Genomic DNA, 123958 nt, shown 5'->3' on the forward strand with positions numbered 1-123958 from the left:
TCAGCCCTGATGTTTAAAGCTAGTGGAAAACACTGAAAGCAGAAAAGAGATAGCTACCTCTTAAGCAAAACCCTTCACTTTCCTTTGTGTTTTTGCGACTTACTGTGAAACTCTTTCCACCAAAATACTTGAAGAATCTTTTAACAGAAAAATCAGATTAACAGAAGAAAGCATGGCAGCACTGCTTTCCTCACAGCTGGCCTTTGGTTTCTGAGCCACTGAAGTTCTTCTCTCTTCACAGCAAAATAAAAAAAAAAAGAAGTTACCATAACTGAGGGATCCCTGCCTGCATGCTTTCCTGCAGTATTAGTAAAGCTAACTGAAATTACCTCACGTTTGCCCAGGCTAAGGGAGAGTACATCAGCAGCTAATGCGCAATAACTAACTTGGGATGGCAATTCATCTGACCCACAGGAGGTATCAAGTTCATCTGAGCTGGTTGTCCTTTTACAGCCAATGGAAAGAAAGAGGAAAATCCCAAGCAATTCACCTTACCCTAAGACAGAAAGCAAAAATAGGCCTGTTGACTCATGCCCAAAACACACCCATTTCTCCCATTGACAGTAAAGGGAGCCCTGGGTGATGTGCCGATGGAGAGGGCCACAATACAGACATCCAAAGGTAGGTGAGTCAAATTCCACCCCCGCGTGGGAGCCCTTAGCCTCAGGTGCCTGGTCCACGCCCTGCCCCAAAGCTGGGTGTGAAAAGGAGACGGATCTCTTCCCTTCTCTAATTTCATAAAAAGCAGCCAGAGGGTCTTCCTTTATCAAAGACAGCATTTTTCTCACCTCCAGGAGAGAGGAGAGATATTTCCTACCCAGGCCATCATCACCCTTCATTGCTGAAGACCTGTTTCATGGCAGGGTTTGCTGAGGTGCTCTCCAGTGCCTGCCTGCTGGCACAAAGTGCTAAGACCCTGGAGCACTGGCCTTGCCACCAGGATTTTGGGTACATGTGCTCGTGGCTGTCACCTCACACCTTCACCTCTCCGAAATGGCCACCGACCATTTGGTGCCCTCACTTGAGGGACCATGGCCTTGGTCTTCTCAGCTTTCAGTCTCAGCATCTCACTGATCAGGGCTATGACATCTAATTGCTATTGCAGTTGCTATCATGTTTACCAGCAACCTTTGTACCCCAGATAAGCCAGCATGGATGCTGAGCACCCTCTGGTCCACACGGCTTGGAGGAGAGCAGAGTGATGGCCTTCCTTCCTTCCCTCCGCCACCCCCACTGCCTGCACCCAAGCTTGGTCATGGGGAGAAGGCTTCCAAGGGCCAGAAGGACCAGAGATGTCCAAGATGGCACTTGGTGGCACAGAGCCACAGATCTTCTGAAGCCAGGGATGCCCTGCAGCCTGGAAGCTGGCAGGCTGTGCCCAGTAACAAACCCCAGCTCTCGGAGGGACGTGGTAACCCAGGGAGGGGGCCCACACTCCCCTCACGCATGTCCCAGCTCTGCCAGGAGGGACCTGGCATATGCTGGGGTGAGGGATAAATCGTACACGCTTACACTATTAATTAATACACACAGTAGGGAAACGAATATTGCACTTGTGCACAGAGACATCCATTCACTCGAAAAGCGGGAAGCTCGTCAGTTGGATAGGTGGGATTTTAGCTGGGAGGAAAGCAGACAACAGTGAAGGCATACCACCCAGCAAGCAAACGCACCACAATGAGGATTTAGCATTCAAAAGCAAAAAATAGCTGCTACGTAGTTAGGAAATATAAAAATAGTTTGGCTGTTCCCTTAGCCTTTCCTTTCAGTCATCACTTCTCTGCAGCCCTGGGGTTTGTTTGTGTCAGTTGCTATGGGGAGGCTGTGCTGCCAAGCACTGCTGAGGAAAAGTCGTTCTGCTAACGAACCGACCCAGGGCTAACGGCTCTGTAGAAAAATTAACTCAGATTTTCTCCCTCTGCCTTTGAACATCTGACTTAGTGTACCTTGATGCCATAAAGCATCACTGCGTCTCCCCTCTTCACAAAGTAGTTTCTGGCCTTCTAAAAGAGCTGTGGTGGTTTGGGGGAAGGCATGCACAGATCACCCAAGTGCTGTTGGGGTACTCCCTGCAATGAGCACTGTCCACCCCATGAAGCTGCTGTTGATGACACATTACCCCTCACAGGAGGAGAACATGCCCATAGCCATGCCCGACCTGGGTACCCTGGAAAATACCCTGGGCCAAATTTTGCTGTTTCAAGCTGTGAGCACACTGTTACCCCAACCCCGCAGAGCTGGCCCTGCCAGGGCAGAGCAGGCCAAGGGAGTGCAGTGGCCAGCACAGACCACGGGAGCCGTGACGTGCCCACTGTGTCGGGCATGGCATTTTGTTATGAAGTGGTGACACTTCCAGCCCTCATCACCCTTGGAGGAACACCAATGCTTCACACATACACCTGGTAACATCATTGACAAGTATCTGCGGGCAAGGGCTTGCAGTGCCAGCTTTTATACCTCTGGCTCCATTCATAGGTGACTTGTAGAAAACATCAGCCTCCTTCCCATCTTCCTTCACCTCTGCACAGCACCCTCCCAAACATTTGGAGCCTCAGATCACTGCGCCGGCCAGGTCACAGATCATAGAATCATAGAATGGTTAGAGTTGGAAGGGACCTTCAAAGGTCATCTAGTCCAACCCCCCTGCAAGGAGCAGGGACATCCCCAACTAGATCAGGTTGCTCAGAGCCTCATCCAGCCTGGCCTTGAACGTTTCCAGGGATGGGGCTTCCACCATCTCTCTGGGCAATCTGTTCCAGTGTTCTACAACTCTAATTGTAAAAAAATTTTTCCTAATATCCAGTCTAAATCTACCTCCCTCTATTTTAAAACCATTACCCCTCATCCTATCACAACAGGCCCTACTAAACAGCCTCTCCCCATCTTTCCTGTAGGCCCCCTTAAGGTACTGGAAGACTGCTATAATGTCTCCCCAGAGCCTCCTCTTCTCCAGGCTGAACAGCCCCAACTCTCTCAGCCTGCCCTCATAGGAAAGGTGCTCCAGCCCTCTTATCATCTTCGTGGCCCTCCTCTGGACCTTCTCCAACTGGTCCATGTCCTTCTTGTGTTGGGGGCTCCAGAACTGGACACAGTACTCCAGGAGGTGTCTCACCAGGGCAGAGTAGAGGGGGAGAATCACCTCCCTCGACCTGCTGGCCACGCTCCTCTTTGATGCAGCCCAGGATGCGGTTGGCCTTCTGTGCCGCAAGGGTGCGTTGCCTGCTCATGTTGAGCTTCTCGTCCACTGGCACTCCCAAGTCCTTCTCCTCAGGGCTGCTCTCAATCCATTCCCCGCCCAGCCTGTATTTGTGCCTGGGATTGCCACGACCCAGGTGCAGGACCTTGCACCTGGCCTGGTTGAACTTGATAAGGTTGGCATGGGCCCACCTCTTCAGCCTGTCAAGGTCCCTCTGGATGGCATCCCTCCCTTCCAGCGTGGCGACGGCACCACACAACTTGGTGTCATCAGTGAACTTGCTGAGGGTGCACTCTATCCCACTGTCCATGTCGCCGACAAAGATGTTGAACAGGGCCGGGCCCTGAACGGACCCCTGAGGGACGCCACTCATGACCGGTCTCCACTTGGACATCGAGCCGTTGACCACCACTCTCTGAGTGCGGCCATCCAGCCAACTCCTTATCCACCGAGTGGTCCATCCATCAAACCCATGTCTCTCTAGTTTAGAGAGAAGGATGTCATGTGGGACAGTGTCAAAAGCTTTGCACAAGTCCAGATAGATGATATCCGTTGCTCGTCCCTTGTCCACCAATGCTGTTACCCCATCATAGAAGGCCACCAGATTGGTCAAGCACGATCTGCCCTTGGTGAAGCCATGTTGGCCGTCACCAACCGCCTCCTTGCTCTCCATGTGCCTTAGCATGGTTTCCAGGAGAATCTGCTCCATGACCTTGCCAGGCACAGAGGTGAGGCTGACTGGCCTGTAGTTGCCCGGGTTCTCCTTGTTCCCCTTTTTAAAAATGGGGGTTATGTTCCCTCTCTTCCAGTTATCAGGGACCTCACCAGACCGCCATGATTTCTCAAATATGATGGCCAGTGTCTTGGCAACTTCATCTGCCAGTTCCCTCAGGACCCGTGGATGGATCTCATCAGGTCCCATGGACTTGTGCACCTTCAGATGTGGTGGCCTGCGCCAGTTGACCATTTACCTCTCTGAGTCTGCTGCCTGGTGCTCCTGCTCAGCAGGGTGGTACTTTATGGGGTGCCTCCAGTCCATCAGCTTAATAAGTGCATTTTGACACTCCCTGTATTTTCGAGTTTAAACATTCCCGTCTGCAATAAACCTGTCTTGCTCACCCCACAACTGTCTGAGTGCCATGTTTCCCTTTCCTGCAATGTTCACATATACTGTTTAGCACCTAAAGGCTTCACATTTTTATAACACCTTCTATGTTTGCAGCACTGTGCAGGCATTCATTGCCATATCCCGACACCCCGGCGAGGTCGGCGAGCAAACATTATTCTCTTTTCTCAGGTGGGAAGACTGAAACGAAGCAAAAGCGACTTGTCCCATACCACATGGCTAAGCCACCCCAGACATACCAGGTAGCTCCCAAGCCTCTTTTCCCCTCACAGGAGTGCTGTGTTTGCATGCAGCCCATGGACTTTCTCACACCTGGAGCCCATCCCTATGGCTGGCAGAGGTGTTTGCTCTCCGTGAGCTTGGCTGCAAGTGCAGAGCATCGCATAAGCAGAGCATGAGTAAGAAAGGTTTCCTGCTGGGGACCTGGGTTAGGGCTGCTTTTTCACATCCATAATGCATGATGTGGAAACATCCAGCTCTTGAGAGCGGCCCCGACCTTCTCTGCTGGCCAGGTTGTGAGTGCTGGAGCTCAGCTTTTTAAAAAAGCGAGTGTGAAAAATGTGAGAGCACTTTCCAGAGCTCGTGGGTGGTTCAGCTGCCATGCAAGTGTGGGCAGCGAAGCTGAGCAACCAGGGCAGGACGGAGGATTTACAACCTCCCATCTCCAGTTGCTTGCTCCTCTAGCCCCGCTTCAAAGCATTAGGTGGACCTAGTCCAAAAAGCCAGGTCTTTGATTGCTGTTACACAGAATAGATGGGGTGTTGCACATTGAGTTGCCTGCCCATTTGCACTTTTAATTCTCACTGCTGTAAGGATAAGGTACCAGGTGACTCAACGAAAAAAGAAAGCCACAGTTGCCGTCCTGCCTTTTCTTACACGCTAGCATTTATTTCTGATCTCTGTTATCTCAACGCTGCCAGAGCCTCAAACACTAAACACCGCGTAGCGCCAGCCCCTTGGCAGAGCTGTGCTGGTACAAAAGGGAGCCACCAAAAGGAAGCGCAGCTTCGACAGCTGTAAAAAGGGGTGCCTCTGACTTTCCCTAATGGCTCACAGGTGGGGGAAAAAGGACAACTTTATTCTTTTTCTGTCAGGGTCTGCATTTATAGAAGCTGGCAAAATACTAAGGCACCTATTTCTGGCAAGCCCGCCGGCCACTGGGCTGGCGCAGGTGAGCAGAAGGTGTGTCATCCGGCGGCACCGCGACTCCTCCAGCAGCACCGCCAACGCTTTCGAGTCCTGTCAGGCTCTGAACTCCAAGCAGTTTACAGCTGGAAAGTCTGAATAGGCCACACTCCAATGGCTTTCTAGGGTTTTTTCTCTTCATATGAGTTTTGACTCAACAAAACTTACACTGAGTTCATTTCCAGTTCAAAAGCTTGGTTTGGATGTATGTTCAAGGGACTTTTATTTTTTTAAGTGCTTAATGAACAACAATCACACCTTTCCTTACATCACCCCCCATGCAGCACCCACCCCTAGGTCAGACACAAGTTTTGGATGTGTTGCTGCAGCGTTACCACAGCCCTGTCCATTAAAACAAAATCAGAGATAGAGGAGGATGGACCCAAGTGCATTAGGAAGTTTTTCAGGAGCATTTCAGGCATTTTGGTGGTTCAACAGAAATTTGCTATCATATCTACAGCAGCTACAAATCTACCTGCACTGGAGTTTAGCGTTTCAGATTCCAGGGCATACTATCTAAGCTAGGGCACTGTTTCAAGTTATTAGTTTTATAGCCTGCTTGTAACTACAGAGAGCAATTTAAATAATTACATCCTTGCCACAAAGAGCTTGAAAACCTAGCCGGCTGCACAGGAGGAGAATGGGAAGGTGTGACAACACTGCTGGAAAAGCGATCAGCCGGGAAAGTGGGCCAGAAGCTGCTGGGAAACACCCTTGGCGATCTTTGCGGAATGGGTTCCTCACTTCAGCTGTACTCCCAGCAGCCTCCCGAATACCTCCCCACCGGTACCACCAGCAGCTGGGCAGCCTCAGCACTGAACGGGCTCATCGAGGGTGCCGTCCATGCTGAAACTCTTTTTGCACCTGGTTCTTCTCTAGGAAGTGTGCTGGGGACTTGAAAAGGGGTGGCAAGTGCTCAGACAGGGCTCTGCCCATCCTGGGCAGGCTGAAGAGAGGGACTTCCCCCACCAAGGATGTGAATCCACAAGCATTGAGCTTGCCATGGAAACTGGACAAGTAAGCAAACAACACAGATGCAAGAAAAATGGAGAATTACAAGGTGGACGTTGGAAAAAAAATGGGATAAATACTAGCTGATGTGGCACAGGGGAGGGCACCAGCATCCCCCGGCAGTGCGAGCTGTGCAGCAGCTGCTGCCTGTAGGCTGTGCGCCGCACACGGTGGGAGCCTCACCATCCCTTCCCCTCCCTCTCATCAGCTTCTCCCACAGGGAGCCACTCTTGCTCCACACCTTTTGGTACCCAAAAAAAGCATGGAGACAGAGGGACTAAGCCAGGTTGTATGCAGCTCACACAAGCAGCAGCCACCAGCCCCTGAGCAGGGAGGGCACCAGTAAATCATCCACAAAGAGAAGCAGTCAGCTGTGTGACTGCCCTGTCCCAGGTCAGGAGAACTTTCCTCATCCGGCCATTTCCCCTGCATTATCATCATCCTGGGAGCCACCTGCCTGGGGAAGGTCACCTGCATTATGCCTCCGGGTACTGCCAGCACCAAGACTGCCAAGAGAAAAGTGCCAGATCCATTCAGTGGAAAGGATGAGGGCTTATACTACAGATCTCTCTTTAGGGCAGCATTAGTCATCTGGTGTGGGTGTGATTCAAGACCAAAGTTAGCTGACCAAATTCCCTATATAGTCAAGAAAGAGACCAAGAGAGACGGGGGTGTGATCCACAGTGGCTACGCTACACGCCTGAAGTAAAACAGCATCAATACTGCCATTGTACACAGAGTGGTATTTTAGTTTCTGGCTGTATGGGATTTTCTGTGGAATCTGTAAAAGTAAACCAATCTTTTAATACTTCATCAAAGCGGTTTTCCTTTCTTCTGCCACCAGCAGGAGGTATCACACATGTTTTGCCAGTATGCGCTCACTGCCAATAAACAGCACCATGTTGGCTGCACTTGTCAGGTGTTCTTGAAGGTTTCATGTAGAACCAATCCAGAAAACATCCCAAGAGCAGCATTTCTCTCCAAAGCAGGGCTGGCAAGGGGTGCTGCAGGACAGATCACAAAGAAGAGTTTTTAAAAGGCCGTAGAAATCCAATGCAAATACACAGAAGTGAAAAAAAAATTGAGTGAGGGCAGCAAAAAAATAGCACAAGACCCCAGTAAGAGTTCAGGTTATGGTAAATTATGGGAATGAGGGAAACCCTGGGCAGTTACAGTCACTGCACAGGTGAAAGGAGCAGGAGTCCAGGAGACAAACACACCTGGGAGATAATAAGAGCTAGGATTAGCTTGAAATACAAATGGCAGAATAACTGAACCAAAAAAATATCTGCAGGGACATGGGTCATTTACTGCCAAGCTGTCAAAGAACTCCATAAGAAACAGCTGCTATCTTTAGTTACTCGTCGTCTGAGGAGGCAGAGAAAATGATGCAGTGATGCAGCAGAGCTGGAAAGGAGCAAACATCATGAGAAGTTCATCCATCAGGGAGGAAAGGGCAGGCCAGCTAGCGTAACACTAACGTTGGCAAAATAACAAACTATTCAGTTCCTGAGCACTTCTAAGGTTATAAAGAGCGCAGCCAAAACTCTGCTGCCAGTTTTCTTATCAGATTTCCGAATTCCCTTGTTTCCTCCCTCATCAATCATTCTGCCTTCACACTGCGCTTCAGATGCTGAGTCTTCTGCCCTCCACATCACCATTAAGCTCACTGCCGCCTAAATGAAGATGCTTGCATGTTTATATCAAGCAGTTATCCAGCGACACCACGATTTTCTATCTTTGGAATAACCAACAACATGTCTATTTCCATACATGCTTTCGTGATTCAAAGCGATGCAATCTCCCAGTTAGCATCCATCAATTGTTCTTAAAACAGTTCCCTGGGACTATTTGTTATTGGCAATTAAGTTTTGTTGGTCACATAAAGTTGTGTGCCATTGTTTCCATTTCCTGACTGGAGGACAAGGCAAGTCATTTCAGTGCTAATATTAACACGGCATGATTTTATGTTTGCTTTTGCAAATACTTGTACCTGCAGCTTTGACATAATCATTCTTTGAACCACCATGATTGTACGTTTCAGTTGACCTAACAGTCATGACCAGGCGCATGCAAATGGAAGGCAAGAACGTTCGAGCAAATTTCCTTAATTATATGCACAAATATGAGTAGATTTTTGTTTTAATACTCTTTACTATTCATTTTTATGTAGTGTTCCATTACAATTGTTAGCCTGTTTTCCTATATTCATGTTCTCTTTCTTTGCTCAGCTTAATTGCACATCCATTTCCTTTTCTTCCCATACTCGCAAGATGTCCTTCTCTATTCATTCCCCTACCTAGTGAGCCTGTCTCCTTTCTGAACTGACTTATCCTTGGCAACCCTTAAAGCAAATATCCTCTATTATTGACTCTGTTGCTACTTGAAATCTAATCTCCTCTTTGGCAAAGTTTGTTTGGGATGGGTCTTGCTTTTCCCTTGGCATTCGTTTTGCGCACTTTTCAGCAAAACATTTTAACTGGTTGTGAAAGACCTCAGCCAAAAATTCTCTCTAACACAGGACAGCAGCCACATTAATAAAATCAGAGATTGCAAAGGAAGAAAGCCATTATTGGAAGTAACACAGCAGAGCCGTGACACTGTCCATTTTGCTGTTGGGTGGTTTGGAAGCAGGGCAGAGGGGATGTCTGGTGTGTAACTGTCGTAGTTCAGCCCCAATCAGGACTAGTGATGATACCGTATCATAAGCCATTAGTGCCCAGTGCCACCAAATGCTCTGTGCTGGCACCTGGTTAACCTCTGCAGAGGCTGCCTGGCTCCTTACAGCAGACTCGACGTCTGCCCTCAGCATAGCAGCAGCAGTCATGCTGCTCTTTTGATGCCTCATCTCTGCTTATCTGATGTGTCCACACCTATGATCATTTTGACCTTTCCAATTGTAAAGGTCCGTCTTACTGTTACAATTTTTCCTGGATATTTTCAAGAAAAAAATGCGGAGGGGAATCTTAAGAGTTAAACATTACTATAGAGGAAATGTCTCTTTTTCTTAGGGGAAGAGGTGTGACTTGCAGAATGAATGCCCTTCAGATAAACGCCAGTGTGATGAGGTATCAACATGCACTGGCGTTTCTTCCTGGCATGCCCCACCCCAGCAGAATTACATTTTCTGCCCATACAACAAGTGAGAGCTTGTGGCATACCCTTCTTCATTCAAATGAGGCACTCTCAAAATAAACTTCTCAAGGCAAGCAAACCACCAGTGTCGGGTTATCAAAGGAGAAAGATCTGCACGCACACCAGTAAAAAATGGCATTGTGAAATACTCGCTGTTGACACACAGCAAAAGGAACACACATTCACCAAATGGAAGGAAATAAAAATTAAATTACCCAACAGCGTTCATCTCTCTGAGCGTTCGGTCATGCTCCTCTCGTTTTCTACCAATTCATTTAGAGTGAAACTTAGTGCATCTATATACTGTAACCAGCTCTAGTTATAGCTCCTTTCCAGACTTTAGAGCTTGGCAAGGTGGATGTATTAAAATAATCATCTGGTTTAAGCACAGTTTTCGTACCCTCATTGTCACAGTCACATTGAAATAGTGTCTGGGGGTACAACATCATCTCCTTATATCTTTTACTATCTGTTATTATGGCAAACTCCACAGAAAGAAATATATAATAGACCTAATAATAGAAATCAGGAACTTGAGACAGTAATGCAAATCCCCAATCTCAGGAATACCATAGGCACGCAGAAGATGCAAATCTGCCTTTTACTCCTCCAGGCAGGCAGCTGCCGATGACTAGGGAGCCAGGCCATGGGCTCACAGGCCCACACCAAAATTTCCACTTCAACCACAGCTTCCTGCATAACCTTACTCTACTCACTCAATTAATCCTGTAGATCTGTTTACAGCTGGTAGAAGGAGAATGCGCTCTTTCCCTATCAGAGGGTGATTATGAAGGTAAAATCCCTTAATTGCTCTAAGGAATGAGAAGTTTTGAGGGCTCTGGCAACCTCTCACTGGATTTTAAATACTGATTTTGCTACTGCAGGCGCCAGTTGGACCAACAGGCTTGTGGTCAGGCAGAGCCTGCTGTTCCAGGACACGGCCAGGCGTACTGCTTTGGTTGGAGCTGACACAGATTTAGAGGGGCCCTTACCCCCCCAGCTGCTTGCCACCAAAAGCAGAGTGGTTGTGCCTATGCAGACACCGACTCTAAGGAGAGCAGCCTGTAGAGCCACAGCTTTAAAATTAACAGTTCAATTAGTTAAACTGTTGCGCCATCTATGTTTAGACAAGTCCTATGGTAATAATGTGCTCTGTCATCCCTGAAATGGCACAGGAAGACACCTCTCACCAAAGATCAAGTTCTTGGCCACAGGCATCCCGGCAATGACCACATCCGTGCAGCACAGGGGGTGACGCCCGTGTGGGGCACCTTCCTTGTACTTCGATCGTGTTCACATTTGGGTTGGCAAACTTGTGAGTTTCATTGACGCTATGATTTCCATTAATAGAATCATAGAATAGGGTTGGAAAGGACCTTTAAAGGTCAGCTAGTCAAACGCCCCTGCAAGGAGCAGGGACATCTTCAGCTGGATCAGGTTGCTCACAGCCCCGACCTGGTCTTGAATGATTCCAGGGATGGGGCATCAAACATCTTTCTGGGCAACCTGTTCCAGTGTTCCACCACCCTCATTGTAAAAAAAAATTTCCTAATATCTAATCTAAATCTATCTCCCTCTATTTTAAAACCATTACCCCTAGTCCTGTCACAACAGGTCCTGCTAAAGAGTTTCTCCTTGTCTTTCTTATAAGCCCCCTTAATGTACTCAAAGGCAATAAGGTCTCCCTGGAGCCTTCTCTTCTCTAGGCTGAACAGCCCCAGCCCTCTCAGCCTGTCTTCATACAAGAAGTGCTCCAGCCCTCTGATCATCTTTGTGGCCCTCCTATGGACTCACTCCAATAAGTCTGCGTCCTTCTTATGCTGGAGCTCCTGAGCTGGACACAGTACTTCAGGTGTGGTCTCACTAGAGCAGAGTAGAGGGGCAGAATCACCTCCCTTAACCTGCTGGGTCACGCCTCTTTTGATGCAGCCCAGATGTGGTTGGCTTTCTGGGCTGCAAGTGCAGACTGATGGCTCATATTGAGCTTCTTGTCCACTAGGACCCCTAAGTCCTTCTCCTCAGAGCCAGGACCAACATCAGGGAAAGTCCATGAGGCTCCGTGTCTGGAGTGATGCAGTGATAGCACCTCTTAGGACTGCGCACAGAACTCTTGCTTATGACCATGGAAATCATGTCCCCTAGTCCTACCACCCTGCAGTGACACCAGTGCATTTCTGAGAGCAGTGACAAGAAGGAGAACAAAACATAAACCAAATTAGCTTCAGAGTGCTTACTGTTGCAACACAACCTATGCACCAGTCGGCATCCAACACAGGCACCTCTCAGAAGAGCAGGTAAGGGTCAACTGAACCAGTCACCTTTCACTCCCCTGCTTCAAGAAGAGCTCTCCACTCTCCTGTCTCACTCTCCTGACAAAAACTTGTCTTGATTCCCAGCCACTTTTGCAACCAGCTTGATCCCACTATTTTTCCTTCCTTCTCCATTTCCCAGTGGTTAGGACAGTCACACAGACAAAGGGAGACCTACTCCCAGCTCCCATCACTGTCTCTGTTTTACACACAGCAGCCTCTGGATAAAATACAGAGGAAATGTGGAGTCAGACCACGAGCGAGGAGAAGCTGCAGCGGCTCCTGTGCAGAGCACTGCCCCACTCTTTGGGGTCCATGAATGGTACAAACTAGGCACTTACAGGCTGAGGCAGAAGCTGAACAGATATTTTCAAGACCACAGTTTCAAACCTGGTCCTTTAATGGATCTAGGCTTGTCCTCGTACTTGCCTCTCAGCTTTACAGGCTGCTGCCGCAACAATGCCCCTGCAGTTGAGAGCTCCAGTGTAAACATGGCAGATTTTCCAAGGGAAAGGACCCAGAGGTCCAAAAACTGGTGAGACAGCCAACCCTCGGTGGCTTTCAGCTTTGCCTGTTACTCAAAAGTGGTGCATTTCAAAGCATATTTCAAAGAAGGCTATCATCCTGGAAAGGCACGAACTTGTTAATTATGTGACATCGGTTGCAGGGTGCGGGGGGAGTTTGCAATCCGTTAATGACTGCAGAATCACTCAGCAGCAACACATCCAAGGGAGCCTGGGAGATATATGAGCTGTTTATGAAAACTATTTTATTCTGAAGAGTGTTAAAGGCATCCTTTAAACTGCTCCTCCTTGGCAGGTTTTATTAGCAATTCATTTCTGTCACACCTCAGGTCAAGCTACTAGAGATCTTGCAGTGATTTTTTTTTAAAAAAACATGTTTTTATTTAGTTGGTGTCTCAAAGATTGTTTTGAATCCTGTATGTGCCCCGTGAGTGGCAGTCTGGGTCCTCTTCCAAGTTGGCCTCTACAGCGAAGCATGAAACTTAACTGTGTTTTGCTCTGTGTGACTGCCATTACTAAAGGACCACTGCCACACTCTGGTAAACTTTGAAATATATATTTTCCTAAAGTCTCGCTGATGGTTTTTTCCATCCATCATCTCGGCTTCCTAAAGGATTTATGTGGAAACAAAAATTCTCTCTTTTCTTAACCGCATTTATCCCTCTGCTCAATTATATCAGAGATGCTGCACAATCTGCTCCGCAGGTGACATCAAGATTCTTCATCACAAAAACTGCTGGTAGGAGGAGAGGGCTGGCCATAGCACAACAAATTCAGTTTTTACACACAAACACTCTTGCATCAAATCAGCAATAACTAGAAAAGTCATAAGGGGAGTGCTGCGGCTGTGGTGGGGCCCAGCTCTGACTTTCCGAAGGTCTCTGGCCAAGCAGGTGAGGGTCTTCCATGTCCCAGCAGCTTCCGATAAAGGCCTGGTGCCTTATCACAAGGACGGTCCCTGTTCAAGGGTAGCTTGCTACAGAAATCTCCCGCAGGCTTTCAGCGCTGTCTCTGCACGACTGTTCCTGGGAACATGATTAAACGTGTCTTAAAGGAGATGCTAACACAGGTTGGCAAGAAAAACATCACTCAGGCTGCAGGTTCAGCTTGTGCTGACACTTCTCAGGCATTAGAGAAGGCCAAATCCTGCCCTGATTACTGAGTCAGATAGATGGGGCCATGGTTTCTCTTTGGCATCTCAGCTCCATCATTTTATTCTTCCTCCAGCCGGGCATTATCAGTGACATTGTGGTCTAAAACACAGATCTGAAAGGATCATTCTGTTCTCTCTTTTACTGCTTTTGGCAAACCGCTTACAGTCATGATTACAGAAGTTTGTTTGAACTGCTTTTGATACCCTGGGGTGTCCTATTTACATGCGACTATTTTGCTTTATAAGTTTTCTGGTTGGACTTTTTTTCTTCCCTGAAACAAATGTTCATGATCTTTCCTCTTGCTTGTAAGCTTGGCCAAAACCTAGTGGAAGTTAACAGGAGTGCAACAGACTTTATATCCATTTTGAAATATTGTCATTTCAATACCAACTTTAAAATATTTTCAGGTATATTCTGTACTAGTCCTGGAATAATTTTGCTTCTCCTTATGTGATCTCCTTGAGGCTGGAGCCAATTCTTTGCCTCCTTGGGAGACACTTCACCTGATTTTTAAAACAATTTACAAGATACAGTGTTTCTCTCTTTCTCTGAAAACACCCATCAAACAGCACTAATTAGAGTGGTGCCCCACATCTGATTAAACTGCCTCTCAGGCAGAAAACATTTAGTCTTCTGTAGCTGTACATCAACAACTGTTCAAGGCTGCTGCCCATGAAGGGGAAGCTGATGGGAAGAGCAGTTTCAGAAATTGTCATGATGCCCCAATTCCAGCCCAGCTGAGTCAGAGGCGGAGAGAGATCCCTCATGCCTGTGTCTTCCTGATCCAGTACCAGCTATACCAAATAACAAATGGAATGAGCTCCTAAAAAAAAGCTAGGAGGTAAAGTTTCTATTCATCACTCTTAAAGCCTTGCCACAGTGAAAGTATATTTCATTCGACTAAAAAGCATCATCCAGCCTTTTTTTTTCTTTTTTATGTTTCTCATGCCAAACCCTTGAGCTCTACTGATTTGCAACTCACCTGCCACAACTCTTTTGTAAACACATCCCAAAAACCGATGTTTAGGCTGTGAGACATGGGCTTTTTTTAAGCCAAACAGTCACATAAAACTTTTGCCTAATAATTGTGGTCAGTTATAGCTGCTGTGATTTTGTTGCTGTTGTTGTTACAACATTTTTATGACAGCAAAAGCCTTAATATAGAATCAACGCTTCAAGCATACAGAAGATTTTCTTTTGTGTATCTTGTATTCCTCACCGTGCCCGCAATATATATTGGCAACTAAACAGTACCCCAAACCCCCGGCTCCCATAGTCACTTGGTGGAGTCAAAAGAGCTCACATGCCTGAACTCTGTCAGTGGGTGCTTTGGAAAACAGGAGCAGATCAGAGGCTTCTTTTCCCCACTGAATTTAGCAATTTCAAGTAGATACTCGATATTTTTCTGCAGTGTATATAAAAGACAAACAGCACTCCTCTGCTGAAGACTGTGATTTTTCCTGCTTGATTTCTCCCTTTTTTTTTTTTTTTTTTGCTAAGGTGAAGGTGGAAAGCAGCAGGTTCATCTGTTCTGAAATGTCTAGCCTTCAGGGTTTGTTGTACCGAGTGTCAGACACTCATTACATCCCTTTCAAAGGAGAGGCTACTGCGTGCTTTTTTTTGCTATATCTTGTTTGTAGCAAACAGTCCTTTTATACTAAGGGACTGTTTCTTTTTAGAGGAACTTTAGTTGAAAGATTTTTTTTTTCATTTTTAATCAGTTTGTGATAATTGGTGTTTGTGTAATAGGCTGCTTAATAATTAATTAGAACTGCATAGTAATTTAAGCAGACAATGTATGGAAAGTCCATTTATCTTAGAAATCCCTTTAATCTCAAAAGCCAGCAGACCAGTGAGCAGTTTGTCATGGAGCATCAACGTGATGGGATCCAATTTCCTTCAGTGGAATAGCCTGCATTCAGAGCTGTTGGGATGCCAATGAGAGATGTGCATAAAGACCCAAAAGGCTTTAGCACCCCCAAAACACCCTTAGACCAAGCGCAGGCAGCCGGACCTATTGCACAGGTCCTAGTCACAGAAATGCCTCTGTTCATGTGGCAACAGTACAGTCTTCTTGGCAGTGTCACTTCTATGCTCAGCCTGGTGAACTCCACCTGCCACAGCGATGTATAGCTGAACATCCTTTCCCCAGCTCTTCTTGCTCGATACCCTTGACGCGTAGCAGAAGAGCATAGGCACAGCTCTCCGAACAGCCGTGGGTGTCAGCTTCCCTCAGTAACTATGCCACATGGCAGGAATATTCTCCTGCTTGTCTTCACATGTGAAGAGCCAATCTCCTTAGGTCCTTTGCAGTGTGCATGTCACTGATACAGCCCAGCTTTCACTGGCTTGGGTTAACTGTACAACCCTTGGTGCAAGGGCCCTCTGCCTTTGGTGTCCCCTACCCGCCCAGCTGCACAGGGTGAGATGGGAGGCAGTTGCATCCTACTCAGCACATGCAGTTTTCTCACGTCCTGTGTAGCAACCTGAAGCTGCTTACCCTGTTCCAGCTCTTCCTTAAGACCTTCACCTCTCTCCCCATTTCACTCCATTTTACTATGGGATTTCTCGCTCTGTCCTTGAAAACATCTGAAATCACTTATCAGAGGAAGGTGCTGGAATAAGTCTTCTGATCTGGCACATCCTATTGCAACATCATTACTGAACTTAGCAGTCAGTAAATCCTGCCTCAGTTCTGCGCCCTGCCTCTGCTGTCCAATTGCCTGTTGTGATAGTTTTATACGATAGAATCATAGAACCATAGAATAGTTTGGGTTGGAAGGGGCCTTTAAAGGTTACCTAGTCCAACCTCCCTGCAAGGAGCAGGGACACCTCCAACCAGATCAGGTTGCTTAGAGCCCCATCCAACCTGGCCTTGAATGTTTCCAGGGACAAACCTTTAAGCAGGGGACGTAGTGATAGGACAAGGGGTAATGGCTTTAAACTAAAAGAAGGTAGTTTTGGCCTGGATATAAAGAAGAAATTTTTTACAATGAGGGCGCTAGAACACTGGAACAGGTTGCCCAGAGAGGTGGTAGATGCCCCTGGAGATGTTCAAGGCCAGGTTGGATGGGGCCCTGAGCGACCTGATCAGGTTGGAGATGTCCCTGCTCCTTGCAGTGGGGTCGGACTAAATGGCCTTTAAAGGTATCTTTCAATCCAAACCATTCTATGATTCTATGACTCTGTGGGGCATCTACTAGTTCTCTGGGCAACCCGTTCCAATGTTTCACCACCCTCATTGTAAATGAATTTTTTCCTTATATCTAGTCTGAATCTACCTCGCAATTTCTAGTCCTTATGGTATTTTCATCCTTCTTACAGCATCCACTTTTCCTGCAAAGCTCAGAAATCTTCCTGTCTGTCTGAGCAGAAGACATTAAAATGCCAAAAACCAAACTGTTGTTGTTATGTGCTATGCTAGGACCATCTTTGGCATTTCCTGAGGCACTTTTATGTGTGACTTTTAATTTACTATACTGAAAGCTGCTTGAAGCAGAAAGCACATTTGCCCTTGTTTCTCACCCTGGCACCCAATGCAGCACCAGCCTTTGTGTAACCAGGAGGGGCTGTGCACGGTGGGAGCCAGATTTCTCACCTCTTTGTTTTGTGGTGTATGGCTCTCTGTACCCCGCTCTACCCCTGGGTACTACCCAGCAGGCAGATGCGAGCCTCAAACTTCATTCAAAGAGATCCCCTTTCTGCCTGAGAGAGATGGTATTTCCACAAAACTCTTCTTTGGAAGGGGCTTGTTTCTGCAGTACTTTAAAAATTTTGATGCTTTGCAATGAGATGCAGTTTCCTGGAGGGCAATGTGACCGCTGGTCCACCTTTCATCCCCACAGGCCATTGTGCCATGTTTGGAGGAGCCTCCTGCTTTTATTAGTTTGCTCTTCCTAACTCATCTTCAAGACAGAGCTCTGCACAGCCAAACTCAATAGAAAATATTCTCCTGGGGAAACAGAAGTATTCTCTGGGCTTTGTATATACTTACAGCAGGCAGATAAAATGCATAAATTAAAAGGACAGGGAGAGGCTCTGAAGAGTTTAAGCCAGACAGGGTACTCACACACTATGTACATTTCTTAAGAGCACTTAATTTTCGCAGGGAGCATTACTGTTTCACGTCTGACTTTCACAGTTGTAAAATACACAGTGGCGTTTGAAGGTGGTGGGACTGCTGTGAAACCCCTCACTTTTTGAGTGATTCCTTGGAAGGAGACCTTGGCCCTGGAAGATGGCAGAGAGGAAATCCTGGAAAAGAATGAGAGCTGAAAGAAAGCACAGCTAAATGTCACAAGATTTAAGCACTGTGAATAGGGAGATTGTCTCCAAAAGAGTCACACAGGCCTTTATCTGAAGGAGACAGGGTTGGAGGTGGTGGGTTTGTTTGAGGTTTACATTCTCTTTTGCCAGCACAAAGCTGCTTTCTGCCTACAGGTGCCCCTGGGCTGGAGGCTGATCAATAAATACGTAATGCCTGTCAATACCGGCGCTCGCCCCTTGCTGTGGCAGGCTGGCAAGAGCGTGCTGAGCAGCCAAGGTCCCAGCGCCGGGAGCCAGCCACACTTCCACATGCGGCCCGTGGGCGAAATGGAAACCAGACGGGAACCTCTCCAGCCCCACCGGGCTCGCCTTCCAACCAGTCTGCAATTAATTAAGACTGAAGGGGAGGTTTTGAATAACCCCTTTGTGGAACAAAATACACGCAGTCAAAACCCAGCTGACAAACACAACAAAACTGACTTCATGGTTTCTTATGAGAAAACCATTAATGGCTAGAGAAATGAAGAAACACTTTGTTCAAGTCACTGGTGTGAACGCAGCATATTCAGATTACAAAGCAGTCCTGCCCTGCTATAATAAATATCATATAGCTTTATCCACAGGTAACCAGGTATATAAAAGCCAGGAATAACACACTGGGTTTTAAGTTAGCCTGCAGTACCCACTATCACATTTTCACAGAGTTCACTCACAAAGAGAGTCAGCGCTTTGACACCAGCCAATGCCTCCGACGCAGCAAGCACTGACAGGGCCGTCACCCAATACCCACCGTCATGGCTTTGGCTTTCTTTTAGCTCTTCATTCACGCTGTCCTCCTGCGTCAGCACCCAGGAGAGAGCGGGGCTGCGTGCTAAAAGGTTTAATAAGGAAAGATCTCCTTTACCTCAGCAGTGTGTCGCCTTCTTTTCATCAGCAGTGTACATTAGAGCCTGCTGACCAACAGTGGCAGGTTGCTCAAATGGTCAGGCAGGAAGTAGGGAAAAAAGATCACATTTGGGGAAAAAATTTTCGGTCTCCAGAGTGTAGTCAGGGTGAACATTAATGGCATGTGTCACGTGGCAGGTCACAGCAAAGGCTGTAACAGGCTTCTCTCGCTGTACAGGCTGTGAAAGTGGTACTCACTCCTTGGTTTACTCCCAGCACCCAAAAACATCTCAGAAGTGTCCAATTCAGGCTGCTTCCTACCATAGATGTCTCTTTCAAAGACCTTGTGAGAAGGCTGGTTAGCCTCTCTCCATGACGCTTGTGAACTCACCACCCAGGGCCAACCATGAGACAAGGAGTGTCGGTCCATGAAATAGACCCAGCAGGTCCTGGTCTGGTCTCATGTCACATTCTCCCTTTGGGCACTAGCACCTGAAGCCCTTGAAGTCAGCAAGCATCTTGCTGTTTGCACCAACCCCTCAGCTCTGTCTGAAGGCTCCTGTCCTGACCTGCAGATAAGAGACCTGGAGATGAGACCACAAAACTCCTTCCTCTTTGAGGCCTAATCCAACCTGGGAACCCAAGCCCCTTGCTGGAAAAGGCGGCCACCATGTCAAATCAGTGTTTCAGGTACAAATCTGGATAATTTCTGGTAATACTATTGTTAACATCCAGAAACGCAATAATTTTTAAGCTTATATCATAGTCCTAAAATTAAATAAATTCAGATTGACACACTGTCTTTTCATTAGGTTCTCAGAAAAACACCACAGGACGCTATCGTCTCCACAGTTTGACAGCAGTTATAATTGACTCTCCAGAATTGTCTCCACCATTCTGAAGACTTTCACGCACCAAGCATGCCAGGTGGGATAACAAACAATTGGTTTACTTCCAGAATATGAAAAGAACCCACTGCAAGACAAATGAGAAAGTCTTGTTTCCACATCTTTGCCAGCCCTCAGAAACCTGAAAGATTCAACCTGCTGAGGCAGTAAGAGTGCAAATTCAGCAACAGTTTCTATGGGCTGTATTCCAAGTACTTAGCTACTCCATAACAAGTCCCCTTTACAGACTTGTGATCTGGAGCGATGGCTAATCCTTCCCAGTTGTTACTCAATAATTTCAAACATGAAGTTGGTCCTACCTCTTCACCTTGTCATGTCATGTTACAAGACTAACTGTTCTCTTCAGGCCCATGAAATATGAGATGATTGTACGATCCTCTGGGTAAGCAAGATATGCTGACAGCAACCATGACCATGTTCCAGTCACAAGAAACTAGTTCAACATCTCATACTTGACCCACTGAGATCAGGAGACCATGTCACAACTATCACTGGTCCTGCAGTTTGGTACTCACCCGCCCACAGGGCTTTGCTGTCTTTTCTGATGCATGCAGAGCTCTTTCCTCCACACCTGGTAAGAGGTGTCTCCTTCCTCCCTTTCCTTCATTTAAAATGTGTGATCCTAAAGGTTATGGTTTGTAAGGTATGTAAGGTCAGGTTCGCCACTAGGTGTTGTAGGGACAAAGATCTTTATATGGACTCCCTCTCAAAACCAACTAGGACTGCTAATATCAGTCTTGCTTGAACAATCACCTTTGGATTTTCAACACTGATCTCTCCCGGCCTCTCAGTCTCTTCTATTGAGAAACCATGTCAGTTTGATCTAAAAAGATGGACTGGGTGGATCAAATGGGGATCACTGTGGAGAACTGAAAGACTTGAATTTTCCTTTCCCAAAATCACTGCAAAATTAGCCACACAGGTGGCCTTAGAAAGATTTCTCACTACAAGCTCTTCATGACTTTATATATACAGAAGTGTTAGAGATGAAGTCAAGCTTTTTCTGAAGATGATATTTTAATTTGAAAGGGATCACTGAAAAGCTAACAGGGTAATCACCCAGAGGAAAGAAGCGTATTTCCTAAGGAACACAGAATCCACAGTTTCCACTCTTCTCCTCTCCCTAGTGCAGGCTTGGTCTTTATATCATTTAACATGGATGGTTACAGCTGCCACTCGTGGGCTACGTGGGACTGTGGCAGGGCCATGACTCTTCCTCTAAACGTACGAGATACTTTATTTCAGCCATTTGCTGCTTCAAGCACTTGCTCAAATTGCAATTAACTTAATGCACAAATTTCCTTCTACTAAGGTTTCTCTCATTTCTTCATAACTTGCCACACCTCCAGTCAAAGCTCTCGTACTTCCTCCTGGTACATTTGGGTCTGAGTTTCACCCCGTGACTTTCTGCTTTCATTCATAGGATTAGCAACCCCTTCTTCCAGTCCAGATGCTTCTTTAGGCCCTTCAGGAAATACTAAGGAACAGATTGCTTCTTCGCACCCCACTTTGACCAAACCACAGACAATTTCTTAAATGTCTGCTCTGGCAATCACAGCACCACAGGAGCTGTCTCTTCCCGGGCTCTGACCCCAGCTCCTTTGAGTAGACCATTATGTCATCCCCTATTATAACCCACTGAATGCAAGGACCTACTCAGCATTTTACTTCGTGCCGTAATTTCTTGTGTATAGTGTGAGTCAACAGGACACATGCAGCCCTGTGAAAGACCAAAGAACCGGACGCATTTACACACTCAAAACTTTTTAAAGTTTGTGAATAGATCTTCTGCCAGTTGGACCACACATTTGATGATCTTCACAAAATAAGCCAAGAGGGGTATTTCTGCCTAAGGTTTCTAAGTGATAGCCACACATAAAATTTCTCATCAAGTCCTCTTCAACACAGCAGAAATGATAAGCTGAGTTGGCTCTGCTCAAACTTCACAGAGCTGAATTTCGCCAAGATAGACCCGCACTGAGCATTTTGCTCAAAAAACTAACTAGGCAGAGGTAGGAACAAATGGGGAAAGAGGAGTATGACTGGAAGTCAAACCTCAAACTTAATTATGTCCTCCAGTAACTATACTCACAGTCATTTGGACTTTTCTCTATCACAGACTTGTTAAAAGATCAACTACTTCATTAAGAAAACAATAAAAATGTCTGTTCAAAAGTAAACCTCTGTTTTTCCACTGAAGGGAGCATTGCTTTCTACAGCTAACTGTCCCCACAAACCAGGAGAATGAAACCAGGAAGGAAAGGGAAGAATCCAATAAAAATTTGACAGGTAGAAAAAGAAGGGAGAAAAATAAAGAGCTCTTTACCTGATAAATCTTTAAGACACAGTGACCTTTGCAAAAAATTAATAGTTTTACTGTGATCAATCACTATGCATAGGCAGCTGCTGGAGACTGACCTAGGATAAAAACAGGCTGTAACTTAATCACTTCGTGGAGAAAAGTAGTGGATAAGGACTATTTTTTAAAGTTTTCAAATGTGATCAGCATAAGATGCTTTAACAAAGTCACTCTCAGAAAGCAAAAAGATGATTAGAAGTTGCCAAAAATCAGGAGCTCTTCCTGAGTCTCAAACACAAGACGATTTAAAATTAGTATTAGTACATGGATTTATTGAGGCCATTGCGAGAGGCAAAGTTTTAGTCAACAGCTTGTTCTTTCTCTGTGTCATGTTCTTCCTCCACTGTTATTTTTTTTCAAACACAAGCCCACACATCGATTTTGTCCTAAGTACTGCCAGCACATAAATATTGTTTACATTTCTATAAGTGGAACAGTTTATTACAGCAATTTCTGTGTGATTGTTGCTCTACGCAAGAATGTTTTCAATGTCAAATCAAGAAGGCTGCTGAAATCCTGCTTGAAAGCGTTTTCTATTGTCCATGGAGTATAAAAAGAAAAAGCCCACGTTTCTTAGCTTTTTAACAATTTGATAGACTACTGAAGCTTAGGTCTGAACGCACAGCAAAGTACGATGACTTTGGCCATTCGAAGCCACACGAAAGCACAGGGTCATCAAAGAAAGAGCTCTTGAAATTCCCTCATTAAAAGAGATTAACAAGGTCATGAGAGAGTCCAGCTGCCTGTGGCAGGCCACTCCTCTGGCCTGGAGGCTCTGCATCATGCCAGCCACCCATCCAGGAGCAGCATTCACTCACCTGACCTTTCATCCTGGATTAATTTTGGATGGCTGTAACAGAGTCCTCTGCATCCTCCAGCAGTCTCCAAACCGCAGTGTTGAAACTCAACTGGACAAGCACTTGAGCCATCTGGCTTTGCAATTACCCATACTAGGATGGGGGGACAGGGCTAGGGGCCCTTGGCCCTTCCAAGTCAAATTTTTCCACGTTTCCATGAAAACATTGCATTTTTTTCTATTTAATCCATGAATATTTGACCTCCATTCAAAGCAAGCTTCCATTATGCTGATTTTTTTCCCCCCAAATCAATTCTAGAAAATCGTCACTTGGCCCTACCTGTAAAAAACAGGAATACAACATTTGACAATTATTTAGTTTAACTGAACACCTGCTGCCTTATTATAAAGGAGAGAGAAATGCTGTGAATTACATGCAACTTCAAAAATAGGAAGGGACTGAAGAAAACCCATAAGAAATCCTCTGTGTACAATTTCTGACAAATATACTCATTTTCTGGCTAGAAACTTCAGCTGTCAACTAAATGTGACTTGGGTACACACAGGAAAAAACAACTCGGAACGTATTCCTCCGAGTATCTAAAGATGAAATTCCCACACCTTCGAGAGCTGAATCATAGTGCGCTTCCTTTTACAAAGCTCCTATTCACTTCAGTAGTCAAGTATGCTCGGGAAGCGCATATTTTAAAAGAAAGGAGCTTTTGCTAGACTGGCAAACAGCAGGATAAAACACTATCGGTTTGCAACTTGCCACCAGAGCAGAATGAGGCAGACTGGAGACCATAATGAACACAGTGCCAAAGGAAAAAGTAATAGAGAACTTGAATCTTTTGCCACGATCTTCTGCTTTGGTGTTTTGGTTTTGTCTTTTTTCAAGAGCCCCTGCAACAGAAATACATTCAGAGAGATGTTATTTTGACCACCCTTGGTAAATTAAGCACACTATACTCATATTTCTACTTGGATATTACAGTAAACCATGTGCTGGTTTCCACCTGTGCATAACCTGCTCAACATTAAATCAAATTTGTCTCGTACATACAGAAGTAAAGAATTAAATGTCACAGCATCCTCAGTGTCAGGCATTCAGATTCCCTCTAAAGTGCTGATAAAAGCACCTCTTCCCAGCAGACACTGCCTCCCGCTTTCCCCTGGCCTAGGCGGATGGCGGAACGGAAATCCTATTTCTGGGGTTTGTTTCGTAACTACAGCTGTTGTAGCAACAGGCTGCCAAAGGCTTCAGGCAAAAATGCCATGGGACAGGTTGGGCACATGGTAGAATATAAGCAAGGGGAAAGGATCTCGTGCCTGGAAAGCCTCTGGGCTTTTCTCCTATTATCTCTCTTCCTAATGAGAGGTCTTGCTTGTCCTTCGGCGCATCCCTGCACAATGCCTATGGCACTGTTAGGATGACAAGATTATTTGTCACATCGCTATTGAAGTAGGAGGTGCTGGCGCCAGGTTTCTGCCATCTTTTACAGACAAACACTGTCTAGGTGCTGCGTGTTGCACTTAGGTGTGCTCTGCGCAAGCTGAAAAACTAAAGTAAGGCAGGCTGCTTAAATCAGCCAGTCTGTAAGAGGAAAAGAGGAAGATCAGAAGGCACTGCAAGAAGATGACCTGGCTTACACAGTCCAGGTCTTCCTTCTTTCTCTGAGATAAATAGTGTGGTCCTGGAGAGCTGTGATGTCTCAGTTATTGACACTCTCAAGCAGCCCTTACCAAGCTCTTGGATCATTTTTCTTCCATGTTCCAAGAGGGAGGAAAATAGGAGATGTTGCCTTGCTTTTGGTTTCTCTCAAATCTCAAAGCAATCTTTTAAAATCAGATAGAATTACTTTAATTTTTATCTTAATTTTTCAACATTCTTTACCTCCTTAAAAAAACCCAAATGTGAATTCTGCTAATCCACACCAAAAAAAAAAAGGAACCCACACTTCCTAGGTCCCTGTAATGGACTTATTACCCATTTTAAACTCAAATGCACCTTTCCGGAGGTGCCTGCTATCTCTATTTTCAGGGAGAATGATGAAAAAAGCCATTAAGATATGGTTACTTATTCCACAAACACGGGACCAGATTCCCTCGAGGAGACAAGAATCTTTCCGTTGTATGCCCCACCGAGCAAATTACAACCTTGATATAAAAACCAGGAAGACATAAAACCGTCTCATAGAGGGAATGAGATCTTTCTGGTCCCACATTTGTGGAATAAAGCAACCAGTCTATCTCATCTCATCTCATCTCATGTAAGCTGGAGATCTTGACAGCAGAGCCTTCAATGGAGGGAGATAAACAAATCGTAGTAGATGAACCATCCCACCCTGAAGTCACTGTCTAAAATAGCTGGGATTAATCACTCTGGAAGTTCCCGGCTCTCTCCATTGACTAGAGAGGGAGTTGCATGTGAGGCACCATAGTAAACAACAGCCCTTTATTGCAACAGCACAGTCCCATTCGAGACACTACCAAAACATCCATTCACTGCAGCAACCACAGGGTTTCACCCAGTGTCTCTAGGGAAACTGTGGTTTTATGTCACAGCTGGTCCTGAAGGAGGGCTGGATGGTCACACCTCTGCAGGAACTCCTGCAGGGCTCCAGCTGAGTCAGAGAGTTGCTTATCAAGTGGTTCCCCCGCAACCCGATGGCCAAAAAGGCACTCTCCTCATCCTTTTATGGGTATAATCTGCACTTCCCACCCCACTCTCCTCCAGGCCTTCCTTTCTAGGCAGGCTGCATGATGTTCGCACCACCCACGAGCTCAGCGGCAGCGCTGTCGTTCAGTGTGCAGGGAAGAGAGAGAAATGGCAACCAGAAGAGTTCCTCCACCGTTGGGTAGAAATGCTGATGGAAGAAAAGCAAGAGGACTACAATATGTGCTTACTCCATTCCCACAGGCTGCACTTGCTGCCTTTTTCAGGCATACAGGGATAGTGTTGTAGCTAATCCAAAGATCCGTGCGGGGATCTCTATTTCTTCTGGAAAGCAGACATCTCCCTCCAGTAAGGCAGTGGGAAAATTCCAGCAGGAGTAGGGTCACAGGTGGGATATTCCAGGTGCCCAAGCTCAGATGGCTCTGTCAGCCACTCTGCAGAAGCTTGTGCTTTGTATTCAGGGAAAACATGCAAAAATAAATGGTATTACCAAACAGAAACACCTGTTTCCTGCAGGACCACAAAATCCCCAGGGCTGTTCTTCTCACAGAAGCTGTAGCTCATTAGCAGGGACAGCCAGCCTTGCAAAGAGCGTTTGAAAACACATTAGCAGATGTAACAGCAGGTTGTTAAGATGTTAAAAAAACACATCCAGAAAGGTGCTGGTTATTCAAGATCGTTCATAAAGAAAAAAATAACTTTGCTCCTGAAGCCCATGAGCTGCACTGAACTTGCCAAACACAATCCTCTGCCTCCCCCAGGTGCACCACGCCACGCTCTGTGGGGAAAGCAAAACGTGCGGCACCCTGCAGCGTGTGGGGAAGCCCAGACCAGTGCCTTCAGCAGCAGAGTATGTGTGCAGAGGCAGGTAGACAGAGAAGAGACAGAAAAAATATTTCATATTCTGCTCACTGTTAGACTAGGAAGCAACTGGTAGCAGCACCTGTCCTGATCCTTACACATTTCCCCAGCTTACCTCTGGCAGTTCAGTCATAGAATCATAGAATCATAGAATGGTTAGGGTTGGAAGGGACCTTCAAAGGTCATCTAGTCCAACCCCCCTGCAAGGAGCAGGGACATCCCCAACTAGATCAGGTTGCTCAGAGCCCCATCCAGCCTGGCCTTGAATGTTTCCAGGGATGGGGCATCCACCACCTTTCTGGGCAACCTGTTCCAGTGTTCTATAACTCTCATTGTAAAAAATGTTTTCCTAATTTCCAATCTAAATCTACCCCCCTCTATTTTAAAACCACTACCCCTCGTCCTATTGCAACAGGCCCTACTAAACAGCCTTTCCCCATCTTTCTTGTAGGCCCCCTTGAGGTACTGGAAGACCGCTATCAGTTCTCCCCGGAGCCTCCTCTTCTCCAGGCTGAACAGCCCGAACTCTCTCAGCCTGTCCTCATAAGAGAGGTGCTCCAGCCCTTTTATCATCTTTGTGGCCCTCCTCTGGACCTTCTCCAACTGGCCCATGTCCTTCTTGTGCTGGGGGCTCCAGAGCTGGACACAGTACTCCAGGTGGGGTCTCACCAGGGCAGAGTAGAGGGGGAGAATCACCTCCCTCGACCTGCTGGCCATGCTTCTCTCGATGCAGCCCAGGGTGCGGTTGGCCTTCTGGGCTGCGAGGGTGCATTGCCTGCTCATGTTAAGCTTCTCATCCACCAGCACTCCCAAGTCCTTCTCCTCAGGGCTGCTCTCAATCCATTCCCCACCCAGCCTATATTTGCACCTGGGATTTGTGCCCGGGATTGCCACGACCTAGGTCCTGCCCCAAGTGCAGGACCTTGCACTTGGCCTGGTTGAACTTCATGAGGTTGGCACAGGCCCACCTCTCCAGCCTGTCAAGGTCCCTCTGGATGGCATCCCTCCCTTCCAGCGTGTCGATGGCACCACACAGCTTGGTGTCATTGGCGAACTTGCTGAGGGTGCACTCTATCCCACTGTCCATGTCGCCGACAAAGATGTTGAACAGGGCCGGGCCCTGAACGGACCCCTGAGGGACGCCACTCGTGACCGGTTTCCACTTGGACATCAAGCCATTGACCACCACTCTCTGAGTGCGGCCATCCAGCCAACTCCTTATCCACCGAGTGGTCCATCCATCAAACCCATGCCTCTCTAGTTTAGAGAGAAGGATGCCATGCGGGACAGTGTCAAAAGCCTTGCACAAGTCCAGATAGATGATGTCAGTTGCTCGTCCCTTGTCCACCGATGCCGTCACCTGTCATAGAAGGCCACCAGATTGGTCAAGCACGATCTGCCCTTGGTGAAGCCATGTTGGCTGTCACCAGCCACCTCCTTGCTCTCCATGTGCCTTAGCATGGTTTCCAGGAGAATATCCTCCATGACCTTGCCAGGCACAGAGGTGAGGCTGACCGGCCTGTAGTTACCTGGGTCTTCCTTATTCCCCTTTTTAAAAGTGGGGGTTATGTTCCCCCTCTTCCAGTCATCGGGGACCTCACCAGACCGCCACGACTTCTCAAATACGATAGCCAGTGTCTTGGCAACTTCATCTGCCAGTTCCCTCAGGACCCGCGGATGGATCTCATCAGGTCCCATGGACTTGTGCACCTTTAGGTTCCTCAGATGATCCCAAACCTGCTCTTTGAGTACAGTGGGTGGTTCTTCATCCTCGCAGTCCCTGCTTGCACCTTCTACAGCTTGGGTGGTGGGACAAGAGCTCTTGTCGGTGAAGACTGAGGCAAAAAAGTCATTGAGAACCTCAGCCTTCTCCATGTCCTGGGTAACCAGGACACCAGTTCCCTTCCGGAGGGGGCCTACATTTTCTCTGGACTTTCTTTTGTCCCCTACGTACCTATAAAAGCTCTTCTTGTTGCATTATATGTCCCTGGCCAGATTCAGTTCTGTCAGGGCTTTGGCATTCCTTACCTTATCCCTGGCCACTCGCACAGCCTCTCTGTAGACCTCCCAGGCTACCTGTCTCAGCTTCCACCCTCTATAGGCTTTCTTCTTCACTTTCAGTTGGTCCAGGAGCTCCTTGCTCATCCATGCAGGCCTCCTGGCCTTTTTGCCCGACTTGTTCTTCGTCGGGATGCACCTCTGCTGAGCTTGGAGGAGGTGCTCCTTGAATATAGACCAAATTTCCTGGGCCCCTCTTCCCTCCAGGGCCACCTCCCATGGCACTTGGCCCATCAGGTCCCTGAAGAGGCCGAAGTCCGCCTTCCTGAAGTCTAGGGCAGAGAGCTTGCCGTGTAGTTTCCTTGCTGCCCCGTGGATCTTGAACTCCACCATGTCATGGTCGCTGGAGCCAAGGCTGTCCTTTAGTTTCACATCCCCCGCCAGCCCCTCCCTGTTGGTGAGCACAAGGTTGAGCATGGCACCCCTCCTTGTCGGCTCCTCTATCGCCTGCAGGAGGAAGTTGTCATCCACAAGTACTACCATGTATGTGGGGCTTCTGCCAGGCTGGTGGGAAAGGTGACCCACCCTTTTCTTCTCTGGAAATCCTGTCCACACTGACCTCTCCCCAGCCCACGGCACATACCTCCAGTGCCAGGTTCCCATAGGCAGCCCTTATCCCTCCTCAACCCACGTGACAGTGGAGTTTCCCACTGTCTTGCCCCCAGGATAACAGGGTTTCCCACAGCCCACCTCCAGCTGGCTCTGTTGTCCTCTCTCCACCACCCAGGGCTCCTCCCTGGTGACCCCAAATGGCCCATCCAGCCCCCTTGCTGTGGCTGCAACCCCTTGGGACTTCTGCAAAGCCTCATTAAGGAAATCACCAAGTAGCACAAACCCTTCCCTGGGGTGCCCCAGCCTTGGTCCCCCCTTGCTGGGACACAGCGCCTGCCTTGAAAGTTGAAAACTCCTGTGGTTCAATGGCCTGTGGAGGCACTGACCTGCAAACAAGCAGTGCCAGTCGTTCACCTTGCAAAGGAAAACCCTGAAAATACCACCTTTTAGGGGGTCAACCTAGGCAGTGAATGAAATATTCAGGAAATTTTTTTTTTTAAATACCATGATTTTTGGGAAATGACACTACTGTATAATCCTGATCTCACTTCCCTGCCAGGTCTATTTTCATCTTGAAATCATATTACAGTTCAGGGGATTGCTCACTCCCAGGAAGATTGTCCTTAAAGGAGAGAAATGTGCAGTGAGAGAGACCAGACCCAGACCGACCCTTAGAGAAACAGCATGCACAGCACTTTATCAGACTTTAAAAGCAACACATGTTTGAGAGAAACAAAAAATAAGATTTTTTTTTTTTTTGCTTTTTTAAGAGCTAGAAGAATTGAGCAACTATTAAGTCAGCCTGGCTAACGGTGATGCAAAAAGCATCTGAAAAGATATAAAACCAGAACACAGATAGACTCCTCTACCTCTAAACCTGCAAACCCTTGCACACCAGTTACTTGCTTTGGTATGAGTCTCACTCAAAGTTTCCAGGAAACGCAAAATATTACGTGCATGAATTATCCAGCATAAAACAAATATACTATCAGGTATCACACACTGAAATGCAACACTTTTAATGCGAAACACTGCATCAGAAAGCATCCCAGCATTGTACCCGCTGACAAATGAGCTTTCACAATGGCTGTATTCTCTGAGACATGGGAATTGTTTTCTGCTGCCCATTATTACGACAAATACCTTCTCTGTAGGGGAAAGTTTATTAAGCAAGTTGCTAAGGCAAAGACAGGACATGGCAAACCAAATGGAGAAGCAGAAGAATGGAAGAAAGGAAGAAGTCCTCATCTACACAGAGTGATGGATGTCAAAAGCATCACTGGCCTCAGGAGGTCCATGCAAACCCTGCTCCCATCACACCAGTAATTGATAGTGCCCAGGAGAGACCCTCAAAGCGCCGGGCTGTCAGATCAGCCACACATGGGGAGGTCTGCAGCCGGCACAGGACACACTTGCACTCCCTTCAGCATGTGTGTACCGTATGGCACAGGGAGGGCATCTCAGTCCCAGGCCACAGAGTGAGCCCAGACCCAAGGAGAGCACAGGATTTGCCTAGTAAGAAGAAGAAGAAAAAAGAGACAATGAAAAATCAAACATGCATACAAGATAATGTAGGCTTTAAATAAAAAGGCATATAATTGAATAATAATTATATTCTATTCTAATTCCCATACAAATTATGGGAACAACATGAAATTTTGCTATTTGTGTAAATAAAAAGAGCGTGCTAGAAGAAATAGCTTCTCAAGAAAGGGAAGCATGGACTGATTTTGCAGAAGAAGATAAGAGTTTATCTTTCAGCTGTACTTTGATGATAAAGAGAGTAGATGTAGTGGAAAGAATAAGAGTTGAGTATCACACCGATCTGGGTCTCTCTCTTCATACCTGCTCACTGGCAAATAAGGAAAATATTAACATTTAGCTCAACACAGACACTTCAGTTTAGACACATGGTGGTAATCTATGAAAAAAGGGTCGAGTGACGTGTGTGCTCGTGAACTGCAGAAGAAGGAGCCGTTCAGCAGGACACAGGAGAAGCAGTCACATTGCACTCCGGCATCGGATGCCGATTCGGTCACCAGACTGGTGGGTACAGAGTAAGAAGTGACACCTGAGCCCTTACACTTCCACCAACAGCCAGAGGCTGTGCTCCTCCAGTTAGTGTTGTGTCCTGCACAATGCTCCATGCAAATATTAAAAAAAAAAAATCCTAAAGTTTGTCCAGCTGTGTACAGCATAAAACTTTCCAGGAAGACATTTGGTACAGAGGAACACTGTAGCCTCATTCACTCCATTTAAGGCCTCTGTTGCTTTCCCATCCAAATAATACATGTACAACTCTTAAGTTGGTTAAATGGAAAAAAAATAAAGGAAGGAAAAATATCACCCCCAAAACCCTGGGTGAAATCTTAGCAACCCAGCTAAGACGAAGACGTCCACGTCTTTGTTTCAAGCCATTTAAACCTGGACCTGTTGGGTTCTACGGATTAGTGTAGCACCCAAATTTTTCCAAAAATGTCAGACAAGTTTACCACAGCAATTAAGCTGTCTACCATCTGTAAAAGATTTGCCCAAAAGTTTTCCTAATGTTTTTTTTTCCCCCCTGAAATACATGTAACTTAATTCTTTCAACATTTTACCTATCATTCAAGTCCATATACATTAAGTATTGCAGAGCTGGCTAGATTTTTGAGGGCAACTTTTCCTTCTAAGGATTAGTTGTGCACTGGTGCACTGAAATTTTATATACAGAGTAACACTCTGAATATGAATTATTTCTGGAGGAACACTGCGCCTATTCTTGGGAATGGAGAAGTAAAAACTTTACTAGGAATTTCAGCCAAGGAGCTGAGATTAACACCCTTTATTCTCCTCCCAAATGGTGGGTTATTTTCAGAATACTAGACCAGGCTCAAGCTTAATGTCTCCATCACGCTGTATTAAAAGTGCCCTACAAGTAAATATGTGCACTCAGACAGTGACAATGAAAGATGTGAATTCTTGAGCACACTGGAGAAAGTTTTAAGTTTTCTCAGCAAGATCGAGTGTACCTTGCGGTCCAAGTAAAACAGCGGTTAGGAAAGCTGAAGGGTATTCTTTATGTTTCTCCCCCTTCTAGGTTGCATATAAACTGGTTGTTCCCAACTGCCTAACACCGGTGGGTGTTCTCACTTTTCTCTATGGAAACTGTATTTTTTTATGTAACTCTCTACATACAGATTGCTTATGTGACACGTAATCAACAGTCTACAAGGCATTATTTGCTCTCCCTGAGCATTTAGGCTTTATTGCAACTTCTGTTCTTCCATCATATACCCAAACACTGAGTCTCCTAAAATAACCTCTGAAAATGTAATCCATTAACAATTAAAAGGCAGGAGGTTTGGGGGCACAGCCTTGTTCTTGTCACATAGATGTGGTGTCCCCTTTGGAGCCTGATTTTCACAGAGTTGGGAATAATTTTATGCTGCCTCTGTGACTCTGCAGAAGCATAAGGTAAGATCGGGCCTTAGAAGAACTGAGAATAAGGATCAGCGTTTTAACAACACCCCAAGAATGACTATGTAATTGAGAAGAGTGGCAATTACAAAAAGAAATAGCTCAGTCCCTCACCTGGGTTCAGCATAGGGCCTTTGAAAACCTTGAGTGACCAGATCTATCGGTAAAATATAAAATGTTCCTTTGCTGTTGAAAGCACATACTGAATTTTGAGATGGTGACTCTGCACCATTAAAACCCATTCATCAGCCTCTGTGATTTTATAGCTGATGCTTCACATTCATAAATCAATGTAACAACGTAACGGTCTTGGTTTCTTCTTTCAGTTTCTTATTGCCTGTTTTTTCTATTTCTGCTTCTGAATTTCATCTGAACGACGAAGCCCTTTGGACATGTCATCCATTTCCTAGGAAAGTACCCAAAAGCACAGAAAGGGCTGATCACAGATGAGTAGTGGCCCACATGACCGTCTCACCACGCTTGCTGGGAACACCGAGGCAGCAAAACACCATGCGGAGTCCTCCAGCCAGGGCTAAAAACCCAAGCGCCACGCAGCAGCACTCGCAGACCCGCCAGCCGTCCGGGCCGGGGCAGCCATTGTTCTCCCTTTGGAGCCATCGCTCATCCCTCCTCTGGCAGATTTACAGTCACTGACCCCTGTACCATGAGGTAGCGTCTCTGACCCGCCGGTCGTTTGCCACAGCCGTACAGATGGCAAGCGTCAGGGTTGTTTTTTTCACAGGCTGGTTTTCAACATGGTGAAGAGGGAAGCACAACTGATGTTTATTTTTGGTTAGGATGTTGAAAGCCACCCAAACAATGCTATTCAGCTAAGCCTGAGTACTTGCTGTGTTGAATACACATGCTTCATGCTACGCCCATGCTCTGCTGCTGTGTTTACTCCTAGGGTTGTAGCACAAATTCTGGTGGAAGAAGAGTTGACACAGATGCCAAAAAGTTGCACTGATTTAAATTGCTGAAGGGTTTTGCTGTTTGCTCTTCTCTCTATACAGAAAGGCAAATTTACAGCAATAAAATTAGATGTGTCTCTGCCCCACTTCAAAAAATATTGCTGCTATTCAAAATAGCATATGTTAGACACTAAAAAATAATAATAATAATCAACAATGTGGAACATATTCTTTCAATTAATTTTTTTTTAGAGCCCGTGAGTCCAATACTGCTCACACCGAATAGGACACACACAAAAATACAACAAAACCATCAGTGAGGCCGTAAGCCCCAAGCAGCCCCGCAGGGGAGCCCAGGCTCTGGAGAGGAGACGGGGCAAGCACCCCATTCCCCAGGCTTAGCAGCAGGGCTGAGAAAGACAAGACAGAATGCGCAGCTGGAAGGACTGGAAATAGCACAGGGAACCGAGGAAGGGGATGAGGAAAAAGGCAGACAGGAGAGTCACCAAGAGGAGGCCCATACCCCGGGGCAGGCAGGGCCATGCGCCCTCCCGCTCCCAAAGCCACCTCATTCCTATTACCAGGTGTCTCTCCATCCCAGAAAGGTACAAGGGGCACAAGTTAACCCTCTTCATTCATTCATTCATTTTTTCAGCAAACATGAGGCTTCCCTTTTTTAGTCACTTTTCACAAGTTACTTTTTAAAATTATCCCATAGCTCCCCAGGGGCCCATCAACCACAGGTGGCAACCGCCAGCGCACCACTGGCAGCCTCCCCAGTGAGCCCAGCCGCGTGTCGCCAGAGGCAGCCGGTTCTGCTGGTCACCAGAACCGCATTCAAGAGCCCCCGGCTGCCTCCTCTGGGACCCCACCACAGCCCTATGGGGGTTTGGGAAAGCGGCTGGCTGGCCCCTACTCGTTCTCAGTGGTGGCAGGGACAGCCAGCCTCTGCTGCTCGCTTGGCAGTGGGGTAAATGGCTGCACAGGAGACAGTACGTAATGATATTTGGTGTGATACAAGACTGCTAGGATCCCCTGGTGCTGTTTGTCCATCTGTTCTAACAGCTGAAAATCCTTCAGAAAAGAAAAAAAAAAGATCCCTAACAGCACTTTTCTTAAAGCAGCTCTGGCTCATAGATCGCTTTAACTTGTGTAAGGAGGTGCTGTGACCAGAAGCCATAGAAATACAACTAAGAACAAAATAAAAGTTTGAAAAAATATGTTCAGAACTGTTTTCTCCTTATTTCTCTTGTCCTTGTCTCACAAGGACAAGGAAAGTGCTGAACATTGAGTCCCTCCAAGTGAGTTCAACTCTACTTCCCTGTCAGGACAGGCTACCAAACACATCATCTCTGCTGTGACATCCCCAGCCGCCTTCCTCCTGGTTTCTGAGAACAGTTTGCGTTCTTAAGAATCCCCTTCAAATGCTTCCACCGAGGAGACACAATGAGTGCATTTCCAGGGTCAGGTTTACCTTCTCACAGCGGTGCCAATCCCCTTAGACACTTTCTGCAGATGCCCCAAAGACAAGACCGAGCCCTCCTTGGTTTTCCAAAACTTTTCACACACTTGTAAATATTAGAAGGAACAATTCAACAATTGTGCAACTGACTCACCCATTTCTTACGGTTTGGGTTCACTAACAGTAAGTGCAACTGCTACATCCTTATATCCAAGGGCAGACGGCACCTGAGTCACTTCCTTCCCTTGCCTTCGTCCATGCTCACATTATTTGTTATTGGCTAGGTCCTCACGGAAAGGAGACACACAACTTTACTTGTGCTTTACTCCCGTGTGCAGAATAAGGAAGGGCTTCACAAAGGCAGTGCCACCTGCCACCCCTCAGACCAGACCCTTTCTTGCAAGAGTTGTTCCTTCAGCTCTGTGGAGCCACCCCTCATCACCACGGCAAGGTCCCAGCTCAGCAAAGCATTCAGACTGTGCTTGTACCAAACAGCAGCCAGGGAAGACAGGGGGAGACGGAGGGACCCTAGGGGAGCAAGGAACCATGGGGCTACCACAAAGACTGCACTCTGAGGGTCACAATCAGGAGAAAGTTAAGACAAACCATCTTGTCTGAGGGGCTTTAGGGAAAGGTGGTGCATACAGCACAAGTGCCCAGTCAACAAAGGCTGAAGCTGCCGCTCCTGCCCTTCCCATTAGACCTTTTTCTGGCTTGAAATGTCCTGGCCAGAAAACCCAACTGCTATGGTTGGTGCTCCCCCTCTCTCCTCCGCTCTGTGTGCACCCTGTCATTTTAATGGACTTCTGATCTCTTTCTTTATACCCTGCATACAAATTTCCCGATTCCCCAGGCAGCTACATTCTGCCACAGCCTTCAGTGGTCTCTGCTAACAGCCCCTGGCTGCCAGGCTACAATCACTCCAAAGTTCTCACCACACCTGGAAAAGCAACACCAGAGGTCCTGAACTCAGGCAACCTCTGGAGGTGCCAACACCCCCGCCAAACCCGGAGAGAGAGTAGCCGCGGCAGGAGAAGCTGGTGCTGAAAATTACCTTTTGCCACTTCAACTCAGAGTTCATTCTTTGTGCTCACCACAAAATTCGCTCACCAGGTGCAGCACTGGTTTGCCCGCGTGGTGTGAGGGCAGCGGTTACATCCTCAAGCTTCAAGACACATCCTATCACAGGGCTGGGCCCCAAAAAGATTTGACTGTTGGCTTTCTAATTCTACTCAGTGTGCACCTCACACACTTTGGAGGCCCTACATGAGCTGTAAGCATTTCCCAGGTTTTACTGTTATCCCACTTGCATGTGAATTTTGCTCTGCATCTAAATTTGTGGGACATTCAGGTTAAATATCAAAGATATCACAGATCCATTTGAACAAGGAAAACATAGCTTGGGTCAATGCGACCTTGATGCCTAATGCTAGTCCATTTGGTCAAACACAAAATTCTTACTGAATTAACCAATACTGAAGGCAATTCAAGCAGGAAGACAGCAACAACAATTTCTAATATTGGCTTTCCGTTTCTTTAGAATGTGAATCATTTTAAAATTGATACTGTGCAGCAAACAAAAAAATTGACAAAATAATTCTATAAATCAGCCTAATATGCTTTATCATATTAGGTATGCATGAGTGTGCTTAGGTAAATGCTTGAGCACAGGTGGGAGGTCGGCTGTTTGAGTTTATATATTATTTTTAGTGTGAGTTAAAATGTTACCGCTGAACAGGAGGTTATTTATTTTTCCCCCCAGATGAAACCTCTGACAAAAGCATATAAATGAAGTAGGCTCTATTTCAATTTTTTTTTTCTGTTTTAAATGTATTTTCTGCAGGAACTCTCCAAATTCATTTTGGGCACAATTAGAAATAGAACACTTACACTAACAGCAGTGTTGCTCAAAAGCTTAATCTGTAAAGCCAGAAATCCAATGTGAACAAAATTGTTGGTAAAAACATAGACTAAAACAGAGTATGGCTCCATTTTCAAATGCTGCCAGGAAGAAAAACTTTGACTTGTGGATGTGAGTTGTAAACCATGATTTTATTTCACAAAGGAAATGTCCCAGCAGGGACCCAAAGCTGACCTTACAGCAGAGGAGCAGACAGCAAAGGCTGTGGCTTTGCTCAGCAGCGTGGCTTCCCCGACACACGGCTCCATCGCGTTAAATATCACCACTTATGGAGACTTGGGGATTTAAAGTAAAGCAGCAAGTAGCAGAGCACTTAAAACAGATTCGTACAATGTGGCAACACTGCCCTCCTGCTTCCTAGTGATTCTTGCCCTTTTCTCACATCCAGCATACCTTGGGCCAAGAGATGTCCCAGGCAGTTTCTCCCACCACAAAAGTGTGGAGGGACTTATTCTGCTTTTTCTTCAGTCTCTTCAAATTTCCTTGTGCAGGCAGCAAAGACACACCTCAGTAGGGAAAAGAGAATAATAAAAGCTTAAAACTTTAATTTCCTGGTTTTTTCAGGGAAAATGCAAGCAGCTATAAAAATAATCTCAAAATCCACTGTTTGATTTCTGGGTTCAGCTTCAGGCTTTATATCTCAGCTTAATGCTTTATAACTGAATTAATAAGAAATAATAAAATTATAATTAATCCATCTTAGAGTTGAAAATTGCTTATATCTGTTCTTTTCTTTAGGATAAAACACAACTGAAAAGGTTAAAAATTGGGGGAAATAGATTGTTGGATTGTATGAGACTAATTCTGCTCTTTCTGTATTCAGTGTCTGGGTAACGGCAGGTAGGGAAAGACACAATACTCTAACTCTGGCCAGATTAAAATTTTAAAAAACCCAATTAAATTAAAATGCAATTAAAAAATATTAACCCCTACGACCTGTTATCTCAATCTGCCCCTATTGGAACAGCCACCCTCTATAGGCGACCAAAGCAAATATCCTATCGAGGAATGCAAGAAAAAGACGAGAGGACATGCCCTGGTCCCTGCGTAGCCGGAGGACCGGCCCTGCAGCCAGGTGCAGCCACCAACCCTGCGCCAGGGAATGGGTGATGCCTGGGCACATCAACAGGACGACTCGGAGGGTTAATTTAAGCACATGATGAAGTCAACTACTGTAAAGTAAAACGATGACAGAAGCCACACCTTTTTATTTTGTGTAACACTTTACATGAGCCTCTGCATTTTTTTCCTTCCAGAAACAAAACCAAGCTGGGATGTGCAAATAAACCGAGAAAACTTGAGGGAAGGAAGGAACAGCGTGCAAGACAATTGTGAAAAACAAGTAACAGCGGTAATGAGGAAGGAACGGAAAATGCTTCACAAAGAGAGGACGTGGGTCAGGATTTAGGTAAGATTGGAAAGATTCAAAAGGTGCAGGAAAAAAAGCTGGAAAAGGCTTATTGAAACTAGGAGGTGAATAAGACTGAGTAACAAAAAGGAGATTTACGAAGAAAAAAAATCTCCCAGTTTGTTTCCGAGTTCCTGTAAATCAGGCCTGGGGTACTGCTGCTGACAAACCTGAGCACCTGGCATTCATGTGTCCCAAACTCTCCCAGACTTCTGTCCTCCTTCGAGAGTGCAAAGCTGGCTTTGCCCTCCCCTCAGTTGTCACAGAAACATTCACGTGTAAAAGGTAAAGGTTTTCCCAGTAAAAAATGTCTGTGTGCTGTATGCCTTAGGAAGGACACTTCTGTTTCCATTGGAAAATAAAAGTAGGAAAAGCAGATGTGGGCACTAGCCTTGCCTACTTTGTTACCCCAAAGCCCTTACGGTTTTCTGATCTGAACATGAAACATTACTCATTTGTGGATACCCAAACTATCAGCTTGGGTAGTCTCTCCTATATCTCCTTTACCGTCTCTCGTCATTGAGCTGACCAAAGCGTTTTTTGGTCATGAGCACACTCAGGAACCAACATGGCTACACTCTCCGCCAATGCAACCCGCAGTCCCTGCCAAGCGCACGCTCTCCAGGAGTGCCGTTTGGGCATCACAGACACCTCTCACCCCTGCGTCAGTCTCCCCTCTCCTGACAGGAGAGTTGTGTGTGCAGCACCGTGTTTTCCTTCCAGAGAGTCTGGGAAAGAGGAGTGGGCTGTGGAGGTTTCGCTTGTGTGTTACTTCCCCGACACTCGCCAGCATTTTGCGTCGTCAGACACGACAGCTGAACAGTCCGACAGCTATTTTCACTCAGACGTTGCTACTCACTTAATTAGCAGTGATCTGCACATTTGCCTCATGCTGGCTATCACCTTCTAGGCTTTCCAAACGTGTCAGGCTTTCCTGCCATGTGGCATTACTTTGATGCCTGGGAGCTTGACTTTGTTCTGCACTCGAAGGTCACGCAGAGTGCTTTTTCAAAGCATCCTTCAAGCCAGCTCCCTGACAATGACAAATCCTGGTTTATTGCCTTTCCTAAGGCCTCACAGCGTTTCCTAGCAGATATCCTAGTGGTATTCTCAACTCCATCACTCTTGAAGCCAGATGTAAAGTAACCACGGAAAGCTGTACACAGCCATCAAACCATATGAATGGTTTTATAACTACTGGCAACCCACTGAACATTAAATATTGGATTAACATTCAACAGCCCTGCTGGTGCTTCCTGCACTTTGGCAGCAAGCTCTCCCCACTCTGTTGTACACTCGTGGAATGGGCTACAACTTTCTTTCAGGAAAAATCTCAAAATGGACGGCTTCACTTGTGCTATGCCAGACTCACAACATGCAGCCAGAGAGAAATAGAGCAACGCAACAGGACCACAGGCTGGGAGATGAGACTGCTGCTGCTTTTCAGCCTCCATTAATTCAGTCTGCAAATCTCTACTTACATGGCTGGCACAGGGAAACACATGTGCTTGAGTTGCCAGACTTACCTTCTTACTCTCCTCCTTGCATGCCCCTAAGTGAGAACTGTGAGAATCCTTTGGGATTAGGAGTGGTTTTCCTGTGTGGAAAGGGAGTCCTTCTCATGTTTGCTTGACTTTTTCCCCCTACACACCATAACACCACCGCTTCTTCAAGCAGGAACAATTTGTTCTGAGAGCTGGTTCCTGGTGTTTGCGCTCCAGAGATGGAAGCAGAAGTCACAACGTTGCTTCTTATCTCATGCCTGCTTTTAAGCAAGATCCTTCGTCAGCTCTGCGTCTCCCTTCACTGCCTGCCGCTGCATCTGGGACCTTGCATAGGACCAAATCTGCCTCTGGTGCAGGATGCTGCAAGATTGCAGGCACTAACCTGACCCTGTTACCTCCAGCTTCCACTTCCCTAAACCATGGGCAGGTGAGCTGCTGTGAATGCAGACGATCCTGCCAACACAGGTCAGGCGCTGCAGTTGTCACCTGTCAGCTATTTTAGTACACATCAGGGCAAAACAAGCAGAGCCAGCTCAAGCTCATGGGGTGAAGCCTGATCCCAGGGGATGCCAGGCAACTCTGCTGGAGAAACTACTGTTGGTTGTGCGCACACATTCTTCCCGACATGTCATTTAACATCCAGACGCAGGCTGCACCGTTTTTAGAGGCGAAGGAGACTGACTGATAGACTCCAGCACACAGGCCAACAGAACATGCCAACGGACCCATGACAGGGGTAATCACCGCATTTCAAACACCATTTAAAGAAAGGTAACCTGTCAAGTTTGCTTATGTTGTAAGGCTCAGCCCCAGCGGACGCCGGCGTATTTCCAACACATCGAACTAATTGTAGTTTACATTCGTTTCACTCTCTATTAGAGGTGCTCCACTTTCCAGGAAAACTAATTTGATCTGCAGCACTTGGCCAGCCGCAGCTTTTTGCACGAAACCCGAGCGCCTCTCTTCACTGAACGGGGGTTTGGGTAACAGTCAGCGGAAAACGTGCAGCGCGATCTGTGGCACGTCACCCTGTAACACTGCTACGCGCCGAAAATAGTTTCAGCTTCCTCCGCCTCGCGTAGTCTGGAAATAAAACATATGGAGTTAGCACGGCCGCTGATTGGATTTTGATTGTTCTGAAACGCTGCCAGGTTTAAAGTGGAGAGTGCGGCCTGAAAGGAAATACAGTAGACACTAGACAATTTATTTGTTTCTGAGCAGGGACCTGGCTGACGGGCCGCTCCGAAGGTGGCTAACAAGAGCAGCATGTTGCCATATGGAAACCATATGGGGAAATCAGCCAGGATCTAAAAACATGGCACAATATATGTTATCACGGCAACAGAAAAAGCAGAGCGCTGTAAAATCGGTGCCAATCACAACAGCAAATTGCTGATGGATGGTGCTGATAAATAACTAAAATAGTTAACATACCAGCAGGTTTTAGATAAAAAACACTGTAGGAGCTGGAGAGGGAAAACGCGGACGTGAGCTGCCGTTGGGAAGGCGGCGGGGGGGGGGGGGGTTGGGGGGGCCGGCAGGCATTAGGGGGCAGATGCGTTTGCCCAGCTCTCCCGGTTCGGCGCTGCACTTGGTCCCACGAAACCGAGGGCCCCTAAAGCCCTGACAAGACAGGGGGGGAATGCCGAAGAGCGGTGGCCTTAACTGAAGGTACTTGTGACCGTTTTCCCCCCTGAGACCGGTGACATAAAACCAGCCGAAAGTGCAAATATTTACGTTTGGGGAGAGGGGTTTAGAGCTCGGGAGCACCGCGGCCCGAGCGGCCGGGCCCATCGCTCCGCCGGGAAACGGGGGCGGCCCGTTGCACCCTGCACTCGGCCGGAGCCTCAACTGCTGCTGGCGAACCCTCGCCGCCGGGCCCCGCCGCGGCAGCTCCTCAGCGCAGGCCCGGGGTCGGGGCCGCCCGCACCCCCCCCACCACCGGCCACCGCACGGACCCGGCGCTGCCGGCAGCGCGGCGACGGCCCGCCGCTGGACCACAGCGCCCCCTGGCGGCCGCGCTGCGGAACAGCCCCCCCCCCCGGCCCCGCCCCGCTCCCGTCCCCGGGCCCGGAGGTGCGGGAGGGCGCAACAAAATAATCCAGGAATTAAAGCAAAGGGATGCCGTAGATTTAGGACGAACGTAACCATCGTCCCGACAGAAGAACAAGGATAAATTAACCCCCCCCCCCGCATTTGGGACATTTTAAGCTGGGCTGCATCGTACCTTCACTTTTATTTTATTTTTTTTAAAAACAAAACCCAAAAAATAAGGGCAAAGTTGTCTGGATTTAAAAAAAAAAATTAAAAAAAACCCCACTGAAAATGCATAAATAATCTCAAAACAAATTAAACTTTTCAGTCCATTAAAAAAAAAACCAAAACAAAACAAAAAACCCACACCTTTACATTCTTTTTTTCTTTTCATTTTGTTGAGAAAGCAGAATTTTTTCATGGTTTTACAGACCCAAAATAGTAACTTTTCCAAGGTTATTTTGCAGTAGAGCAGAAAAGCAGAAACAGTCGCAGTTTCATCTCTGAGGGCAAAAAAAAGGAGGAAATAATTGAGCACGGCGAAGCAGGGTCCATGCGACAACTTTCAGCCACCAAGGCCGCATTTCGTACCGCTAACAAGCTGCTGAAATGTTTCCAGGACAGAAACATTTTGTGCAGAAGCCATATCCAGAGAGCTAAAGCATGGGACTCTAGCTAGGTTATGCTGCTGTGGTCTTAAGGAGCGAGATCTCCTGTTTTCTCATCTCATGAGCTACTAAGCGATTTTTCATTTCATAACATGAAGATGTTAAAGATATAGGGAACAGATTTTTTGAAACTTTGGTCCTTGGAAAAGGTATTAGCTTTTCCACATGACCTCGTCCAGATTTACAGCTTTCCTTTTTGCCAGTGGCAGCTCAGGAACTGTTTCACTGGTTCTGTGTATTGCTACGTATTCAGTTCATGTCTTCAGTAATATTAAAGACCAAAGCAGTGATTTTGTGTTTATTAAACTCACATATGATTTAAGCACAAGGAACACTGTTCCCAAGGCCACAGAAATCAACGGCATTTGCGTTGACTGTGAGAAAAACCCTCTTGGGAAAAATAACATATTTCATTACAGCTTTGACGAGCCCCAAACACTCCATTCATTCTTCCTGGAAGACCCTTGTAGGAAGAGTCCTGCATGCTCCAAACCCATGTACCTTCCTCCTGCTGGTACGAGGGGCTGACAGTGCCTGAAATACTCATCTGTGTGCCATTTCCTTGGACCTGTGCTTTTTTTTTTTTTTTTTCTTTCTTTCTTTCTTTCTAATGGCTGTTTCGGTTGGTTAATCAGTGCTCTGGAGCTGAAGGGACTGGGTTATGCACAGAAGTGACTTGAAGCTCATAAACTGTGACTGGAGCTCCCATTTATCAAGCCCTAGCGGGCATCTTTAATGCTAAACTATATAGCCAAGAAATCAAAATAGAGATATCAGTCATCAGTTGCTTATGATGATCTGTCTGGCTAAACAACCCAGCTTCAAAAGAAAACTAACATTTAATTCAAAAGATCAGAAATTGTAACTCTCCAAAGGCATCTCTATACCACCTCAGCAACTCTGAATTAATGTTTACATGTCAAAAGTCCATAAGTGAACACATAAGTCCATATATACACATGTATGTTCAAATTCACTACTTCAGAACCAAAACCAGCTTGTTCCTAAGGGACTGCACCCCGTGGAAAAACGACCCGTGCTGGAGTAGTTTCATGAAGGACTGTAGCCCGTGGGAGGGACCCCAAGCTGGAGCAGGGGAGGAATGTGAGGAGTTCTTCCCCGAGGAGGAAGGAGCAGCGTAAAGCGACAGGTGATGAACTGACCACAACCCCCATTCCCTCTTCCCCCCTGTGCCACTTGGGGTGGGGAAGGAGACAGAGATAATTGACATTAAGTTAAGCCTGGGAAGAGGGAGAGGTGGGTGGAAGTTGTTTGTTTGTTTTTTGGGTTTTTGTTTTTTTTTTTTTGTTCTCGTTATCCTGGTTTAGTTTTATTAATAATAAATCGAAATAGTTTTCCCCAAGTTGAGTCTGTTTTGCCCGTGACGGTAACTTTAAGGATTTCTCCCTGTCCTTATCTCAAACCTCGAGCCGTTTTGTTACATTATCCCTCCCTATTCCCTTGGAGGGTGGAAGAGTGAAGAGAGACTGCACAGCCTGGTCTCAAGCGGGGCTGAACTACGACAGTTTGTCAACAGCATGTTGATCTTTAAAAGCAGCGCTTTACTTTGCTGCTAAAGAGAGGTGTTACCCAGTCACAGCAGACTGTAATGCTTGCCCCTTGCCAGCAAGTTTTTCATTTCTGGCTCTCAAGTTCTGACCAAAAGGGTAATTTTTTATAAGAAGAAAGCAAGCTGGACTAGAAAAATAACAGCTGAGAAAGTTGCTGGAATAAAACATTAAAAAAGGCTTTTTATCTTTTAAACACTCAAATAATTTTGTCCAACTGCAGTAACAACTGAAACCTTTTTTTTCATCTCATTTTTAGCACACCTTTTAAACAAACTACCACAATGGACGGAGCTTCTTGCATCCACTTCCTGCTATGAACCATTCTAATTCTTTGAAATAAATATGTTTTGGGTTATTTTTGTGAGGGTAATGTTTAATATCTGTCCCCTAGCGTGTAAATGTGTAGAACACACCAAAGATTTAACATCTGCTACAAATAACTTTACAGAGGATCTCAAGTTCTCTATTTTAAGATTATTAGGATATGGTACAGGTGGCCAAATTATTAAAATATGGTTTAAATTCAACACTCGTGCAGTTTCATAACATCTATTGGATTTTAAAGTCTGGAAGCCAGATGTCAACACTAGAAAGCACAAGGCTGGAAGTTCAAATATTAAAGGCCACTTTCCAAACATCATTACCGACTTGCTGCGCAGCGTCACAGCTGTGGCGGCAGGCTGCTCTGCAGGAACGCTTAGCTGCACCCCCCCCAGGTAGAGGTGATGTAAAAAGTTAAGGCAAGCTGCTTTCCTTTCAGACAAGTGACCATTTCCATGAGCATCACAGCGTTACTTTCTCTACCGCACACTGATTAAGTCAAGACCTTTACCAACTGATCTTAATTTTACCGTCTAACTTGAAGGGCAGTGCTGCACGTGTAAGGCGGAATGAAAACTGAGACACACCAAGTCAAACAACTGCTTTTGATCCTGTTTCTTTAGTCATAAAGTACTGTGAAAGCTAAATAAATGTGATATCAAAGAGCCCTCCTTACCCTTACTAAGACTCAGTATTTATTCCTGTTTTGAGTGAGCTGCTTCTTAACGAATGAAGGGGAACCTCTCACCTGATGCACGGAGGTGGCGCGGAGCTCTGGGGATGCAGCTGGGGAGTTTGGGTCCCAGCTGCAAGGAACTATACTATTAACACCAGCACGTGCAACATGAAAACCCACTTCTGCAGCCTGTGGTTTTACTGGGCTGCTCTGAAGACCACAGAAAGCGGTTTTTAGCACAGGAACTTTGGCGACTTCTTTGGGGGAAGCACTAGCTATACTGCTGCAACAGAAAAGAGTTGCCTTACTCGATTTTCTCTGTCCCACAGTGTAGAAGTGGATGCCATTACCTTGAGAAGCACTCCACAGCACCACCTGAGCTCCTTGGGTCTGAGATCTCAGCTAGCACATCTACTCTTTTACTTCTTAAGAGTCAGTGTACATCTTTCTGCTTCCCAGTGATCCCTGCAAAGGCATGATCCACAGTTGGGAAAGGGAATCACAGAATGGTTTGGGTTGGAAGGGACATTAAAGATTACCTAGCTCCAACTGCCGTGGTCAGAGACACTTTCCTCTAGACCAGGTCACTCAAAGCCACATCCAGCCTGGCCTTGGACACTTCCAGGGACGGGGCTTCCACCACTTCTCTGGGCAACCTGTTCCAGTGCCTCACCACCCTCATTGTAAAGAATTTCTTCCTTATGCTTCAACCTACCCTCTCTTAGTTTAAAATCATTACCCCTTGTCCTATCACAACAGGCCTTGCTAAAAATTTTCTCCTTATCTTTCTTGTAGGCCCCCTTTAGGTACTGGAAGGCTGCTAGAAGGTCTCCCTGGAGCCTTTTCTTCTCCAGGCTGAGCAGCCCCAACTCTCTCAGCCTGTCCTCACAGGAGAGATGCTCCAGCCCTCTGATGATCTTTGTGGCCCTCCTCTGGACCCTCTCCAACTGGTCCATGTCCTTCTTATATTGGGGGCTCCAGAGCTGGACACAGTACTCCAGGTGGGGTCTCACCAGAGCGGAGTAGAAGGGGAGAATCACCTCCCTCGATCTGCTGGCCACACTCCTCTTGATGCAGCCCAGGTTGCGGTTGGCCGTCTGTGCTGCAAGTGCGCATTGCCGGCTCATGTCCAGCTTTTCATCACCAGCACTCCCAAGTCCTTCTCCTCAGGGCTGCTCTGAGGGAATAGCACATGTGGAAAGGGGAGCTGGGATGATGCTGAGTGAAAGGGGAGCCTCATGCTCCGGGCTCACCTGCTGTGAGCCATCCTGTTCTTAAATGTCTTATTTTCCAGCACATAGAACTTCAAGCACATTCAGGGTAACCGTATCAAGTAAGGGACTCTTACTGTTTGAAGTAGAATAACATCAGACACAGCTGAGCCTGAATCTGAACAGAGTCAAAAACCATCTCAGAACTGAGCTGATACTAAACTGGATCTCCAGCATTGACTTGAAGAAATATTTGTCTCGATTTTTTAAAAAGACAATTATTAAATTAATTGAAAAAGTGAAAAACTAAAATCTACATGACCCTTAGAAAGCAGCATTGCCACAAATGAGCACCACAGAACAACCTAGCCCGCAGATTTGATTATCTGACTTCTCGGTCACCTCCACATTAGGATGCTCAGAAAAGTAAGTAATAGGATCCTTGTCCAGTAAGACACAAAACAGAGTATTCGCAGTTAGAGCCAACAATACCTTCAATGAAAATTACGCAAGACAGATCTGCACCATCCAGAATTTCTTTACTTGCCAGACAGGGTGTCAGCTGCGAACTGTGGGGATTCGTACTTGGTTTTTACTCATGAGATCTCTGCCACAAGCCTTGTCGGAAACAAAGTTCACGTTCACAAAGACAGAACATGTGCTTACCATAACCTGGGTACAAGGCTATTTATAAAAACCCCACAGACTGAATTATTCTTTGTTAAAAAAAAACCCTACTAAATTTCAATGGGTGTTAAATGTAAATATTCCTCACTTACACTTTCATACAGCTCATAGAGAAGTGGAAGAACATAAACTGTACGGGCAGGTGCTGAATTGTCTTTTCTGCCGAATCCACTATTGCAGAGCATCTCCTCACACATGGCACCGCAAGGTTATCTCGAATGTGCTTGCTTCCTACCACTTGTTAAAAAAAACACAACAACCTGACAGAGCTATGTTGGGCACTCTTAAGTCTGGTTTCAGGTTGAAGTGTTTTGCACCAGCATTTTCTAAAAGAACTACTTGTTTCTGACAGCATCTGCAGGGTTTGTTGCAAGTGTCCTCCAGAGTTTAAGGGTGGAAATGTCCACGCATAGTATTTTGTACTTGCTCACTGTGCTTATTCTGCACTAAAAATGTCTTTTTCAAAGCCCTAAAAATATTTTTCAATCCAATTTGGAACGAATTAAGAAGAGCAGCACAAAAGCATTCTTTGTGACCCACGAGAATGTTACTCAGGCCAGCAGGGAATAGCTAACGCATCTTACACCCCACTTTTATTTCACAACCACAGTCTCAAACCCTAATTTTATAGAATGATCACCACTAAGGTTTTTTTCTGCTATGACTTCACCTTTTCCATACTGGTTGTCTCTGTTCTCAGACAACCTTCCAGCTGCAACCTTCCTGCCTACAGGTTTACTCCTTTTTTAAGCAAGGCTGTACATTCACAGTTCATCTGTTGAGCAGTCAAACTGCTGCCTTTAGTGATCGTGACTATTATGTTCATTCCCCATTTTGTTAATTCCCTGTGAAGCAGGAGATTGCCTTTAAAGTCTATAGAGCTGACAGAAGATACATAGCTTTCGTTTCCCTTCATGAAAAGGGATCCAAGTCCAAATCAGACCTAACAGAATAATTCAAATATCAATCCTGAACATAAGCAACATAGTGGGTTTAGTGTATGAAAGCACGCTGTAACGTCCTGATGAAAACACAGGGGAAGAACCCATGGTCTTTTCAGTAAATGCTTATGTTAAGAAACTGCCCTTTGAAGGTACATCATCATCCTTACAAAACATTTTCTACTTTAAAGCAGTTACCCAGGCAAGTACATAACATCCTGTAAAAAGAACATTTAAATATTTGGTTATACCATTATTTGAAAGTAAAAAACTTGAGACTGTTAACCTGCCATTCACCCTGTAACTTTCTTCCACATACGACACCGGTTGGTGTCTATGGCGTTCTTCCCTCACTGAAGACATCTCAGGATACCTTGCTATCAAAGCAAAACAAGTGCTTCGTATTTTTATCCCTATGAGTTAATGGTTTCCCACAGTATTTATTGTATGGAATTGTCAAGTACTTTTTACTCATCAACTATTCTAGGGTATCTATCAACAGTGCATCATGTATATTTCCTATAAAGAAAGTCTTGCCTCAAAGCTCTAATCTCACTCAGCAAGATGGAAGTGCCCATTACTGTTGGTTGCTGTTACGTGCAGTACCTCTCAAAACCTTCAGTATAAAATATTTAAAGGGAAAAATAATGCAGATCTTATTACACTGAAAAAAAAATCATTAATCTTGCCTACTTTCATTTCATTCTTAGCTCATTTAGATTTTTCAATGTTTTAGACACAGAACACTTTAAAAAAATCAGAAAGAACATCTGAGATTGAAGAAAATGCTTGCCTTTTTAAAACACCTTTTCCATTACCTGCAACGTTTCCAACATTTTCAAGTTTCACTATAATAATTCTATTTCTACTTTCAGCATCCTGATCCAGCTTTGTTCTTACAACTCATCTTGTGAGCACTCAAGACATCAGCAAGTCAAGTTCCAGGTACCTCAGCTTGTTTACCCGCAAAATACATAGATACCAGCTGCATGTCAAACTGTCATTTACAGGGCTTGCCTAGCATTACTACAGAAACTCTGGCCTGAAGTTGAGGCAGAAACAAATTCCTCCTTTATGGGCCATTAGAGTACTCACTTGCCTCGGTTATGAGACTCTCCAGCACGGAGGAGAAATGAAACCAGCAATCTCATCCTAAGGTTCCTCCCCTCCACGTTGTCGTAACTGAGCACTGCCCTTTAGCAGGGCAGCTTTATCCAGGAAAAAGCGACGAATGTTGTAATCAAAGGTGCAAATATCTTCAGGCGTTGGGTGGGGACCAAACTAAACTTTGGAGGGCTAACTTCCAGGATTTTCCTAAGTTTTGCCTACTTGACTTCCCAAATGTCTTAGTACAGTTTTTGGCACAGAAATTGTAAAATTACATATCACAAGTGAGGTGCTTCCTTTGGCAACAAAGCACAGTTTGCAGGGTGGAGCCCAAGATATTTGCTGCCAGTATGAGAAGACTGGTGTCTAGGAAGACAAATTGTTTGCTAGAGCCATGCAGTCAGATAAGGGGACGTTCACATAGGAAGGGGGAAGAGATGTGCATCACGTGTTGGTGTCAAGGATGGCCTGACAAAAGAATAAAGGTCTTTTCTACCTCATCTCTGTTCTTCAGTGGGAACACAGAGGTACACAAACAAGGTTCAGGGACAGGAGGCAGGTAGTCACTGAAAGCAACCTTCGGGATGTGAGCTCCAACATCCTCTGCTTTAGTGCTGCAGAAGGCTTGAGCTCCAACAAGAATGTTCAGGCTCATGCTTTTCTGCACAGTACCGGTGCGCATCTGCTGATGGCACACAGGAAGGAGAAATTGTACAGGAAGAACTACTACATCATGTCAAATCCAGAAGGAACATAAGGAACAGAAAAGCACTCAGGGAGCAGAGCAGGACATAATGTTTTCATGCTGGATTTTCAAAAGATTGCAATAATTTTATTACTGGAGTCACCACACTGTATGTGACCACAACAACCATCGGGAAAATGAAAGCAGAATAGCAGCTATATTGCTTTTGGGGGCATTGAAATGTGGAGGTTTTGTTACAAATTCCAACAAAATAGAGATTTTCTGGCTTGGACATTATCTTCTAACTATATCTGTACAGCCTTGTACTCATACACCTGTGACCTGAATTGCACAGCCACCGAAATGTTACAAGCCACAGGAGCCTCACTGAAGAGCACTGTGATTCCAGAACTTAAGAATTAGGTCAGGCCCCACCTTTGAGTCAGAGCCTTTGAGGAAACAGAGAACATGTCTGCCTACCAAATATATTCTGTAGCATGATAAAGCAGCTCAGACTTGAGATGATGCTTTGTTCTTGGTTTGGAAGACAACATTCTTCAGCAGAAGGCAGCTCGGTGTTATGTGAAAAAATAATACGGGTAGCAAGTGGCTTAGATTATTTGAAAACTGGAAAAAGAAAACTCTTCCAGTCTAATAGTTTACTCTGTCTGGTTTCGTTATTTGCATTCAGTCCAATACCTTAAGGAAACAAGGCTTACGACATGCAGGCAAGAATGCCCTTCTTCCCCCAAAGCCTTTGAAACCATCTGCCACATCTGACAAGTTTTAAGTTTATATGCTCCTACAAGTATTAGAAAACCCAGCAGCTGTTAGAAACAAAGAAAACCTTACTGCAGGTTCTTACTAGATACTGGAGAATACAGGAAAAAAAAAACCAACCCAAAAACAACTTAGCAATGTCCAAACATGAAAAAATCTTCAGCTACATCTTAAGAGATACTTGGGCATCATTAGCTCTGATGCTTCCAGAACTATTTAAGGGGGAATATGAGCTAATTCAGACATCAAATTATGGAAAAAGACAGTACCACTTAAAGCAAGTTACCTGCTTGTCTACAATTTTATTAACATAAATTTAAATCAATGTCTTAATGGACAAGAAACTTGAATAAAGAATATTCTACTACAGTTGAAATTGTGATACACCGGGCAGTTAAAAATTTCCCAAACCAGAAGCTGTAGTGGGCCACTGAAGCCAGGAGTTACTTGCTTCAAGGGACATTGACTAAGCCAACCACTTTCAAACCTGAAGGGATGACAGTTCTGTTAAAGAAATACGGTGTTCAAAAATGTCCACTGGGCATCCAGTGTAAGTCAAAATTAAACTTAGAGAACTCTGAAGCTGTTACCCTCTTGTTCCAAAAGGTTAAGCTACATCCAATTTAAAGACCTCTGTGCAGTGACACCACCAGTGAATTACCTGGTAGCAAAAGAAATACTATACCTTTAACATTGTTTTCTTAAAAAAAATGTGAAATTAAACAGAGGATATATACAAGTCAGAACTGCATGTCAATCCTAGTAGGTATTTTAAATACACTGCTGAAGTTGTTAACAGCTTCCAGAGAAGTTTTTGAGACACTTTAAAACTTGAACTTTTACTTTCCTCTAAAAATCACATACTCTGCATAAGAGATCTTGTACTAGTCCTACTGTTGCCAGGAATTTGGAGTTTTAAAGTGGATAGATTAAATTATCGGTTTGCCCTGGCAAATCGAGCTGAAGCAGCTTGTGAGCCTACCACCCTGTTTCACCAGAAGTTTCCACCACTGTGAGAGATCTGACAGCAGGGAATGCTCCTGCGCCTCTACGGCTCCTGCGCATGGTCTGAAGCTGAAACTGTCAATAAAAGTGAACTCTCAGCAAGGCACTGCAAATGGGAGCTGCAGCATCTGAATATGGGCGCACCTCTCTTTCCTGCCAGATCTGCACGCAGCAGCATCCTGAACACCTGTAATGATCTACTCAGTGAACTCAAGTCACAGCCCTTCCACGCACTTCAGAACAGCTTCACATTTCTGCTTCCTGCTAATCTGTAAAGACAGCTTAAGAATATTTTCTACTAGTAAGCCTTTTAAAGGTATTTACTATACTTTACTTACTATATTTTCTATCAACACATATACAGAAAACGTGCACACATACATATATAACTATCATTCATACATACATATAAAATTATTTATATTTATGTATGTATAAAGATGCAGTGCTTATTTTCTCCATCACAGACAAATCTTTAAAGAGGACTGAATATTAGGAAAATTTTTGTGTGTCAAAATAAAGTAAAAAATAGGTGTTCTCATTAGACAGAGACAGAATTCCTTGACTGCATTTCCTCTTTTGTTTATAAAAGGTGTACATTTAGATAAGACAATCCCTTCAAGAGGAGAAAAATAAGTTGCTTTTCATATACAAGACATCTCTCCTGAAGTCGCTCCACAAGAAAGTCTCCCATGCCATGCAGAAGACATAGATGTGTTTGTAGTGATGAATTTGAAAGTAACAAAAATGAATGCAGAAATAAAAATTTACTGGAATTTATTCCACTCTTACGGAAACAACTACAAATCCTCTACAGAAGAAACTGGAATTTACAAAAGTGCAGTCTGCATCATAATGTCCTCTTTAGATATAGATATTGTTGTGAGTTTCATTGGTTGTCAGTAACTTCTTCAAAATCTTTGTGCTTTCAGATACGTCCTAGGAAAAGGAAGAGATGATTGGTATTAGCTACATTGCTGGTAACAAAACAAACAAACAAACAAAAGCCTCATTGTCTTCTATTCCAATTTTTATTACTCTGAATACCAGTTTTATTAAAACATTAACTGTGAGCAAAACTCAAGTCTTCCAAATGAAGGTATCCAGAGACTTGCTAGAGGCTCCAAAGGAATTTGCAGTTCAACCATAGAACAAGATTTGCTTATTTGCATTCCTCCTCGCTTGTTTATGAGAGGAAGAGCCTGCATATTTGCTGCCGTTTTCCTTCAGAGTTTAAACATTTACGGACTAGTCTGTTAGACTTATTTAGCAGAGCGGTATAAGCTGTACTGAAAACTAACTTGCAATTCCCACATGTAAAGCTGAAATAAATACTTCAGCACACACAAACCTCTTCTGTCATTTAAATGAAAGTTCGATTGGCAAAACCAAGGAGAATGTTTTGAATCAACTGTACTTCAATTAAAAACATTTCAGATCGCAGCAAAACATTCACTTTAGAAGCTATAATGCCATGATTTCACAGCTACTTGATTAGTGCGGAACTGTTACGAATCATCTTTAGAAATTCAGTCTTCTAATTCCAGAAAGACGTTATAGGTCAAAATAAACTTCTTAAGAAGCTTTCATATATGGCACAAGACAGGTATCTGCCTACACAGCCAGAACAGAGCCACCTTGCATAAGAATATAGAATGTGGAAAAAAAAATAAATAAGTGTACTTAAAGGTTTTAACATGAGACACCTTGAAAGGCAACTGCAGCATAAACAATCCCAAGAAACCACTCCCTGTTATTACTGGTACCACAAGAGTCTGAAGAGTCAAAATGAAGTTTTGAGGGAAGCTATAGATGGATGATTTCTAAGCAACTTACGAACAGATGTTACAGCAGGTACTACAAAATAAATTACTGTTCTCTGTCATTAAAATCTGTTTTTTCTACCCTTTCAGGTGGAATCCTTATACGGCCACATCAACAGCAGAATGCAAGAGATGAAAGACAGACTAAAAGAGACCAAACCTCCCAGTAATTTTTAAATATGAAATTTTACCTTGACTAAACTCTTCAAGATTTTAGATGAAAGCAGAGGCTTGAATGCTTCAATTGTAACCGTGTCCAGTTTGATGACGTCGGTGTAACACAGATACAACACTGCAGGAATCTGCCATACTTGACAATAACTCAAAACTAAGTACAAGTCAAAAGAAAATGTGTTACATTCAGCAGAGAAGGAATCTCAGTTCTGTGTATAAAATCACACCTGTTCTGACCAGAACTTCAAAAGCATGACAGTTTATAAATTAACTACTCAGGATCCTTACTGCTAGATCAGTCATCCCTCATTTCCCAGGTTCACAAGAATATAAACCGTCAAAAATCAGTAAAATGCAGTTGGTATTTCTTCCTGGCAAACACATCAACTGCAAACTGTTTATTATTGGCAAACAAAAATAATATGAGTTTCTGTAAAAACAAACAAACAAAACAATAAATGAAAAAAACAACCAAACAAAAACTCAAAACAAAGTAAGAACAAGATAAATGTTTTCTAGAAAAATCATCCAATTTTACCTCCTGCCAGCCAAGTTTTTCCTCATGATGCTACTACTAATTTGGTACTCTATAATGAAAAGCCTGGGGTTTTTATTACATTACATCACAAAACTGAATGTAACTTTTACATAAGGTCGGTCAGTAGCAGTGTGAGACCTACATGTAATATGCAAAAAGGACTTCAAAAGCCTCAGTTTGGATGCTCAGATGAAAATACTCTTAATAAAACATACTTAGTTCATTAGTAAAATATCTAAAAAAAACCAATATACAATACACTTTGTGAGGCTATACTGAAGAATTTGCTAGGGCTTATGTTCCACACGTAAGGCGTAAAAGGATTTGTGGGTGGTTTTGAAATCTGTCCTTACTTTACAAGGCAACGTGTAAGATGCCAAACTGCTAGGAATTAATTTTCAACAAGCTAACTTGTTAGCCAGTTCATACAATTCAGTAAAAACTCTATTGCAATAGGATGCTCTTCAAAGTGAATTTTGTGTTGCCACTAGCAGCCTTGTAAATAATCAGAATTGCAAAATACCAGCAGCAGGAAGATCTCGCACAATGTTAGGCTGTTCCAGCAGTGAGCAACAGATCTGCTCTTTGAATTCTTTTGTCTTCAAAGCTTTCAGAAATGGAGATGGAAGTGTTAAAGTGGATTCCTGAGTTTTATAATCAGCTACAGGACACGTTGAAAGAATGGTTACTTGCAAGCCCTCCTTTCGCATACAGCCAAAAACCTGAAATACAAATGTTAATACATAAGCAAAATTTATCTTCTCAAAATAACTGCATAAAACCACAAAACTTAATTACATTTTCAGTGTGGATGGCAAACGGCAGTTTAATTCCGGTTTGCAGGACTAACTAAAATTTGAACCACAACCTTCAGATAGAAATTTCACATGCATTGCTCTTGGGATGGAGATAAAGAAACCAAAAGAACAGCTAACACATTTACCAAGTCTACCAATTTTCTCAAGAGGCTTTCGGTTTTCAACACGTTCTATTCACCTGCAAATATATTAAGACTCATTATTTTTACAAATGTTATTAATGGTGATTGTAGAAAGAAAAAGCATTCCAAATAAAACCAGTCTGCTTATGACAGGAAGGCAGCTTGCTAAGCTGCAAGACATTTGAAATTGAAATCGTGCTCCCCAGATGTTCTACAGTATTTAAGAAGAGTCTTTATTTTAAATACTCAGATTTTATCTAATTATATTCCAGCTGAATTGAGAAAAATAACCTTAATTTTTCCACAGTTTTCCTCAAATTCAAAGAAGAGAGTTTCAAAGAGATTGTACAAAACATGCTTCTGGATCCATCGCATGACATCACAAAACACCAACCTGCTGCACAGTGGTCCATTGTTTTTAAAGAACGTATGTCAAAATGAGCAGAAACATGAACCTGCCCTTTACGCTGTCCCCTTCAGATTTATGGTCAATAAGGGAATAGGGAATTTGGTAAGCATTACAGAAACTCACCTGTTTCTGTATATGCTACCAATCACAGAGGGGAAGCTGACTGTTCCCTCACATCAGCGTGTTACCACTGTAATATAAAACTGACGTAACTTTTCAGAAGCATACACATTTTCCATTTACTTTGTTGGAAACACTGTATTGGTATGCATTACTGTGAAATTTTAGTCTGCATGTTCTCATTTTGTCAGTGATAACTTACTGAGAAAACATATATTAAGCAAAAATCAGAGAATGTAAAGACGCTCAGTGAATCAGAATTTATGAAGCATAAAGAACAGATCTGTAACTCACACTACAGCTGAAAGATTACCAGCACAACATTTCTGCTGTACATTTAAAAATACCAATAACCATGAAGTCTAAAAATACTCAAGAACACTGACTGGGTTACACTCTTACTCTTCATGAACACCTCCATTTGAAATAACATATATGTGCGAACAGCTGGAAAAACATAAATAGGGAAGACAGCAAAACCACAATTATCTTTATTTTGTAATCTCAATTTAAATGAAGTGCAAGAATGCATGGAATACAACAAAACCAAAATGGTTTAGGTATTAAGGTTTCTAAACTTCAAAGGGAACCATTACCCCCCCCCAAAGTGAATTAAACTCTTCAACACGCCAAGGAACAACGAAAGGCTAGCTGTCCACAAACTTGGTTTGAAAACCCCGTATCATTCAGTGAAGTTATTTCGCTTTTCCATCCTCTTTGCTTTCCCTTATCTCTGGCTTCCTCAAACTGAGATGCTCGTATGGTTCTCCCTCGCAACCAAGTAATCCTTCTCACAGGCTGGCTGGGCCAGCTGGCAGGCTAGGCTGAGCAGGTATCACTCAGCTCAGGCTGAGGACTTGCTCTCAGTGAATGCACTGCTTTTTATCTCCCTCTTTGTGTCTCTAGCCACAGCCTGACACAACTTCAGTGTAATACGATAGCTTTAGAATCTCTGCTTGTTCATCAGATCAGCAGAGACTTAAAGGAAGGCAAGTTAGCAGACGGACAGCAAAACAAAATAAGTCAAACTTTCGAGGCTAAGCAGTGACCCAAATCCATAAACAAAATCAACAGCCAGAACATTCCCCCCTGGCTTTATCTTATTAAAATCAACATGGTGATATGTGGAGGGACCTGAATGACTCAGCAGCATTTGTGTACCTGAGCAATGCTGGGGTAAGGCACTTGGCATACTAAGTCTAGGAACAAATGGGACAGACACTGCTTTGGAGGCACCTTTCCTCTTGTGAAAGGAACAAAACACATCCATTAGCAAAGATATCATCCATCATGGGATCCTTTGGCAGCCAAGTTACATTATTGTTTTTTAAGGAAGGATTCTCCCAGAGCTGAAATGCAGCCAAAATAAGCCATAGAAAGTTTAAATCAAATAGGAAAAAGGTTTGGAAAGCAGTTAAGGGCAACAAAATTGAAACAGACAAAAAGAAGCAATTGTACAAAGTTAGGAAGTTACAGCAGATGCAACTGGCAGCACCTACAACAGAATTTCACAGAATCTGCAGATAGTAAATTTGTTCATTTGTTGAATATTTAAGAAAAAAAAAAATCACAGGAAAAACAGTTTACAATGCTGTCACATTTAGAATATCAGGGACGAAGAGGCACTTACACTAAGCTGAAGATCCCCACCCCTAAGATTTCATTGCTCAATTTGTTGTCTTGCCAGTTTTACCTTTTCAAGCCACTGGAACTGCTGATCCTCAGCAACATAGCAACTACACTGGCACAACAAAACCTTAAAGGAAAAAAAAAAAAGTTGCATAATTAAGTGGTTTAAAGAGCACAACAATAGCTCATAATCACGTGTCCAGATTATGTGATTGCAGTCAACTTGTTCAGTTTTCCTGGGCTTCTTCAACTCCATTTAAACAAGAATTTTTAATTCACAACTGACATGAAGCAATTGGGCTGTCACACATCTTTGTACTGAACTTCACATGCCAGAACTTCAAATAGTTTTAGTGAGCATAATGACCCTTCAGATTTTTTATGAGATTAATCCAGAATAGAGCAGCCTTAATGCTTTGTCTGCCCTGGGCAGAGTAGGGAGTGGATGAAGGTTGCTCTCTTTCTCAGAAAGCTAAAATATAGAGGTATTCATGCATAAGTCACTTACTGTCGGATCTGATATCAATCGGTAGAACAAACAGAAAGAATCTGTTGGGAGGACATTTGTTGTGTTAGATGTTCGACACCACTCATTCCACAGCTTCACAACTCCAACTACTTCCCAGCATACAGAATCCAAAATAAAAGACGACAAGAAAGCTGCAAAAACCAATAAATACTGTTAATGCATAAAGAATAAAAACTCTGTTCTACGAATAAATACCTGAACTGAATTAGATTATTTCTTTGCAATCTTAAGTAAAAAAAAAAAAAAAGTAGTAACTTATTTTCACACATTTATTGATCAAATCCAGCAAAGATCAAGAATGTGAGTAACCTCACCATATCAAGACTTAAAAGATAAAGAGCAGTTCTACATATAGAGATCCCTAACATCAAAACCATACATTCTTAGGAATTGTATCACTAAGGTCAACTTTGATTCCTTTAGTATACACTCAGGATGTAAATATTAAGTCTCTAATACTTCTCGACATATTCGATAGAACAGATTTCTCAAAAAAAAAAAAAAAAATTACAGAACCAAAAAGCAGAACTATTACAGTAGCTCTAGGAAGCAGAGACAAGAGTATGCATGACTTAGTGGCAAAAAGAGATCATAAATCAAATATTCATAATCAATTTCCTGTCAAAAGTTACTGTCAAGTAGAAGACTAAAATATCTGTAACTATCTTTCAAGGAAGTACCAGAACAAATTAAAACAAGTTAGCAAAGTTAACTTAGATATCATCATGTAAATATCATCCAGATGCGACCTAAATGTAAGGAAGACTTAAAACTTCTTTATATCCACAGGGGAACAGCTATTAAAAAAACTCAGGACCTTGCTAAGTGTGTGTGGGAAGGGGAGAGGCTGTTTCAAGACTCTAGGCCTAATGATTAAATAACCATCTCAAAAGAGAGCATTTTGAACAAGTGGGGAATTAGAATGTGAAAAAGGGACTGACTGATCAAGTGAAAAAAAAAAAACCCAAAAAAACCAAACCAAAACAAAAAAAAACCAACCCACAAAAAACCCAAAACACCAAACTGTTTATTAGAAATTACAGCTTATTGACCCATAACTTTGTCTTTGACAGGTCCCTATTTCAAAACACTAGACTGCACTGAGTAACTTACTACTATTAGAAGGAAGCTTTTACCAATTAACAAAAAAAAATCCAGGAAAGCCTACAAAACAAAAATCAGATAAAGGAAAAAAGGAGTTGTCCCAACTAAAATCCAAAACCAAAACATACTTTGCTTCTGCCCTGCAACTGAAAATATATCATTTTACCACGACTCGACAGGAGGAATAAGCAGCTGTAACAAAAACTGTTTTACATGTACAAACTAACTTCAGTTTTCTCTGGACAGCTCAGTTGCCTCAGGGTTTAAACTCCACTCCCTAAATGAAGAGCTGGACACCCTTAAGGACCACCGTACAGCTGAGACCAACATGAAACCAGACTACGGCAAAGGGAGTGTCCTGGCACACTGAACGTTTTCTTCCAACCTCCTTCTTTCTCAAGTAAAGCCGACAGCAAAAGATCTATGGCATTTCGGAGTCTCGGTCGGTTTGTTTTTGCGGTTCGCACCACCCACCTGCAGCGTTATGTCCTATCGCCACTATAAATTTAGAGCACGCAAACTGCTCGGCGGAACAGCTTTCCGTAGACGCACCCGACTTCAAGGTCCAGAGGACGTCGATCTCCCTGGCAAAAGTGAGGGAGAGAGATGGAGCAGCGCTCTCCCGCCTCGGGCGAGGTCCCGGCCCCGGTGGCCCCTGGGTTCCGCCGCACCACAGCGGCGAGAAGCGAGGCCGGGGCTCCCCGCGGGGCTCCCCCCGCCCCGCGCCGCTACCTCTTCTTCTCCAGCTCCCTGCGGATCTCCCGGTCCTCGGGCGTCTCCTCGCCGGCCTCCTCCGCCGACTCCTCGTCGTCCACGCCGGCGCGGGACGGCGCCACCACCACCTCCCCGAAGAAGGTCGCCATCGCCGCCGCTCCGCCGCTCACTGCGCCTGCGCACCGCGACGCTCTGCTTCGCCGGCACCACCGAGTTGCGCTCCGCCTGGTGACGCTCTGTCCCCGCGGACCGTAAAGCGCCCCCGCCCCTCCCCGCAGGCTTCCCGGTGGCTGCCAGCGCTCCGGGCCGGCAGGCGCGGCCGCTCCTACCCCCGGTACCCCCCGGGATGGCCCGCCAGGCCTGCTGAGCGCTCCCCCCGCCGCACGCCTTCCCGCTGGCGGAGCTCTTCTACCTGCGGGCTGCTGCTGTTGACGTGAGAAGAGCCCCTCCGCCACAGTGAGACGCACCAGGCGCCTGCGAGTAAGGGTACGGTGGCGTTACAGCTCTGTGCATAGCTTTACCCTGGCCCACTTCCACATGCACATCATAAAAGTCTTTATTAGTAAAGAATTTGATCCTCCTATGCTTCTGTCCTGCACTTTTAGTATTTTCCTCTGTTCATGGTGCCTGTTAACCGATTTACTATCCCAGATTCAGATCCTGCTTTAAAACAAAGAGGGCCTCCCCTCCCTCAAAAAACAAACAACCCCAAACAAAACTACAACAAATAACAAAAAAAAAAACCCACAAAAAACCACCACAAATGCATCATATTAATCAGTTTAAGCGAAGATACTACTTTTACAGGTCTATTAAATCACTTTATTTGGTCTAGCTGTACTCAGGGAAGTAAAGAATGCTGAGGGATTAAAGGCAGCAGGAAGATGAAAGAACTGCTTTCTGCAAGGCTTAAAAGAGTCGGTTCTGGTAAGAGTCAGCACGCTCCTTTAAATAAACAAACAAAAGAAATCCTCATACCAAACCCAAACTCTTAGGAGGTGAAACAGTAAAAGTCCCTTCTCAGTTTAACTATTTCCCCTCCTACTGGCCCTTTGGAACCTGTCCATACGTACAAAATCAGGAAATACAAAACAGCGTTTGCTTTGTTTATAAAATAAAGTGTCACAGTCCGTAGGCCAGTAATTCCCCCTCGGATATATAAATAACAGAGGCCAGAACCTCCTCCCAGCTTTGGGGGATCACCATGAACATGTAGTGAGTAACTGCCATATGACAGACAGCATCTGAAAAAGGGTGAGAAAGAAAACCATCTTTTTACATCTAAGCCTGAATTAGTAATACAAACCTACCAGCCCAATTTAATCTGTTTAAACTTTAAGACTACTAAAAAAAACTCCGACGTTCACTTAAGAGCCATTACACCAGTATTTATTCCTATACTGGAGATTATACTCTACAGAACACTGACTGTAAGCAGCTGCTGAACAATGCATTCAGTTCATGTCTGATATAAAAATACTGGTTGACTTACTCCGTTTTAACAAAGTTGCCCTAAAAGGTAAGATACACAAAGCCACCTTGAAGATTCATCACTGAACACAACTGTATTCATATTTTAGAAACCAACTTGAAGAATTCAGATAAACAGGTATCTTGAACTTACAAAATTCTACCGTATCGTATTAAGGACTATGCTCTAAATAAAGAAAATTCCTGAGACAAAAGTTATATAAACTAGGTTATTTTTGGACTTCATATGGAAGTTAGGAAAAAAAAAAAAAAAAAGTATTTCTCCCTACTGAGACGACGTTCTAGATACCAAAATGATGTGAAGGTAAATACACCTTTTGGCACGTAATGTCAGTGATGTTGCTGGAGAAGCAGTTCTCACGAACTGCTGGCAAGCAGCGTGGGACACCCTTTCCCGTTACTTCACTTCCATTTGTACAAGCACTTCTGGCATTAATGACTCTGATTACGCAGCTGCACTAACTTTTTTTTACCCCTAAAAAACCCTTCCAGATGCTACTACCAGTCCAATCTGCTGGAAAACTAATTCACAGACTTGCTATTTCAGTTAAAATGAGCTGAGTTAGGATAAATCTAATATTCTAACATACCTCCTATTGAACAACGAGATCAGGAATCACAAAGTCTTACCAAGTGTGAGAAAGGGAACCAGCAGAGCAGAGGGAGGACACCTAGAGTGGGGGCTGGGAAAGGAGTGGAGATCATCAGGCGCCTGGTGTGGGACTGAAGGCAGCGACGGTGGGGCTTCTGCCAGCACAGCTCCAGGGAAAAGCAATGTCAGGGTTTAGAGACGCTGTGCGTTCTTGTAGTTGATACACAGCCAACCAAAAATTTACACATTTCCCTGCAGAAATTTTGTCTTTATCTTCTACGCAATAATTATTTCTTGACAACAACAGCCACCTCAAACATTCAGAAGAATAGGAGATGTACAGTGATAATCAGAAACTGATAAGGTTTAATCAATGCAAAGTCTAACATTAAAGCACTTAAGAATTTAAATATGGAAGAACAACAGAAATGTAGCAAAAAGGTTTGGAATGTAAGAATCCTGCACCTCAAGCTTTTCACGCATAAAGAAAACAGAACAAATGTTTTGTTTGTTTTTCTATTTTATAAAGAAAACACACAAAAACCCTTAGGCCCAAGAGTTCACCTGCATTTCATATTCTTAAGTTTACAGTATAGAAGTCACATTAATTATGATAGTACTACCTGTCAGCATAAACTCCCTCTTCACCAGCACCAATATGCCTTTTTAATTGGCAAATACGCTTTTTCACTGGTAACTGGTTCTAGTTGCATGTTATCAATAATGGAAGTACAGAACATTAAACATCTGTACTAATACAAGTTGTAAAGTTACTAGCCTAGTGACCGTTCATTGCTCGTTTGATGCAATGCTAGCATTTGCCAGATTTTTATAGTGTACAGTATTATTTATAAGCCTGTTACTATTGTCTATGATTTCATACAGCATTAGAGATGTTTGAAATCTGTTCTTGAATGTTGTATGTCCTAGGTAGTATTCCATTGCAGCACCCATAACAATAATACTCAACAAACTGCTATTAACCTGTTGCGCAGTGTTTGAACATTTTTTTAACTCTTGTTATATGTAATAAAATACCAGTAAAGACAAAAAATTGCCCCTATAATGAGGCACATTTTGGCATCTGTGCTAAATGCTGCTACATGGGCAGGCAAGTGCAAGTCAAAATATGAAAAGGAGAAAGTCATCATCTAATCACATTCATAACTTTTTCATAGAAAAATATAAATATATTCCCTGAAATGTAGGACAAAGAAGAGCCAGCATCCATCATGAGTTCTAGTGCTATTACCATTAAAAAAAAAAAAAAAAAAAAAAAGTGGGCTGGCTTTTCCTTTTAAGGTTATGTTTTGCAGTCTACATCATCTAAACCTCTGTCATCATCGTCATCGTCACAATCATCGTATCTCACAGTCCGTCTACCACCATTCCGAGTTCTTATCTTAGAACGCCGATTAGCTCTTCTATATTTGGTGTAATCCAAATCTTCAGAGTCATTTTCTTGGTTAGGTTTCCAACGTTTCCTTCGCTGGGGTCTTCTGGAGGGCTTAGATGAGTTGGAATTGGTAATTACTTTTCTAACAATTTCTGATTTCCTTTTCCTCTTTCTTGTTTCTGTGGCATCACTATAGATACTGTTATCAGTTCCAGAGTCTGAATCAGAACAACAATTGAAACTGGCTTTTGAACTTCCTGCAGTCCCAGGTGCTTCCACGTTCTCCGATACTGAGATTTTTTCATCTTTCCTACCCACTGTTTCAGATTCTGCTGTTTCTTTGAAGTCATCCAATAATTTTGATCTTTTGAAAGAAGCTCTACTTCTTTTATTTGATACTTGTCTAATATTTTTAGTTTCGTGTTTAGCTAAGTCAGAATCTACCTCCTCTTCAGAGTTACTTGTACGATGGTTGTGGGCTGAAGTTGACTGACTAGAACCTCCCCAGTTTCCCCCATTTTCCATCTTGTGGTTTGCGGAATTCTCCTCTAAAGAGTCGTATTCAAGACTTTTAAGAGCTACAGCACAGACTGTTTTGCATGCCTGCTTGTAGTTATCATCATTCTGCTTTTGAGTCACTTTTATCTCTGCCTCAGATTCTGTTTTTTCACTCTCAGATTCACTAATGTATTTTCTTTTAAGACCAGATGATTCCGGGCAGGAAAGTTTTTTCCTGCCAGAAAGCTGTTCTTTCTCATTTTCAGACTTTAAGCAAGCATCTGTCTCCGAGTTGCCAATCAGTTTCTTCCTGGATGCTGCAGACACGCTGCCAAGAAGTTGCCTTCTATTCTTTTTTACTGTGTAAACACTTTCTGAGCTTGATAATTCTTCCTTTGTATCGCTCATTATCTTAATCTTATTAGCTGCCAAAGTGGCAGATCTGCGTGGATTTTTTTTCTCAGTCACGTTAGACAGCTTTATGTGTTTCTTGTAGTTAATTATACACGTCCTGTTCCTGAGCACTTTCGCACTTTGTCCAGTGTCCTCAGAAGTTGTTTCTACAAAATAAAGATTTAAAAGTTGTTTTTAATAACTTACATTCCTGAAATAATTAGTTTATTAAGCATAAACACTACCACTTTTAATAAAATACACAAAAGTTTGGGTTTTTTAAAATTTCAACTGTTATGTGCAATTTACCTTAAGCCTTTACTAGAAATACAGTCAACCAGTCCCAGGCATACTTTTAACTCTCAAGATTCACCTTTTGCTTTGAGATAATTAATGCGTTTGAAAGTAACATTCTTTAGCATCACTCCAGTAACTACCTAAGAAATTACAAATTACCTAACTTAGCAAACAAATGCTTTCATACTGCTAATACTTGTATAGTTAGAAGCTATCATTTTCTTACTAGAATGAACTTTCAAAATTGATTACACATTTTAGTCCTTTTTATTCTAAAAAAAATTAGAATATTTTATGTTGCCACAAGCCCCAGATGGATTTCACAATTTTAGATTTGTTTCACATACGCAGAGAACATTTAAATCGTTCCTTAGCAACTTAAACAGTAAGATTGCCTCTAGCAGTGAATCTTCCATTCACCTTTTTTATTTTTAATACAGCACTTCCTTCTTATGTTGAGTTTTAAAACAAATACTCAGTCTGTAAATAATGTGAATGATGCTATGAAGATCAATGGTTTAAACTTTTACCTTCTAAATAAGACAGAATTACTCACAGGCATCAATAAAAATTAAAAGCAGAAGTTCTTGAAGTAAATTTATTTGCATGGACTTGATAAAGAAAACCAACAGTTTTTGCTATTTTAATAGAAATATATTTTGTAAAGTTAGTACATCACAGTACTATATATACAATCGTTTATATATCCAAATATACTATATGTAGTGTATATGTATTATATATATTAAAAAAATAACCAAAGAAAATTCCTACATAAATTGCTTAGGTGGTTAATTGTGTAGTATGTATACAGTTATATAGAGATAATATATATTTATTTGAAAATAGGTATTATATAAATATGTGCCTATACATACATGTTTAAACAAAAGCACACATATAGTCCAGCAATACCTAACAATAACTTTTAGAATTACAAACAAGTTTAGCTTCCTATACACAAGTAACTATCAGCCTCTTCAGAAAAGAGCAATGCATGCGTCAGTTTGGCACACCACAGGAAACTAGGCTGTGCTAATAGCACATCAGTTGTTGCATCTATTGACTGTTGAAGATAAGAATAAGCTAGAAAAGAGCATCTGCTTATTTAAAAATAATTATGTGACTACCTGCAGCAATATCCCAAATTAGATTAAAGATGAGAAAAACTGAAATGGAAAATATAGTATTTTACACTAAACATTGTCCAAAGCTAGCTATCAGTTCCTATACAGGACAACTAATGTTTTAACAAACAACAGGGGGAATAACTCACAACATAAAGAAAACTAAATACCCAAAAGTTACTTGCCTATAATGAGCACTGTATATGAGAATGAGACATTCCACTCTCACATGAAAGAAGTCTCAAATTTGGCCTATATCTTCAACCATCCTAGTTCTGTTCATACTGAGAACATAATATTAAGTTTTTTTACTAAGTTAACAGTATACTGAGCCCTCTTGGCAGAAGACTGTGCAGTGAGACCCAAATGATGCAAGTATTCATTACTATATTTTATCCTTATTGACTTTTCAATAGCAGATTTCATGGTCTTGTAGAAATTTAGTGATACTCATTCTAGCTCCATATCTATCTTAACGATCTCCTTTAGATAGGGTCTCTTAATTTGAGCTAAGAGTTTTAAAAGGGCATCAGGTTAAAAACTTTGATAAAACAAGAACTGACATTCTGCTGTCTGCGCACCTCAGCCTTTGCGTGGTTATACAGGGCAAGGGATGTTAAATATTTTGTACAAAGACTGTTCCATAAGAAATGAGCTCCCTTTAAAGCAAAAAAGTGGATATTAAAGTTAAAGATATACTGTTTTATTTTCTTACTGATTCTCATTAAAATCTTTAGTAATGTTATTATGATCATTAAGCAAATGTAGCCTTCAACAACTAATTGATAATACGTATTGGTACTTGTCAATGTTTGGCACCAACTGCACATGGAAAACAATGCTCATTTCTTTTTATGATTAGTAGTTTTACCTAATGGATGAACATTGATTAGTAAAGACGCTATGGCCAAAGTAAAAGGGTGAAAATTAACAAAAAGAAGAAATAATCCAAAAAGTTTAAGAGACAAAATGTGAGGAGTTTTGCTCCAAGTTAGAGCTGGAAGACAAATTAACATTTCACACCCATGGGCATAAAAGGTACATTACAGCAGAAGCTATAGTTTAACCAGAGTGTTAAAGAATTGGCAAGAAGAGAAACTAGATTTTCATCACGCTTTAAAATACTACAATATAAACAGTTAAAATGTCCATGTTACATTCAAAGGACAAGTTAAAGAGACCAAAAGCTACCCAGTGTTGGCTCCCAAGTTTGACAGCTTCTGCATTTCATGGGAAATACAAAAAGTGAAAGGTAAGTTACAAAAATTGACCAGTCTTGTTTTCCCCTTAAAAATGAGGTGTTAGACAAGTTTGGTAAGGGAAATGTTACTAATTGCCTAATCCAAAAGCTACAAATTCCCACTTGACGAAGAATTTGTACAAATACTTCCCCTTTTTGCTGTATTAAGTCTCTTCAAATCTTCTCAAAGTAATGGCACAAGTTTCAAAAAACAAACAAACAAACAAAAAAAAAAAAAAAAGAAACCCAAAGAACACCAAACTAAAACCCAGCCTCCAAAGGTTTTATGTCAAACCTCTCTGGTCAAATATATGAAGCACATTCAAGTAAGATTTTCAATTCTATAAAGCTATTAAAACACTTCCCCCAGTTCTTAATTTTTAGAAAGTGACTATGGCAACGTAATTCTGACAAGTCTAGAGTTCAGTAGTCAGTTACGGAACTCAGCAGCTCTTTATTGCCGTTCCTCAGTTCCATCTGGCATCCTTTCACATTGCTTATGTTAAAACATTAAGAAGTGTTTTCAGTATGTTTAGCAGCTATAAATATTAAGATAATTTTAGTACAAAAGAAATAACCATTCCTTGCTGAAAACTGTCAAGACAAAGTTATCTTAAGAGACAATAATTTTCTTCTGAAGATTCTTAAACCACTGCGTTACAAGTATTTTTCAAAGCCACTACCTGAGGGGGCACAAAAATGTGAAACAATCAGACTTATGCGGCTGCTAAAAATTTTCTCAGTCTGTAAGAAAAAAAAAAAGTATGCTGTCAAAAATAATCCTTTCCCCCACCTTATTTTTTGGCAAGGCAGCACTCAGTTGACACTAAACACTGGAAAGGAAGCAGCTTGGGCACAGAAAGATTTTACTCCTTTATAATGCAGTACTGAAGATGGCTCTTTCTTTTCTCAATTGCCAAATAAAGTAATGTAGGAAACAACTGAAAACACTGATAGGAATTCTTGTTCCAAAACATGACAGTCTTCAACTCTGATCAAATATTACGTGAACTAGAAGAGTTTAATTCTGGTTTGTATGTTTGGTATGGAAAACAACCAACCAACTTCCTTGAGCTTGAGCATCTTTTTCTCTTTAATTCCCTTAAAACCTTTTGATAACTATTTGTGGGGCACTAAATTCCTGTAAACTCACGTGTTAAGGCTAAACAATGCAGACCGCTTTGTTTGAGGGAGGTGGGTGAGGAAGACTGCTAGGAAAGATTGGTCTTTGCACCATAATAATAAAACAGAAGTTACATAATGAAGTATTGAAAATAAAAAAAAATGCTCTGTAAAAGTGTGCAACAGTTCACACAACACAATCCTCTATACTGAACATATTGATTTTCCTTTTTATATATATACATACAGAGAGAGCGCGTTCATTAGAGGTCTCAAAGCCTGAAAAAAATTGCTTTACTCACTGTAAAAGCATGCTGACAACCTGCACTTGAAGAAAGTTAGATACAGAAAAAGTTAGTGATCCAACTCTATCTATAGCGATTTATCGGTATTCTCTCAAGTTAAGTCTTTTGAGAGCACTTAAGACCTTTCACAATTTTTTGGAGGGAAAAAAAACCCCAAAATACCAGCCACAGTTAAAACTCCTACGGACCTTTTTGAGGTTCATAATCTAGTGTCTGTGAGTCAGTGACAGGTTTGGAAGGATTAGACCAAACACCAACCTCTGAACAGTGTTTCAAATTCTAAGTCAGGACCAATCCCTTAACGATGTGAAGACATATAATGTACAGAATATGTTTCAATACATTTTGGCATCATTCTGATAAGCTTAAAAATAACCCCAAAACCCAAATCTCCAAATCATAACGTGTCACCCAGCACACAAAAGCATTTGAGTAACAAACAAAATTATAGGAAGAACAAAAACCAAGAACAAGTGGAATGGTAAATGTTGCTTCTGCAACTATCTGGACACTACACATCACTGACAGAATAAAATCTGAAAGTCAAATCAAGTTACAAGTTCCAGTTTCCAACTATAAATAAAGTTACTTCAACTGAAAATAATGATTATAAGTCTGCTTTAGCACAGAAAATTTCAACAGCAAATTAAGATAATCTAAAGCAAGGACTATTACTTTACCCGCAAACTCAAGGTAACAGGACTACAAACCAGAGGGTTTGTGTCACTCAAATTCTCAAAACAAGGAGCAGGTCAAAGAAAGAGTATGTATTTCTCTGCTACCTTGAGCTGCATACAATAGAACTTGTTCACAGCACCCTTTAGAATACTGCTTAGGTTTGTGCCAACAACCCAAAAGCCAGCATTTCTCAAATTCAAGTGTCACAACGGCAGTATTACTTCAGAATAGGTATTTCAGCATTAGTTACTATATACTGGCACACACGATAAGCAAGTGCAAGTCAAACATGGAAAGAATAATCATGTTTTAATGACACGTTTTTCCTAGAGAAATGTATCACCGGAATTGCACACGAACAGCCAGCATTGAATTTGAATTCTAAATACCATACAACTACATCAAACTGTAATAGTTTTCTCTCAGTGCTGTGTTTGCTAAGGTCCCAACCTGTCTGGACTTCTAGACACTGTTATCATCATACCTTAGTTTTCCTTCCCTCATTTATAGTTATTTTAGAACAGAGAAAACTATTACATTTTGCATAGTCCAAATCCTCCCAGTCATTATAGAATCATAGAACAGTTTGGTTTGGAAGGGACCTTTAAAGGCCATCTAGTCCAACGCCCCTGGAAGAAGCAGGGACATCTCCAACCAGATCAGGTTGCTCAGAGCACCGTCCAACCTGGCCTTGAATGTTTCCAGGGATGGGGCATCCACCACCTCTCTGGGCAACCTGCTCCAGTGTTCCACCACCTTCATCGTAAAATATTTCTTCCTTATATCAAGCCTGAATCTACCTCCCTCTATTTTAAAACCATTACCCCTTGGCCTATCACAACAGGCCCAGTCATTAGTCTTACACTGTCTTCTTCATCTAATCAGTATAAAGAGTTAGATGCATTAACTTTAAAAATTTTACCTTTTCTAACGATTCTTGGTTTTCCTTTTCTCTTCCTCTTTTTTTTTTTTGAAGAATTTTCACAATAATTACTGTTATTCGAATCTATCACAGATTCTGTATCAGAAGAGCGATTGAAGCTGGCAACAGGTCCAGATTTTGAACTCCCTGCAATTCTAGTTGGCACTAAGCTCTCAAAGACAAAACTTCTCCCATCCTCTCTGTCTTCTGTTTCAGATTCTGCTGTGTCCTCTAAATCACTCAAGACTTTTGATTTTTTTAAAGGAGCACCAAGCTGCAGACCAGTCACTTTTCTGCTATTCCACCTATCCAATTCAGAATCCACTTCATCCTCAGAGTTGCTCACTGCAGGCTTATTATGTACAGACGCTGACTGATCAGAAACTTTTTGACTGCTCCCATCCTCTGAATTATGGCTTTTGGAGTCCTCCTCTGAAAAGTCTAGGGTGGGACTTTTCATTTTGGGAGATACAGAGTGGGCTGTCCCATGTAACTGTTTATCATCACAGTTTTGCCAGTTTTCCTGCTTGATCTGTGTGTCTGTCTCTGCATCCGAAGTTTCATTTTCAGATTCACTAACAAATTTTCTTCGCGCAGCAGATGAACCAGGTTGAGAAAGCATTTTCCTCTTGGTAAGCTGCTCTTCTATTTCTTTTTCACTTTCAGACTTTAATCCTACATCATCCTCAGACCCCTCCAGTAACATTCGCCTGGCTGCAGCTGAGGCATTTCGATGAGGCAGTTTCCTATTCTTGCATCCAATGCCAATACTTTCTGAGCTTGAAACCTCTTCCTCCACATCACTCATTAGTCTTAACTTATTAGCAGCCACAGCAGCACTTCTGCGTGGAGTTTTTCTATGTCTACCAGTGCTATTGCTGAGTGACTCAGATGTCACCATCGAAGTATTTTCAGAATCACTTCCATATAACTTTTTCCTGGCAGTTTTTCTTGTATTCCCATTCTCCTGAAGTGTTCCTGTAAAAGAAAGGAGAGACGAATCTCTTAAATATAAAAATAGCAGCTTCTTAAGTCCTGTCAAATCTGGAACAAGTTCAACCCACAGACGTGACAAATGAAATATAATCTTAGTAATAGTTATGTGCTTTTGTTGTCTGCCAAGTGAAATTATTTAGCTATGTCAAAAATTTCAGATTCATTTAGTGTTGTGAAAATTTGAACTTGTTTACAAATTATTGATTTTACTCTCATTAAGATACAAAATGTTGCAAGACATTCCCTCGCTTGGCTCTTAGTTTCTGCCCTCCTCCCCTAAGTAGTGGGGAAAAAAAAAAAAAAAAAACCCTTTCAAAAGTTGAGTGTAGTATATTTTGTGGGCTTCAGAACTACCACCAATCTAAAAGTTAGTATCTTGCATATACAACAACTTAAAAAATACTAATTACACAGAGTTTTTTAGCTAGACACACACACGCTCATGTTATTTGCCATTCATAATAAAACTACTCAAATCTTACCTATTTGTTTTCTCTGAGCAGCTCGATTTCTAGTTATCCTACGATTGCTGTTCTTTCTTCTACATAAACCATTGTGTAGTGGAGGCGACACAAGAGGCACAGAGCTTTCTTTGCTGTCTTCTGAGCTGCTTGTAGAGGATGAAGTAGATGAGGAAACCAAAGTACCTTCTATTTCACTTTCTGTTAAAAAAAAAAATTGTCAATTAGAATTCTAAACATACAGTTAGCTTCCAGTTAAGAGCTACATTTTACTGATCCAGGAAATCTTCAAAATTTCCTCACAACATCATCTGACAATACATGATTCATGCCTTGATGTCTTACACGTATGGAATTGATAGGTCTACAAAATATACCACTCCATATTTACACAGTGTTCAGTGACAGGAAGCTGCTTTAACCTGTATTTAAGTTTCAAGTAAAATAACACAGCTGTTTCCAAATAACAGAATTAAGAGAAAAGTATGTTAAAAACCAAGACAAAACATATCTGACAGATCCCTTCTACCAAGACTTGCATTCTTATTCTTTGAAAGAAGCTGAATTTTTGTGAAGGTGATGTGTAGGGGAAGAAGGAAAAGACAGGAAGGTTTTTAGGTCTGGGGAAACTTCTGTCATTCGCTAAGTTTGGATGACAATTTTTATGTAACATATATGAGTGTATAAAAACTGCAAAAAAAAAAAAAACCAACCCAAAAAACCCAACAAACAAAAAACAAACATCCAATTGATTGCAAAAAGTATCTACAACCAAAAGAGCTCTGTCTCTAAGAAGCAGACTATCCTACTGATAGAATTCTGCTTCAGTGCAAGCTTTTTCACTAATAAAAATTAAGTAAACTTAGTTCATTCTATGGGATTTTAATGCAGAAATTTTAACATTCAGTAATGTAGAAAGTGTCCAAAATTCATTAAAATACACAAAATTCTGTAATACACAAAAACCAAACTGCATAGAAATCTTATCTAAAAAAATTAACATTAAAAATGCAAACGTCGTTGAACAGTTTAGAATGCAATTCCAAATTACAGCAATTATAAAGAAAAGATTAGTGGACAATTTACAGGTAAGACCAGGATTAAAATCTTCCATCTGAAACAGAGTCCATTTCTGACCTGATGATAATGCAGACTCATTTGTTAGAGTTGTGGATCTAGCTTTTCCATTCCTTTCAAAGGATGCCAGGCATGCAGAATCAGAGGATTCACCAGACGAACTCTGGTTGTAATTGCTAGCATTCGTTTTATGGCTTGCAGCACAGGCGGCTCTGCTTGAGGTAGGCTGAGTAAAAGAATCTTCCTGCTCAGATTCAATTTTTGCCTGAGACTTTAATGTTTTCTGCTTCAGATTTCTAGTGGAAGGGGAAAGAAGTAAAAGCAATGTAGGTTATAAAACTATGAGAAATAACAGCAATTATGTATTTTAACAATACTTCTCTCTGAAAATGTATGCCATATGATTTTGGATTTATGTAAGGGTAGTTAGATTTGTGAGCTAACAAAGTGTGGAACAATTTTAACTTTGACAAGGATAAGCATTAAGTACCTTCATTAAAATAATAGTCTACACTCTTAGTGAAGTTATACAAGAGGTGAGATTTTTTTCTCTGCTCTGAGAAATAAAGTTGTTCATACTGAATGCCTTCTAGAAAGCAATGTCCCCTTGTTGTTCACGAGGCAATTGCAACAGCAGCCCTCAACTCCTGTTGAATTCCAAGTCTCTTATCAATTGCACATAAGCCTCAAAGTAAGTGCTATGCATACTAACATTATTCTACAATAAACTGAGTTCCAAAGACACAAAGAAGGTATACATTTAGAGAAAATTTACTGTCTAAAATAAAATGCCTGTTGGTAGAGAAACTCACTGATTTGATTCTTCCTTACTGTACGCACTAGAGTGTTACACACAGTCCTGGTAAGTCAATTTTCACATTTAGAACTACTCTTCTATCAGTTGCTTCCTTACAGTCACAGGTTTGCAGATATTCATCTAGGCGCACAAGATGTATATGCTCTTTCTGCTATCCAAACACTCTCCTAAATACACCTAAAACCTCAGTCCTGTTGAGCACCCCTGACTTATAAACAAGTCACATACAAGCAGAAGTGTTATTTCAAAGGAGAATTTTCTGTCTGAGTGTATTTCTTTATTTCTCTGAGAAGACGTGAGAACCCAGGGAATACTCCCAAGTAAAGCTTAAAACTCATTGCCAGATAGGCCTGTACCATAATCCAACACGTATGCATAACAGAATTTGAAAACGTAGAAGAAGTCATACATTGACATTTTAAGGGAAGAAAGCCAAACATAGCAAAGGAATGTATTCTTAGGTTTTGGGGATTTTTTTCCTTAAAGCTCTTCTTTCTCTCCTTTCACTGCCAGAGAAGAAAGGCCAGAGAGTAGCAGAAAGTTATAAGCTCAGGTTGAACGATTTACCGCGTTTATCTTTTGTGTTTTGTCTCACTTCATCCCATATGCAAATTAAGAATACATGAGTTAATCATGTCAACCAGCAGTTGTGCCAAAAGCCTATTTTCCTTCAAAAGAGAAAAGGCATATCTAACTACCAACAGAATGCTACAGTAAGAGAAAATTTCTATAAATTCCATAGGACTTGATTCTGTACGTGACAAAACATTTAATATATGCAGCTTTGTAATCTTCATAATATATACAGCAAGTAAGTCTTTGTTTCATTCCTCATTATTTCAGTCAGATTAAATATTGATTTCCTGAATGAAATACTTAAAAAAAAGGGCAAAATCCCCAACCTTTTCCACTCTTCAGTCTCTTTGCTGTTTCACAACCAGCTGCATACTACAAAAAAAACCTGCTTTTTTTTTTGCCTGTCTTTGCTACTGCAAGAGAAGTAACTATGAAAAGTCTCACTGGAGTTAGCTAACCATTCAATAAACCAATTCTTCTCTTCTTCATAGACTAAATATGACAGTCAATATGAATATGAATCAGCTGTGATAGATGTCTACATCTTCATCATTTGGTTACCTGAGCGTTTTGGTAGGATGCTGCACCGAGCTTTGATTATGAAATCTTCTAGTATATCTCTGGTTTCTTCGTAGTTTTTCATTCTGTTTCTGACCATTTTTGAAATCTGAAACAATTCTTCTTATTTTCTCTTCAAATAGTGCTGACAATCTCAATGTCATACTATAAATCTAGGTAAGGAAGTAGCTTACATTAAAAATAGAACCTTTCATCAAAGAATGACATTTTTAAAATTAAAAACTCTACAGAAAATAAATACAAAAGCATGGCACACAATCCTATGTAACACTAGAGCATATTAAATATATTTGTCATACTTCTTCCCACTATCTATGCAACAAGCAGCTTTATCAAAAGTACTGATAAGCAAATTAATTCCAAAAAAACACCTCATTTCATTAAGACAAGGATAGATCCACCCAGTATTCACACCTACCTTTGACTTTTTGTTTGGAGTATAAGATTTCGCATTACTAAATATTAGTCTTATATCTTTGCACAGTTCCATTGGAGTGTCATAATTTCCAGCTTCCAGAGTTTCTTTCACTGTACCAAAGTCCATTGGAGTGTCTATAATATGTCTGTAATCCTACATAAAACATACAAAAAAAAAAGATTCAAGAAGGTATAAAGGAAAAAAATAACACTTTTTAATTTTATTTCTATAATTTAAGGGTAGCTAAGATGACAACATATTATCTTAACTATCAGCTGAAAACAGGAGCAGCTACCACAGCAGACAACAATATTTTTGCTGAAACTCATTGACTTAAAAGTCTCTACTATATTATCCCATACAAACTCTTGCTCATTTTCAGGGTCTTCAGAATTGTGAAGGATCATGAGTTGATACAATGTCACATGCAGATTTCCGGTTTCAATTCTCCTGAGTTTTCTCAGTAAAAATCACCCAGTAACAACATGCAAGTAACACTTTTTATTGTTTCAAACTGAGACTGCTGTAAATCCTCATGTAATCCTTTCCCTGATGCATTTTACTAAAAGAAACAAACTGATCTGTTTTTTTTTTAAAAAAAACAACAAACAAAAACAACCAAATACAAACATCTCTATCTTTCTCTTGTGTTAATGTGTTTCAGAGAACCTCAAGATGTTTTTAAAACCTGAAGTGAGACCCACATTCAAGGTGTGAAGTCCCCAAGAAAATAGTTGCATGCTCGTTAAGAAGTTTTTTTTTTGAAAGTTTGTTGGGTTTTTAGACAAAGAGATTGAAGATCACAATCAACAGCTAAGAGAAGGAACAAATCCAGTTCATAGCTCAGGCTCAGTAAACAGGTTTTCTAGATTGTCCCTCAATAAACTAGTTTTAATTAAGAACACAGATTTATCTAAAATTATTTCCCTGTAAGGGACAGTAAGAAAGAAGCAAAAAAAGACTGACTGGTTTCAAGCCATACATAAGGTATCAGTATTTCTAGACACCACCACTGCTCTACAATTGTTTTGTGTTGAGTGTTAATATTTTTATGGATGTTATCTTGAGGTGATAGAGCATACAGCTCATAGTTCTAAGCACAGAGTAAAGCAAATTTCTTTCAATGGTTTGGGACTGAAGCCATCAAGAGAACAAATAGCTCCAAGAGTAGCGTGGAGGTCTTATTATGGTACTAAATGTTAAGAGGAAAAAAAACCAAATAATATTTATATCTTACAAAGTTAGTAAGAACAACTTACAGGATATTGATCCAAATCAACTGGCTGCCTGAAAGGTTCAGAATCTTCACACTGGAAAATTAAATTCACCAGTTCCATACACTGCTTCTTCCAACAGTTTTCATCATAGCCAGTTTTCACACTTCTTCCTCTTTTTAAGCCTCGCCCCTTGGGAAAAGAGTTAGAAAAAAGCATTACTGAAACATAGCAAGAAAAATTAAACCTGATATGTCTGTAATTATTTCTGTAGCAGAAAAATGCACTTCCATATATATTGTTTTAAAACAAAAAAGGTACTATACTACTAGCAGGTTTTTTTCCCTAATATTTATTAATAAACTCTGACAAATTATACAATTTTCTTTTACTATCATTCAACTTTTTTTTACTACTAAATAACTAAGGCACACAAAAAGATACCTTCTGATACCAAATTATTCTCAAAGAGTTGCATACTATCACTCAAAATATTTCTTTTCAAGCATCTCAGCTAAATAATGCTTTTATTTCAGTATCATACGGATAACTGAAAACTATTACACGGAACAGCACTGGTATCAAACGCGTAAGATTTTCCTAGAGAACTATACAGAACGTGCATAGAAGCATTAAACCAGAAAAGACCTATTTAAGTAAAGCTTTTACTTCCTTAATACCATAAGAAAAATTCTGTTCTATGCTTGTTATAAAACCAAGCATCACTCCCACAGAATTTCAATACAGTCTGTTAAATAATTTTTCCTGTCAGACCTGATTTGGGTATATATGGTAAAGATCAACCAACTCACTTTTCTTCTTCTATAAGATGTTCTCGGAAGACATTTTTCATCATCCTGCACAAAATAAAATAAATAGCCTTCGAAATTATGTAAGAAAAAAAAATACGTAACGGGCACTCAAAGTGTCATTAGATTTGATTCTGTCATAAAAATAGATTTTTATTCTGATTTCTCTCAATAAAACAGAAGATGAGCATATAAAAAATACAACACAGCATCTGAGAGACTTGCAAAGTAAAATCCTAGATACCATCACTGAAGGTTACTAGTACTAAGTACTAAGGTTATGCGGAAGTAGCAAGATAAAAAACTAAAATGATTCAATGTAATTTCCTCCCTACATGTTAACCTGCAAGGGAGAGCAGCTACTCTGCAGCTTTATGAAGTCTTGTTAGTAAATGCCAAATTAGAAATCAAAATGTGAAAAAGACATCAGTTTGGGTAGTTTGGGGTACACTCTTGATAAACATACAACACTGAAGATAGCATTCATTGCATAACAACAGTGCATATTCACGTCTATCAATTTTAAAATAAATGTACTTTATTAAATTCTCAATGAGGCATGCAAATCTGATGCATGCTTTGTATTATTGTATACAGAGAAACTGAAAGCCAAAGCACCACTGACATAGTTATACTTGTCAGCTTTTAGCATTTATAACTACATGAATAACAGTTTTGACCTTAGAAATAACCAGATTAAAAATACAAAGACAGCTATTCTCATACTCTTGAAATACTTGTAGTACATTACTGCACATCAACATGCTTCAAAAACACAGAGCCACTCAAAAAACACGGAAGAATTGTTGTAGCTGATGGGACGCAGTCATAGTACAAAATGCATATTTGTTATATTTCTTAAACATTTGCAACTCAGTTATTTTAATAAAGCATCTCCTCACGTCATTCCTCATACTCATAATATAATCCATGTTTATACTAACTATGTAAATGTATAAACACACACAAACATCCCCATAAAAATAACAGGAATTTTACCAAAAAATGTTTGAAGGCTGGTGATATTTTCTTAGCACCATACATGATAGGAATTATCCACAAAAAAGCTTACCAGATCACTATCATGATAATCTTGTTCATCATCTGTTGTGCTACAGAGTTCAAAAATGTTTGTACAGTCCTGATCACTGTAATGCAATTAAATCTCTGTTACTGGAACAGCAAAAACACAGCTATCATTTCCTAGATTAAACCCAGCCACAACCAAAAGCTACACAAACTGGAAGATAGTACCTAAGAATTCAATGAAATATAAAAATCATAAGATTATTATAGCATTAAACTGATGTTACACCTGAACAACTGCTAAACTGTACATTTCAGAAGAAGTGAGGGGAGGAGGGTGAAATTACTATGAGGGATTTGAAACGGGCCTTTACACCTGACCTACCTGCAGGAAGACTGCCTACACCAACTTCTTCTAAAATAAACTACTTAACTGAACTAAGTCAGACAAGCTGCAACTTATACACATGTGCTAGACAGCACAGAACTTATTTTACAGGTTGAGCTACTTTCACATCAAGTGAAATACCAGTGAATGCCACTACAGGAAAAAGTTAAAATAACTCTATGCTGAACATTTAAGTATTTCCTCCGTTAAAATAATCATTAAAAAGAATTATGCAACTGTCCTGCAGTGTATTGAAAAATAGTTAAAAAAAAAAATCACAAGAACCAGGATTCTCAACAAATGGGTATTAAGATGCTTATACTCTCCCACCATTTAAAAGCATGAGTAATCAAGCACTACTTAGATTAAAATGTCACTTACTTGATAAACTTTAAGAGCTGAGTAGTGATCTTTTTTGCAGCTCTAGCAATAGCACTCCCAGGTTCATTGAAGGTCCTAGCATTACTTTCAATATATCTTACTTCCCAAACCAAAGCAGAGATTCTCCTTAAAATTAAAAAAAACATTGCACTCATACTAAGATGAAGAGCTTAAAAATGGCAAAAATTATACTTCAGTAATTTTCTGTCCACATTAGATTAAGATAGATGTCTTTTGTTTTAAGTCTCAGTAGGCCAGCCTCAAACTTTTTATTCACATGGAAAACAAATATATGTGTATGTATATGTATACACAAAGACACACACTCACTCAAGAAGTAAAACTGACAATGCATACATTTGCTCATTTTCCAACTCATTATTGATAATTCATATTCAGAAAGTTTGTGAAATTCTAGCATGCTTTGGTTTCATCCTTAAAATTCAGTTAATTCAACTAATCAAGTAAGCACTAGTATTTGTTACCACTAAATTATAAAATACCACTGAAATACTGAGGATTGTGAATTTCCTGAATTCTTTAAAAATGCATACATTTTTAAAAAAGCTTACATTTGACCTTACTCAAAAAGCAGGGAAAAATAGTACTCTTTATCCCCCACTGTAAATTATAACGTTTATTCTGGAAACGTCAGAAGTTACACGTCACAAAGCCCTGTCAAATGGAACTCAAGTTGTGTACTATCTCAGCAATTCTTAACTAACAAACACAAGGCACAGGAAATTAAAGAAGCGCACGACAAGGAGTTTAGTCTCATTACATTTTTAAAGACATCTCAGCTATGATGGTTTTTTCTGTCTTCCCTTAAATACCTTGCTTTGAGGCCAATTGACCAGTCAAAGCAGCGCCCTCTCTAAGACAACAGATTTGTAGAAACTGCTACAAATCAAAACACTAACTTGGTAGAAATGAGCTAGCACAACTATGTAATTTTGTTTTTATCATTCATTTATCCAATTCCTTATAACTGTGATGCAGAGGTAACCTAAGTCTGCAGCTCTTCCCCTACAGAATTTCAAACTATTTCCCAATACATTATTTCAGTCTTATACAGGAGGAAAATTGTTAATGTCTGTTCACTGTATTTACAGACACACTGAATACAAGTCCAGATCAAGAACACTCTTAAATTTATTTTAGAGCTATGGATACCCAGCACATCCAACAAATCAGAACTTCATCATTACTACACTTCAGTTTCTTCCCTCTTTCTCTACCATTAAGTTTTTATCGTTTAAAATGGTGGTGGTAATATTTAACATTTTACTTCTGTGTTTAAGCCCTTATCTGTAAATACTAAGTGCGTAAGAGCTTAACGCTCTTCAAGTTCAAAGTAACTGAAGTACAGTACTTCAAAATCTGTATTAAGTCTTCAGCACTGAAGTAACTTCAATTTTTGTTAATATTTACCAATTTCAAATAGCAAATTTCTCAAAGAAAGAATGTTGGCATTTATTGTAACTCTGAAAACCGTACCGCTATAGGCTGAAATCAGTTAGCTTAAGAACTAAGAAACTTAATAAAAATGAATATAATGTTGCAGTTATCACGCATCAGAACTCTGCTACAAAACACTAGTAATACTGAATTCAGGTACTGGACTACTGGTTTTCAGACTGTTCATAAAAAGTGTAATTGCTCTTCTTAGTAAAAAAGGTTTAGATCTTCTCACAACAGACAAACTCAAGGTCACATTCCTGCTTGTCTCTATGGCTAGTACTAACCTGTAAAATCGGTTAACCAGTCTTGTCCGAATAGTGTTCAGGTCTGTTGGATAAGCAATCACAGTACAGTACTTGGGATATGTACACAGGTCAACTGGACCAGCAAAAGCTGCTGAAATGTCTGTTAAGAAACAGCAAGATTAATTAAACTATTTCAAGGCTTGTATGCATATGACAACTGAGTCAGGTGTTCAATTGCTATGTATAATTATTCTTGATAAAACCAATGATGTATAAAAACACACACATCTCACTACAAACAGAAAGAACTGCATATAAAAATGTATCAACATTTACAGTACTTTATCATAGGGAAATTTTAAAGGACACCATGGATATTCCAGGGACCTGTTTATAAATGTAACGTTAGGAGAAATCTAGCTAAAGCTTAGATCACATGCTCACCAAGAGTCAGAAGTTGATCAATACCACTGATAATCCGTTCACATGCTTCATCACGAGATCTCATTCCCCACTCCCCTTCTTGAGGTTTGTACAGTAGCTTCTCCACCTCTTCAAAAGTCACAGAAACACTAGCTCCTAATTCTTCAGGTTGATCAACTGAAGAATGACAGCAAATAGGAAAGGATAAGAAATGAGAACACAAAACAACAAGATAAATTCTTAAGTACTCTCACTTATTAAATACTTACATGCTCGTAACTGACCAAAAAAAAATATTGTCTTAAAGCGGACCTTGATGCTAAGACTATGAAGAAAAGAGCTTACACAAAATGCATACAACAGCAAGGATACCCCTTCCTTGCCTTCTCTGCAGTTTTGGATTTCCAGAAGACTTTTTCCTCTTTTCATTTAAACGCTAGACTTAAAAGAGGACTTACACTCAGAAGAGTTCTTTATATGCTTGCTTTAAATGCATGCCCTAAACTTCCCAGAATCGTAACTTAGTTTAATGAGTCCATTTGTGTCCCCAATCTTTAAACAGGTGCAAGATAGGCAATATATTTGACATATCCTTCCTGGTATTAACAACTGTAATCTTTTGGACATGTAAAAAAAAATATTTGTTTTGAACATGGCAGACTAATCGCTTCAAAAGCAATATGAACTAGTAGAAATATAAAGCTGTGATGCACGGTTCTCTAGAAAGAGTCATGCTTCCAAAGACTAATGCAATCTAGCCACCACAGAATGACTGAGAAAGATACCTCCATATCTTTCCCCCTCAACTCCACAGATTTTTAGTACACCTTCAGTTTCTGCACTTTCATGGTTTTTGAAAAATAAGTTCCTTACTTCATTTGAGCACTTGAAAAGGAACAAGGATGTGAATGTTCCTGATCAGACTACTGTGGGTAGGCAAGATCACTTCTTTGTACTAACTTGGAGAACTGGAATTAGCAGATAAATTATTTTTTTATTACCAGACAAATTCAACAGTATAAAGTGCGTAGGCTTATAGCTAGAAACCAACAGGAAGAACTTCCATTAGCGTCCAAGAGTCTGTCCATTAAAAATGAAAGCAGAAAGGGGATAGGGTCCTTCTCAGTGTTATGATTACTGTAATATATGAACATGTTGCATACGAATTTTAAAACATATTTCAGCTACAACTACTGTAGAGAAGAAAACCCAAGCTTTAGTGGGAGATCTTCCTAGTATATGAGAAGGAATACTTTTCCATTCAGCTGAACAGGTCTAGTCTTAATAAACCAAAGTGACTTCTAGTTCTCTGTTCATTATTGCATTGATGGAGCCCTAACATAATTTGCTATCCACTGAAACAGTATTAAAAATGAAGCAGTTCTTCAGGAAACAAATGGCTAAAACAGCTGAAGAGGCAGAGGTGGCTCACTTAGATGACATTTCTAGCTCATCTTCAAGCTGAAACAAATTCTGCAACCAGACTTCCTGAAGTCAACACTTAAGAGAAAGCAGCAACTAATGCTTCTACACTTACATAGGGTTGTGTCAAGAACTCAATATGGTATCTGGTACTCCTTTGCAAAAGCGCTCAAGAGGGATTTTCTCCTGCAGGAGTAACAACTAAAGCAGAATGACAGATTAAAAGTAACAAAACTCTGTCCTTCTCAGCAAGCACATGAAGATCTCTGCGTTGTGTTCTTTGCAGCACCCTGGTACATGTGATACAAAAGACCTTTTGTAACTCCTGGCATAATTTTTTTCTCTCTCTCTGTAATACTCAGGAGTAAGTGGGTCACAGAAAGCTGAATCCCCAGAAGAAGGGCTGCAGTGCTTACAGTACAAGTACTGATAGTTAATATATCAGCCAGTCCACACCAATAGTGGTTTAGTAAGTACGCTGCTGAAAAGTGAACTTTCAGGCTCATACACACTAGCCCTTCCTGGTCCTCACAGCATTGTCCCTAACAAGACAAGAGTTTGACATCTGATATTATATCTTGATAATCATGAGACAAAACTTACACTTGCAGGATACAAAAGGTAACAAGTTAAAATTGTGACCTGCTAGTTAGTCCAACTTCAGTGCTGTTCTCTCATAGACCTATCTAAGCAAACTGAATGAAGAAACATTTTGAGACAAATGAGTGGCAAACATGAGGTACAATTTCAATTTGATCTGTAAGTCATTCAATTGAAGAAGGTAAGAGAAGGCAAAGGAGGCGTTTAACCTCTGTTTTATACTATATTGTAAATATAATAATGCTTTCTATAAATGCATAAAACCTTTCTGTAAGAGCTTCACTTCACTACAGAGTGGCATTTTCTGCCTAGAAAGAAAGGTAGAAAATAAGGAGTTCCTTATTGTCTTCAGATAATTTCTCTTCTTCCTCTAGCCTAGTGGCTGCTGTGAAACTTATCCTTGATCTCTTCAGAGGATGTTGTTCTGCATTCTTTGACCTTGTCCACAAAAGACACATTAGCTTTTAGATATTTTTTTTTCTCTGTGTGTGTGTATCCCTTCCTAGTTTTCCTATGGTGAAGTCATAGCTCCTCAGATCAATCAAACCTTAAGCCCTTAACATGGCAAAGTAGCAACTATTAGATCGAAGAAAGAAGTTACAATTTGCCTCTGATATAGCCAGTAAATGATGACTTACATGTAGTACTATCCAGATTTAAATTAGCGTTTGTAGGATGTCTCTGCCATTACATTGCCCATGGAGCAATTTAAAGAATTCTAGTTCCTTTATGCCAGCTTAAGTGGTTGAAAATATTACTCTATGTATTTCAATCCAGAGGAAGAAGTGATAACTAATACACTAATATAAACAGCAACTTAAACCATAGTATACAGCATTCATAAGAAATTGATACAGTTTGTCCAGTTAACAAATAAATCCTGACTTAAATTCACATGTAAGGCTCATGAGCCTCTGACAATAATATAACTGTGTCTCAGTGACATGTATGAGAAGTATTAACCAGTCCATGAATGAATAAGAAAAGCTTCTGTATGTTAGGAGGAGACAGATGTCGATGATGAGGAAACTGAATGTTACAAGTAGATCTGTGCGAGTCTGTAAAACTGAAATCCTGATAATTACTTGTTTTCTATAAACTGAAATGTATAAAGATTTCAATTTCACATTTTGATTTCAGACTGTTTTGCAGAATTTGTCATCATAAGATATGTCTGAAGCAGCCAGCTAACATTTTGAAGATTAGACAGTCAGGTAGCTACTAAGAACATCCATATTGAGTACAATATACCCATATTTAAGAAAAAAATACAGTGTAAGCCTTTTTGGTGCTTGGGAAACAAACTCCTAGTAAAGGTTATTAAGAAAATTAGTATCTTTTTGACTATCTATTCAGTAACTACTCTCTCAGTATTTCACAAACTTCCTTCTCTTCATCCAGCTGGTACTGACAAGCACTGGAAAACTGAATTGAGTAAGACAAACCAGGAATCCAACTGTTTCATTTACAGTTAATTTGGATTTGACTAGTAAACTATAAATTGCTGGTTTTAAACTATATGCTGACTCGAAATTACTTTATACATATTCTTCCCCTACCCCCTTACAACAGAATATATTACAACAAACTAGTTTTTTGAAACTTGAGATGTTTTTGAAACCTGAGATTCAGAAGTAGCAGATTTTATTGCATATGGCAGAGCTACATAGTTGAAGTGTTTCCTTCAAAATTGCTCTGGAAGATGCAAAGGGAAAAAATACAGAAATATTCAAAGTATTTCACCAAATCTGAAGCAAGACTGTTTTTAAGAACTTTCTTGCCCCAAGTATGCAAAAATACCCTGCTGACGTTGCCTACAATTTAAAGGATAACTATTACCGTATCAGTTCCACCTGTTCAGTACATATGTACAATAGATACCGTACTCTGATGACTGACTTAGTGGCAAGAATCACAAGACAGAGAGAAGTCATCTAAAGTCCACTACCTGCATGAAACGAAGGAACTGGAAAGAGGTAGAAGCACATTAAACTGTTTTATTAAGTGAGTTTCTACCTACCATTTTCAGGAACTGGTTCCATGTCCCATGGGCTAAGCTTTTCAATTTCACCATTGTCCCACCTGATTGAGCAATTTAAAAAAGTAAATTAAAGTTACCTTGGCTCAGATAACTTAATTTTAAGCATAATTAAATCACAGCAGTTTTAAGTATTAATAAAATATACTATATAAACATGCACGTAAACAAAAGTATTAACTAGCAATCAGCTGTCACGATGCAAAGAGGACGATATTCTTCATAATGAATTTCAAATTAAAATTGTGCTCCCGATTTTGTCTCTATGCAACTTACCCAATATAAAAATCAATTTTACAAAGCCTGTATCAAGAAGCTGCAGAACAAAAATAAGCCATACACTTGGAGAACTGAAATAACATCAAGGGGAAGATATGAGGAAAAAACAGGCAGGAGCAAGGATTTTTTTGCCACCCACAACAGTAGTTGTGCAAGTCCGTGGAATGCTTCAGAGAAAGGAAGAACAGTAAGTGAGGTATCTAGTATTTTAACTTTTCATTTTATAATGGATTAAACCAAAGAAAAGAGTAAGTATAAAATGAAGAAATTAAAGTTAAGTAAGGACAAAGAGGAAGCAATCATAGGTGATATTCGTAGTGTATCTGTATATTCACTCTGATACTTCTCTATTACATATGAATCATTTTGAGATCTCTCCAAAACCTACCACATTTGGGCAGATTTTTACATCTTTTCAACAACACAAAAGATACTAATTAATTTTGCTATTTCAAAGATAGGGAATGCCCAACTGGATCAGCTTAACACCCTACTGGTCCAGCTAGACCAGTAATTTGTCTTTGAAACTATTATTGGAAGGTGCTATTTATGGAGACTGCATGATCCTGGTACAAGTCCATCCTACTTGCACTTCCAGCATTCATGATTATTGTATTCCTCTAGGTATGCCTGAATATATCCCAAGCTATCTCCTTTAGTATCTGTTTATTTTTGTCTGACACCTATTTGAACCTGCTAATGCCGTTTCCACAGCCTCCTGTGTAAATTTATTTCCAAAGTTCACTACCTCCAATGTTAAATAAAATCCAAACTCTTTTACAAATCCCCTACAGATTCAACATGTACCTCTAGTTCTGTCATTAGAGAATCTCATGAATGATAATTCTCTATTCATCTTGCCTATCACCTTTATGATTTTGTGAACTATGAAAGCATCCCTTTCACCCTTCTCTTCCATCTGAAAAGTCACTTATTTTCAGTCTTAACCCCCAAACTTTGTGGTACACACTTTTAATCATTTTCATTGCCCTTCTCTGTACTTTTCCCAAAGTCATCACATCGTTCTTTAGATGCTGAGACCCAAAATGCATCAAGACATCAGCACACCATAGTGCTAGAAAGCAGCGAACAATGCCGTTTTGTCCTTGATGTCTTTTCTGATGGTGGCTGACACCTTGTTTGCCTCTGTAGCTGTCACTGCACACGCAGTTGATGTTTTGAGAACTGTCAATGACACTTCCATCTTCAGCTGAATCTACTCATGAGCTCAACATTATATAAGCATAAGTAAGAACACTGTTCCCTCAGATGTCCTACCTAATGTACATCTGTGCCAAAAGTTATCTGGCACTTTTTTTACCCAGTTTTATGAGGTTCTTCTGTATCTGACTGCTACCTGAAATGACCTGTGGTATTTACAGACCTTGGATATTTCACTGTGCATGCCCTCCAAGAGGCTTAGAAGGACACTGAGTAAAGTTGTCCCAGCATCATTTCCTGTGCGACCCCACTACTCCAGCCAGAAATACGATTGTTAAGAACTACTCTTTTGCACCCTACTGTTTAACCAATTTTCAACACATAGAAGTATTTGCTCCAATCCTATGTCATCTTAGTTTCTTTAACTCTTTATCTCTTGAAGATAAATTTGATTAAGGGTTTCTTAAAAAAAAAAAAAAATCCAAATATATGCTGTCCACTGTCCACTTTATACGGTTACTAACAAAGTCACAGAACTTCAAAAGAGGTAGAGAGGCAGAACTTCCATGTACAGACACAGTGCTGGCTAGGGATTTATCCTTATTCTCAATAGTATTATAGGCACACACCAGAAGTCAAATATACAAGTCTATAGTTGACCAATTTCCCTCCAGAGCCTTTTCTGTTGGCAGGCATTACAACAGCAATCTGCCAGTCCTCTAGTAGAGGGTCCAACTATAGGACAGCTTGCAACTTTGCCAGGAGTTTCATATCAGTTCTTCAAATGCCTGAGTGAATGTCATTTACTACGTACGATTTAATAAACTTAGATATTTGGTCTAATATCTCCTCTGTATTTATTTCAAACAAACTGAAAATTGAGATGATCATCCTCAGAGTATTTTATAACTAAAACTCTGCTCAGGCAAGAGATATTTTGGATTACCCATCAACTTAGAAAACTTGGATCCATCCACATTCAGCCTGTTTGCTGTTTATAAACTAACAGAGCTCTGAAGGCTCTGAAGGTTTATCTATTCAGTTCTTCTCTCCAGTTTATGTACAATACTTCAGAAGTTGTTGGTATTCATAAATGTATATACTACTTCATAATACTGCATGAAAGACTTTATCAATACAGTTTAGTGCAGCTTAAGCATAGAATCTTAAAGTTGGAAGAGACCTCCAAGATCATCAAGTCCAACTGTCAACCTAATACTACCATGCCTACTAAACAATTTCCTGGAGTGCCACATCTACACGTTCTTTGAACACCTCTGGGGATGGTGACTGCAGCACTTCCTTGAGCTTCCTTAAGCCCCATTTAGTTCCGCTTAAGCTCCATTCATCCAGGTAATGCAACTTAATAATATATAAAACTGCTTCTACACAAATGCCTATTTTTGTCTGGCTAATAATGAAGAAATAGAAGATATATAAGTGGAATATTATGTACACAAGAGCGATGGTGATAATTTGAGATGATTCCTAAGTGTGTGACAACCTCATTACCAATAAGACTTTCAATTAAGTTACGTGGCTATTACTCCACTTCATCTCATTCAAATGTGGTTTCCCACACTCTGTATCACTGAATGTTTTGAAGCTAACTTTCAAAGGTTGTTTCTGGTATAAAATAAAAATCACTCCTATTCCAATGAAGCTCTTTGACTCAAAAGTGGCAAAGAACAACTGTAGATGCTCAAACTCAGCTGGATTAGCAAAATCCTACCTCCTGAAAAAGCACCATAGCCCAAATCCAGAGTGAAAAAAAGAGACAGCATACTGCAGTTTTTCCAGGACAGTCACAACCATTGGATTTAGGTTGGTTTTTTTTTTTCCCATTTAAACAGATGTAAAATGAAGTGTATTTTTTTTTAAATAATCTTTCTGCATCCAATGTATAAAGCATATGAATGCAAATTATGAAGCTACTGCTGCTGAACCACATGCAGCTTCTCAGCTAGACAAGACTTAAAATTCCTGAACAAAAAGGATTGCATTTACAAAAAGAGATAAGGACCCAGCCAAGTCACGAAACTTAACTACATCTGCAAAACACTCCAGACATTTTCATATATATCTTAGGAGTCTTCTCTAGAACAGTTGTTTGTGAGTTAAGGTAGAACAGTATCACATTCTCTACAGAAGCAGCACAAACCTTTAAAGAGCTCTCTTTTGAAAGAGCTCTTTAAAAGACCACTGCATTCCTTACCTATTCAATTATTAAACTAACTTAAAAGCAGGTCTAGAATTTTCTCTGTTAAAGAGACTGGTATATTAAAATACTGAAATATTCTTTAGCATTCACTGAAGAAAGGAGTCTAGGCTCTTTTTCATAACTGGAATCTTGATTTTGAACTGGCCAAGAAATCAACCAAAAGCCCCATATAAACTTACTCTTAAGGAACAATTGTGGTAACGTAAAAAAACACATGAAAGGTGTAACATATGGAAAGGAACATATATGCCTCATGGTAGCACAGCAAAGGGCTTGAGCTATCTAACAGATAAAAATTAGTACTTTGAAGTAAGATTTAGTTGCAGTTTCATACTAGTATCTGGACTCACTGGATTTTTACTCTGTATATCATTTTACAAAACAAGGGAAAATATATTTGACTATTTTTACCCTTACATCACCTGCAGGAGATAGTACACTTGGAGCATATCTCTTCTGCCAGGAACACGAGTAAGATGTCAGTAAGCATCTAACACCATTTTAAAACTGTCAGGATCCTCTATTAAGGTAAGAGAAGAGTCCGAAGGAGAATGAAATGAGGGCAAGAAATCAATATACAGATAGTCTGGATTTCAGTTTTTCATCTGTATATACTTTTTCATTGTGGGTGATTAAGCAACTGTCAGAAAGAAAAAAGAAGTATTCACACATACTGACAGATCCTTTAGACGTGGAGCAGTTTCAGCTTTATCACTGTCAGGAACATGAAGTCATCCTTTACAGTCAGATGATCTGTTGTAGAGACTTAATGTTGATGCCACTTTTATTTATGGCACATCAAGAGTGCCTATTGGCTAACTGTAGCTGCAGAAGCAAAAGTAAAAATTCACTTGCCAAAAGCATACAGGCAAGAACTTCAATATGCAAGTTACTTACACCTTCCCACTAAGGAAAATCAATGGGATAGATGACAAGGTAGATGAGAAAAGGAACACAATCTTGGTAGTCTCACAGAATTGTCTATTAGCTACAAGTACTTCCTTTCTTTGGGATGAGTGACAGGTTCAAAAGCCTCTAACTAAAAAAGAAAAAAATACAAAGCCCTCTAACAATGAAACTCTGAATATCAAATATACTGTAAAAGATATGTGAGGAATCTCTGGTTATGCTAAAAATAGGACTTTTTATAGTCCTCCCTTGCTGGGGGAATCCAAAGCAAGCAAGATCCCAGAACCATTCCAAACAACTTGGACAGGGCAGGACAAGGCCAATATCCTGATTCCGAACGCTGAAGTCCAGAATTATCTTTGTTTGCCTTTCTCCTCCTTCGAGTGATGTACCTCTTCACTGGATATGCAAGAAGGTGTGCAGGAACACCGCTAATGTCAAACTGTCACGGGGGGGATAGTAGGGAGTCATTTTTCAGAACGTGCCTTGGTAAAAAAAGTATGGGTCCAACTATCTTTTTACCAGTTTGACTCTGATGTTCCTGGCCTTTCCTGCTTAAACACTTATTCTTTTCTACTCTAATACCCTAAATCTCCTCAATTTGCCTTCGTTTAGGTAGTATTATCTCCTGACAAGGAGACTAGTCAAAGGGATTTGTCTGTTACAGGTAACACAGGGTTACATTACCTGCCAGTTATCTAGCTAAATATCACCCAAAGAGGAAATCAAAAGGTGAAATTGCAAGTGGGATCTACACAATAGGAAGTATGGCAGAATACCACTAGGCAGTGAAGAGATTCAAGTTCCGTCTTTACATTCATGTGTCAAGCATGAAGAGAGAGCAATGTCTGGAAACATCCTCTACAGGAGTCTCAAGTGATAGCATGAGATCATCTTATACATATACTTGCTCCTGTGGACTATAATGTGAAAGACAGAAGTGTGAGAACTTGAAGCATAAGGATTATGATGCCCGCAACAACAGAAGAGATTCAGAATGCCCCATCCAAAACTAATTATCAATGAAGAATAATAATTAATGTACACTGGAAATTGCATTGCTTGCTTTGTGGAAGAGATTCAGCACTAGTTACCACAGAAAATGATTTGCAGATGTGAAAGAGCGCAGTAACTTCTTTCACCATATCACTATTCACTAAAAAGTTGCCGCAAGTTATTATTCACATTGTACTAGATTAGCAACATGAAACCATTAAAAAGTGATAATACAACCAGTAAAATAATTTGAACAATTTATACATACAGCTATATAAGAGGCAACTCACACTAACATCAGAAGTGTAAAAATTTTTTATACTTACTTAACACTGTAACACTGAAAGTGACTATCTGGATATTGAGGTTGATACGGTTCTTGACCCAACACTGTTCCAAACCACCAGGCATCATCAATAATGGATCGGAACCTATCAGCTAGAGCAAAAAATGTCTCCTCAGATACTCTACTAAGAAAAGTTATTTAACGATATGCCTCTTCGACATGCAATTAGAAAGATTTTTGATCACTGTATTTCAGTTTAGATTTCTAAATCCACTGTTATACAGTAAAAGATGAGACATATTATTGTTGCCAAAACAATACTAATATTGTTGCCAAATTAATCATTGCCAAAAAAATACAAGTGCTAAAATCTACTTAAGTTTGCTACTTAGCTATAAAATAAGAAAAGGGAACACTAGAGTCTCAATACATGTTTTGAAGACTCTATCTTAGATCTATGGTAATCCTTCCAAAAAGCTTAGTATAGCAGTTAGTACGCTCAAATTTCTAATGAGCTCAGGGACCTTATCTACCAGAGAGCCCTCTGAAGCTACATCTAGCATACTCAGCAATTAGCGGAGGACATTTTTTTATTTCAAAATTGTTCAGTTAAATACTTAGAAAACACACTTACAAGCTTGCCAGTTCCTTTGCCGTGCTTCATCATAGAATTGACGTAATATAAGGAAGTCGATAACATCTGGCATATCATGGTATCTAGATTAAAGAAAAAAAACATCCCTTTCATGCGTGCGCCTTAGGGCTCTAGGAAGAAGCTTAGAAAGAAATGTATTTTTAAATAGTTTTCAGAAAAATAAAGATGCACATACCTGATCGAGAATGATTTGTCTGTATGTTTTCCAGTGGCGTGATCTATAAAGGCAAGCTTGAGGCAACACAATGTGGGAGGACCAACTTCGTATCTAATTCCAACAATTTTTACCAATTCCTGATCCTACAGGTAAGAACAAACAGTTTCAGAAAGCATTACATTCCGGACGATGCACAGAACTATTAATTTAACATTCATTAACTGAGTACATAAATTGTACCCACATTCAAAAAGCTGAAAATATTGAAACTGTGTTTGAGGTTTCAGTGGAAGACAGTCTGTCAGACTTGGCAATTTTAACACAGCTATTTATATCTGGGCTTCCCAGAGGTAATTCTGAAGATACTCTGGTAACTGAAGACACTATCCTCCATTGTCTCCACAGCGAAACAGCATAACCTCACAAATCAATGTTTTGTAAAAAGCATAATACAACTCTTCATTCACAGACTACTAGTATTGAAAGCACATTATCTTCAATGCAGACCTACCCTAAGAACTACTTTTCTCCATGGCTCCTTGCGTGGATTCAGTTCATAGATGTTATTTCTTCTAACTGCTTCAATGTAAGCTTCGTGTCCTTGTCGGAAATATATTACCTAAAAAAAAAAAAAAAAAAAACCACCCAACAAAAAACACCCCAAACAGTAAATGTTATCCTACATTTAGTAAGTATAATAGTGTTAATTAACACAAGAATTTAAACATTTTATTCAACATTCCTACCTCGTCACCCATCTGAGGAACAAAAGGGGATCTTCGAAGAGCTGTGTCTGTTATCCAAATGGGAGGATGGCAATCATAGGACAATTCCAAATTAGCTGGTTGTGTTGGAGCATTAGCCTTCCCATTTAATAGAGAGCAAAATTAAGATATAAAGTATATATTGCTGACATGACACCAAAACAACTCATTCAATTTTAATCAGTCAGACAAAAGTTTAGCTTATAGAAGACTAATGTACATTTCCAAAACATATTAGCAAAATTCCTCCAAGGCTTTGCTCAGGTTGTAACTGCATTTGTAGTACTAATACTAAGCATTCCTTTCCTACGGGAAGAGTTGAGTGAGCAAGATTACTATTACGAAGGTCTTAAGAGAAACAAAGTTTTATGTTTAGATTGCAGTCTCCGTGCTTAATTAAAAAAAATTATCAAACTGCAATAAATTATTTGAAGATGAAAAATTACGGGAGATATTGCACAGTAATTAGACATATTAGAACAGTTCCAAAAATTTAATTTTGAGAATACTTGGAAGAAAGAAAGAGGATGCAGAGAAAAACATACCAAAATTACTCCAAGCATTTGAAAATTCTGTTTGCCCCTTTATGGTAAAAACCAGCAAATAAAAGCTACTGTAACTTAAACAATGAATATTATTTAAATTAACTTAAAAGTTTCAGTAACTTAAAAAGGGATAATTATTGTAGCTTACAAAAAACCAAAAATTCAACTCAAGTATATATGGCTACCATAAATACAGTGTCTATATCCTCTAAGTTTTCAAAAAGATATGTTACTTAAAACCAGACAGTTTAACAGGGTTTTAGTCTATTATATTCTGTACAGTTATTTAACAAACACATTTCCCCTTTAGTACCAGCAACCTTGAGAACTCTTCTTATTTGAAAAGTGAAAATTACTTCACTTGGAATGCAGATTCTTCCATGCCAAGTCAGAAGATAGCTTGCACTTGGAATGGTCTCAAATGAATTAGGCATGCACTGTATGTAGAGACACCAATATCCTTGTCCAACAGCAATAACAGTAACAGTTTCCAGTGAAGAGATGTAAAAATCTATGAGAAATTTATTAAAGAGCGAGCAGAATAAATTAACTGTGTACCTCCTCCTGCTTTTTTGGTTTGGGTTTTTTTCTCCTTTTCCTTCTTCTTCTCTTTGGAGGAGATGATTTCTCTGCTGATACTTCATCTTCTGAAGTACTGCAATACCTGATAGCTTTCCGTCGAGAAGTCCGTACAGGAGGTTGTAGGTTAATCCCTGCATCAGCAATCCAGTCAGAGTATCTACTTGAAGAATCGCTGTCCACAGTGGATGGGTTCGGGGAAAATACAAACATAGAACCATGTTGTCAATATTTCAGAATGCTAAATTCTCTTAGACAAATATTTGCAGACACAGATTGCTGATGAAAGCACTATCAAAAGAACTATAACTACTTTGACCTGTTGTAACAATTGTGTCACTTGAAGTTTACATAATTTTTTTGGAAACACAGTAATTCAAAGTTTGTTTTTTTTTTTTTTTAAGAAAGCCTCAAATCTGGTGGATTCCAAAATCAGTAATTTTATTCAAAAGAGTTGTGCACTGAAATTCTGGACTAGTTAAGAGCTCTCCCTAAAGAACTCACTAGCCAAACACTACTTAAATTCTTTAAAGGACAGTTACACTAATGTCACAAGTACACATTTGCTTTTTTAATATCTATCTTTCTCTCGGAATTTTTTAGTTCTACTACTATAGAGTTCTAGAAAGAATATCTAGAAAAGCCATAGTGAAGTGATTTAAAAGTTACAGATAACCTCATTTCTAAATAAAATCATCTTATAAAAAATAAGATTTTTTTTTAACCAAAGATATTTGTAAGAGCAACTGACTGTTACTGCATTATTAAAAAACCAAAACAATCTCAAAACCAAACAAAAACTTCCACCCCCTCAAAAACTCACCAGAACATAACACACTATCAAAAACATTCCAGACTATCTTATTTCTCCTTGCTATCTAGCAAAAAAGCAAAAGAATTTGAAACTACATTAAAAGACAGAAATGTTTTAGTGAAATGGAACACTAAATAACAATGCAATGTGTCAGTACAGTACCCTACAAAATATTATTACATATGAAGCTTTACAGAACTTTCATGCAACTTTTAACTTGCCAAAATTCAAGTAAAATTCATTACAATAAAAGCTGGCATTTGTTTGTTTGCTTTTACCTAAAAATGTTACTGTTGCTTTTCTTGTCACTCCTCCACTCTTCCTCTTCATCAGATGAGCCAGAGCCCTCACTTTCTTCAGCTTCCTGAATTTAAACATATGCAAAGTCCATCCAAAACTTTCTCACAGCACACATTTTAAGGGTTTGAAACATAAAATACATTCTCGATTCATGTCTGCGTTTATCAAGTTAGGAATATATTTGGTAAAGAGAGCTCTTAAAATGGAAATGAAAGGAGTTCCTTTTTATAGCTGATTTCAACTTACCCTATTAACCTCAGAAGTGCACTCTTAATCACTAACTTCTGTATATTCACTCACATTTTATTACCCACATTGGGGTCCACCTGCTGCAGCCACTCTTCAGAAAACAACACTTCTATCCCCCTACCATATGATAGTTCTATCTTTTTCTACTCTAAGTTCACATCGTTCATCAGAACAAAGTGGCGGGCAATTTTGATTCCTTCAAATTCCAGATTCACGATGCTGTGATTAGGTTATGTAAAGTAAACAAAATGCAGCTCACTGGAATGCAAAGGAAGAATTTAAAGATTAAAAAGGAACAAATCAAAGAAAACTATCACATCTCCTACTCACATGCAACATGAGTATATTCTGTTACAGGAGTAGCACTTCATTTTTTTTTCATTAGTTATGCAAGTTAGAATCAGGTGATTTTTCTGATATTAGTATTAACTGATTGACCAAGTACTAACTGAGTGTATTCATGCATATATTTAAAATGCAAAACTAAATAGTCAAGGTAAATAAAAGTGTATTACAACTTAAGTAATTTCCTGATTGTTGTTCAACAATTTGCATTAAGTTCATGTTTTAAATGTGTTTTCCATAACTGAAATGACTTAAGTGTAATGCATTGCTCATGTCTCAAGATACATGTTGTCAAGTTGAAAAAAAGAAAAAAAAAAAAAAAGTAAAATAGTAAGAAAACAAGATTTAACTTGCAACTTCAAGTTCAGTACTTCTTAAGTTAGTCCAATTGATTACTTGTTTGTCATTTTCAGAGCAACAAAGTTAATAGTCTTCCCCCTAAGATCTGTTCATAGAGCATACAGGACAGACAATACTAAGTTGGTTGTTTTATCCTACCATTCCTAGAATTTAAACAAAAAAAAAAAAGCCAACAAACAAAAAAACCATTTACATCAAAGCTCTGCTTCTTACAGTATTGTTAGTTTTAGTATTATTAGACCTAATATAACTTCTTCAAAAATATTTAAATATAGGTAGTATTGAGAGGACAGTGCACATAACACTCCTATTTGCACTGTGTGCTTTGAATTTGGCAGGTGCCAAGAGTCTCCTGTCAACTCCCCTTCCACCACCTTATTCCTAAAGTAAGGAAAATCTGTACTTCCCATCAAATTTAAGTGATTTACTGTTCTTAAACATGCATGAATTCTTTCTTAAGAGGCTGAGAGAAGAGAGTCCATTTCCATCTTTCTTACAAAATTATCTTATTTCCTGAACGTCCCCCATTTTATTCACCATTCTTCCTTAACAAAGTGCCTTGTCCAACAAGTCTGACCTTCTCTACTCCTTCCACTTCTTCCTCCTTTCTCAGTTTGAGAGTATTTGCTTGTGTGCAAGGCAAGACAACTGTAGCTGTCCTACCAGTGATTCACAGCATCTGATAACATAACAGTCAAAAGCTCCTGCTACTCATAGCTAAGTCAGGACTCGGCCAGAATGAACAGGCTCCGTGGAAGAATCACATTAGCAGGCTGTAACAATTCATTGTCAAGAACCCTCAAAACTTCTAGTTTTAGGTGTATGCACAAGTTTTGAAGGTTTTTGCAGAGAAACAGCAAAACACATCTAAAATGCAAACTTCACTTTAAGCCAACCTCAGCAATGCATATAAGCTTTTTTGCCTTGGGATGTGAAATTGGATTAGGAGATTCTCAGCAAAAATAGTTCAGCCATTTATAGAATGACAGGAAGGACCGTCGCTCCTAAAGAAATAAATAACTAGGTCTGAGAAATGCCAACTATGATGATGCTTATAGAAATACTTTCCCTGGTAAAAGAGGGGGTTTTTTGTTTGCTTGTTTGTTTTAAGATATAAAAGGTACGCTTATATGAAACTTCACTTACTGAGGAACTCAAGTTCAAAATACAGAACTCTGAACTTACCTGCTCTATCAAGTCAAAGCAGTTATCTCTTTCCTCATCAGAAGACTCCAGCTGTTCAATGTTATTCCGTTTCTGGTAATTGGGATATTTCCGTCTATGCAGTCGACGCTTAGTTTGTATTAATGAAGAGTCAGAGTCACTCTAATTTATATAGGAAGTTAAAAAAAAAGTTACAAACTTATGGAGGTGAAAGGGTGGCTGAACATAAAAGGCACTGCTGAACATAAAAACTGAAACAGTCTCATCACATCACAGCCTGATCATGTCAAAACTCCTTTTCACATGAAATAATTTTCCTGCAAGCCAGTAGTTTGAAATCTCTTTTCCTAATTTAAGATGCAGTAGTTTTTCTAAGAAGTTGCTCTTTACAAACTACTCCAAGTGACAGGTCCATTTGCATTACCTAATATATATATTTACAGAATCAAGATATTAACTACCTACAATGTGCAATTCTGAGAGAACAAGAAACCTGCAAGTCCCCTACAGTTAAGGGCATCATGGAATTCTTGCATCAAACTGTTTTGCACTGCAAGATACAGTGAATCACGCCACTATCTTACAAAAACAGTGTAATAACTGCGTTTTCCTTCTTACTGATCTCTTCCAACAATAGATAATGAAAAAAATCATTCAAAACAGGGCAAGTTTGAAAAAGTTGCCCCACACACAAAACATCTGTCATCTAAAGTAAAGTGACAAGGGAATAGCAATATAGCCTATAATTCTTCAAATATAGAACCTAGAACATTCTCACTTGCACCTCAATGCTTTAGAGTGGACCTGCAACAACTGTCCTTGAAACTTTTAATTGCAGTGAAACCAGAACAGCCTGAAATCAAGCCTGCCTTTAAAAATTTCTACCCATTACCTTAGATGGAAGGATGTAAGACTGAAAGAGATAAGAATTCAAGGTATTCAAAAAAATAAATCAAATCTGTCCTGCAGTAAGTGGAAGCTGAATCAACAGGAACCTTTTAATATAAATACCTTCAAAAATGTCTGCTTTAATTTTTTAAACCATGACTTGTCCCAGGGCACAGAATGCCTATTTTCCCAGAAGCTGCTGCATACCTTTTCCAATGACTCAAATGACTTTTTCTTCTCTGTTGCATAAAGATCTCTCTCTTCTTCCCCTTTTGCAATTCGATATTCTTCCTGCTTCCTACAAGAAAGTAATGAAAATCTAATTCTACATCTCTCTTGGCAATGCTGAGAAGTTAAACGATCCACTCTTTCTAAAGGATCTATCTAGAAAACCCTAATTCCATTACATTATTAATTTCAGATGTTGTTATTGCTCAAACGCGTATAACATGTCCTTTCATTTTTAGATAGACTAAAGATGAATATTAAGAAAGTCTTCCTTGCAAACATCAGAACATAATAAACTTTTTCAATCCCATTTTTAATTTCCATTTTTCCCTTTGCAATCATTTTACTTCCCAACGCTAGGCAAAACTTCAGAGATGTGACAGCACATATGGCTGTACCACTAAAAAGTATTTAGCTGTCAGTATTAATTCTCCTTTTCACAGATCTATACTGACAATACTTTTGAAAGGAGCTAACTGTTTCAGCATTTCAAGTGCTCCATGCTGCTTCTGGTCATAACATATCACCCCCACAAAGTCTCACATAAACACAATCTCTCTGAACTCTTTTCATGTAAGTGAATTTAACCTATATCCCTTTAGTTAGGAAAAAAAGCAAGAATCTATGTAATCTAGTTGTTCTTTAAGAAGACTTAAAATACTGAAATATGGGAGAATCATTCTCAAACTAGAGAAACTTCCAATTATTTTTGTTGAATGGACTTTATAATTGGAAGGTTTTAAGCACAGCTGACTGTAACACTGAACTATTTCAACTTGTACCATATATCTATCTAAGTTTAGGTCTAATAGCACTAGATTTAGAAAAAAACAACATGATGTGTTCTGTCTAGTCGTATCTGCAGCCCAGTAAGTCGTCTACAGACCTGAGTATGCTTGGTGGTATTTCTGGTACAACAACTCTTCGTCTCCAAGCCTGAAGATCTCGCTCAGTAGCCATCTGACTTCGTGGAGCATTCTGATGCATCTGACGCACACCTTCAACTTGGCCACTACGTCGCAGACCAATATTGGGAGGAGACTGAATGTCCAAACTTGGCCTTCTAAAAGCTAAAACAAACAAAAGCATTTTTTTTCCAGACTACACAGAATTGGAACCTTCTTTTTTCTTACTATAAAATTTAAAAATTAACACTTTATGTATTTTTACCTCCATGCTTGTAACTGTATGACTAGTTATCACCTTCAGGAAATTATCTGGTGTAGAAAATACACCAAGATTACACACATACTTTTAGAATGGTTATTTCTACTACTATTTAAATACAGTGAAAGGAAGTACAATGTGACAGAGGTGTTTTTCTGAAATATTTCCGGCAGCTCTGTGGCTCGCGAAGCTCTAAAAAGCACTTATCCTGGATCCGAGCTTACATAATAAAAACTACAGGGGCACAGATCAGAAGAGCATCTGGTTTAAATCTGTAAATAAGGGAGGGGTGAACAGAGTTTGAATAATGGTAAAACACTTATTATGCAAACATCAAAAGAGAATAAATGTAGCTCCTATAAATGTTATCTGAGTACTCTACAAATATTATTTATTATGTAGCACTTTACAAGAAATAAAATAAATATTCTTTAAAAGGAAAAGCAAAAGGCTTTATTTCATAATTTAATCACAGGTGTAGCTTTTAATCAACAAAAAGATCTTAATCAGATATCACTCTGTTAAGGGAATCCTAGTCCCCAAAACAACATTAAATTTAAAATCCGTTTGAAATATTTCACACAGTGTAATAAAAACTGAGATAGAACAATGCCCTAATAATTTATCAGCAAGTACTAACCTCTTCTGGGGGTTCCTTCCCCATTTTGTGGACCGTTTGAAGCAGATTCTTGATCAGCTCCAGTTCTTTGATCTTGCTCTAGTTGTAATTGTCTAATCATGCCATCAAGAATGCTGGGCTCCAAGCCTTGTTCATCCTGATCAACTGTCTGTTGGCCTATAACTTGTTCAACCACTTCTCCATCACCTTGCAAGTGTAATACAAAGAAAATGAAGGGATTCAGTTAACTATTGCAAATTATTTAATCTCCTTGTTCACGTCACAGCGAGACATGTTCTACAACTAAACACAATGAATACCATTCTTGAAATAATTTCATTTGCCTATTCTGAATGAGACATTTAGGGAACCTACAACTCAAAGTTTGCGCACATCAGTACCTGCAGAAAACAAAAGAATTAATACATCAATTTGAACAACTGGTTTTTGGTTTTCTTTGCTTGTTTAAAAACCGTATTCATTGTGGAACCTTTCAGCATCTTTAGTGAACATAAATACATGATAGCTAGCATGTGAGAAAACGAAGGCATTTTTAAAGCACCTATGTCATATCTACTCTGTTCCCACTCAGAATTACTACAGTAACTCTCAATTCTGGATGTAGGTCTTCAGTGATACTGTTCTTACTTGTTGCTACATATCCAAGTTGAGGAATCAAATGTTCATCTGCACAGTTCTCTCTTCCTGGCACCAATCTTTGATATTTTGTTGGATGAGGGTTTCCATCCACATCTACCAAGAAGGGAGGAGGCATGAGATGAGGAGCCTGTTGAGTTTGCTCATCCAGGACGTAATTATTAGAGTCTCGAATAAGTGGCCGGTAGTCAGTGTGGAAGAACATCTGATCAGGAATCTAGAAAGAAATGAAGTTCTTATGTTAACAATTGGAAAAAAAACCCGAGAGTATGCTGAAGACTAGAGCAGAACAAGTGACAAGGAAAATATCTAAAATTTCCTCAAAGGTAAAAGAAAGGGCAAGTACCTTTTAAGAAGAGTTATGCATAGCTACAACTAACCTGTACGGGTGTTGCGGTACTCTCATTTTTGATAGTGCTTTTGCAGGCAACAAAATGCTTTTAGAAAACAATAAACTGAGGTAACTTAAAGCAGAAGCACTGCTTTACACTTTAAAATATTCTGCATCTCATTCTATTTTTTTTGCCCCACATAATTGAGAAAAGTTTCCTTGGTCTCCATGCAAGGAAATAGTTGTCTAAAGTTCAACATAAGCTCTCAAAGTTCTTTCTTAATCATGCAGAGTCCACCAGAATTTTTTTCTGCAACTGAAACAGTCTGTTAAATTCATGCAGCTGAAGGAAAACAGTAACACAAGTACTAGATCAGTCAGAATCTTTGCTCCTAGCAATGATAAGCATGATGAAAAGAGTAAGCTTCAATTTCAGCTAAGAATGTAGAGCAAGAAAAAAAACAATTCTTTAAAATGTCAAACATGGAATTACCATTGCAACTTTAAAAAAATTGAGGGGGAAGTTAAGAAAAGCATAGGCCAGATCTGCACTTTTGAGAGCTATTTCAAAAAAACAGAAACACAGGTATTTATCAAAACAAAAAGGAAACAGGCTGATAGAGTAAAAAAAAGCATCACATTTATTCCATGCACATTTTCCTAACATTTCAAATCCACAGTGTTGGATAAATACTTAGTGTGATTTATTTTAATTAAACTACTACAGTGAATTTGAGTTTGAATAAGGAAAGGTCTAAAGAACTACAAATTTTAATAATCAGGATAAACCAGCAAATTATTAACATACGAACAGTCTGCTTTTTTTGTTAATTAGGCAGTAGTGTAATAAACTTTGTGATACATTCCAATCTTTAAAAAATAAGCTATTTTCAGAAATTAGAAATAAAAGTAACTTAGAGGTTGAACAATTAACACGCAAATCAGTTGTCTGGAAGATGAAAATGTGTTCCAGAAAGTTCTTGGGAGCTACTCCCAAGGGAATGTTAAGACACTGGGTGTTTCTGTTGTGCCAGAACCATATGTAAAAGAGAACTCAAAGTCAACAAGGAACCCGTTATGTTTAGATTCCATACTCACACAAAACTTTTTTACATATGATGTTTTAGAGGAACGAATGTAACGAATCCAATTTCAGTTAGAAGCTTGAATAAACAGTTCTAATAAAAAGTTGAACTTACCTTTTCGTAAGGCTTGCTGCAGCCAAAACCAAATATCAATAGATGCCCATGAGAATCTGTACATGCAAAATGCTGCCCATCTGGTGAAAATTTACAGTCAAAAACAGCACCATGTCCTTGGCCTTCAATCTAGATTGAAGGAAAGAAACTCAAGACTATTTGACCAATTTTTTTGAGCAAACAATAATGCAACATCAAAAAATGAATTACCCTATCAAAAGCAGTCATGCACCTCTTAAACACCTCAATTAAAGAACAAAATCTCATTAATTCAGTTTATTTCTTTTCCCCTTGACATGTGTATTTAAGTGAATCATACAGTTTTAAAAGATGCAGTCAATTTAAAAAGATGCACTAAAGGATATGGAAACTTACTGTTAATTTAAAAAAGCTTTTTGAGGTTTTTTAGCTGTCAGTAAATTGCTTAAAAGTAAATTGCAGCTAATATACTGATTTTGTTAAAGCACTTTCAAGAAAAGCACAAGGAATCTTAAAGCTAAATAAAAAAAATAATCACTTTGTTGTTGACTGTAACCAGAAAAAAAATAATTAAAAAAAATAATATGAACATTGCATCATAACTTAAGTCTCAGAGAAAATAACCTATTTTAAAGTGTTAAGCGTGAGCTCTCAAATGGAGCGAACATCACAGGAGTTCTCAAGAAGAGTTGCACCAACCCACTAATGCTTATAGCAATAATATTATCATTTTTAAAACAGTTGAGAACACAAACATTTGTCCATAAGACTCTTGAAATTATGGTCTAAACCCAGACCTTTCAGTCTTTCAGATGGCATCTCATCTCAAGGAGAACAGTTACTTTGAATGAGGCGCAAGAAGATCTCCAATAACAGAGTGGAAAAGCCCCAACTCTTCACCTTACAGACCAAGTAGTCCTGATCAACAGGTAAGTCTGAAAACCTCAGACACTGACTGTGATAAAAGTGAAGTCCCGCTCTGCTCCCCCATACCTCACATTCCTCATATCCAACTGCAAAATCTCATAATTCATCTTCCTTGTCTCAGAAGCTTATCAAGACCTCCCTGACTGAATTAAACTCAGAAGCCCTACAGGGAAGTCACAATGGAAGGAAGTAGGAAATAAAATCTTTCGCAAAAGATCAGCAAGCTGACTCAGCTTAGCAAAAGGTCCAGTGAGAGGCACTCGATTCAAGGTAGAGAATGGAAGTGGGCAACTGGAAGCAGACAAGGGAGGTGATCCTAGCTCTCCTTTTTTGCCACATTAAACTGTTAGAACTGGCTCCTCGACACTTTGCACGTACAGTCACAATAACCAAGAAACTCAAAGGTAAAAGCCCTAGAGAAAAAAGAGAACTCAAGTTTTGCTGGGTTTTGGTTGTTTGTTTTTTAGTGGTGTCCCCCCACAAAAAGGTGCAGTGGGTGTGCGTATTGGTGACAATTCGTTAAACTAGTATGCGAACACACTGCTGTGTGTTGAGAAGAAAATGGAGTTTAAAAAAAGGTCTTACCATGTTAAAATAATGCTTTGTTTTCGTGCCTTTGGTAATGTCCCATATAAAGATGTTGCCATCATGACCCGCAGACAGCATTATCCTGGAATCAAAAGGATGGGTCTCCAAGACAAATACTTCATCTGCATGCCCCTAAAATTTAAGATTGCACATCACGTGTGAACAAGAGGACATAAATCCACATCAATAGGATATTTACGGTAGAGTCTAAAGCACTGTATTACCCTCTCCTCACACTCAGACTTTTGGAAAATTAGACCCCTACAAGCTGCCTCCAAAAATACATGGACTTTTACAAATTCCACAGTGTATCTACCTGGACTGATGCCACCTGGGGCACACAAGTAGGGCAAAACCCCAGGCAGCCAGGAAGACTTTATCATTCTAAATTTAGTCATTTTCTAAATTCAAGCAAGAACTCTAGAAATATGGAGCTTTTGCCAAAGGACAGTGAACTATTCAATGGGCAAGTATGTTACTGTACAAAAAACTTCTATTTATTCCACAGGAGAGGCAAGTTCAACACAGCAGCAAGTTCAAATGCAGGAGGAAGAAGCTAGTTTTGCTTAAAAAAAAAAAAAACCACTACACTTGTTCACAGCTTTCAAGACAAAACAGATCTTATTATGAATTCAGCATGCACATGTCATTGCAATTCTAGGAAAATCATTTACTTCAAAAAGCAAGTAAAATAACATACCACCAAGTCATGAAGCAATTGCCCTGTATAGGAATTCCAAACTTTGAGCAGATGATTATTCACAGCCGTAACAACATAGTTATCATTTTGGTTCCAAGCTATCATGGTTACTTTAGGCTTCATAAACTTGTCTTCTTCTGAACATGCTTCACTGTTTTTAAAAGAGTTGAACAGGCATAAAATATTTCTAATTAGCCCATTTCAATCTTAGAATACAGAAAAATGACCTGTTTTTCCATGTTAGTAATCAGACAAGGGAAGGGATGTTAAGAACTAAATTTGTTTTGAAACTGTTGTCCACGACTTTCATTCTTTTTGGAGCAATCAACTATAACGCAATCTGTACTTCCAGCATACTTATTTTGTAGGACACGATAACCTTTTTCTCATTTGACATGCAAGGCAAAAAGGTTTTCCTTTTTCATGGAGCCTTGTCTCTTCTACAAATAGAGTCCTAACAATTTAAAAATTTGGACTTTTTACGGTCAAGAGCTTTCCAACTCACTTTGTTTCTGAAGCTAGAGGCTAGCTTAACTAAGCATTTTTTCTGATTCCCAACATAATTATATTAAAGATAATATTTTGCATTAACCTCAATCTATTTTCTCATTTCTCTCCCCAAAATACATTTATAGGATACCATAACACTCCCTCTATACAACTTGGTCAACTGAAGGAACAAGCTTTCTTTGAAACATACCTTCACACAGTATTATCTACATGCCACATCAACTAGTAGTCTCTCTTACAAAGACTCTCTCAATTGTACACAACCACAACTGTACATAACGCAGAAAGATGCCCTAGTCAAATCTCAAATACTAATACCTTCTCCTTTCTTAGTAAAACCACTTAGTTTGTTTTCATAGGTGCATCAGAAGAGCTTGCAATCACTCTCCACCCAAACAGTATACTCAAGGTTTGTTTTTCGTGTTTGCTCCTCGCCTTCATTTAGCCACCTACAAATTCATTTGTGCTTCATGTCTACAAAAGTTTACTGAGCATTCTGTACTACTGTAACTCATCCACCCTTCAGGTTTATCTAGTGCCATGTAATATTCTGATCTTCATCTGTAATGACGCCATTCAAACTGTGTGCCACCAGTTTATTTCATTAATACATTTTTTAAAAGTACTAAAGACTCAATGAAAGTAGTCAGCAAGATCTGTGCTTGATGAAACCCATCCAACCCTGTCATGACCTCTCCTGGAAAGAGGTTATGATCTACCTTATCTTTGCTAATCTAAAAATGTTTCTCCTATGACATGTCAGGTGTCTGACTGAAATCCAGATAGAGAAGATCTATTGCACTTTCTGTTAACTTATTTCCTTAACAAAGGAAACACAATTAATTTGGCACAGCATACATTTGAAAGCTATATAAATATTTATGAATTTATTCAAATACAGACTAAAATTTAGCAAAAGTTAGTACATCACCAGAACACTCATTTTGCCTCCCCAGAGACTTCACCACTTGATCATAATATTACTAAGGCTTGCTCTAATTTGACTGTAAGCAAGCATGCTTGATGAGTTTCTCAAACTTTCTGACTTCACATCAGATTAAAAAAAAGACAACATTTCACTTACCCTGGTAATCGATCAGACATATCCAACAAAATACTCCTCCATTCTGCTTGCTCAAAACGCCAGATTCGAGCTGTTCCATCTCTGCTGCCACTTATGAACCTTGAAGAAGTTTTAAAAGACAGTTAATTCACCTTCAAAAGAATTTGCTCTGAAGTATATTCAGAGTTATACACCATCACAATTTAAAACATTACAATGAAAGACTGACAGAAGTGAAATCTTTAGTTCGTGTACAAAAGAATTCTTTACAGTTACCTGTCCATTAACTTTCTTTCCAGAAGCCCAGGAAAGAGAGTTTTTCTGAACTGAAAACCTGAATAAAGTTGTCAAAACACGTAGAACAGAGAAGCAAGTTCCAAAGTTAAACTCAATTCAGAATTTCATCCTCAACTCCTTATCAATTACAATACTTTAATGAAGTATTTTAGGTAATCCATTCTAAAACCGTACAGTACCAGATACTGCGGTAGAGACAAGAACAGATCAGCACAGCAAAACCTGAGATGTTCCTATCCACAACTGTGCATAAAAGAGAAGACTATCAGTTGGTTTACTTTAAGATACCAAGGTGTAAACCACAGCAGTTCAGGCTTCCATTTCATGAACTGCTGAACTATCAATGCAGCAGAATGCAAACTGCTGAAACGAGAAACTGAAACATTTTAAGACATCCAAAGATAGTCTCCCTACTCCATGAATCACAACCGTAAGAAAGACAGCTGACATACCGCTCAGAAAAAGTTTGCACGCTAGGTATATCATGACTGTGCTCTAATTTGCTATGATTCATTTTAATAATATTACAAATCTTAAAACACCTTCCATAGAAAGCATCACCAAGCAAAGGAGCAGAAGTTCTGCCTTTTTTTTTTTTGGTACTGCCTTGAAAAGTAAGTCATGCACTCAACGTGGATGGACCAGTCCAACATGATGGGCCCAAAGACAAGCATAATTGCAGAAAAACACATCTAAAAGGAAGACAACTACAACTTCCAAACTGAAGGCAGATTATTAGCGTTCCTAGTCACAGTTAACTGGCTTTAAAAAAAAAAAAAAAAAGAAAAAATTCAATAAAAATAAAGCTGCGACTTATGGTTGCAGATGCAAGTCTACCCTGAAGGCTAAAATCCACATCTTCATTAGTGATAGGGCAATGAGAGACCAATTTTGACTCCATTCTGTACTGGAAGTATGGGTGAGGTTTTACAAATGGAATTTACACAACACTTCCCCCTCCAAATACAGAGTAAAATTTTGTTAAATTCATTTCCTTAAAAAAAAAAGTAGGCTAGAAAAAAATGAAAAGTATTAAAACTTATTTTAGACCATCCACATTGTATTTTCCCATTTCCTATTCTGATCCAGTACTTCCTAAAACTGAAAGGAAAGGAGAAGGAAGCGGAGGTTTATGAAGCCAGGAATACATTGGGTACGTTAAAAAGCAGTATGTTAAACATTCCTCCAGATGAACAAAACTCCAGACAGTCCAAAACCACTAACAAAGATTAATAGAAAGCTGAGACAGACAGCTGAAACTTAACTATGGTGGTCTGGAATAGTTCAAATTTCCCCTTTGAGTTCTAAATAGGTAGAATTTTCTTACTCAAAACCTCCAGGTAAGAATAATACATTCTTATTCCAAAATAAGGTACTGTTTGTTCACATATAAGCATCTTTCAACATACCTATCACCACTGTTAGAAAACTGAATGCTGTCAACTTTGTCCTGCAAGAAAAAAGTACAGTTTGTTAGAAATTACGTTTTTAAACAGGAAATATGGTTTTGAGAAGTCTGACCTTAGTAAAACCTGAAACAATAAAAAAAACCCATAAATTTTGTACAATTTCTAACAGTTTTAACTGCAAAACGAACCAAGTCCAACAAATACCAGAATTCACAAATCGTTAAAGCACTTAAAAATGCAAGTTTTTTAAAAAGTCACAATTAAATATGAGGGACTGATAGATTAAATAACTGTCCGTTAATAACGTGGTAGACAGTTAGCTTGTATTTGAAGATATATTTCCAGTACCCTAAGCCAACTACAATAGAGAGGAATGTTGTTCCCACTCCTACTTGCATATTCCTTAAAGAAATATGCAAGTATTTATTTTTATCACAATAAAAACTACAGGAAAAGTAGACAGCACACTCAGATCACTTTATCTTCCAAGCTGAAAGTTTTCGCTACATACAAAATATGTATTGATCAAGCCTTATCATTATAACATAAATGGTTGAAGTCAGATTCAGTATTAGAGAGAACATGTTAAGGCAAACAAAATTAAGATGATGAGTATTTTAAGAGCTGCCTTTGAAAGAGCTTTAAGGGTTCGACTAAATGTAAATTCTCCAAAATAAAACTACAGATTCTTTGTGCACCAAATGCTGAAAAAAAATTGACTCAATCTTCAGCACACGAACATAAGTCAAGTTTTCCTTAGGTTCTTCACAAGGAAGTCTGCTAGACTAAGGTACACAAATAAGAAAAATTTGAGTATTTTACCTAAGAAATTCTTTTCCTAACAGGTATCAGTTATATCAAGAAAGCAAGTAAAACCAGACAGCACACATTACATAAAGCACACAGGGAAACCACACGATAACAACAGGCTGACTTATTACTTTGGAAGGATAAAGCAGTTTGCACAGCCACTGAAGATGTCAATAAAGGTCAAGATAAACACAAGTAAAATTCTGGAAACTCAATCTCATTTAAAGATTTGAAACAAAATGTATGAAACAGTAAATAAGTTGAGTAATGAAATCCACATTCTCAGTCTATCTACTTCCCGTATACAGCATATAATATATGGGTGGCTAGGCACACTTGCATCAAGAGGGAAGCAACTGAGGAAACCACAGGCCTTAAAATTAGAGAAATGTATGACATCCAGTTGAAAAGATTGAATTCTAAAGATCATCTTGACACATTCTAGCCTTTAAAATCGTCAAGTCACACTGAGATGACTTGCTGAAATTCTGCAGAAATTCAAAAAATATTCAATAAAATAACATTGCTACAAAACTACTAACAACATTCACTCTCAACTTCAATACCACTTGAAGTGACTAATTATTAGATTTAATAATCTTACTTACAGCATGACTTTCCAATTCAGCTATTTTCTCAGGGGTTTCAGAGCCAAAAAAATACATCCTGATGACATGGTCAGTGCTGCCAGTTGCTAAAAACATCCCACCTGTAAAAATCAAACAGTAATTAGGCTACTGTATAAGAAATCAAAACAGATCACCAATCTCAGATGCCTAGGTTAAAAAAAAAAATTTTAAAAAAATTTTAAAAAATCTGGAGAGTCTCACACTTTTTATGCTCTTCCACTGACATACAAATGGGGAAGGAAATCCCCTTCTTGCCCTAGAAAGCTCTCTCAGCCATAAGAAAAATCAAAGTCATACTCAACGTTAAAGATTTAAAAATATATAACTAAGGCAATGGTGAAACATCTAACACTACTAATTGCACACAGAAGCCTTCATTTATGGGGAATATGGCTAGTCATCATCATAATTATCTAGACGACATTCACTGTAGCATGTGTCTCATTTGTGGCATGTGAATTGCTTCAAAACTGGGTAGAAGTGTAAGTAAACCAGTATAAGCACACTGATATTTACCAATGCTGGCAGCAATACTAAGATCTGCCTCTTGGCACACATAAGCACTGTCAAAAAATAAAATAAAAAAAAAAAAAACCCAAACAAACAAAACCTCAAAAAAAACCTCGAACCCAAACACAACCCAGGGCTATATCCTGACAACGTTAACAAGCTACACTTGGATTTGTATTTTAATTTTGAAATCCCAGAGTTTCTCCTAATGTCCATGCTGTCTGGTACCAGTAAGCCTTCCCACAAGGCACCCACATGATTAGAATGAAAGAAGACTACAAGCCAGGAGTGAAGCACATTTATAGATACATTTGTGGATTCTTAAGAAATAAGGGATCTTTATGACTAGCCCTGCATACAACTGGCACAGAATCAGGAGCTCCTACTATTAGCAGTAATCACTTCCACTGCTGTTGACTGTGGTATCTTAGAGAACTGATTTTGCAAATCCCTGACATTATACTAAGGGATTAAACAAAAATAAAAATCCAGTAAAGATGGATAAAAAGTAAATAAGCATCAGGTGGCTTTTACTTCTGTAAAATCACCGGTGGCAAAAGGAAAATAGTATCACTTAGTTCAACAGCCTTTCACTGTTAGCTAAGGCAAGTCACATTTAATCATGTTATGGGCTAACAGTACACATACATACAATTACTTACTATGCAGCTGCTGGTTTTGAACATTTTAAAGCTGTCACAACCAGAGTATTACAAAAACTACTTACAAGGAAACAAGAGAAATCACAATCTGTACATGACTTACCTACACTGAATGAAGAACAAAGCATCTGAACCCCTGGTCTAGGTTTCTCTGTGAATTTCACTGGCCGATTGCTTAAAAAGAAAAGATGCTTGAAATAGGACATGTCACACAAAACTTGGCTTTTATCAACACTTCAAAAGGCAAAGGTGGTACTTAACATAAAAGGTACTTCTTAAATACATACAGCAACATCTGTAAATCTTGTGCAGAAAGATGAGCAATAAGGTTTACTTTTCAAAACTACGGTACACAAATGACATTTGAAGCCCAGACAGCTTATGACTTTTTCTGCAAGACACTATCACCTAGCAAGGATAACACGACATGCCGTAGAACGTTTATTCTCTCTCATCCTTCGGTAAGTATGATTTACCCCCTCTATGACATGCCCAAGAAGTACTAAACTCCCGTCCTCACATTACAAACCACCAACAGTACATGAAATAAGGCCTATCAAATACCATTAATGTAGAATGGTGTGCAAAATCATAAAATTTTACGAAGTAAATGAAAGGTTTGCAACACTGTGCACATGCTGATTTGAAAGACTGGTTTCTTGTTCTGCAAGTCATGTACACACTCTTCCAGTTGACATGGGCGTAATCTCACAGAAAGCAGCTACTAAGAACTACATTAAGGGGAAATCTAGCAAATTGCCACTTATAAGCAGTAGAGGTTTCTACTCATTATTCTACTGCTATTCTGTTCAAGTGTTTTCTGTTTATCAAAGGAAATGTTGAGACCTTCAGTATAAGAATATTTCTCATGTTTGCATGATACACAGTACAGAGATTCAAATCCTAAGAATGCTGCTTTGAGACCTACCAAAGCCTACATTAAAGTCCACATTTAAACTAATTTAAACGATGTTTACATCTCATACAGTCCTCTAAATTTATTTTAGAAGGAGAATAATTAAGGATCCAGTTTAAATACTCTCCTATAACTTGCAGCTCTAAAATATTCTTCAGATGAAACTATACCTTTCAAAGTGTTTGCTGCAATTCTACTGTCTAAGATCACAAGTTTGAATTAAAAAGCAAAATAATCTTCTGCTTTCTAAAGTACTGATTTTATTGTTTTTAAATAGCTGCTCTAATGTAGAATGGATCATTTTATACAAACTACCATTATATGTCACAACAGTCGATACAGACTAATCACCCCAGATCTCTTCTTTCTGGTAATTTTTTTAATTTTTTTTTTTTTTAAAAAAACCCAACCAAACAAACAAATAAACCACAATTACATATAGAACATTTTAAAAATATCCTGAACATACTCTGCATGCAAGTTCTGTAAGGGACATCCTAAAACCCTAGGACTGTTGAAAACTCAACACAAAGAAAGCTTTATTATACTGTTCCAACATATTTATGTTTGCAGCAATTCTAGTTGACCTACATTTGTACTTTTAGTATAGTAGGAAGTTAATATTTTCTGACTAATGTCCCAGGACAATGGAATAACATAAATTTGTAAAGGACATAGTGATGGTGCTTTAAAATAATGATTTCTACAACATTTTTATTATCACAAAAAAAGCAATTTTTTTTAGCTAGTTAAAATTACTCAACTTGTTTTAATCAAGCATAGTATAGCATAGCGTTTATCAGGACCTATTTACATACTTGAATTTCATGGAATCTGCATCCCATTGCCAAAAGCAAACAGTTCCATCCGCACCAGTAGAGACCATATATCGCATGGAGCCTTTCACCATTGGACTAAACTGAAGAAAGTAAAATCAGACACATTCAGAAAAAGATATTTAATTGTTTACGAACTTATAAAAACATTAATATAAAACCTTTATTTACCTTGGATTTTTCAACTAAAACTGCTAAAGCAATTGTTGATAATTTTTTTTAATGTTTAGAAAATAACATGTCCTATCCTTTAAAGTAAGCTTCTGGTCTCTTTCATTTATTCTGTTTCAATTGTATATTGCATTATACGAAATCAATTCATTCACTGCTTTGTTTTGGAAGTCTTAACTAACCACAATCATTCACTTAAAATTTTGTCAATGAACGACAGGCTTACTTTTAAAATTCTATAATTAAGCAGAGCATGAGATTGTCCAAGTATGTGTAACCCAGCATCACATACGGATTTATAGGAAGTTCTCACACATACTTCTTTAAGACATGGATTAATTGCTATGCACAGAGCTACCCTTCAGAAAACTTCACAGAACACAGGTTACACAAGTTGATTAAATTGTTCATCAATTACTACTACTGCCATTGGAAATGGCCATATAAATTGTATATATTGCAATTACAGTATTATTAAGAATGCTTAAACAAGAAATCCATGATACTACAACAAAAGAAACACCACAAATAAGTGCTTTGCCATTTTAAAACACAGAAACAAAAAAAAAAAAAAAAAAAAAAAAAAGAGTTAATGCCACAGAAACTACGCAAATACGAAGATTATTCTCGGAGGCAGCATTTTTTTAAAAAACTTAAATTTTTTTTTTTTTTTTTTACTGAACATCACAAGCTGGCAGGTAGCCACTCTTTACCCCTCAACACAAGCTTATTTGTCTCACTGAAAACACAAGTCTGGAAAATGAGAGTCTAGTTTATCTGTTAAAAAAAGAATTACAAAGGCCAAAACAAAACTGAATCCAAGGACTACCAATGACACAAAGCATCACGACACCTTCAAATTTAGATACACAACAGAGCATACTGAACGTCCTTGCACTTTTGAAATAACTTGTATTTTTGAAATTAAGACAAATACCCCTATCACAGAAGTTGTAAGAATCACATACTGCACCAGAACACTCCCCCACATAAACCAGCATATCATGTCTCCAGTAATACACAATAAGAGGACACGTTATTTCCTAGAAATTCTCTTTGCTTCCAACAATGCAAATATGACAGGTAGTGATCTTTTTTAAGTGAAGAACTCTTGTAATTATCTTCAGTGAAATAAACAGGAACTTCAGGGAGGCAATGAGCTTATTTTTTTTAAGTAGGTTTCTCCTGTGGTTTTGACTAATTTTTAACATCAATATTTAAATGTTTAGATTCTAATATTCCCACAGGAAGTCACACAGAAATAATTTCTGTCACGTGAAAACCACAACAACAGGCGCAGTGGAAGTTATCTGCCATTCACATGCCAGCCTTCATTGGAACCAGAACATCAATTCCTTGCACTTGGACATGACAAAGCAAGACATACACTTGGCCAGTTACTTCTTAACCTAGTAACAACAACCACAAAGTACTTTTCTCCACAAATAGAAAATGAGGTAGTAATCTTCATTTTCAATAAATTTTAACACAAAGATAGAAGGCTGTATGGGTGTAGAGCATCCATGTAACTATATTTCTCAATTTCAAGAAGCGACAAAGGAAACTGGTCATTTCTTACCAATGTGACAGCTAGCTAGTCTTAAGGTATCCCACCAATCTAAATCCTATTACTAAAGCAGACTCTTAACTTTTCAAATCAGGTGCAACAGTATCTTTTTTTTCCCTGAATTATTTATTGTTTTCTACTATTTGACTAAAGTACCTTCAAACTTCCCATATCATGCTGTCAAGTGAAACTTATCTTTGAGTTTCATGGACTGGCTGCTTCTTACAATCCATCTACGTTATTTGTGCTTCAATATGTAGAAACACTAAAAAAACCCATACCTGTAATGAAGTAATGGATCCTGTGTGTCCATGGAGGACCGCAACTGGTGCGCAAGTTCTCAGACACCACACTCTGATCATTTTATCACAGCTTCCAGCTGCAATCATAGTGTTTTCGTAATTGACAGCCATATCTGAAATCTCTGCTGAATGTCCTCGCAATGTGGCAAGTAACCTGCCATTATGAGTTGACCAAATCTTCACCAAACAGTCATCTGAGCCCTATAAAGAAATATTTAATATGCTCAGCAAAGATTTTCAAAGACATTCAGGATAAAAGTTTCAGGTTTCCTTTGAAGAATGTTTTCCCGCAGCTTCATAAACTGCACTTCCATTTAAAACTATGTATGCTACTGAAGTTGAAAGAAATACAGTCATACAACCAACATTGCAAAAACCAAGATGTTCACTTATGGTTCAGGATTACACTGCAATCACCACAGATCTAAATCACATAATGCAAGAAGTCTGGAATAAGTTTGAGGGCATTCCTTACAGTAATGGCAAGAGCCAATGAGAGTACTGTTCTGTAAAAGCAATCTCTCCTCTGCCACTTCATGAAGAATATGAAATATGCTTAATATCAAACTACATTACCAAATAAAGTTCCTACATCAATGTCAACATCTGACCAAATATTTAAGTACAAAAATTTCTTACATACTTCTGGCCTTTAGTTACATCAAACTGTTCTACTTCAGCATGGTGATGCAGTTAATCAGTGACATTTTAACACTACTGATATCCACCGCCAGAAGTTTTAGCATAACATCTATCTCAAAGTTCTTGCGTCCACCTAGAACTACATTCAGATTTGGATCTATTTCATCAACTCACAGTAAATATTCTGTGTCCAGTCCTATCAAATGCAACACAATATACAGAAGAGAGATGGCCAAGAATCCGCCTGTGCATCTTGACATGCTGATACATGCTTCCTGGAAATGAAGTACTGAACTTTGCATATCCAGTTAATTGTTTTGCCCGATGTACTTCCACTAAAACAAAAAGAAATGAAAGAATGAGCATACTGATGTTTAAAAAAGATCTATTCTAAAATATGGTTTTATTTAACTTTCATTACTATATCACTTAAGAACTTACTAGATGTGACTTTCAGATTTCATAGTCAGGGGTTTTTTTTTTGTATTTACACTTTTTTCTATGTAGAAAACCAAGACAGTATTTTAAACTTGCTCCAATCAAAACTTCAGTCTCTAAATAGGAGGTGCTAAATATTACCTGTATTTTTCAATGACTTTCTATTCCTTAAATCATACAAGAGTCCTTCTATCCAAAGGAGAATGATTTCTCTTTTCTGTAGGTTTATCTACTTAAGACAGGGGCGTTATAAAATAAAAAGATGTCATCTAGAGGCTACTGTCTCACTAGTGTTGTCAGCAGACCTTTGCATCCAATACATAACTCCAGTGAAGTCGTATTAAGCTCTCTCGATAAGCCTCCAGATTCAGTTCCAAGGTGCAATTTTCAGCATCATGGCAAGGCCAGTATCAAGACACACATCGTATGCTCACAGCAGCAGTGATAAGTGTTGAAAAGAGCTTACCGAGATTTGGTGGTGTGCCATAGTTCACAGGAATTTCAGGAGGTCTTCCTCTATGAAGAGCAGCAAATGCAGAGCCCTTCCAAACAGTGTTCCTGCAATCTTTAAAACCAGTTGGTTGAAGTTTATCGTAAGTACATGCTAAAAACGTCAAGAGCTGCAGTTCCAAAACACAGTAAAGAACATATCTACAGGTAGTCTCAAACACACTACTGAAACAATTTTAAAAAAATAAGAACACCAAATGCCCCAAAACTTTTAATGAACAGTGTAGCATCAGAGGGGAGAAAAATCCATTTAATACAGTAACAGAAGGAAGAAAACGCTCCAACATAACCAACCACCAAACTTTGAAATTACTCCTAAATTGTGATGCTCCTGCAGGTCACATAACACAAAACTAACTTCTCAACTCATTTTTTCCTACTTGTTCAAACTGCAAAGCATTTAAGATTTTTAACATTTTCATGAATACTTACTCATAAATATTAAAAATATTTAAGGAATATTTATTAGTATGAAATTATTTAACTAGATTATCTCAAGAGGTCCCTTCCAACCTGACAATTCTGCAATTCTTAAATTCTGACACTATCAGTTATTTTGACACATGCTGAAATAACTGCAATTCTAGTTTTCAGGATAGAACAGTCACTGTCAGCCAGTGTGCATTCTTTAAAGCGGCTAGGACAGATAACTGAAACACAACAGTATCCCATAAACCAGTCCTACATCATAACATGTAGCTACCTAACACAACTTCATGCAAACACACGAACACTCTCCCCCTCCCATAAACATTCAAAGAAATAAGTCTGAAGCTAAAATGTACTTTATCAAATAAACTAAGTTAAAGGCAAGGACTTTCTTCCTGTGTGTGCACTGCATTCAAAAGTACTGATTTTGATGCCACTTGCACTAACCAGGAAAACTTTCAGGGAACTGGTGTTACTGTCTCACATTTGTACTGAACAGAGCGCAACAGCTACTGCATTCAAAACCAACATGGGCCAGTATACTACTGAGAGTGTCGGGAGATGTTAGAGGAGTAGCACCTGGGTCCTGATGACTCATTATATTGCAGTAACACTGAAAACTGGTCATGTTCAGCAACCTCGGGACTCAGAGTAACAATAATTCTTGTGATGCAACTTAAAACGTTCTCTTCACAACAACCAATAAAAAGTTATGCCATTAATACACAGATTGCTGGTGTTTTGGTTGATTAAACACAGTACAGAAGAAGCATGAGCCAACTTTGGCAAAAGTCCACCACTTTTAAGTATTCTAAAAGTCTTCACCATGTATTTATGAAAATGTATCATACCCGTCTCAAATAATAAACAAATCATACCTTTTGCTGTACGTAACAATGACTGTCTCCCTGCACCGAGTAAGGAATTCACTCTCGAAATGCTGGGTGGTATCTCCTTATCCAGTATAGGGCCAATACGCTTGCAAATTTGTAACAAATGGTCTGGTGCCACATGTTTGTTGGACAGCACCTGACAGAAATTTAAGTTTTAAAAATATATATGGTACATCCAGAACAGAGGAATCCACAAGCATCAATATTCACCGGTATATCAAACATTGTTTAAATATATTTTTAAGTTCAACTTACAGAACAAAAATCAATTTTGTTAAGCTCTGATCTAGTAAATGCAGCGAGTACTCTCCAAGACAGGAGAGCTGTAATAAAAATAACTGCAGCAGAATTACTTACTTCACATCAGTATTTTACTACAGAAAGCATGCAACATTCACGTGTACAGCACCCATTTGTGCGGCACTCTACAATGAGTGTCTTTGCCCAATTCACTCAATTACTTTTATTAAAAATAAAAAATAAAATTCAAATCCTCATAACTCAAGATGAGAGAATTTTGTTGTAATCAAGCACAATAATTTATGCAACTAGTACTTCAGTCACATGCTACTTGTTCAGTAAACTGCAAACTAGTAAGTTTGAGCACAATCCCTCTGGAATAGTTTCTTTGAAGAACCAGTACTACATAGCATAAGACTGCCCTACTTCCTTGAACCAAAAGGATCAAAACAGTCATCTGTCCATTCAGGAAGGATCCCATACTATCTACATCTAACAATCTAAAAAAAATACACCCCCACACACCCTCAGATGTCTCAGTCAAAAACAGATGTGTGTGTTTTTTTGATTACTTTTTCCCCCTCTTCTTTCTGGGAGTTCAATTTAAAAAATCCTTATCTAACTACAACGTCAATCACAATAGCGCAGAAGTTAAATATGCAAAGTAGAGTTTACACAGGCTTGAGTAAATCAAATCATCAGAATCACTAAATTTAAACTATTGGGGAGGTTCAAATCAGCAGGCACAAACAGCTGCAGGCTTACTCAGCTCTCTGATCCAGCCACGTAAAAACCAGTTAGACCCAGAAACCACACTGCTACTTCAGCAGCCAGACTATGCCCAGCCAGTACACCCAGGAGAAGGACACACCAAGACAGGTATGCGGCCTCTTGCCCACGGAGCTCAGAACACAGGCGGAACTTGCTCATGTTCACGATGCTACTCCCTTAGCCTACTGACTGAACTTGGATGAGGGGAGTCCTGACAAGGCTGATCTCGTCATCAGAACATCAGAATAAAAACATCACACGCTGCCATGTAAGATCTCTTCAACAAGAAGCTGCCCAAACATATGCTGAGTATTGAGCATGTACAACTTAAGTCACAACTTAATACTTGTTTTAATAACAAAAATCCAAGTAATGTATAAAGTTTGCAGGGGTATAAGTTATATTCCTGAGGGGGTGGGGAGGTAGTAATATCCGTGAAATAGTTAACATTACCACACAGTCAATATACATCCAAGCAAATCAGCTCATCATCAGGAAGTACATATTCCAAATGCAATCCCTGCAATACAAAATCTTGCAATTCATTTCCTTTCAGGTAGTTTTACTCGGATTTTGGACAGAAGAGTTATTTTAAAATCTTGCTCCAAATCCATAATGAACAAAGAGGAAAAGAAAGAACTCCACCACATGACTGCATTTGTCTGTGGTCTCTGCAAACTCAGAGTGAGACCAGTGGGACAACAAAAGGTTCCCAAAGCCCCTCAAAAGCAGAAACTAAAACCTTCAGAAGATTAATCTGGATATTCCTAAATACTATTACCCTGTGTAGAGATGTCTTTTAAATTGTGTAGGCAAAAGAGGTAAAAGCAGCACATATTAAAGAATTAATCTGACAGTTGCATATGCATAATAAACACAGTTAAAAAAAAACTGAAGTCAGAAGAATCCACATATGACATCTCCTAACATCACTGTTTGCCAGAAGAACTGAAGTAAAAAAAAAAAAAACAAAAAAAACAAAACACAACAACAAACCAACAAAAACACACACCAAGCAATCCTTTTTAAACTTAATACTGCTTTTGTGTTTGCTGAACTCAAGTCAGAGCTTGAAAGTATTCCTGTTTAGCAAGATCAGGCTTTTTAGTAACTTAAAGCGTTAATTTAAAACCTCATTTGCTCAACTGACCACACTGACAAGTAGAACAAATGGAATCCAGTTTATCATTTTAAATAGCACTTCTATAACTAAGAAAACGTTTTAAACAAAATTTCATTCCTTCTCTATCCAAATATAATTCCGAGATCTTCAAGAGCTACACAAGAGGGACAAGGGGATTTAACTATAACAATATACAAACTGATGTGTAAAGAAGAAGTCACTCAATTAACCTGGAATGCCTAAATCTTAGGGGGGAACAAAAAAGCAAGAATAAACATCCGTTTAAAGAAAACAAGATTTACTACAGTAAAGCAGGATAAAACCACACTGGGCAGGCACTCCCAGGCCATCACTTCACAAGATTCAACTGCAAAATACACTTTGCCATTTAAAAAGCAGTAAAATAAAACACTAAGATAGCTTTCCATTCTGAAATGGCTATAAAAGATTTAGAGTGAACAACATTAGCTGTAGAAGGCATAAAACACATGCTGTTGAGAGATCACTCCTATCTTTCTAATATTTAGAAACATGACCAGTGAGTACCCAGAGATAAAGAGCATACTCATAGGCACCAGAACTGCCAACCCTCGATTTCTGAACAGAGATTTCATTTCCTAATCTGTTGAAGGGGACTGATGAAGGAAGCCAAGCAGAAAATAAATACCGTCAAATCAAAACGCGCTTAACAAACTCGCTCATGAAACTCTGAAATGAAACCTTGCTCCAGATTGGTCCTTCCCTATATGTAGGCAGTGGCATGTACCAATGCACAACGCCAAGCTCCACCTCTGCTATGTAAACAATATCCTCAATTTAAAACACCACTCGTGTTTTTGTTAGTCTAATGTAAAGAAATTAAAGGCCCTTTCCAAAATAACTCCAATGAGCTGTAATGAAACTGGGCGGTAAAGCTTTAGGCCTATTTTTATAGGTAAAGGATCTAACATCAATGTTATCATCCTAATTAAAAGGGTTTTTTTTTTAAAAAAAAAAAAGTCTCACCAATTCTTCATAACTTCTATAATGCTCGTTTCCTTGCCAATCCAACCTTTTAGGAAGCAACTAAATGGAGGGGAAAAAAAAAAGTGAGTAGTTAAAGGGGAAGGAGGAATAGATCATATCCAAAACAATGCACGTTGAGGGGAAAAAGTTGGGACAGTCGAGTGGAAGAAACTTGAGTGACTTGTAAAGGAAACTTTTGACTATAGCAAGAGAGATGAACTCATGAGAGCTTACACAGACCTGGTGCTGCTCCAGCTCCTGCACTAGCACCTGCAGAGAAAAGGGGAAAAATACAGAGTTAGGGACGAGCGAGCCTCCGACATCTCAAGCGGCAGCTGCCGCAAACGGGCTCGGGAGGGGGAGGGGGAAGGGGGGAGCGGCTGTTCACACCTCCCCTTCTATCCTCTCCGCGGCAGCGAATGGCCGAGGGGTGGGAGCCTGTGCGCCCAGGTGAGTGTGCGGCGGCCCTGTACTCACCTTCAGCGCTCTCCTGCAGGGCCCGGTGGTCAGGAACCGAGCTATGAGGAAGTAGAGCTCTGTAAGAGAGACGGGGAGAGACGGGGGATGAGTCTGGGGCGGGCGGGGGGAAGCCCCCGGGGTGACTGTAATTCATCAGCACGGTCAGGAAGATGGCGGCAGGGAGCGGCGGCGGCACCGGCTGTAGCTCTCGCCCTGGCCCGCGGCCGCTCGCGCCCCGGCGGTGTTACCTGATTCAATGAGCGGCAGGGACACGCTGCCGCCGGAGTTGGAAGAGGCCGGGGGCTCAGCCATGGCGGCCCCACCTCCCAGGCGGCTGCCGCCGGCTCGTTCGGTACAGTCGCTGTTGGCGGCGGACCGTTGCTGCCCGAGCAGAGCTGAGGGTTCAAGCAGCGCTTGGCGCGGGCAGGGCCCGGCTCGGCATAGCCCTGTCAGCGCCGCCCCTCCCCCACCGCCAACCGCCAGCCAACCGCCCCCCCCCTTTCCCTCTCCTCTCCTCCGCGCGCGGGAGCGAGCCGCCCCCGCCCCCCGCCGCGCTCGCGCGCCGGCTCGGCTCCCCTCCCCCCTCCCTGCGCTGGCGCTAGCGCAGCCTCGGCGCCGCCGCCATCGCCGCCGCGCGAGAGGCCGCGCCGCCGCCACAGACACCTGCGCCGGGCGGAAGGCGGGGGGGAAAAGTAGTCCCCGTCCCGGGTCGGCCGGGGACCGGGTCGCGGCGAGGGGGGAGTCGGGGAGAGAGCGCGCGTACGGCCGCGGAAAATGTGCGGGGAGAGTGGCGGGGCGAGAGGGAGTGGGGAGGAGGCGCCTGGCGGGGGAACGAGAGGCGCGGGCGCGGAAGGATTGCGGGAGGAAGGCGACGGGTGAGAGCGCGCTGGTGGGCGGGGCCGCTCTATCAGGTGGGGGGAGGCGTCACACGGCGCGTTAGGGTGCGCGCGACCCGGCCGTTCCTGCGTTCGCTTGCCGGGAGCGCGCGGGCCCCGCAGCTGCTACCGGTCGCTCCAGGGGGCCGGGAGCGCGGCCTCCGCCCCGCCCCGCCCCGGCCAGGCCTCCCGCGGCCTTTAGCTGGGCCAGGCCGGGTAGGGACAAGCCGCAGCCCGCAGCAGGGTGCCGAGAGCCGGCTGCAGGGCCGGAGCTTCCCCGCGGTGGTGCGCGACCGGGGGCGAAGCCTTCGTGTCTTCTTCTTAAGGCGCGTTTGCCTTGCTAGCGGGCGTGCCCGGGGCCACCGGAGAGCTGGGTACAGTGGTGCGCTCCTCCCGACTCGGTGGAGATCGGGAACGGCCCAGGCAGCAGCACAGGTGCTTTTGCAAGCGCAGCATCACCAAATGCAGTGTTTGTACACGTGATCGGCTGTCTTTTGGCTCCTGTGTGCCACTTCTGGCAGATCACCCAACTCCTCGGACCAATAGGTCTTCTCCTGTGCCACCAAGGCTCTGTGGGTGTGATGCTCTGGGGCGCGTCGGCTACCCTAAACCGAGATTTAGGGAGAGATATTTCCCCACTCCTCTCTGGAGGAAGGCATCTCTTCCCTAGCATCACCTTTCCAAAACCAGCAGCTTTGCCCCAATACCCGGCGCTGCCTCTCGGCAAACAGCTGCCGGCACCACCTCTGCCCTGCCCTGGCTTTGGGAGCCTGTTCATGGGGGATTTGAGTTTTTTTTTCCTTTTTACACTTGTTTCTTATCTCTGCCCAGCATGAACTCTAATGTAAAGGTAGCAATGGCCATACTCTTGCTGTATTTTAAATCTGTTCTTTTTCCCTTCCCCACTTGCGGTGGCTTGGTATACATTTTTAGAACCTTTGCAATAAAGTATTTTTACGTATCATTGTAGAAATGTGTGTATTTTATCAATCTCACTACTTCAGATGTGCCTTCAGCGTTCGACAAAGAGCTTTTGTATACCTGAGGCGCAGGCCCAGCAGCAGGCAGCTTCCCCGAGGCATCCTGGAAGGCAAGCTGCTGCCTCTGCCTCCTGCTCTTCACCACCTCCTGCCTGTTTAGTGCTGCTGCACCACAGTTCAGATGGAAGAAGAAAAAAAAACATCCTGTCTGTTAAAAATCTCCCTTTAAAAAGAGATCCGCAAGTTTCTGCTTCCCGTATTGTCACAAGCTTCAGCCACGGCATTCTTAAAGGCCACCTGTGTTCCCCTAGATCTCACTGCCAAACAAATCAGCATTCATTAGCTAAACTTCAGGGCACTTCAGCATCCTGGCTGCACTTGTTTTAAAGAGCTGTGATCTGGCTGACACTGGAAAATAAATTCCAGAATGGTGCAGCCTGAACACGTATGAAATGACACTCTCGTACCAAGAACAACTAGTAGCAGCCTATGAATGCGATTGAGTAACTTCAGAGAAACATGTTTTGTTCTCTTCACGTTACGTTGTGAAATGGAGGGTTCTCCGTTATGTACGTGCTCTGTGGCGCTCTATGCAAATCTGCGTTAGCTAGCACTCTCTTCCTTAGTCACACAGAGCAAATGTATCTGGTATTGTACAAGGAAGAATGCTCTTTCTGAAGCAAGCCCAAGGAAATTCTTGTCAGAAGAGTTTAAATGCCTTCTGATCTAATACTCTACAGGCAGAATGGACAGCTTGTGCCAATTCCTCATTTTCCCAGTAGCCAAAGCGGTTCGGTTTTTTTCCACGTTGGCATTTCATGCTATGTGGAGAAGGGCAATAGTACCTGTCATTTATATAGCCCTCTTCTTTATGGGGTACAACATGTTTAACTTGAAATTAGATTTTTCTCTCCTCAAGTGAACTACTTATGATGGCTAGAGAATGCTTTGAGAGCCTTTTTTTTTTCCTCCTCTTCTCAAGGGGTGCCAAACAGTAGCTATCTTTACATTTGTTAAGAGAATCCTTTCATGGTTCTATCTATGTGCATCAGCTCTGGAGAATCTGTGAAAGACAACCCCATCTACTGCAGAATCTATCAAAATTCGTAGCTGATTCACTGACGTGTTTCCTAGGTGTACTTTATGTAGTTAGGAAAGCCTATTTCACTCTTTACCACATCAAGCGGGCTGTGCTGCTCAAAACAGATGTAGGACTTGTGTGCTTCTGATGCAACTACCTGTCCTTTCCTTCTGCCAGCATGAAAATTCCTCTCTCCTGAAAGGGAGACACAGTCACTCGTTGAGTCCTTTTACTTCTATAATAAAGAAGTAACTTTTTGTCCCCAAGAGTATTAGGAACCAGTTACAATAAACAGTGGACAGTAGATGTTAGATATTGAAAGTTAACAGGATCCCAACAACAGAGACTCAAAACACATGGAAAGTGTGCGTTTAGTAAAAGGTTATTTTGGGGTATTTACCTGCAAGTTTATTCATCATTTAACTGCCATTTTTGACTTGCTAAAAACACAACCTAAAGAATGTCATGTCGTATGTGATCCTACTACATTAAACCAAGAAATAAGGTTAACTGGGCAGGAGGGGAATTGAGGTGTTAGAAAAAGTGGCATAAATTTACAGTTTTGGAATACCCAGGAACTTGAAGTCAAAGCCACGGGCAAAGCCAGGTGCGCTCTGCTAGGGACACAGCTGTGATGGAATTGGGCCAGAAGCATACTGCAATTCAGCGTTAGAGAACATCCTCTATACGAGCCAAAGAAAAGGGAAACATGGCTTAAATATTGAAGAGGTTAAAATGCTTTCTTAAATTAATTAAATAATAAATTAGATGTGAAACTAAAGTGTTTTTTACAAATAACTGTATGACAATTTGAAGAAGGCAGCAAAAATGTACAGGAAGCAGATACTGTGCTTGCAGGTGCTACTTAAGAGCATAAACAAGTTCTCAGTCCAGGCTGGTGGGGCGGGGGAGGGGGAGGAACAACCAAAGAATGAACGTTACTTTGTGATCTTGACTTCTCCCACAAGGATGACAGTTGTCTGACTGGCATCAAATAGACCTGTAAGATAAAACCATGCTACGACCTGCTGCAATTCAGCAAAATAATGTGAAATGGGGAGGAGAAAAAAAAAAAAAAAAAAACAAAAAAACAAAAAACACAAAACCAACCAAAACAAACAATCCACAAACCGAAACAACTGTGCACTCTGTGGGAGAACTGAAGTAATCCTGTACTAGATTTCATTTTTTTACTTTAAGTAATAGATACTTAGTATGTCCCCTTCTGATGAAGGCCTGTTAAGTCTTCAACAAGATTGATTTAATTTTCTCAAATACAGCAAAAGGAAGAATCAGGACAGTTTTGTACGACATGAATTAGCTCTCAGCACAGGTCTGTTTTATTTGAAACAATGCACGGTCAGCCTGCAACCTTGTGTAGCGGCTGCCATTGCTCACAGCAGGGTAAGCTCACCTAACAGCTCAGCAGCACCAAAA

General features: G+C 40.7%; 2 protein-coding genes across 2 annotated transcripts; both read right to left on the minus strand.

The window, feature by feature from the left end:
- Positions 1–52114: 52114 nt before the first annotated feature.
- On the minus strand, positions 52115–59509 carry PSMG1 (proteasome assembly chaperone 1). The gene is made up of 7 exons (XM_086765496.1): positions 59353–59509; positions 59095–59204; positions 57496–57647; positions 57052–57114; positions 54413–54611; positions 53369–53505; positions 52115–52293 (listed from the first exon to the last, which is right to left on the minus strand). The coding sequence occupies exons 1-7, from the start codon at positions 59481–59483 to the stop codon at positions 52219–52221; spliced, it is 867 nt and encodes a 288-aa protein (XP_086621622.1). The 5' UTR covers positions 59484–59509; the 3' UTR covers positions 52115–52218.
- Positions 59510–61760: 2251 nt separating this feature from the next.
- BRWD1 (bromodomain and WD repeat domain containing 1) lies at positions 61761–120044 on the minus strand. Its single transcript, XM_086765507.1, has 41 exons — positions 119834–120044; positions 119604–119662; positions 119367–119396; positions 119127–119186; positions 115973–116123; positions 114622–114720; positions 113892–114052; positions 113055–113276; positions 111018–111118; positions 109387–109457; positions 108091–108191; positions 106673–106713; positions 104988–105086; positions 103394–103544; positions 102691–102825; positions 101200–101328; positions 99661–99886; positions 99034–99219; positions 98113–98296; positions 97206–97296; positions 96132–96272; positions 93971–94056; positions 92858–93053; positions 91737–91853; positions 91502–91609; positions 91009–91133; positions 90813–90895; positions 90219–90330; positions 84309–84370; positions 80288–80443; positions 79883–80003; positions 78138–78263; positions 77415–77490; positions 76346–76390; positions 75579–75725; positions 74320–74472; positions 73884–74053; positions 71990–72225; positions 70874–71053; positions 69396–70373; positions 61761–63871 (listed from the first exon to the last, which is right to left on the minus strand). Exons 1-41 carry the CDS (start codon positions 119895–119897, stop codon positions 62721–62723), a joined length of 6930 nt encoding a protein of 2309 aa, XP_086621633.1. The 5' UTR covers positions 119898–120044; the 3' UTR covers positions 61761–62720.
- Between the last annotated feature and the right edge of the window lie 3914 nt (positions 120045–123958).

This window comes from Chlamydotis macqueenii, chromosome 1 (genome assembly GCF_036417535.1).
Source record: "Chlamydotis macqueenii isolate bChlMac1 chromosome 1, bChlMac1.mat, whole genome shotgun sequence".
Taxonomy (NCBI): Eukaryota; Metazoa; Chordata; class Aves; order Otidiformes; family Otididae; genus Chlamydotis; species Chlamydotis macqueenii.

Excerpts from the sequence above, each read along its gene's own strand:
- PSMG1 (XM_086765496.1), bottom strand. The coding sequence starts at position 59,483 with ATGGCGACCTTCTTCGGGGAGGTGGTGGTGGCGCCGTCCCGCGCCGGC. Across the intron at positions 57,115-57,495 it reads GATTGATATCAGATCCGACA|GTTTTGTTGTGCCAGTGTAG; the intron begins GTAAGTGACTTA and ends TTTTCCTTTAAG. Across the intron at positions 54,612-57,051 it reads AGTTCCAGTGGCTTGAAAAG|GTTTTTGGCTGTATGCGAAA; the intron begins GTAAAACTGGCA and ends TTTGTATTTCAG.
- BRWD1 (XM_086765507.1), bottom strand. The coding sequence starts at position 119,897 with ATGGCTGAGCCCCCGGCCTCTTCCAACTCCGGCGGCAGCGTGTCCCTG. Across the intron at positions 109,458-111,017 it reads GCAGATTCCATGAAATTCAA|CAATCGGCCAGTGAAATTCA; the intron begins GTATGTAAATAG and ends TTTCTTTTTAAG. Across the intron at positions 76,391-77,414 it reads ATTATCATGATAGTGATCTG|GATGATGAAAAATGTCTTCC; the intron begins GTAAGCTTTTTT and ends TATTTTGTGCAG.